Source organism: Notothenia rossii, assembly GCF_949606895.1.
Source record: "Notothenia rossii genome assembly, chromosome: 5".
NCBI lineage: Eukaryota > Metazoa > Chordata > Actinopteri > Perciformes > Nototheniidae > Notothenia > Notothenia rossii.
The window spans coordinates 23,541,464-23,678,623 of NC_136903.1; the positions used below are offsets into that span (position 1 = coordinate 23,541,464).

The 137,160-nt window shown below is 40.2% G+C and overlaps 3 protein-coding genes and 1 long non-coding RNA gene across 6 annotated transcripts; 1 reads left to right on the forward strand and 3 right to left on the reverse strand.

Annotated features, from left to right (window-relative positions):
* Positions 1-179: 179 nt before the first annotated feature.
* phlda2 (pleckstrin homology-like domain, family A, member 2) lies at positions 180-1,211 on the forward strand. The gene is made up of 2 exons (XM_079683887.1): positions 180-750; positions 859-1,211. The coding sequence occupies exon 1, from the start codon at positions 297-299 to the stop codon at positions 711-713; it is 417 nt and encodes a 138-aa protein (XP_079540013.1). The 5' UTR covers positions 180-296; the 3' UTR covers positions 714-750; positions 859-1,211.
* A 20,784-nt stretch (positions 1,212-21,995) lies between these two features.
* osbpl5 (oxysterol binding protein-like 5) lies at positions 21,996-69,832 on the reverse strand. 3 transcript variants are annotated; one of them, XM_079679976.1, is made up of 23 exons: positions 69,565-69,826; positions 57,929-57,990; positions 37,548-37,703; positions 37,280-37,353; positions 36,024-36,098; positions 35,593-35,694; positions 35,131-35,334; positions 34,649-34,733; positions 34,374-34,536; positions 30,198-30,411; positions 29,725-29,909; positions 29,492-29,573; positions 28,618-28,716; positions 28,390-28,486; positions 28,118-28,216; positions 27,204-27,301; positions 27,028-27,117; positions 26,189-26,325; positions 25,302-25,481; positions 24,996-25,125; positions 24,281-24,395; positions 24,095-24,197; positions 21,996-23,722 (listed from the first exon to the last, which is right to left on the reverse strand). In XM_079679976.1, the coding sequence occupies exons 3-23, from the start codon at positions 37,681-37,683 to the stop codon at positions 23,587-23,589; spliced, it is 2,604 nt and encodes an 867-aa protein (XP_079536102.1). In that variant the 5' UTR covers positions 37,684-37,703; positions 57,929-57,990; positions 69,565-69,826; the 3' UTR covers positions 21,996-23,586. The 3 variants fall into 3 exon arrangements, with proteins under 3 accessions (XP_079536102.1, XP_079536103.1, XP_079536104.1); XM_079679977.1 differs by lacking the exon at positions 37,280-37,353 and having other exon boundaries at positions 69,565-69,825; XM_079679978.1 differs by lacking the exons at positions 21,996-23,722; positions 24,095-24,197; positions 24,281-24,395 and having other exon boundaries at positions 24,995-25,125; positions 25,223-25,481; positions 69,565-69,832.
* A 3,653-nt stretch (positions 69,833-73,485) lies between these two features.
* On the reverse strand, positions 73,486-108,766 carry LOC307039926 (receptor-type tyrosine-protein phosphatase beta). Its single transcript, XM_079682377.1, has 43 exons — positions 108,554-108,766; positions 94,016-94,031; positions 93,696-93,878; positions 93,280-93,540; positions 92,740-92,997; positions 92,303-92,563; positions 91,764-92,021; positions 91,341-91,601; positions 90,662-90,922; positions 89,985-90,245; positions 89,444-89,701; positions 89,007-89,267; positions 88,330-88,590; positions 87,651-87,911; positions 86,974-87,234; positions 86,433-86,690; positions 85,996-86,256; positions 85,313-85,573; positions 84,767-85,024; positions 84,330-84,590; positions 83,525-83,791; positions 82,662-82,916; positions 82,246-82,515; positions 81,765-82,034; positions 81,347-81,610; positions 80,661-80,921; positions 80,268-80,522; positions 79,518-79,775; positions 79,135-79,401; positions 78,762-79,022; positions 78,516-78,668; positions 77,945-78,146; positions 77,681-77,796; positions 77,486-77,573; positions 77,356-77,400; positions 77,048-77,135; positions 76,853-76,943; positions 76,558-76,634; positions 76,226-76,360; positions 75,956-76,072; positions 75,489-75,649; positions 75,235-75,370; positions 73,486-75,114 (listed from the first exon to the last, which is right to left on the reverse strand). Exons 1-43 carry the CDS (start codon positions 108,620-108,622, stop codon positions 74,956-74,958), a joined length of 8,886 nt encoding a protein of 2,961 aa, XP_079538503.1. The 5' UTR covers positions 108,623-108,766; the 3' UTR covers positions 73,486-74,955.
* A 2,412-nt stretch (positions 108,767-111,178) lies between these two features.
* LOC307040436 lies at positions 111,179-118,024 on the reverse strand. The gene is made up of 2 exons (XR_013808489.1): positions 112,724-118,024; positions 111,179-112,532 (listed from the first exon to the last, which is right to left on the reverse strand). It is a non-coding gene; the product is annotated as an uncharacterized lncRNA (long non-coding RNA).
* Between the last annotated feature and the right edge of the window lie 19,136 nt (positions 118,025-137,160).

Sequence of the window (137,160 nt, forward strand, 5' to 3'; positions counted from 1 at the left end):
AGCAGTGTAATTAGGTCCACGTTAGGACTTCCTCTGCCCCCCCCCCCCCCCCCCCCTCTGCACCACAGCTTCCGCCCACACACACAGTCTTGAATTACTCCACTGGCAACTGTTGATGCATTCCCAAGTCATCTGACGTCAAGTGGGAAGGGCTTCGCCAGCGTATACTATAAAAACTCCCCTGCTACCTTACTTCATTCATATCGCAGCTCTGGATTACCAAAACATTTGTGGAGAAGCTCCTTCCTCGGGCTCCTCGGACGACACAGCGGGGGAAGCACACACATAGCTAAACAATGAAAATGTCAGCGGCAGAGATCAGCCAGGTCCTCAAAGAGGGAGAGCTGGAGAAGAGGAGCGACAACCTGCTCCAGTTCTGGAAGAGGAAGACGTGCGTCCTGACAACGGACAGCCTCAACATTTACGCCGACACGCAGAAGCGCTCAAAGGGCAAGGAGCTCAAGCTGCAGTCCATCAAGAAGGTGGACTGCGTGGAGCGCACCGGCAAGTTCGTCTACTTCACCATCGTGACCACAGACGATAAGGAGATCGATTTCCGGTGCTCGGGGGAGGAGAACTGCTGGAACGCGGTGATCACCATGGCTCTGATTGATTTCCAGAACAGAAAAGCCATCCAGGACTTTAAAACGCGGCAGGACAATGAGAGCGCTTCGCCCGGACAGCAGGAGAGGCGCATGGCGAGGGCGCCCTGAGGCGCCGGGACCCTGGCTGTTAACCACTCCTAATATGGTGAGGGAAACGCCGTGACATAGAGCTGACATCATATACTAATACACATTGTGGCTCAGAGCAGTGGGAGAATGTCGAAACTAATGACATGTTTTTATCTCCTCTTAGTGTCAAAATGGACCATACAGAAATAGTAATCGGACCAAAAGGAAGACGAGGTCTTCCGGTCCAGACATGAAGGATTGTTCGGGACTGAGCTCTCGGGAGAGAGGGGTCAACTGATCCAAACCAAAAGACTGAGAGATTGTCTGAAGCTCCATACACAGGACTGAACCCTTGAATTGTCAAAACTATTTCAAGTTTGCAGTTTGCTTTCATGGGAGGAATGACTCCTAAAACCACGATATTAATTTATTTGTTTCCAGGATATTACTGGCAAACGCCTTGTGTTGTTTAAATTATTTGCTTTTACAATGTGTGATGTATTTATTTGAATAAATATTGATGCTTTTTTGATATAATTTTGTGCTCTCCTCTACTTTTGTTTTTCATGTCTCAAATGTTCTACTTCGTACCAACATCTGTTAGTATCTAATTAAAGCTTTTAGTGTTAGCCAAATATTTGACACTTAGGGATACTTAATCAGCAGCATTTCTTAGGAAATGCCACACATGCAACAGTAAAGAGGGAGTGGAGGACAGGAAAGTCCCTTTCCTTTCTGCTGTCAGGTGGAATGTGACTCTTTATTGTCATTGGGAGGGTTTCAGGCTTGAGTCATGACTGATAAGCAGCTTTAGTCATCGGCACGGGACACATAAAAGACTCAGTAATGCTTTGAACACACCTTAACTGCTTCCGAGGCGCGGTAGGGTTATAGGTCGCCGCTATTGCTTTAGAATGCTTTAAACTTGTGTAATTAAATGTGTTACGTTGGTGGTGTTTCAGACTATGAGCTTCACAAAAGCTGACAATACTTTTTGTTCACATACAGCCGGTATTTCATTAGATGAAAAATGTTTTTATCAGGCGCCTTTTTTCTTTTCAACCTTTACAACACACAGGAAGTCCACTTTACTGCCCTGTTATCATGACATAAAGGCTGCTTCAATGGGTATAGTGTGACACTAGGTACACACCTAAGTAATTACTGTTATAAACCCAGTGAGCACGGCTTGAGTCATTCAGAAATCCTTGCATGGCCCACAGAAGAAAGATAATACGCAGGTTAAAAAGTCAATAGTCATTTTAAATTAGCTGTATAACTATGTAATTGGCTGTATAATGACCATGTGTTGGTTCAGAACTTGTAAGTGTTGAACTTTCTAACTTTATTTAGTTTTGTCATGCAATAAACCTATGAGAAAGACATGTTCCTAACATTTCAATGGACCATGATTGATGCATACTCTTTGGGAAATAGTCTGTTTATGTCATTAGAAAAGGTATAGGTATACCTATTTCTAAAACACCAAGAGTCCAGAATAATCTTTATTACTATTCTATGACATTGTATATAACATTGTTCAAGGCCTTTCTCTGTGTAGTTTTAAACTATATTGAATACATTCAGTCATAACGCCAGTAATATCAGAACAATAAACACTAGTTAAATTAAATATACAAATGACTCATCTGATCGAATACAGAAAAGGTGTTTGGTCTTCAGTGTCAGTGTTAAAAAAGGGGAAATGTAAGCTACATTTGTTATTCCTGAACACTGTGTTCACGTTAAAAAAAGACACGTACTCGCTGCCTTGAAATGAATACCTCCGGTTGTAGATCTTGTCGGGTGGAAGTGTGTTATGAGCACAAATGCCCAAAGGTCAGGGGTGACAGAAAGCCGAATCTCTGGCCCGCAGTAATGAAGTGTATAGTGGAGTCACACTCCTGCTCGTCCCATCCCATCCCCGTGTGCAGCTTTGAAGTAGGATCACACTAAAATGAACGCATCAAAGGGTTAGACTGATCTGAGGAGTATTACCGGAGCGGACGGGCTTTCTCTCTAAAAATACCGCATCACAAATTGGCTCCACTTTAATCTAGTAAACACACGCGCACACACACACACACACACACACACACACACACACACACACACACACACACACACACACACACACACACACACACACACACACACACACACACACACACACACACACGCACTCACACACACACACACACACACACACACACACACACACACACACACACACACACACACACACACAGGTTTTTCTATCATCACTGCATGCTATTCCTTTCTTAACATTTGATGCAGAAAAGTGCTTTTTCTTTAAGCATTTCACTTGAAGTGTAAGTTCTCAGAGGCTCATAAAAGACATAATGCCCCCATGTTTTGATCTTTACTTCCTTGCTCTTCTGAGGACACACACACGCACACCACCAGCCAGGACTCACACACTGTGTCTTCCTCTCTGATCTCAGGCTGTACTGTATAAACATCCTCTGACGCAGCACTGGCACACACTCAGCCATACTTGTAGCCTTGGCGTTGTCGCCCTATTATGTGGACGCAGCATAGCTGCGCAACAGTGAATGCATTGTTACATTCCTGGGAAAAAGTTATATGCAAAAGCAGAGAGGATGTGAGACAACTGTGTGCTGTACCCTGACCTGTATACACATATTTCTGAGCAGGACAAAATGTCTGATTGGGAGGCATTTATTGTAAACACAAGATGTAATGCTGACAGGCTGAGGCAGTGCGTATGGAGTAACAGCTGAGCGGGGTGTTGTGAGGTGAAGGTCAGTGGCCAGAAGGAACTTGTCTCACTCCCACACTAACAGCAGTAACTCTGATATGACATGACATTAATTTGTATTGATATGCATACATTTTTAATATTGTCCTCTTTTCCTCAATAAGGAAAATGACTCAGTCCATAGGAGCATTGTAGAGACCAGAGCATTGCCAGAAACAAAAATATAGGACAGAATGAAAAGGAAGAGAACTTTGCTAACATTTGGATGTAATGCCTTATGTGGAGCAAATAATAAGCTTGGAAAATAATGAAACAGTTTACATTAAAAAGTAACACAGACTTCATTTTGTGGTTTTCGAAATGTTGGTATCTTTAAGGTTAAAAATCATTACTTATAGTTTTTAGATATTATGATTAGTTACATCAACTATGCCATGTGTAAAATGCAAACGTAAATCTACAAACATACTTATGATGCGTTATCTTCTGCTTATGGAGAGTTGTAGTTATAATCATGTATACATATGTATGATGCTTTATAATCACATTGGAATTAAACAATACACATTCAATGCCGTTGAATTCTCAGGAAATGTATTGAACTTTTGAATACAGGAAATGTCATTTAATATAACCAATTAACTTTATAGGAAGAATGTGAAAGTGTCCAATATTCAAACATGGTGGAATCACCTTTCTCTGTACTGGGAAATGTTAGGGTCTTAAATTGTAGCAGGAAGGTTCAAACTCTAAATATAGAAAAGTGGTGATTCAGACTGTAATCATATAATAATTATTCTACTTTCCCCTAAAATCTCACCTTGTATGGCCTTGTATGGCCTACCCTTACAACTCATAAAGAGCATTTTTCGGCATTCCAAGCAAAAACAGCACTTGAAGTGTGTTGCAGCTTGATGACATGTTAACCACACTTCAGTGCAGCGTAACTTACGGTACGCTCAGGTATGCGTCATTGCTACTCCTCCTCATGCTTAATGAGGGCATCACTATTCTTCCTGTAAGCCGCTATCACGTAGGAACTTCTGTCGTTGTTTGACTTCAACCTGTTGTGTCATTTCCGCGCTCCCTCTTCCCGTCAGAGTCCAATCTGACGCCAGCAGGACACAACATTAGTGCTTCATGTAAATAAAACCTCCAAAAACCCAAACAGCAGGATATTAGGCAAGGCCTTGGGAAGTGCATAACCAATTCTTTGTTTAACTTGGAGATTTTTTTTCTCATTTCTAAAAAAAGCTGGCAGGGGTTTACCTGGTCTTTTTTCTCTTCTTTTGAATGGGATTATCTCATAGAAGTACTATTCACCGGCTTGTTTTACCGGAAAGAATCTCTTAAGGTATGTTACTTTGAGACGCATGGCTCAGGTGAGAGCATTCCTGAGCACATACCTAAGAAACAAAGACAGACGACCTCGGGGCATACCTGAGAAAACACAATGTCATCCAGTTACTACGGTAATTCTTCAGAGTTCATTTGGGCCACAAAAAACAAGAGTTGACCAAAATCCAGCTGTCGTAACCCTCTGTTTTCCATTTATCATTCCTCCATCCAAATAAAAGTCATCTGATTCCCAGATCTGGTTCGGATAAATTGCGGATGAATTCCCCCTCCTCATCATATCAACAAAGGCGTTATTATCCTAATCGCCTGTAGCCACGACAACAGTGTTTTTTTTTAATGGGACATCCATTTCTGTCTGCTGAGTCACGGGTTAAGACTCCCCAGTTCTTCATCTTTAGCTTGAGTATCTGCCCACTCTAATCCACCCATAAACTTAAATAACCTCAGAAGCCTGGGCACAACACTGAATGTATGTACAGTTTTCTGTTTGCTTTGATGCAATCTAATAGCATTTTAGCCCATCCGCTAATCCATAAATATAGAAAACTCAAAATATGGCAGAGTAAGGTGATATTTCCCCTATATATCAATGGCCTCTTTGAAGGCCTGTTTTTCAAACATACTTAGGCTACGAATGTGGCACTTCTTATATGTAAGACATGTGTGTGTACTGGATATGCACAATCTCACACACACACATGCTGTAGTTTATACACACAAAGTGTTGGCAGGGGCTGCGCCGCTGAGCGAGATCATGTTGCCTAAGACCCAGCTGTCCGGAGTGAAGCCTCAGACAGTGAGAGGAGACGCTGTCAGGAATGTCTACAGGCAGCGAGGGGGCGGACGTCCGAGGGCCACAGAGCTCCACGTGCACTCTGTGGCCCCGAGGAAGAGGGAAAAGATTAGTGTCCCATGGAGTGGGTTTCAAACCTTAGACTTGGGCTTAGACTCGAAAGGACTTAGCTGGACCCAAATAAAAGGCTCTGAGTTGTGTTAGAGTTAGTTTTACTGTAAGTTAATTTTTCTCAATTTAGCACCTTTTCACCACTGTGTTGTTTTGATATCAAGTATTTAAACATCCGTAATAAAATAAACCCTTAAACAAGTACAGCAGCTAAGTGGCTAAATTAAGTGGCAGTAATTGAATGTTGCTTAAGAAATGTAGGCTATTTTTCAATGCTGTGTGCAAAACCGATGGAATCCCATATCGAGTATGTTGTATGATTGACTATGTACTTATTGGAGAAAGAAGTCTCAAAGAAAAAAAACGGAGAAATAAGCTCTAAATCTGTATGGCTGCATCGTTTCATGTGTCAGAAACAGACAGATGTGGATCACAGTGGATGATTGGAGCAGTGGAGCAGAGCAGCTGGGGTACGGGAGTCTGATCCCAGTCTAACTTGGCTCCTGAGGGGGGATTTGGTTACCAACACCTGCCTGAGTGGGTGTGTGAATAGATCACCAAGAACTGATTATAATAACATTATAATTCCCAGCCTGGAAGTCTAATGTAAGACATTATTCACAACTGGAATAATAATCCCTATCATTATTCCTTTCCTCTGCTGGACTGTGTCTTGGTGTGTGTGTTCGTCTCTGTGCTGGTGTGTGTGTGTGTGTGTGTGGGTGTGTGTGTGTGTGTGTGTGTGTGTGTGTGTGTGTGTGTGTGTGTGTGTGTGTGTGTGTGTGTGTGCGTGCGTGCGTGTGTGCGTGTGTGCGTGCGCGCGTGCGTGTGTGCGTGCGTGTGTGTGTGTAAGCTTGTATATGTTTTACCCATGCTGGTGTGATGGGATTCTCATTTCTGGCAGCACCAACAGCAGTTTGTTGGGAAAAACTAAAAGAAAATTAAGTGGAAATCTGAGTGCAATGCGCTGGCTTACAGTGTGACGCGAATTCCACATCATGCCACTGAAAAGGTCCACAGCGGCTGATCGTAAATGAAATGAGTTACAGTAAGTTACATCAGACTGTGGTGCAGTCAATAAGGCAGCAACATGATCAACTTTGCCTGACATAAAACTGAAGGTGAAACGAATGGCTGTAATAACCACTAATGATGACCCCGGGTCCTGAGCCATTATCAGGGCGAGGGGAAATTAGTACCAGGAACATATTGTACAAGAGGAAAGCGAGTGAAAGAGAAAGAAAGATAAATGAGGGCATAAAGGGAGAGAGGGAAAATTCCAGAAAACTTTAGAAGCGATTAGTTAGCGAGAGATATGAGGGCAATAAATGGATTCAGGAATTTCCCCATGACACACCAAAGCCAAAACAATGGTATGATCTAATTACCTGAAAATGCAACATTGCTGCTACACCCTGCACAAACAGAGTAATGAAAGATTTTACATCTATATTTCACTCACTGTATTTACCATTAGGAAATGCTTTGACACGAGCAAAGACATGGAACATTCTGAAGAAAGATAAATCACTGTGTTATAAATTGATGTTGAGTCATTAAGTCAAGTAATATGTGACATTTCCCGTTTGGTAGTTGGCAGTTTTTTTACATTTTGTGTACAAAAATATGGGTTAAAGACGCACTAAATTACAACATATATTTGAAAGAAACCACCACACATCAATTAATCTATCGTCAGTCTGTTTTCATTTCTCCTGAGCCATGATATTTTGTCAATATTATATGTATATGGCATTTCTTGTTTCAGAATGTGTGTGAAAGCAATGATAAGAGCTGTCTATTATGTACCTTAGTTTAGAGAGTTTTGTGTGAAACATTTGGAAAATATTGTATTTTACTTTATGGTTAGTGTTCAAAAGGGACTTTTGTCTGAAAAAGTATTTCTCAGACTGATAGGACCGCGAGGAGCAGGCCAAGGAATCTTGAAAGTCCCTTTATTAGAGTACAGGTTCTCAGACAATGCATTCCTGCAGATCCTAATGTTTCTCTTCTTGGCTCCAGCTCAATGATCACTTCAGCAGTGTGGTATTGACCCATCATCACGCGTCTCCATCAATCATAGCAGGACACAACAGGAGCGTATTGTTCAAAGACGGAGCAGTGGGTGCTTAATCACTTCTGATCGGGGTGTGGGCTTGTGTTTCCGGGTCTGCATACCTTCGCTGAGGTGATGTGATGTGATCTCTCTGCAGCCACCCAGGAGCTGAGTGGGTTGATCCATGAATGGACAGATGGATGGATGAAGGGCAGGGAGCTGGAAACAAAGGAAAACAGAGAAATACACACCAACGCCAAGTTTCATGTGTGCTTCTCTTAGGAGGTTTCTCTTAGCTCTGTCTATCCAGTTCACCATTTAGTATATAGCTAATTAAATATTGCAACCCTAAAAGCAACAACATGCATGACAAAAAAAAAAAAAGGTCCAACAGGGAAAAAGATATAAGCAGTAACACAATCATGCAGGGTAGGTTTTTGTCTAGAACTGATTCATTAAAGTGCATACATTATTTATATCATTCATTACAACTGTGTTTTTCATACTATGACAAGTAAGTCTGTTATATATTTTAAAGAATCTCACTTACACCAGCCTCATAAAACCCGCTGGTGCTGGAAGCTACATTATGTGAAATTACAAAGCCGTAAGTAGCTGCTTTATAAACCCCCTGCAGACGAAGGAAGTGGGAAAACCAAAGCCTGAAATAAGAGGAAATCCTGTTTGTCATGGCTCAAGGGTCTTTCCCAAGGAGCAGAGGGACTCACAATGGTCCTCTCTGTCAACACGCTGCCCTGAGGCTGAGCACAGTGCCAACCTTTTTCTAAAAAGGCTTTACGGTGGTATTGGAGGTCAGCAATGCATAAATCAAATTACCGAGCATGATTAAAATGCAGCGCAAGCACACTTTGGCAATGTAAACACAGGCATTTTACACAAATTATACATCTGCATGGACCTGTTATATCCATGGAAATTTGACACTTCATCCATAAGAGGTTTCTTACTCCTGATATCCTTAATTGCGTAGTTGTGGTTAATTAAAAAAAAAAAAAAAAGGGTTTTATCTTGAGAAGTGGCATTTATTGGAGCTTTTAAAAAAGCAAAAAGTCTTCAAAAAAGGTTTGAATGCTCTGAAAGGCACTAAAAGTGATTTATTCTCCCATGTGTCAACGGCGTCACTGACCCCTTTTGTTCTGTTTTACATTGAAGAAGTCTAAATTGTGTGTGCAGACTGCGAGGCGGGAGTTTCACGTTACATTTCATACTCTTTCATTTTCCCCATAAATGCAAAAGCAAATGAACTAATGTTTTGTGAATCAGTGTGTAATATGCAATTCTGCTCTTTGTGCTCCAGACAGGAAGACAAAAATGATGTCATCTCCCACGGATGTCATCTTAAATGAGATGCGCTGCACACAGACAGTCTGCAGTATGTTAAAAACATACACATCTACTGGACCAATTGCTATAACATTTGCGAAAATGTCTGGCTTGGTCTCCACGAGGTTCCCATGTTTGTTCACACACCAGCTAGAGGTGGGGGTACAACCAGCGCGAGCTGTGGGGACAGGAGTTTTTCGGTGTTAGTTTACAAACCCCCCGGGGAAACGTGATGAAATGACATCAGCAGGAGCAAAAGAGGCAGAGAGTAGGATGCCAGGTTGGAACATTAAATATTAAAACTGAGATCTTGTCTGATAAAACTCAATCAGTTCTGTTCAAACTTAGAAATATTAGATGAGCTAGTGCAAGGGCTACTGATTGCAGTTCAACATCTACACACACACACACACACACACACACACACACACACACACACACACACACACACACACACACACACACACACACACACACACACACACACACACACACACACACACACACACACACACACCCACACCCACACACACACACACACACACACACACACACACACACACACACACACACACACACACACACACACACACACACACACACACACACACACACACACACACACATAACACACACATACATACACCACTCAGTTCTGCTGTAACAGAATACCTTTTCTTTAGTCAACCGCCGTCGAGTGTGTGCACGTTGAGATGAGTGTCGGCTTTCTGTGCCAGAGGACAAGGGGCAGGGGCAGGGGCGAGGATGGAGTTGGTTGGGGGGGTGGGGTGCAGAGGACATGAAGGGTGGGTGGATTGTTGGGTAATGAGTCACTGGAGCCTCCTTCAAAGCCTGCTCTCCAACCTCAACGCCCCCTCCAAACCAGAGCAGGGAGGTCCACTGGAATCTGGGCCTATGGATGGAAGATCTGAGTGGGCAGGACACATACTGTACAGTGTACTTATACACACTAACACACTTCTTGTCTCTCTAACTAGGGTCAGGATCAGTCCGCTTGTACGGTGTACTTGAGTCTGTGAATGCAACATATTCTTTTGGAATGAGCTTATTAGCTAACAAACTATTTAATTGAATTTAGTGGCTTGACTTGGTTGAATGTCATACAGCTCTATTTATAAAAAATAAAAAATGTCAATGAATAGTTTGAAAGTGTATTTTGCTAACATCATGGCATGCTATTCGTTAGTTAAGCCTGCATGTATAGTCGTTCATACATCCCCAAATGTAAACATATTTCACAAAACATTGCTACACACCATTGTCTGCAACACTGATATAAACACACATAATCGACTTCTCTCTGCAGTCTGTAAAAAGACACATTTCCTCACGTTAACTCTGTTTACTAGACAGAAATAAAGACACGAAAAAAAAAGTTATCAAAACAACGTAATTTTATGGATTTTTGGTCTCTCAATGACTTTAAAAGTCACTTCCTCTGGAATGTGTTTGTTCAAAATAACAACCTGCTGGCAACATACTCCTCTGTGTAATGCCGACGATTATCCCGGTAGCAAGTTTAACGTCTGTATAGGATTTCAAACGCCACACATGTACACAACAGCTGTGACCCCTTGTCACAGCTTTCGCTCTCCCGTTTATTAGATCATGAGCAACTGTGTGACTGACGTATGGATATGAGAAGAAAAGAGAATGAAAGAATAACGTGGATTGTAAATCAGAGGGTAGCACAACAATCCCTGAGCTAACTGAACCAAGCTGAAAGGAGTTAACAATGAGACAGGAAGCAGAGATCAGTCAACAGTAGCTTTTAAAATATGAAACCCACAAACAGGATCAAACACAAACATAATGCTGGACTATATTTAGATACTATACATTCTCACACAGCTGCAGAACTGCATGCAAGCTGTATAAGTTAAAGGTCATGTAATAAACATGATCGATGTGGTCTCAGAGTAACACTTATTTTTAATTATGTTTGACCAGACAGGACATGATGGCCCATCTTTCCAAGCAAGTCAGGTGATGGTGGGGCTTGTGTTTGTCTCGTTCAACTGTGGGACGGGCTAAGTGCTCCGGGACAAGACTAGACAAGAACTGCAGCTTTACATAGAAACCACAGAGGCGGGCATTGCTGACGCCATGGCAACAAATTAAAGCATGAAACTGCACCACCAGAGTTTTTACAGGTTATGCAATTGCTTGTTGGTTGTGATGTTCTTGCACTGAAACTAAGCTGGAGACTTTAAATGATCAAACCTTGCTGCCCTGCACATGACCCCCCATATCCTTTTCCCCTGCATTCACATCTTGGAATTACTGTAGCCTCCCCAAATAAATCGGTACTCGCCTTTGAAATGATCTTTTATTAGTAGCATTCAATGATTCAGACTTCTAATCATCAAAGGTAAAGTATAATGAGTCCATTTATATGGAACCAAAACGTTTTATTTGGGTTTCATTATCACTTGTAGAGGAAATGGTCGGACTCAGTGAATAATAATGAAACATAAAAGGTTAGTCAAATAAACTATTGGATTAAATGACTAAAACTGAACACATTAAATCATAAACCTATGGGCTTTGTCCTGACTTTAGCATGTGTCAAACCTTAGGCAAGGCAAAGCAATTTTATTTATATAGCACCTTTCAACACGCGTCAATTCAAAGTGCTTTACAAAATAAAAACAAAAGACATTTAAGAATAAATACAGCATAAACACATTATTAAATGGCATTTAAAAACAGGCATAAAAAAAGCAAAGATAATGAAATAAATAAATCAACACAGCAGGTACAGAATACATGAATAAAAGCCATACTGCAGTGTGAGTATGAACAGCTCAATTAAAAGCAGCGGCCAATATGTTTTTAGTCTGGATTTGAAAATAGGAAGTGTTTCAGCGGACCTGCAGGATTCGGGCAGTTTGTTCCTGATTGTCGGGGCATAATAGCTAAACGCTGATTTTCCATGTTTAGTTCTTATTCTTGGAACAGAGAGCAGACCCGACCCAGAGGACCTGAGACTCCTGGATGCTTCATAGTTATGCATGAGATCGTTTATATACCTCGGCCCTAAGCCATTTAGTGATTTAAAAACTAGCAATAGTATTTTAAAATCAATTATTTGGTCGACTGGAAGCCAGTGTAAAGACTTCAGAACCGGACTGATGTGATCCACTCTAATAGTGTTTGTGAGTACTCGATCAGCAGCGTTCTGAATCAGCTGCAGCTTTCTGATGGATTTTTTTATGAGCCCTGTGAATACACTATTGCAGTAGGCGAGTCTACTGAAAATAAAAGCATGGACAAGTTTTTCTAAATCCTGTTGCGACATTAGTTTGTTAATCCTAGATATGTTCTTCAGGTGATAGTATGCAGACCTAATAACTGTTTTAATCTGACTGTTAAAATTTAGGTCTGAGTCCATATCTACACCTAGATTTCTAGCTTTATGAGTTACTTTGTATTCTGCCGACTGAAGCTCTGCGATTACTTTTAATCGGTCCTTCTTTGCTCCAAAAACAATGATCTCAGTTTTGTTTGTTCAATTGGAGAAAGTTCTGAGTCATCCAGTCATTGATGTGCTCAATGCTCAGTGTTCTAATTGGAGAGTAGTCTCCCAGTGTAATTTAAAAATAAATCTGGGTGTCGTCTGCATAGATGTGATAGCTTAGATCGCTGTTTTTAATAATTTGAGCCAGTGGTAGCATATATATTAAAAAGCAAAGGTCCTAAGATGGAGCCTTGAGGAACCCCGCATGACATATTTGTCAGGGTTGATTTGTAATTGCCTATTGAGACAAAGTTTGTTCTGTCCTTTAAGTAGGAACTAAACCAATTTAGAGCTGTTGCTGAAACTCCCACCCAGTTTTCTAGACGGTCTAGTAATATGTTGTGGTCAACAGTATCAAAGGCAGCGCTGAGATCTAATAATACTGACACTGATAAATTGCCACTGTCCGTGTTTAAATGGATGTCATTTAAGACCTTAACAAGAGAAGTCTCAGTGCTGTGGTTTGGTCGAAAGACCGACTGAAACACATAAAAACCGTCAGTTAAAAACATGAAATTACTCAACTGTTGAAAAACAACTTTTTCAATCAATTTGCTTAAAAAGGGAAGGTTTGATATTGGCCTGTAATTATTCATTACGGTTGCGTCTAGGTTATGCTTTTTTAGGAGCGGTTTAATTACTGCAGTTTTCAGGGCCTGTGGAAATACACCCGAGTGGAGAGACTTGTTTACTATGTGTAGTATATCTGAGGCCAAGCAATGAAAAACAGTTTTCAAAAATCCTGTCGGGATAATATCAAGGCTACAGGAGGATTTCAGATGTTGAATAATGTCTTCCAGGTCTTTAGCATTTATCATACGGAATTGTGTCATGATGTCTGAATTGACTTTAGGTGAACATAGGGACAAAACATTTGCGTAGAGAAGATTAGAATTAAATCAAACTGTGAGGACTGAAAAACACTTTTTTTATTTGAGTGGTCCTGGGATGGAAGAAGTGTCTCGTCAGGATCATGTGTAAAAGTAACAATATCACAATGTTAAATTCAAACATTTTAAAATGATGCTTAAAAATACAAAAATAACGTAAATATTGAAACTTTCTCAAATTTGCACCAAGTAAAAATGGGAAGGGACTGCATTCACATGACATATGATCAAAGCACTTATCCTTTTTACGCTGTTCTGAAAGGTAGTAAGAAAAACTAATTTAAGAGTCATTACAGTCATTTAAGAGTACAATACTGACTTTAAAGTGTAGTGGAGTACAAATATATGGTATGGTATGACAAGTGCAGTATTGTTGTCTTCTTGAGCATCATCATCTTGTAACGGCCTCTACACACGGCGGCCTGCGTTGTCGCTTGCCGGGGGGTGGGGGGGGACTGAAACTCGCCCAACAACCAATCACATGAATCTCCCGCCCCAGACACACAAGCACGCAGTTTGATTGGCTAGAGCTTGTACTGGCATATGATTCGATTGGCTGACGCCTCCATCGAGGCGTCAAAAGTAGAACATTGCTCTACTTTTGCAGCGAGCACCGCGAGAGAAGCTACGCTTTGCTCCCACAATGCAGTTTGGCGAATCGGGACGTCACCCCATTCAAAGTGAATGGGCAGAAGCGTTGAAGCGGCAACGCACGCCGCCGTGTGTAGGGGCTGTAAGACAGTCTAAAGCTGCAGACCAAAAAACAAAATAAACTTTAAGTGGAACTATCTTTAACTCTAAAGCCAACAATGACACCTTCTCAAAGGGCAGACTAACTCAAGAATAATTGGACTGAATATTATGAAGTTTGAATGTCTGCTGTTCCATGGCAAAAGGGCAAGTTTTATTTGCTAATGAAGACTGTATGTTAGGGTCAAAAGATACAGAAAGTGCACCTTTGGTGGACACTGTTTTGTCAGATGTATAGAGTAGCATAGGAGAGCGATAAACCAGTAATGCACCGGTACTTTCAAATGCAAATTAGGTGCAGTGCTTAGATAGTTCAAATACATTAAAATACTTTTATGATCATATCTTTGCAGTGATTGACTGCTCTCTATGTCGAGTTAACCTCACACATCTGATCACGTTCAGCACGTACAAAGAAATATACATGACACACACATTGCCTCAGGGTGCACCAGACTGCCAGACTCCCTCGGTCTTCTCCTCTGCTCTGAAAGGCACGTCCAGACAAGTCCCGTCCCTGCCTCCCTGTAGCTTGTTAAGGACAGGCCAGAATGGTGGGTTACGTATTGTAATCCTTGTTCTATAAGCACAGGCGGAGCCCTCTACTGGACTCTATGGGTAATACTCTCATCAATGATACGCGAGCGTTCACTAACTGAAGTTGTATAAACGTAGCCGGCCAATCAGGGTGAGCCTACCTGAATGCGGCTCACAGTATATAAGGCGGGTACGCCTCCTGACTGTCATCCTACACCCTCTTCAGCGAGCAGCATAGGAAAGACAGGGCCCCTAGGTAGAGGGCTCCGCCTGTGCTTATAGACCTAGGGATACAATACGTAACCCACGGTTCTATCTCACACAGGCTCCGCCCTCTACTGGACTCTATGGGTACAGTGGGTGGAACCCCGATGGATAAACGCCCTGTCGTCCTACAACATCGACCCACCACACTGCCCCTGACCGGCCTTTGGTTAACAGCCACCGCACCCCAACTTCCTATCATCCGGTTGTGACCGTGGAGAAGTCGAGGCCGCAGCTTACTTGGCTGGGAATTTGTCTGAATAAGCCCATAGCTCCACCCTGCAGGTGCCAGCGCAAGTGACTATACACTGCGCACTACGTTTCCCAGATCCCTAAGGAGCACAGGTGAGGTGTTTTTTCTGACAGCAACTATAGTGTCCCTGACCGCACAGTGCTTTGACGGCACTTCCTGCGGTTTACACTCATGTGAGCACGCCCATCCGCTGGCTCCTCTACTGGAGTTTACAACGGGAGTGGCTAGTGTGCTCACAATAGCGCTGCTTTTGAAACCACGACCGACCATGACCGTGACCGAGGCTATCGATCCACAGAGCCCCTCCGTGGACATGGGGGTTCCCAGGAGATCATCACGGTCACTTTTTGGAGAATGTCGGGATTCTTAGCCAGCCGTGGCGTGATCCCACTGTGGCCAGGGACATCACCCGGCCAGCAGCGGCTGCCACACCATGGATCAGGTTATTAATTTGGCGGATGCTGCAGTCCAAATAATCGCTCTGATCCGGTTAGGTGGGGGCATCTTGCGGAGGAATAATCAGCGAGACGGCTAACACACCCGCGTAATTTGGAGAGTGACCGGCCGTGCACTGCCTCGAACACAGAGCGCCTCAAGCTGGTGGGAACGACACACAGGAGGGTAACGCCGCGTCGCCGAACACCACTTCCTCCAAGCGCAGCCTTCAAAGCCTGGATGCCGGGGTCCGTGACCTGGTCCGCTGCCATGCGAGTCCAGGCCCAACTGGACGGCTCCGACGACTCTGGAGAGGCAATCTGCAACCAGGTTCGACCTGCCAGCCACGTGCTTAATGTCTTTGGTGAACTCCGAGATGTAGGAAAGCTGACGCTGCTGACGTGCCGACCAAGGCTCCGCCACTTTAGACATGGCGAACGTGAGCGGCTTGTGGTCGACAAACGCCGTAAACTCACGGCCTTCCAGCAAAAAAACGGAAGTGCTGCACGGCCAAATAAAGTCCAAGGAGCTCTCGGTCTTCGGAAACTTTCTCGAAAACGTCAGGGTCACCAGTGTAGAGCCGATGAAAGGGAGTCGGAGGCGGTGTATTCAGAATGGACTTCCACACTTTATTATACATTGAATAACACAAGATCAGTACACCTGCTGCTACTGCATGTCATACTAGCATGAATGACAACAAACCCCGGTACCCTCACTAACGGGTCCGGGCTGCAACACACACCAAACACACGGCAAATGATGTCCTATCCCGTGTCACCACACTGCTCTGCCTTCTGCACGGACCTCACAGCTGTTCTCACTGTAAACATCGCGATGAAAGCAGTTAATAAAATATATCCAGGGGATGCATGCAGAGCTGTCATTGGCTGAGATAAGTCCAGCCGTGCGTCACGACTCTTTGAAACATCTCTGTTCCCGGGAATGCATCCACGAAGGAGCCATGGAGGACCGTGGAGGACCCATCAGTGTATCCTCAGTTATAGCTCCTCCAGAGAGCCTCGACGCTCGATCCTCGGTCCTCGAAGTGCACTTAGAGAAATGAAATGTCCTTCAACATGGCGCGCTGAAATTCATTTCCGGGTCACTACCGGAGGATCGAGGAGTCGAGGAGTCGAGGAGGGGGATTTGATGAAATGAGAAAGGGCCCTAGTCTGGCTTTGTCAGATTTAACTAAGGTAAAACATCTGCCTACCAACTCTAAAGCTCACTAAATAATGTGATGGATATAATGTTTGTTCATTTGGTGAAATGAACAAACATTATATCTTGACTAATAAATCTCATAAGCCTCATCCCAATACCCCTCCTCGACTCCTCTCTTCCCCTCCTCCGGGACTTGACCCGGAAATCGATCAAGACACGCCATTTTGAAGGACGTCCCAATAGCTGAAATGCACACAGAGGAGTCAGGAGGGGTGAGGCAGGGGCGGCACCAGGGGGTAGCTTGGAGTTGCTATAGCAACTCCAACAATTGGCCTAGCAACGGCTTAGCAACCCCATTGTTTTGTTATGAAAATGTATCTATATATTTATACACATTCTCGCAAAGTCTATCCCTATCCAACCCTGTGTGTGTGTGTGTGTGTGTGTGTGTGTGTGTGTGTGTGTGTGTGTGAGTGTGTGTGTGTGTGTGTGTGTGTGTGTGTGTGTGTGTGTGTGTGTGTGTGTGTGTGTGTGTGTGTGTGTGTGTGTGTGTGTGTGTCTGTCTGTCTGTTTGCGGTGTGGTGATGAGGTTAAATGCCACAGCATGCCAGTTGAAACAGTGAGCGATCGCTATTGTGTAGCCTACTTGTAAGCTCAGGGTGTAATGGTATTATACAAAAATATTGTAGGAGCACAGAAACAGTGTTCAAATTCTGCTTTTACAAACTTATTTTGGTTGTGCTGACCTTGCAAAGTAATGTTATAAGTGTCAAAGGAATGTTTTAATGTAAATAGTAATGATAATATTGTAGCGTGTCCAAGTTAATAGTTATTTCAGTTATCAGATGTGCACATGCACAGTTTAGTACATTTGTAAAGTTATTTAGGCAATGTTGTTGGTGGTAGTTAGGGAGAGACCGCCCCTTCCAGGTGTGTGTGTGTGTGTGTGTGTGTGTGTGTGTGTGTGTGTGTGTGTGTGTGTGTGTCCTAGCATTGCTATACTTGTGGGGACCTAAATCTGTTTACACAGTCACGTGTGGGGACTCGCCGCCCTTATGGGGACAAATTGGAGGTCCCCATGAGGGGAATTATTAATTTTAGGGTGAAGACTTGGTTAGGTTTAGGAATAGGATTAGGGTAATGGTTAGGATTAGGGTAAGGGTTAGGGTTAGGCATGTGTTGGTTAGGGTTAAGGTTAGGATAAGTCTCCAGGAAATGCATGTAAGTCAAGGTAATGTCCCCTGAAGTGATGTATACATGGTGTGTGTGTGTGTGTGTGTGTGTGTGTGTGTGTGTGTGTGTGTGTGTGTGTGTCTGTTTTCCGGTGTGTGGAGGGAGTACGAGACGGTAGGAGTTGTGTTCGAGTGTGGGGAAAAGTCATATTGAGCGTTACTATTGATTGGTTCTGTAAGGCGTGGCTGTGGCCGTCAATACCAGAAAATAAAGAGAACGTTTTCGACATTGAAGGCTCGTGATCTGTGATCTTGAATAGCGGTGAACGCTACAATATGAACAGGCTCGTGCTTGGCCCACTGGTATTGTTTCTTAATTTATTTTGAAAATTAACTAGCAACGCCATGCTGTCATATAGCAACTGCTAAGCTACTGCAGCAAAAATATCCTGGCGCCGCCAATGGGTGAGGAAGGAGGGGTGCGGAAGGAGACGAAAGGGAGGATACGGAGGATACACGAGAGCAGACTACGCGGAAGTGTTTTCACTACTCGCGTATAAAAGCCCCGCCCACCTTCACAGCTGGTCGGTTTCAACCTATGGTTTCAACAGAGGAAAACGGACAACTGGAAGATGAGTGGAAAAGCGTCACATAAGTGCTCACAGCTCCGTGGGAATTATTATGTGCAATTCATTTCTTAAGGTTATACTAACAATTTAAGTCATGTTTAATGATCTTGAACGTCACTAAAACATAGCTATTAAGAAAGATATTTCATAAATGGCTAGATCTTGATAAATAACAATTATTTGTATTGTTTTGTGTTAAGATATTCAGGAGTTAAATTATTTAAAATTCACAGTCCTGAATGTGGGTTTGTGGTGAATGTGGGGATCTACAGCACACACATTTTCAGAGTAAAGGCTTTCACATTACTATAATTATAATTTTATTTAAATGTAGGCTACATTTTACACCAAAACGGAACACCAAAATAGGCCCAACCATCATACATTGAATTCCTTGACTAACAAGAGAAAGATTAATTAATTAAAATAAATATTTTACAACAAATGGGCCGGTTCTTAGCTGTGCACATGTCATCATTAACAGACGTCGTTTGAAAGTGACGTTTGAGTGAACAAGGACATCCCAATTAATACCTGAGGACTCCTCTGTCCTCGCATCACCTCTCGCTCGCATTTTACGGAGGGAAAGGAGGAGTCGAGGAGGGGTATTGGGATGAGGCTATAGTGTGTGTTTTCATACTAAGCAAACAATAACACATTTATTTTGTGTTTATTAACATGCTTAAGAGGTGGTTGTTGGCATATTTTGTTATAGAGCCAGGCTAGCTGGTTCCCGCGTTGTGCTATTTGCTCACTTTTGCTAATATCCACATGTTGGGCAAGATAGCAAACAAACATCCTTCTCAAAAATGTTGAACTGTTTCTTCTAAATGTCAACACAGAGTTGGTGGGACACTGTGTTTGAGCAGTTTACACCACTTCCAGTCCAGTTTCGGGAGAAGTAAACAAACATCAACACACTTGGAGACAGACAAAGAGGGGTCCAGGGCAGGGAAACTCTTACAAATCCTTTGATGGAGTGCTTACTGCCTGGAAAATAAACACACGCGCACTCTCCTTTGGCCCTATTTGGACTGTCGCCCCTTCCGTCAGCCACACAAACAACCAACTACACAATGATCCAGTGTGCACCCACTCAGACATCCAGCTAACCCTGGAGGAGAGAAACAAACTAGGGGGAGGAGACTGCCCCTTGATCTTTACCCCGCTACCAATCTGCCCACTCTGGTGCGGCAATACAAAACAAATCACATGACTTTCTTGTTAGGATTCCAGTAAGAGATGGTAGAAATGTGGATTTGTTTTAAATAGAAGATAGATCTGAGATGCTGTGTGGTTTCAATCCCCTTGTTTTAGCATATATCTGCAGTGTTAAGGCCTACATTAAAGTAAAATCAACTTATTAAATCTGCTTTGATATGGCCATATCATTAAACTTATTAAAATGGTCAGATTGAATTTCAAATTGCCCAATTAATGTTTAAAGCAATTTTATTTATTTTTTAAATCAACTCCCAGGTAATATTTAAAAACATTTCACTAAAAGACAAAGGCATTATAACTTAAGGGGATTATTCCAATTCATGTTAGGGTGCGCACAACCAAGCAATGTTTTTGTATTTCTTTTTGTGGGGTGAAGCTCTGGAACAGTTTAAATGAGGAGCTCAAGGGATGTCTGAACTGAAAACTGTTTTAAAAAAGGTATAAGGACATGATTTTAACAAGACACAGGGATGACACTTTTTAATTATAACTGGGTGTTTGCAGTTTATTTATTTATTTGGTTTGTTATTTTATCTGTTCTTGAATTTCATTTACCTCTGTAATGTATTTGTTCGTTTTTATTTTTCTGTTTATTTAGTTGTTGTGTAAACTTCTCCCCACCCCTTCTTGGATGTGTAATTAAGTAGAGTAATATTTTTGTATATCAGACACTGCTTATTTTTTATAATAAGTCTCATGTTAATTTTTGTATTATTGTTTTACATATTCGAAATAAATCTGATCAAATCAAATACTACAATGTGGCATTGCTGCAGACAGGTATAACACAGGGCTGGCGGTTTGTAATAACAATTACATATTTTCAGTGACAGTTGAGATTGAGTCAGACATCAAGGCTTCAGGTATAGCTAATGAGCGCTAAACCACAAACACATACCTAAATGTGAACATGAATCTGTTTGGCCAGACTTGACAATTTGATATGTTGAGTATTTGTCTGATCACACTTCAAAGGCTTTTTCTGTTTAGTGGATTTGAACGACACTTTGCAATCATTCACAACATCTCACCGAGAAGTGTGACAAGTGGCCAGAAGTTTACCGGCGTGACAGAATAAGTTCTTTTTCTGATTAAACTTTTTTTAAATAAAAAAATATGATATGTAGCTCTTCTCAAATCTTCTCTACTAATGCAACACTTTTAATTCTCCCTTAAATAAAGAAGACTATCAAAACTAAGCTGTGTATGGTAACATCAGCCACCACTCTACAGGCCTATTCGGGGGAGCTGCTGAACACAATCCGGTTTCCCTCACTGGGGCTTAAATCTGTGTGTGTGGCAGAGACGTTGATCCATGTGGCGTCTACCAAGAGATTTTCACCTGCTCAAGCCCAGAGAGGATCTGTGGTTACTGAGTCAACCGCTCATCTTCATTTTCACATTACAGAAGATGCCAACAATATTGTTACGTCTTGTGTGGAAGCACCTTTGTTATATTTAAGGGAGGGTTGTCACATTTATTTGCTTTCTAGGTTTATCAATTTCTCTTATATTTATCAAGTGGTGGAAGAAGTATTCCAATAATGTATTTCAAAGTTACAATGCTCAGTATTGAAATACTTAAAAGTAATTTGTTCAAAATTCCACTTCAGTGATCCTGAACTAGACGTAATAGCAACAAAATGTATCCAAAGTACTCATAATGCAGAGTGGCTACTGTCAATGTTATGCAAGTAAAGTGTTGGCTCATAAATATTGATATATCAATAGGCATGCATCACTTTAATAAGGTCATTATTCAAGGTGGCACAAATATTAACTTAAAACGCCTTATGTACCCAACGGCAGGAAGATATTTCAGCTGGATATCTAAAATCTAGTAAAAAGTAATCACCAAATAAATGTGAAAAAATACTTGGTAAGCAGTTCTAGTTTAGAGACCTCTCTTTACCCAGAACAATATCTCCCTCTAGTGGAGAATATTGTAAAATAGCATCACCATTATCTTCTGTAAAAGTAAAATATTTTCCTGAAACACGGTGAATGAGTGTTTCTGTATGCATATGTCATTAATGAGAAGCAAAGGTAGTGACAGGGTTAAAATGTTTTACTGTAGTGCAACAGTACGCAACATGTATGAATGAAAACATTGGGCAACATTATGTTCTCTGTGGTATTGTTCCATATGATAAAAATATCTGGCATGTAGAATCCCCACAACATGGCAGTAGAGTAGAAAACAGATTAAAGAATGAAAAGAACAAAGAAATGAAAAGGTGTAAAGCATTCAAAGATTCGACTTCCTTCTTGTGCTCTCCGATTCTCTCCCATTGGGTCTATCAGTACTGGCAATGGAGACTGAAATGTAAGGGTTTAAAAACCAGTAAAAACCAGGATCACAGATCTGGCTTTGTATAGCACAACTGTAATGGCTTACTCGCACACATGTGCTCCCTCACATACACACATACACACATATACACACATATACACACACACACACACACACACATGACAAACCCACACCCTGGGAGAGCGATTGTCCCCCCTGGCCTCCATCCTCCAAGCTGAATTAGATTAGGAAAGTCAAGGTTAATCACCCAATAAATACATTCTGAAATCTCTTTTTGAAACACGGTCCTCGAGACAAATATATACAAATTGATTAAAAAGAAAAAAACAAACAAAGTGTTTACATCTTAAAACAGTCACTTGAACGTGGTGTGGACCAAGATGCACACAAAATCCTTCCATTAGGGCGAAATATTACATTTTATTTCTTGTGTTTTCCCGCATTCCTTTCATCATCACTCTACTCTTCGATGTGACTGATTGTACACACACTAGTGTCATGGTCTAGACCAAAAACAGTGCTATGCTATTATCACTCTTTACTACAGGCACACAAATACAAAGACACTCTGTGACTCTCTGCCATGCCTCATTCCCAGTAGTGTCCTTCCTATGTGTCACTACAAACACACACAGTGCTTCCTGTAAACAAGTACTCTTTGTCCTTTCGGATTATAAATACTGTTTTGGTAAAATCATCATCATTAAAAGACGAGACGGAGTGTATTTGAGCTTACATCCATACAAAACACACAGAATTGCACTGTTGGAAGATATTCCTTCTCCGTTTAGTTATGTTTTTCTTTTTTTTGGCTTCAGCGTTAAGGCCCAAATCTGGAGTGGAAGGGGCATATCTGCCTACTGTACTGTAGGTAGGAACAACACACATACAGGCACACTGACAGATAAACAGTATTGCAGGGCAATATAAAAAGATACTAAGGAATGGTGAAACATCCTCTTTGTCATTTTGCAAAATCATTCTTCATCATACATGTCATCTTTATTTTAATCAAAATCTTTACAGCCGTGCTCTCTCATCCCTCCTTTCCTGTCCAAAGTGCGTGGGTGCCGGTGCTGTTTCAGTCTGGCTACACCAGGGGGTGCTGTTCCTCTCTCAGATGACTGACAGGCGGTGGCTGTGGCTGTGTTTATTGCTCTAGTGTCCATGCTCCTCCCCTCTCAGAGGAAACTAAAGGGGACAAAGTTGCTCTCCAATCACTGATCTGAGGTCTCTGCCGTCATCTGCTGATTGGAGTCTGTGCTTTTTTTTTTGGTGGGATCTGATGCCAGATCAGTGCTGGAGGGAAACCTGTCCCTGAAGACTGGGCTCAGGTGAAGACGTAGTTGAGGAGGAGCTGTGAGAGGAGCAGGACACAGAGGACGAGACAGTGACGGCCCGTTAGCGACACACCGTCATCCGTCGCCCTCTGACGAGTCAACTGACGGCTCAGAGCCACCAGGTTCCTACAGGGGGGGGGAAACACAGGTTAGAGCATGCTGAGCAGGAACTAAGCCTAAACAATGTTAAATGTGAAAATATTATATGCATTTTTTATTATTATATTTTATAATTATGGGTATTTAATTACAGATGCACTGACACCATTTTCTATTCAACCTATGATCGAAGCAAAAGTTGGAGTTTCCAGTTCTGCTTTTAAATAAAAAAACTGAAAAATGTTCCCACCCTATCCTTACCCTCAACCTATATGTGCTTGTTTACAAAAGCTTCTATTAGGGGAAAAAAATTGCTTTTATCCAAAAAAAAAGAAGCAATATATCACATTATGCTACACCCTACATGTGTGTGTGCAGGTCAGTGTGTGTCATTTTCACCTCTGGATGTCCTGCTGTGTCTTCTGTATGGATGTGATGGAAGCCTCTATCAAGGCGATGTCCTTCGCCTCTTTATTGCACCGTGCACACTGGTTTGAGAATCCTGAGGAACATGACAGACGAGAACATGAGACTTGTGCAGCTCGATATAAGACTGTTAGTTTCGATTGTGTGCGTTTGCCTCACCTTCGTTGTCCGAGGACTCGTGTGTGGGTTCTGGTGTGGTGCTGCTGCTCTCCGTGTTCTGGCTGCAGCTGGACGGCTGGCTGCTGGCCTTCCTTCGTTTCCCATTCATCTCGGCCTGGGAGGAGGCAGAAAAGATATGTTTTAGTTGTGTGCGTAAGAAGTACGAAAAAAAGAAGCTCCTCATACCTGTCAGTGATTTTGAAGCAACTAAATACTGGATACAGTCTGGCTTGAGAGTGTGATGGAAACATCTGAACCAATGGAGACGAAACTCAGAGAGACACGGGGAGAGCAGGAACTTTGATGGCCAACACTGATGATTTATTTGGAGCTTTGGCCGGAGAATTCACAAGACATGTGCTGTGCCACGAGTTCACACAGCGGTTGCCAAACCAATTCTGAAGAACTCTACCCCAGACCCATGCATTTATCTAGTTCTGAGAGAAGAATCAACATTGTGCATAACAAGATAAAACCATAACACCTCTATCAGCTGACGCCAACAGGCAGGAACAGGGAGACAAAACACTGAGAGGTAAGCAGTGCTCAGTGAGGGGAGTACAAACTGATAAACTGGGTCAAAGTTATGGGCCTAGGAAAATATTTCCCCAACAGAGAGGAACAGTGCAGACTTCCTTTTGATGAAATGTCAATGACACATCAATAATAGATCAACACAGCCCTGGCATGAAGGTGAGCGATTGTTCCGACTGACCTTCTGCTGGCTGGCCCAGCTGTGGCTGTAGGAGAGGCCGTTGTGTTGCCTCTGGCTCCTCTCGTGCGTCTGAACCACTCCGTCCTTCTCAAACTGAACCAAACAGCGCTCAGGGTCCCACGGCCGAGTGCTGCCAAATATACAAAATAAAATAAGATTTGGATTCAGTCTAATTTAAATTTTATTATTTCCATGTTCTTAATCTACAGCTCAAACAATATACTGACCAAAAATCTAGGCTAAAAAATGAAAAACAGTGAGTGCCATCTCCTGTGTTTTATTTGCTTTCTGTGAGTGTGTTCATACTCCATGTGCCTGTAGGTCCACTCGGAGGTGACGGGGTCCTGATGGAAAAGTCTGGAGGTGGAGGGCTTGTCTCCTCTCTCCCTGGCCTCGGTCCGCTGAGCTTCCTCCAGCACAAACTTCTCCTGGGTGGCCCGCAGCTGGTCCCGGTCCATGATGGCGCTGGTCACATGCTGCCACAGTCTGCCAGAGCATATTGAAAAGACATGAGCACACTGACGTATATTGGAACAGTAATGGAATGTTACTAAGTGCATTAACTCAAGTACTATACTTCAGTACACGTCTGAGGTACTTGTGCTTTACTTATGTCATTCATCTTAATCCTTTGAATTTATAACATTTCAGAGGGAGTTATCGTACTTTTACTATACTACAGTGATTCAACATTAAGTAACGGAAAAAAAATAGAAAATATGATATTTCCAAACCACTACAACAAAATCCTCCAATTCATTGGTGACATTTCAAAAATGTATATGATATTTTGGATAAAAATGTCTTTCTGCATAATGAGTTATTTTACTTTTGGTACTTTAAAGTACATAGTGCTGTTAATTCATCTGAACTTTTACTTCAGTAAAACTTTCTATGTGGGATTTTTACTTGTAAAAGAGTATATATAGACGGTGGAATGTCTACTTTTAAGTGAAGGATCTCAGCACTTAGACCACCACTGTATTTTACATTTAAGTGCTTTTTTAAGTGAGTAGCAGCGTTGCAGTATTTTTGATTTGACCTTGTCAAGCACAGATGTGGCTGCATGTTATCTATTTACGTGTGCCAGCTCCAGAGCACTGGCATTGTGCATAAGAACTCACTGACACACCTGATGGGATGCCACTGTCTGACATAAGAATTGACTTGAGATAAAAGCACGTGCTGTTTACCTTTCAGACTCGAACTCTCCCTGCTGCTCTATTTGGACCACTTGTCTCTTGAGGCGGCTGCTGCGAATGTCTGAGCTCGGGTTCCACAACGTCTCCTGCTGGCCTGAGCGCTTCTCGTTGATGAACACCTCACCGTCCTGAATAAAGCAAAGGCAACCCAATGTTCAGTCCTATCCCATGGGGAAATCCAGAAAATATTTATTGTTTTTTATTATCAATTTCACTAATAGAGTGGTGCAGGGGTGACGTATTTTTGTAGGCTGACCCAGAAGTAAGCTGCGCATGGGTTCCCTCGACAAAGAAGCAATGGGATTCCTCCATAGCAATTTGGAATATTGTAAAGAATAAGATCTGTCGAAAACGAACCTGTTTGATAAAAGCACGTTTTGTTCAGTCGGATAATCTCCACGTATGTATGTACAATATCATTTCCGAATCATAAATCGAATCGATAGATTTATAATTAGAAAATTATAAAAGTACGGTAGACATGTGGAGATTATCCGGCTCAACAAAACGGGCTTGCTTTTTTTGTCCAGGGAACCCATGCACAGCTTACTTCCGGGTCGTCCTACAAAAATATGTCATCCTTGCACCACTCTATTGTAAAAAGATGAAATTCATTTTCAAACTATACAACACGTTCTTACTTATTCCTGCAGCCCCCTGTGGACTCCTCTTACTACCAGTTAATCTGCCTCTGTTTACAACAGAGAATCACTAAATACTGAGTTGCAGCGAGTAAGTGGCAGAGAAGGATGCTGAAGGATTAATTTAAAAAGGGAGATTGAGATTGGAGGTGGGGATTAGAGTGCTAAAACCTGGATAAAAGCTCTCACCCAGTGTCCATCCACAGTGGCCAGTTGCTCCTCTCCCACACAGATCTTCCCACTGATCTGATTCACAGAGCAGGCGCCTCCAAGGAAAGGCTGCAGACAAAGTGTGAACATCTTTACTGAAAATGCTGTTATCGCATAATGCAGAGTATCTATAAATATATAAGAAAAAAACGTACCTTGAGTTTGAACTCCAGCTCTGTGAAACATTTGGTTTTCTCACACTCGATGGTGACCTTGCCACCGAGCTCTAGCGTCATAGTGCCGTACAGAATACCTACAGGAGGACCGATACAGTTCGACAGATCAGTAAACACAACATAGATGAGAACAACTGCATCCTGTTGGCAGTCAAAAGATCAGTAACATATAATAACAAATAATTTATGATCTAGGTACGGTAGTGAGTGGCCGGACTGTAACACAAGATAAAGACTTTAATTTACAACATGGCCGTATACACTCGGTGACTAAATGGACACCCGACCCGACTTAGATTGCACTCAGCATCCATCTCTAATGTTGGCTGTCTGCCACGTGAGAGTTCATGTTCAGAGCAGAGTGCTATTGATTTCCAGTAGCTCAGACACATTAGGCTACAACAGATGGCTGCAAAAGTTACAGCCCACTCATGATTTGTCACAGAACACAGAATCCATCACATCCATGAAAAGACAGTTATTATTTTTAAGAAAATCGTCTGTATTTTCTATCCCTGACCTTATTTTTGTAATTCAGAGAGTGCTTTTGAAGTTAGCCGCAAAACGGGCTGTAATGTAATCTTTGGGTCAATTCTGCACTGTCATTTTACATAAACTAAAATAGCTTTTTTGAGAGGCTCGGATTTTTCTTATTAGATGTCAGACAAAATTATAAAAAAGTACCCTAGTGAGAAATTCAAAATGTTTCTTTACAAATATTAGTCAAACGGACAGTGAAGGTGACTGTTACATGTTGAATAACTACATTTGATTGTTATAACAATACAGGAATAAGAGGGACATTACTCAACAACACTCAAATTGACCTTAAATTGTTTTTGAACACACAAGTTAGTGGGGAAGTTCATTATATTTTCCTATAGGGGTATTACCTTTGCAGTGAGCATACGGCATGGTGATGACATACTCCTCATCTCTTCCCAGGAACAGCAGCCTGGCTTTTCCATCCAGAATAGCTGACAGAGAGTTACCTACAATAAAGAAGCACATGAATAATATTTCCTTATAAATCCCCGTTATAAATGTTATCCCGATAGACCGTGAAGCAGAACCACATTGTTTTGTCCTTGCATGACTTTGAAATGTGTGAATGTGTTTTGGTCGCACTAGACAAACAAATTACATATTGTAGTGTGTTGTGTACCATAGAACTTGGATTTGGCCAGGATGCTACCACTGATAGAATAACCGTCCTTCCTATTGCAGATATAAAAGGCAGAGATGGGCGGATGGTGGGACACCTGGCAGAGGAAAGAGAGAGACATGTGGGCAACAGTGTGAGAAAGGAGTCAGCTAAAATGTGTGAACATATATGACACAAAGCAATAACGGTGTGCATTTAAGGTATTCTAGGAGTGAAGCTGGTTTTTACCTGTTCAGCTATGTAGAAAGTGCAGCTGTCGGTTTGAGGATGAAGCCAGCAGCAGCGAAACGTTTCCCCCAGGATTGGGTTGTAAGGCTTCTTTAGACCCTGAAATGCAAATACATACATACACTTTGGTATCAGATTGAAAACGTGTACAGCATTGCATGGAGAAGGCCCTGTGGATGTTCCAATGCTGATTAAAGGTTACAGAGGTTGTTAAGCTTTTACCCATCCACCTTCAGGGAACTTCCTAGATTTAGTTCTACCAAAGCATGTTGAGCCGGCCCAGGTGAATCTACAGGCCTTAGCTGCAGGCTCATGATGGGTGATTTTGCTGCCACTGAGAACATAAACTCCTAACGAGTAGAGAGAAACAAGCTTCTGCTGTCAGTTTCATTGCACAAATCGACCCAGGGAAGTCGTTTGTGGGGCAAGCCAAGAAAGCACAGAAATTGATGTCAGAGGATGTGAAGCCAAAAAAAGGGCAGTCTAAAAAAAATGCAAACACAAAGAGAAAATCTCCCAGGGCTCCTAAAATGACTGCTTCCAAGTGAAACTGAAAAAGCTGAATGGAGAAATAAACAGAGTGCTTTGGATCTGGTTACTGCTGAAATGGTCAAATGGAATTTGATAGACCCCTAAGCTGTAGTTGTTCTACATTTACTCTATTTTATTTAGTAATACTAAAGAATTCAAAGAAAAAGAAGTAATTATTTTGTTTGTGTCGGATTTTTTTCACGTAACTATACTTAGAGGTACATATGGAATAGCTGCCATCATCATCTCTGTAATGTCAAAAACAGGTGCCTCTTTTAATCAAGAGTGTCCAATATGATGGCCACAACAAGCCATCCGGTACAATAGTGAAAATAAATCTTACCTTTGGCTTCTTGTAGAAACCAGACAAGTACCATCTCAGCACCTGCTTGATCCGACCATATCCACTCTCCTCGAGTGCAGCTCTGTGGCAAGAGAGATTGTAAATGAGACAAAAAAAATTCCAACAAGTAAAGCAGACATAAAGCTTGTCTTTAAGGAAAATGCTCAAATGTGTGCACTCTTATGGACAGACAGACACACACACACAAGGTATAGTGACTTTAAGTGACTGACTGTGAGAGCAGGTCAGCGTGGTAGTAGTAGTCAGACAGCTTGTCTAGGAAGGAGCGGGGCTCCAGGATGAAGGTGGGCAGCACCACCTTGGACAGATCCATGCCGGGGCGCAGCTGCTTCAACAGGGTCCAGATTAGACCCTTGTTCTCCTCTGATACGGTCTCTACCTGGGACGCCTCCCCAGCCTGAAGTAACAACAGACAGACATGAGTGAGGAGACCTTATTGGTAAAACTCTGGTCAGAGTCCTGGGTTGAGACACCAGGGACATGCACTATGAAGGACATCCCTGAAGTATTACAAACATGGCTTCAGAACACAAAGGAATACCCAAATCTTCAAAACACTGAATATGCATTTGTTTTTACATTTTCTTGCAGCCTTTTTATAATATTAGAGCCTGCTGTGAGGGATCTGTAACTCCAACAAAACATGGCAGAGCTTCCTTCATAAAATATGTAATGGTAAACCCACCTCAGCCATCTCCTCTGTGCTCTGCTCCACATAGGATGTGGCCTGTGGCCCGGGGGAAAGCTCGTCTGATTGGTCCATGTCGCTCTCTTCTGTCACCCTTCCACCGTTCTCATTGGCCGCGGTGTACCAGTCATCGTGAGCCTCGCGCTCCGATTTGTCTGAAAAGCCGTCATGCTCCATGTGGTGATTGCCCAGCAGCACAGTGTCATTTAACCTAATGGCAAAAGAAGAGAACACCAAGGTTAGAATTATAATAAGCGAGCCTGATATTCAACAGTTTTACTGCTACTGCAGCATAGAAGAGGATTTCCTCGTCTGGAAATGATGTAATAAAATACATAGAAGAATAATCACAGGATTTAATGAGGCAGTTCTCTTGTAAAATAAATGTGTGTATTGATCTTTGACAGGTTGTATCTTAATCAATTTAAACTGGTGTCATGAGTGGCTCTTACAATGCCAGCATGTAAGGGAGTTAATGACCGTGGTTAGACATTAGAGAAGAGTAACGTTGCATGACTTCACAAAAATCTTATTTAAATATAGTTGAGTGCTGACAAAGCTTTTATGATTAGCTCATCAGTAAGGCTGTCTATACAAACTTGTCTCAGACTTGTGAGAAAGACAGAAATAACCCAAAGTGAACTTCAAAAGCTCCGAAGAGCCTCTAAATGTTTATTGAATCTGTAATCGAACCGTTTCGTCCCCACGGCTGTGCCGAGTAACCTCATTGCATTAGAGATTATCAGATAAATAAAACTGGCAGGGCTGGATGTATTCAGTAAATCTGACCCACTGGTTGCCAGGACAACTAGGCCACTCCCCATTTATTTGGTCTGAATGTGGCTGGCCAAAAATGAGGGGACACATGCTTTAAATGTATGCAAAAACATGCATATTTAAGAGATACAAACTAGAGCTTATGCTTTGGAATATGGAACTTTTCAGTCTTGGAAACAGCAAACCCAGATCTTACATCTGTCGGCACTGAAATAACCAGAGCAAAGTTAAAAACAGAAAGGGAACTGATTTAAGGAGTCATGAATCAGCTTGTAAAAAAAGCCAAGGAAAGGAGAAGCGAGAATAACAGAGGGAAAAAGGGACAGACGGGGTGAAATCGATCTAATAGGGAACATCATGGTTCCAATCCTACAGACATTTTACAAGTCAGACAGTGGAAGTCTGTGTGTTCTGGTGGGGGCCTGTCCCGAAACACATTCACGGACTCCCATAAGTAGAGACAGAAATGAAAGCAGGAGCAGATCGTATCCTTACTATGTGCTATTTCACAATACTCCACATGATCAAACACATTCAAACATAAGAGCAGTGGAAGATAATTGCAGTGTGTGTCACGGGCTCTCGCGAACACATTCACAGAAGGGATTATGGTTACAGAAAACAAGGAAACAGATTATGTGCACAAACAGCAGCGCAAGGGAGTTCAAATTTCAAAAAGCCTGCGGGCTCGACAAACGAGAACAGTCAAATTCCTGCGCACTCTGTGGATCACTGACTGGTCACTGATGTTATATATTAACCCGAACACGCCCTGGAACAGAGGCAGCTTTCCTTACCTCAAAGACATACAGAGAAACAGACAACTCTTCCTCAGGAGTCAAATAACCACCGACGGAAATCCAAACACAAGCCCAGTCTGTCGTTATCTCATCTCCTGTGTGTGCGTAAACCTTTTAGATCTATTTACTAAAACGTGCAGTTTGGTTTTTCCTCGACTCCAGCTCAGCTGCTTCCTGAATGTGTGTGTGCATATTTCTGTCTGTGTGCCAATGTATTTGTGTGTGAGAGTGTGTGTGTGAGAGTGTGTGTGTGTGTGTGTGTGTGAGATTGCAACGGCTGTGTTGCTGCCGTCTCTTTCTGGGCGGTGTATGATTCTCATTCTATCTCATCTTCCTGCTCCTTTGACAGTCATGTGATAAGGTGGGCTGCTGTGATTGGCTGGAAGAGGAGCAGGAGAGGGGGGGGGGGCTGGGGTGGATGGCCAGAGGGAGGGTAGAGCAATGGAGGAGGGGAGGGATGTCTAATGTAGAGTGTAAACAGCACACAAACTGCGACGCACACGTATTAAATGGGAAAATAAATCGTAAATAACAACATGTATAAAAAAATGCAACACTGTCAAACGAGATTGTATTTAAAAATGTGCCTCTGGCAGATAATTGTATAGCTTTATTGTTACACAACAGTTAACAACGGTTAATGGATTGACAAAGTGGAGCAGGCACTTGCACAACATCCACATTATGTTCTCCCCCTGTATTTCTACTGATCGCATCAATAGGTGTCAGCAAGGCCGATTTTTAACTAGTTTCACAGTGTGATACTTTATACCCTATCCCAAACAAAGATAACTGACTAGGACCAATTAAGATTGACACTGCACCTACGACACATTTTCATCTATGAATGACAATCAGAAGCCATCACTTTTCTGTTTGTATCATAAATAGTATATACAGCCATTAGGCTTATACATAGCTGGAAATGTACCTTTGGCTCAACTTCACTGATGAATAAAACAGTGGCAGACTCATTTTGGATAAGAATGCTATATTTAGATTCTGTCTGGAGGGAAGCGTGAATCAGCTCCAATAAATAAAGAAGCTACAGTAGCTTCCTCACCAAGGCGCAGAGAGCAGATTGTTTTTAGAAGAGACTTCAAGACTAAATGGAAACCAAACTATAAAGCAAGAAATCTTTGTCCGTCTGTAATGTGAAGAAAAATTCCTACGGATGTATGTTAAGACAACCATGAAGCTTAAATTACGATTTCTATTTACGATGATACAACTTTATGCATAACGAATAGAAAACAAGTCGGCTGCAGCGAATAACTCAATGCTGGTTAATGCGAGGAAGGATTCCGGTCACTAACACAATCACACCTCCTTAAAAGCACGGTAACAATTAAAGAGCAATGGCAGATGTTATTGACAGCCAAATGGTGCCTTTAAATGTTGATGCCGCAATCAATTGATTGTTGTTTTCTTTTGGTAAAGGATGATCCATTGTTCCCTGTGCTAAGGAAGATAAGAAAGGACTGAAGCACCTTTATTTAGCATTAATACAATTCAGCCCCTATCAAGTTATCTATCTAAGTATCACTTAGATACTGGGTTATTTCACTCAGTTAAGAACGAGCCGAAGCAAAAAAGACTGTTGGTGGCAGACAAGACATTTTCAAACTGATAGATCTTAAAGAGCCACTCACTTTGTTGGCACACTGAACAGAGTGTGTGAAAACTGGTCTGGTTGGTAGCAAGGCAGACAGAGTGATGTTTCTCCTCCTCCTTATTAGAGCTCTGACTCAGCTCACCTGTGCTGTGTAGTTTACTCTAGACAGCACAGGTGAACCTCGTTCCTCCTCACACAGTTCATCAGGGACATTGCAGACAAGTCAACACGTTTATATTGCCGTTTGGATTATGGATATTCCTGTAACTCTTAGAGTTATGGCACTGTGTTACTGTGTTGGGAAAACCAAAGACAGACTTATGTCTAAATTAATTTGTTCAACAATCTTTATTTCTGTGACACAATTTTAAAACTAGCTAACAGCTTCCTGGGAGCAAAATAAGTATATTGATTGATATGTCCTTGTGTTATAACTTGCAGTTTTTCTCATATAAACCTTATTTTGCATCTTTTTTTTGCATTTTAAATGATTAGAGGTTAGACACAGACACAACACAGTCCCAGGTTTTCAAGCAGGCAGTTTTCTAGAGTCCAAATAGGTAGCATGCCATGTATACAGTAAAAACATTACGTTTGATATGCTCCCTTTCAAATATACACAAGGCACTGCATGATCTCAAATCGCACTTTTGATTTGTAAAGTTTAACAACAACTAAATCATTTCACAGGGATGGTGCACCCCACGTTTCTCCAGCTGCTATTTCGAGTTGATTAGTGAGAACCACAGAGACTATATTTTAGACCTACCAGCTGGGAGTTTCTCAGTGCATAAATAAGACAGCACAAATGTGTTTGGAGGAGTGCCAAGAGTCTTGTGAGTGAATTGGCAAGCGCAACAACTTGGGAGTGTGATTACAGAAAACACTAATCATCAAATGACAACAACAAGAAAGTGTAAGATGGAGATAAACTATATGCGAGATGCTTCCAGTGTATGCAGCTGTACAGTATGTACTTACTGTAGCAGCTCTGCATCGGTGAGTGTGGAAGACTGCAGCAGGTGGAGTATGTGAGAGGAGTCTGAGGATGTGCTGAACTCCCCTTCCTTCCCACCTTTGGCTGTCAGCTTGTAGAGACTGGAGCAGCTGAGAGCCAGCTCCAAAGCATCCATCCAGCACCGGCCTGATGAGACGGGAAAGAGCACCTTCAATAAATGCTTGTAAAAATAATTAATAAAAAATGCTAGATATACACAAGCACAATTCAAACTAAAGCAAGGACATACAAGCCTCACCATCAGACTCAGACGCTGCTCTGAAGATCAGGTAGTTGCTGGGTAGCGGCTGCGTGATGGAGCCAACGTTCTCTCCTTTGGGACCCTGAACATAAGGATGAAACGATGAGCCACGCTTCATGCCATTTTAGTCATGTTTTACCAACAGAAGCAAACGGCTCTCTCAAGGGCTATATGCATAATAGAGCACTGAAGACGATAATTGTCACTTAAAAATGAAAACTATTGGGTGAATACAAATGAAAGGTTACACTTACAAGAAGAGGCTAGTCTATTTATAGAGCATCAACATATCAAATGCACAGAAATGAAATACGGTTACTGATAACATTGCTTTTGTTTTAACCCTGCAGTGCATTAAGCCCTGATTTTTCCTTTGACACAACTAAACCACATTTGTATTTAAAACTCCAGTCATGACAACTACAAAGCCCCCTTGAAAAGTCTGTTTTGTTACAGCTGAGTCAACAAACATGTCTGACCTTGACAGCCCAGATGGATTTGTCCAGCGGGTGGTAGAGCTTGAAGCAGAAGCCGTCCTTCTTGGAAGGTCTCTCGATCAGCTTGCACGCACTGAGCAAGATGGTGCCCACCCAGTGGTCCGATTTGGGGGTCTTATAGATGAGAAGAATTCCTGGCTTCAGGGCACACCACAGCTTGGTCCAACTCTTTAAAGAGCCACGAATCTAAAGGACAAGAGAAGAGAAAGGGGGACATGTTAGTATCAGAGCATAATGTGAGGACAAGAAATATGATGTTGTTACAGGATTGACTTGCAAGGTGCTAAAAGGCACACTTTGTTTGGAAATTACTATTAAAATGATGATAAGCAAAGAGCATTTATGGCAGAAGATACAAAGCCTGAATATGTTTCTAAAGATTTGTATTATTCTTGATGTCATTGTCAATGTAGTAGCTTTGTCTTATAGAAACCCCCCCCACACCTTTAGCCAGTCGGACATGATGACAACACTGGGGTCCTTCAGTGCAGTGAACAGTTCTTTGGCTGCCCGTTTCTTCTCTTGTCTGTAGTTCTGCTTTTGAACCTGAGAAACAATGACACACAGATGAGTCATCAGTGGTTACTGCTCAGAGGACTGATCTGAGGATACCAACACTAGGTGGAAGCAGAGTCAACTAAACACTAGCAACCATGCTCTCGGTGTCATTAACAGGATGTATTGTTGATCATTTGACATATACAAGAGGGTACACATTTAAAATAACAATAAGGTTTTCAATGGTACATTTATTTCACTGAGTTTAGACGGACAGATACTGAGGAGATACATGACCTGCCCTTTAACAGTATTTCCAAACTGCATGATAATGTTTAAAATGTTTCACAACTGTGAAGGTTTTGATGTTTGTGTACCTTGAGAGACTCCTTCCGGGCCAGCTTCTCTGTGGGGGAGGGGCACTCGACACCATTAAACATCCTGGACTCAGACTGGGGGAGGGAGGAGAGGAAACAGGCAGTTTGGATAAAGAAAAAGGGAGAAACTACACAAGAACACAGCAGAGATTCTAGAACTGCATTTGAAATGTATTATCATTTAAAAAGACATATCACCCAAACAATACACAGTTAGCTCTTGTGATATCACCCCACAGGTGCCAAGACTTGCTTTCTTTTTGAACCCCACATTGACTTATTCTTCCCTTAGCCACGTAGCTCATCTGATCTGCCACAAGTTTGTATGAAGCAGGCGGGTGGTCTGTTTCAAAGCAGCTGCTAGTGTGACCACAAACCCACTAACTTCCTTGGTTAGACATCAAAGGGCCCTTACTGTTTGATGGGCTCCACTGATCAGAAGGGATTAGAATCTCAGTGTTAGATTTTGCTACCATTTCTCAGTTTAATTGCATAACCGCTTGATCTGAATGCCCTAAACAAATAACAATCACAATATCTTTTGGTGAGCCCACACATACACTTAAGTCTTATCTTTATGTGTTAAAAAAGCCATTCTTAAAAGCGTAGTACAATATAACAACGCTGTGTAAATGATAACATGCAAGTGTTAAGGCAGTGCTCAGTCTCCTATTGTCCCATCAGGGCTTTTAGAATAGAAGAGAGGGCAAAGGCCACAGATGCAGCTGCGCCTGTCAATTATTCCACATATAAATAAGCAATATTGCGGTGTGAGGCGAAGCAACAAAAGGAGAGGAAACAAGACAAAATGAGATTGCCCAGTTGCCAGTGGAAACATTGAATTACCACTCTTAATTAGTATTACTAAGGAATGCAAACAGAGTGTTAGAACTAATGCAACAAAGGCAGTACCAGGACATTTAGGGTCTGGGTCAAATACATGGCATGTGATGCTAAAGACACAGTTCCCACCATGGCCCCGACAAGTTCAATCCCAAAGCTTTGGTGCAGTTCCTGGATTTAAATGATGTTATTAATTCCTCGTTGGGTATTGCTGATTCTTGACAAAAGTAATGCGTCTGGTTTCCATTTCAAATCCACAGATGTGACAGCTTTGAGTATTTTATGAAAGAAATGTAGGTTTGTCTACTTAGGATCTGTACTACAGAGGAAAATAAATCATCGTAGAATACAAAAGGAAAGAAGCTCACCTAATGAGTTAGATTGAGCTGCCCAATCAGTAACTGTGTTCTTACCTTGCTGCCTGGTGATTGGGCAGGACTAAGTTCATTACTCAGCATGGAGAGACCGTTCCTCTCTGTGTCACTGCCTGGTGGGAACCCACAACACACAGTCACATACAAATGTGAATAAATCTGCGGACAGACAATTAAAGCAGGGCAGCCACACACGCAGATAACAAGCCGCAGCTGAGGTTTGTCACAGTACACCATCATTTCACACACACTGGATTCCAGTGGCACACTATCATACTTTGTGACATTTACATTAACCTCTTGGTACCTGAGCTGAGGTTGTAGAGGTCGTTTTCTCCTCCATAAGACAGGTTCCGAGTGAGGCTTCGGGGGTCAATTTTGGGTGGGGAGGTTGCGTTGGGGCACAGAGAAAACCTCCGATGGAACAAATTCTCCTCCTTCATCCTGACAGCCTGCGTGTCCTCTACAGGGGAAGAGGGCAGAGGGGAAACAGGAAAGAAATGAAGGAGGAAACGGAGGAAAGGAAGAAAGAAAAATATGATTAGAACACCATTTTCAACACAATTTTTTGCACAAATCTTCATCTTCATCTATTATTAGGCATTAAAAACAATACAAGTGATTCATCCTGTCCTTGCAGCTTTCTTCTATCGAATATAATCGTATTTGCTCCCTCGCCCTGCGTCACCATCTCTAAAGATCTTATTCTTCACCCTCGCTCCTTCTCTCTCTGTGTATATGTTGGTCTGTCTGGACCCCCGCCCTTTCTCTCCTCTCTAACACTAACAAAGACCTACTGTGCGAGGACATGTCAGCCTGTCTACATAATAGCCCTGTGCGTGGCAGTGACAAGCAGATCAGTCTGCACATTGTTAGTGTATATGACGGTTAGTGTCTCTAAACAACTTCAGTCACTCGGCTACAGAGACTCAGTGTTCAACACGACTCCCACCATCATTGCCACAAATCCTCCATCCTCCCTGTCGGCCTGCCTCAACAGGCCATTGCTCGCTTCTTCAGTAAATCCCTTGATATCCACGAGGATTCCCATTTACTTATAATATGCACATCTCGGCACACAAAAGGGTCCACATGCAGCTCCTGCAGATGTGGGCCGGATCATGCTGAGACTCTGCAGCTTAATGTCGTTATCTTACAACAAAGAGAGGTTTAGTCAGATTTAAGGCTACAATGCTTAGAAAAACACAAGTAGGCATGGGATGACTATCCTGGATAAAACAATCACCAGATGTGCCTCATTAATTCAAATATGCTCCTTAAACGGCTCTTAAAAACACTTGTTTTTGGAGTAAACATCCTGTGTTGTTGTGTAAAAATGTATCTTAAAAAAGTAATCATAGATCTTAAGCCTCCCCTAAGAATAAACAAAGGATACAAATAAATAGCAACATTAAGTCAGTCTGTCTTTTTCTAACATGGTCATTTGTGTATTTCAAAAAGAAAATCATTATTGTTTATTTGATTATGATAATTCACTTGACAGCTTCTCTATTAACCGAAAATACCATTGTGATTACGTTTTTAATCATGAGATATAAAAACAAATCCTATATCCCATCCCTTCATAAAAGACACCAAATGGGTCTTTGAATAGGCCTACAGTAAACAAGAGACAAACACGGTGTCAAGACTTTAAGCCTCTGTACATCTTTGTGGATTTAATGACAGGCATGTTTATCTTCTTTGGTACAAAGACACAAGATGACGTTGCATTCCTTTGCCCGGTTTCTCTACCATCTCTGGTGCCTTGTTTTCTCCTCTACTGAGCTATTTAACGATTGAGGTAGCAAACTATTGTAAGCACGTTATTAACAACTGCTCAGGGTCACGGCTGTTTCCAGACAGATTTAAACAGTACGCTTGTTCAACTGGGTGCTGGGCTGATCAGAGCAAACCGGAGCTGACGGTATACTGCTGAGGTTAATGGGGCGCAGCTGTTACCACCTGGGTCTGTCTGCACGGCCACACTGCTCTCCGCTCTGATCAATATCATCCCATTCATTTTTCTTTAAGTGCACAAACACAGTAGACAAGTCCCACTGTCTCCCAGCCTACAGAGCAGTCTCGCCTACGAGCCATCAATTATAATAACCTAGAACAGTGCGTTACATAAAATTCATTCATAGAATATTTCCACAGGTTGATTCATCGTTCAGCTCTCCCACAACATTCAACTGGGATTACTCTAATGCATGAGGAACGTGCCGTTCGCTAAGGTGTACGACGTACTGATAATTGATGGAAATAAAACCTGTGGGTTGACGAAGGCTTATACTTGATATTCATATTGAAAACAGCATGAAGCGCTTGAGGACGCTGGCAGTTAACAAAATGTACCCTCCCTCTGCAAGTACCTAAAGTCTATGCACATATTAAAAATACACATCCGTATGGACGTGCACCACTCCCTGCCTTCCTCCTTGCTTCACCCTGCCTCTGTGACTCATTCCCTCAGCCTCCTGGCTCCCTTCTCATTTCTGAGCCCTTCTTCCTCCTGCCCTCTACTCCTTTGTCCAAAGAGGCTGCTATGAACAACCAAGATATGAGAGAGGAAAAGGAATATTATTTATTATCGAAAAAGAGGATTTTTTTCCGTCCTTGTGGAGCAGGTCTATAAATAGCTTTCTGATGCTGCAGTGCATGTGTGCATGTGTAGGAGAGTGCTGGGAACTCTGAGTGTGATGCAGGCTTTGTGGAAAAGAGCATGAAGCTTTGAAATGACACCACGGTACCTGCAAGGGGCGGCCAAACTGTATCAGGAAAGTCACACATGGAGAATTAATACCGCGTACAGTGCAGGCCCTAGGGCGGGTCAAGATGTGGGCAGACATGCAGAGCGACGGGACAGACCAATCACAGCTGGTTGTCACATCTGCAGGGCGGAGATTCGCTGGGACTATGTGTGTGAGCATGTTACGCAGTCTAGACCGAGCATGGGTGTGGAATCCGCGCATGCTTCATGTGTTAGTTTTGCGTGTGGGCCTGTCAGTTGAGCCTAAACAGAAGCCATTCCACTGGTGATTGTGTGGAGTTTGTTGAATGACGTAAGCATAATAAATGAGTGTGTGGAAGTGCATACGTGGCCGTGAGTGTATGTGTGTTGCTGTAGACTGAAGGGAGGATTACACATGAGAAAATGCTCATCCCCGGTCTCAGCAGCAGTGGCAGAGCGGGCCGCATTGAGTGTGCATTACTCAAACACATGTGAGGGCACAGAACCAACACCAGCAGTTGACCAGAGACTAACTAACAACATCAGAGATCCATTTTATAAAATCACACTATAATCAACAATATTTGCTTCATTGCAATACTGCTATTCGTGAGTATGTTAAAAGTTTAAGGCGACAGAAAATAATATTTAATACTTGATTTTAACACAATGATTTCAAGCACAAATATATTGAAAGCATGAGGGTACTGTATCAGCTGAAGTTCAGTAATGGCCTTCTTACAGATTAAAGAGAAGATAAAGTGTGTGTAATTGAGAAAGTGTTAATGTGAAGGGAAGCATTACTGAACATGTACAGCAAAAGGACATTTGGATTTATCAGCGTGCCTAAAATTAGTATAACATATATATATATATATATTATATGTATGCTGGTAGAAAGGTGTTTTCAAGATTCATGATTATTTAATATATTGACAAAGGAGAACATATAAAAGGGATCCTGTGCAATGGCAATCAAGGACAAATTCAAGCAGTTTGTTGCTTCTCTAAGCAGCCACTGTAACTTTTAACTGACCTTCAACTAATACTGAAACACAACATTTATACTAAACCTCCACAACTCACTCCACAATGCACATAACCTTTGGCAAGCTAGGCGAACCTAGACTCAATCTACAACTGCCAATGCGAGGCAGGTGCTCAGCTAATATTTACCCAGTGATAGGAACGACTTGTGGAAAAGATAACAGCGGCAGGGCAGTCAATAACACACATTCCTGTGTCAAACATTAACCTTGAACTATGAAAAGTAGGAGGGGTAAAACACAACAACAACAAAAAGTGTCTGACCCACAGTTACCTTGTTGAGGTGAAAGCACTTATTGCTGTCCCATGGGGCATGCTCGTTTTTAGTAATCATTTCACCAACTGGGAGGAGGAGGGAGGGAAAACAGAGCGAGGAGTCATGTTGACATGTTCTAACCTGTATGTTGTTAACATGCTTGACTGAGATAACAGGCATAATGCTCTCTCAGGGACACACAAGGCTGGGCTGGGGAAAGAGTGGCTGACAGTAACCATGGCTAGTCTGTCTGAGGGCCTGTGTGCACATGGCGCCTTTTTCTGTTAGAAAGGTGCTGGCAGGGCGCCTGCTCCTAGGCAATTAATCAGAAAAAAGAAATCCCAGTGCTTTTTTATTGTTTCTATGACGACCATTTCTTGGCAACATACTACCACTGTTGTATGATAGACTTACTAGACTAAAACTATATCTTTGTGCTACCATATATTTGTTTGACATAATTTTTTCAGCAAAAAAACCCACTGTAAGATGCTTGTTCTTAAACAGGGTCTAAATGAACTGTACAGTCTGACAGCTGTAGTGTAAGGAGGAGATGAAACACTAACCGACAGAAATACTCTGCGTCTGCCTGTACGATCCTCTCAAACAACAGGCTTTTTGGTCTTTATCATGATCGTTTTTGTCCCCGCTAATGTCTATATTACGTTTCTGGCACTTTACTTCAGTTTGTTTGAATCATTCTCATTGGAATCAACTGAAAGAAATGTCGGCCCTCAGAAGAGGCAACATGTGGATATGGGCCCTTATTATATATTATTGCTAGAGAGGACTAAAGTTACACATTATCTAAATCCACAACCCTAAAATCAACAAAAAAACACTGCCTGAAAATCTGCCTGAGAGAAAGTTTACTCAATTGATTGAGTACACATTCACAGCACACTGGAGCAGCTGGGAACATGGTGTCGTGTTGGGTTTAAGTTGTCAACCGTCCATTACTGTGCTAACATTCTGCCTCAACAACTCTGCACTATATCAATGTTTAGATTATTAGATTAAAGTAAAAATAGTGATTAGATCAGCGGTCTCAAAGCAGCACTTCAGGAGCTACTGTGGGTAAACGGTTTTACACTACTATGGTGTGAAAACTGAACCAAACAATATAAATGACAGTAAAAATAAATTGTCCTCTTGTAAAAAAAGATTTCCACAGACGCTGTCAACCTGTCAACACTACTGCTTTTTAAGGAGGAAGTGTCATATAGAGTTCAGGATCCCTGATATAGAAGGCATGTTGTCCCCTCACCCCATCCCTGTCAACTACTCTTTAACATCTCTTTTACCCATGTGGTGTTCTAGTAGCATCACAGCTATGAGTCTAGTAAAAAGCTAGCTTACATGAGCAAATAACATTAAGAGTTTGAGAGAAGAAGGGAAAATGTAACCCCCCCACCCCCCTGATGCCGGCAGGCGCGCAACAATGCAGTCCATTTTAAAAAGGGCTGTGAAACATCTTCATCCAACTCAATTATGGGATTTCATCATGCATATTCATAATTCAACAAGTTTGCCCTGACTGATACACTTTTCACAGTTTAAAATGTACAGCGAGACACATATTTAGTATAAAAAAGATTGCACAATACGGGAATAATTATATAATATGCAAATTAAAAGACATACTTTCTTCAACCAAATTTATTGTGGTCTTGACTAGAAAACTTGTAATGTGCAAACTGCAAAATCTGCTAAGCTTGAGTGTGTAAGTGTGAGAGCCTTGTAATTCTGACAGGCATCATCAAGCCAGCTGTTGCTAATATGATGGCCCAGATTAAGTCCAGACACTCTCTTCATCCTTCCATCACTCCCATCTGTCCTCCCTCAGCACCCCCAACCCCGTTATCCCCCGTCTCCAGTGAAAGGACTAATGGGTGGCCCTATGACCTAGATATACACCAATAGGCACACCAAGTACAGTATGTGCATCAACAATGAACTCTGCAACATACTGCAGCACTAAGACCACTTGTTTTTATTCAAATGGAACCATAGGGAGTGGGGATTCACACACAAGCAAGATGTGTTCTTCCATTTGCTTAAGTGCAGTGCATTTCAACCACTGCCTCCGCTGCAGGATTGCTCACAGACATAGTTACTATCCTTACAACATCCACATGTTCGGTTGGCTTGATTATTTCCTCAAAAGAAACAGGATGTCATTTGTCATCATCTACTGACATATCCTGTAAAACATGTAACTATTGTTAAGAAAAACAGTACACCTCACTAAAAAACGAACTGACAACTATATTACTTGGAACATGTATCTCTCAGATAAAATGCATACCATTTTAACCTCATTCATAACAGAGCAACACACATCTGAATGGTCATTCAAATAAATCTTGCAAAATACAATTGTACACACTGGGCCTAGGGTCAGTCCCAATGACTGCCACGAGCAGGCATAAGCAATATAAATATTTTAAGTGAGTGTTACAGCTGTTGTCCTGACTAAGAAATGGGAGAGTAGCCTTAGAAACTGAGATCTAAAACAGTTCTAAAGCTATGACTACTGTCTAGAAGGACACGAAGGAGGTAGAACTAGGTCAGCTGTTACCATTTAAAAAGGAGGCTAATTTTGGGACTCTGTGGGAGGATGTGTGGTTTAGTTGTTCTATTCCAAGCCTTGCGGGGGGTGCGAGTATATTTTAAGAAACTTAAATGGAGAAAATGCCTTCCAGACAGAGTTCCCATTTGATCTTACTTAAAATAGGAAACTCCCTTTCTTGTGTGAGGTCCGTTACAAAAGTAAACCTTCACTCCACTTATACCTTAAGGTCACAATCTTCTCCGTGCTCTACCCAGCATGCACCTCCCAGATGCTGCAATAGCATCTGGGAATAGTAGACCACGTTCCTAGTCCATGAACCTCTATTAACTTACTTTAGGTCTAGCTCATTTGATGGGGAATTTCAGCTTGTATCTAGTCCAGGAAAGTTGTGCGAGGTTGTTTACGTTTTTGCTCAGCTGTGAGTCTGAGTGTTGGGGGGGGGGCGCCTTCACTGTTCAATGTGGTTCAGGTTGGACTGGCAGGAGACACAACCTCACCGCGTACACACTGTGTCTCAGGGAACAGAAACGTGTGTCAGGGAACAGAGACGTGTATCAGCGAGTAGGGAAAGCGCAAGGTAAACACGGACTGAAAATGAGACCTACGATTCTCTACAAGGGGTGGGAAAAATATTAACCAACATGTTTCTGAAAACAGAGCCAGAGATAAGGCTCTATCCAAATAAAAGCAGAGATCTTTAAACATCTTTCTCTCTGGGTTCCTCTGCCTCTAGTGTTTGTTTACGTGTATTTTCTCCAATCATATCCCTACTTGAAGCGGACAACTTCCTGGGACAAATAATCACACAGGATAAAATGTCTTCAATAATTGCAAAAATAAGTCAGATTGTATAGAAGCCCACAAGAAAATGACCCTACTCCTTACTTGATTTATTTTCCCAGTAAATAATTACTTAATGAGATAATGGTCTCAATCACTAGTTTGAAGTCTTCTTTAATACAACATAATATATATATTTTTTAATTATGGTTCCATGAAGCAGAGTATGTTCTAGATCAGGGGTCGGCAACAGGCGGACCGCGTTCCGGATCCGGACCCAGACGCCGACCTATATGGACCCGGACCTATAATCAATACATTAATAGGGGATTTCAATTTTGACGGATGCCGACAGGGGGCGAAAGAGACGAGTGAGCGATACAGGGAGAGAAACACAGAAGAAGAGATGAGAGCGCGGCAGAGAGAAGCGGAGAGGAAAGTAAGTGAAGAGAATAATTAGCGATACAGGGAGAGAAGCGGAGAGGAGAGTGAACAGGCGTGTTAGCAGCAGACAGGGAGAGACAAATAATTACACATGGCGCTCTCCAAGAAGAGGAAAGTGGACAGTGAGAACAGAGCTTTTAACCCTGAGTGGACGGACTCATTCATGTTCATCCTGCCCACTGGGAGCACAGAACCAGTGTGTCCCATTTCTTCTGAGACCGTGGCGCGCATTAAAAGTGCCAAAACGCCACTATGAGACAAAACACAAAGTGTTTGACCAAACATTCCCTCTCAAGTCAGAACTGAGGTCACAACAAATAAGCAGTATCAGAGCCCAATATGATCAGTCCACCAGGATCAAAACTAAAACTAAATATTGTTCCAGGCAGGCTAACCGAGGCTAACCAATGAGCACCTGCATGTGTGTATGAGAATGGCCCTTACACCACTTCAGCCCAGATTTAAACTCCTGCCAGGACAAGCTTGAGCTCAATTCTTGCACTGAACAAAACAAAGTGAGTGAAGGACTGCAATATAAGAGGGAAAGAAAGAGAAACTTTAAAACTGTTCAATTGTTATGATGTGTAAAGACTGATATTATTCTATAATCGTCTGAAACTGTTAAGTCATGATGTGAAACGGTTAACAAAGAAAAACAGAAACTCAAGCTGCTACACTTTATCTTATTTATCTAAAATTAAGCACTTTTAAGATGCACATATTTTCAAAAGCTATTTTATTTATTTTTAAATGCAGCCCGAGAGGAACATTACACATATCCACAGTATTTAATGTATATCTGTAAAGTTCAATGTTAATTGACAATAAATATTGTTGTTTATGAATTGTACTTTCTTTATTTGATTGGCAGTCAGTTGTTGATTACATGCAGACGTTGATAAAGCTACAGGCTACTTCAATATATATCACACTAATTCATAAAGCAACTTAGACATTTTGATGTTCCGGACCTTTGCATGGGGAGATTTTCTCTAACTGGACATTGTTGAATTTTAGTTGAATACCCCTGCTTTAGGGCGTATCTACCTAGTGATGGACAGGTTGCTTCCAACTAAATGTCTAGTTTGGTTGTTGTCCTTGTTTTCATCTTACTTTACTTTGACTTTAATCCTTTACATTGTGTTAATAGTTCATTAAGTATACGACTGTTTCAGTGTTAGATCGTACTTAGCTAAACTCTCATGTATGGTTAAAAAAAGAAACCGATACGTTGACGACAAAAAATCCAAGACGGTGACAGCCAAATAGCCAAACTTAAGGCTGAAAAACAGCAGTCTACAAACTCACGGTGATGTTGACTTTTTATATACAGTCTATGTTCATGAGAGTTATATTAATTCCAATGTTATCTGTACTATCTTTGTTTTTCAGCATGCATAACGTACAAGCCACAAGCCAAATGGCAAGTGAATTTTCAAATTTGACTAGTCATTTAATATCTTATTATTGCTTGGCTGGTTAGAAAAAGCAAATATTGTAACCACTACCATACTTCTATCTGCATTTGGCTGGTAAACAATGCTAATTCGGTGTCCTGTTTTTCATATCTCACATATCTTGTCATCTTGATGTGATAAGACAAATACCCATAGTGTAAAGCAAAGCTCAGTCAGCCCTTCAACAAACATGTTCAAGTTTATATACCTAACTGTTGTAATAAAGCAGCCGTGTTATTGCTTAAAACCTGTTAAACCCCCTGGGTTTTTTTTCACGACACTGTGTCTCAGGGGATCTTAATATTTAAGAACCTATTAATGTGTTATACCAGATTAACGGGAATAATCTCAGATAACTGACGATCGAAACCATTTTTACCAAAACAAAACACAAGTCTCATAAGAAGCGAAAAATGCTAACGGACATTGGCACAGAACTCAAGATAAAAGTACATTTATTACTTATCGTAGATCGTACAAGATATCCGATTAAAGCTGAGGTTCCACAGATTATTTAGGTATATAGTATCATCACTGAGTGATCCGAACTCACGACAGGGGAAGCAAACACAGACATCACAACACGTACCTTTACGGAGCTTCTAGGGAGATCGTCTCACCGTAGCTGTTAATCTGATCAAAAGACGTGTTCAATGGCATTAAAACGAGAAAAAACACGGCTGAATCGGTTAATCCATAGGTTTTTAATGTCTCTGTATAAAAAAAATATTTCATTTATAATCCATAATTCCATTTTTATGTACAAATCGCAGAGCAAAAGTTAGCTGCTAATGGTAGCCACCAGAGTGGCTGCTGCTTCCGGTCTTGGCTATGCGGCAATCTAACACACACACATTACCAAATAAGGACTATGTGAGAGTTCCCCTCGATTCCATTGGCTCTGACGGTTAGAAAGATATGTCACATCTCAAAATCCAGCAAGGGGTGCCAGAGATATGGAAAATCCACCCAAATGGCCCCAGAAGAGGTTTTTGCTAAATCTGTCTAAAAAGGTCAAATATCACTTGTTTTGCATCAATCAACATGGGATTCCTAAAGCTTTTAGTCTACTAACCCATCATCAGAGTTGGGTGTAACGCGTTACAAAGTAAGTTACAAAGTAAGTTACAAAGTAACGCGTTACTGTAATAATATTACTTTTGTCGGTAACAGAGTAGTGTAACACGTTACTTTTATAATTCAGTAATCACACTAGTTACTAACATTGCCCCGACACGCGTTACTTTGTTACTTTTATAAAATGATCACACTCACTGACAGACAAGAGGGGTTTCCGTCGCAGGTTTGTATACATGTAGGCCTATGTAATCTGCGCGTCCACATCTCCACGTGCAGTGCTGCATAAACAAGGCTGAGTCTTTTCATCTGAAAACTTCCTCAACGGGGCCGCTCACTCTCTTTTCTTGATTGCCCTCTCAAGGGTGAACAGTTCAATTTCCCGCTTCATTGTAGGAATTCTGCCATGTCTCTACCACTTTAGTTTGACCATCTCTGTTGCTAAGTTAATAAGTTATGGAAAACTAAATAAATAAGTAATTAGATACCTTACCGTTACTAAGCTCATAAAGAATGATAAGAATAAGAATAATGCGTCTTGAACTGGTTTCATAAATTAGTGTCTTTACGTTTCACAGACTGTTAGCTTGTTGTGGTAGGCTGGTAGCCTATTTTATTAAAGAGCATATCAAAAGAAAGACTTGTGTTATGTCTTCCTTAATGAAATAGTAATTGGGGTTGCAAGTGGAGTCTCGCAGAGGCAAAACTGTGGCGCGCTTACACTGTAGGTGCGCCGCAGTCTGCGTGATCTGCCTGTCGGGAGGAGCGGGCCGGCCCTGCAAGTAAAGTAACGAGTAAAGTAACGAGTAAAGTAAGTAAAGTAACGAGTAAAGGAACGAGTTTCTTTATGTAGACAGTAACAAAGTAGTGTAATATATAACTTTTTTTTAAAGTAATATGTAATATATTACTTTTTTTTTAGTAAAGACCCCATCTCTGCCCATCATCCAAGGTTAGTTTTCACAATAAGTACAAAATATTTTTTGGACCGACACTATAATTTACAGTTTTTTTACCATGTCCAATCTGAATTTTCTTTGAAATTAAAAACATCTATATTTATTCTGACTTTTCTACATCCAACTCACAGGTTTATCATTACTTTGAGAAAAAAGATGATTAATTTAACCCTTTTAGAAGGGAAGATATGGTCATTTGTTCTGGGAATGTCATTTTCGAGCCTGAAACATGTGTGTTTGGGATCATTGTCATGCTGAAAGACCCAGCCACATTTCATGTTCAATGCCAGTCTCCAGATCTCAAGGTTTCAGGGTCTGGTCTGGTCTGGTCTGTTTCAGGTCTCAGGGTTTGACATAATGAGTTGTGCTACTTTTAAAGCAAGCAGCAATGTTTTCAAATCTGTAATCAAAAAGCTCCTCAAAAACGCTATCGAAGCAGTTCCTGCCGTTGGTACGTTAGTTCAAACAGTAACAACGGACTATTTTTCTTAGCGGATGCATGTCAATTCAAATCAATACATACAACTATTTTTTAAATCAATAAAATCATTTTCTAAATCCACAAAAGCATTTAAATTAATATTGGGAGTCATATCGTTACTTTATTGAGAATGTGGCCATGTAATAAGAGAAGAACACCGACAGGCTGATCAGGAGCCCGACGCGAAGCGGAGGGATCTAGATCGGCATGACGGTGTTCTTTTCCCCATAATGACCAAGTCACTGCACATTATCCCTTACATGTTAGATCATGACTTAAGGTATGATGAGTCAACAAGATCCAGGCGTCCGTGACTAAAATCCTTCTTCCGGTTAAATATAGTTAAAAAAACTGCAATATATATCACAGGGGAAAAAAATATTGCATTGTCAGTTTTTTTCAATATCGTGCAGCCCTAGTCGCTGTGATTGATGCGTTTTGCACCCCGGGCCATTGTTTTGATATTCCGCTGAAGTATACGCTGTGACGTAATAACTCTTCTTTATTTATTATTTTCAAGGGAAGGGGGGGAGGGGGGGTCAGAGAGCCTAGGTATAAAAGTCAAGGCTTGCCACTGTCCGTTATTAACATAAAATGGAATGATGGACTATCAGTAATCATTTCAAAGTGTCACAGACACATTGGACTAACCTATGGATGAACCGTCAGCAGCGTTTTTATCGTTTTACTGCCATTGAACACAACTTTTGATCAGAACACAGCAATGGTAAGACTTATTTTCCGATTTGTTCCCGTAAAGCTAATTTCGTTGTTGTTTGTTGTCATTTCGCCGCGAGTTCTGATCGCTCAGTGATGATATTTATATGTCTGGAATCCATGGAATCTCTGTTAGTAAGTTCTGTTTGTGCAGATACGATAAGTAATAAGGGTATTTTAACGTGAGTTGTGTGCTAAGTGTGTTAGCATTTTTTTGCTCTGGGCTAATTCAGAGCCTTTGTTATTACCCTTATGTTTTTTTTTGCAAAAAATTGTTAATATTGTCTGATAGCTGCGTTTCTTCCCGTTAAGTGGGTATGACACATTCATAGTTTATTAAATGTTAAGAAGCCCTCAGACGCTGTTTCTTGCAAGAGGTTGCGTTTTGCCCCCGGTACCGGGGGCATGTGGCTTAACAAAGTGCCCTTCAGCAAGGCACTCAAATACCAACATTGCTACAAGGAAGGGGCAGGGATCAACAGCAATTTACGTTACATTAACAAGGACTTAATTATGTATCTGTTTGATGGCAAAGCAGGAAGTTTGCTGAGAAAGAATAGGCAACACGAGAAAGTTCACATGGTTTAAGGTGAGAGCAGAATACACAGTATGTCTGGGAAACACCAGCTTGTGTTCAGAGCAGTTTATTTACTGTATAAAAATACCCATCTAATAGTTTGGCAATGTCAACAAATATAAAAATAACCTTCCCTCCAGCTCTATGCCATGTATTTCGAGATGGAACCACAATACAGATGGTTATATACCACTTCATCTCACCAGCTGCCAAGAACCAATAAAGTATAGCTTGTACACTGTATATGTTTCGGGCATTTTAACTGGCAAATATACAATGCTAATGATCCCTGCAATAGTATCTCTTTCAAAACCAAAAGTGCTGCTTCTGCCTTCCCATCGACTCATAAGCTGGTTGTTGGCAAAAGGAACTGACTGCCTAATTTTAAAACTGAATACAAATTAGATGGCTATAAATATAAACCTGCTTTGCCAGGTAAAACGTGGAGCAAAGAACATTTGAGAAGTATTCAACTGGAAGAAAAACTGCCTATACTGCAGCTATAGGACTTTATGAATGAACAAACAGCAAAGAAGAGACTGTGGGGGGAATGAGCAGAAGTCTAAAAAAAGATTCTTAGCTATCACACACCTACACAGAAACATTTAGCACACACAAGGTTGGTGAATGCTGCTGGCTAGAAACAGCCTTGTTTGTCTGCATTTCAATGCATAGTTAGTTAGTTCCAGGTTTATATCCAAAAAAAGAATGATAGAACAAGCCAACTAACACCAATTACCAAACTCCAAGCCTCTCTTATCTCATCACAACACATCAATTCTTGCCAAAGGGAGAACAAGTTGGCCGATAATCTATATTGGACTTCTCGGTGCTCTCACACCAAAGATAAATGAATATCGCCACAGTAAGCCGTGTTCATGATTTGCAAAACACTGAATAAGGGGTAATTGAGAAAATTAGCTAAAAGTTCTGCTCTTAGTCAAAGCAGTCTTGATAGTTGTGTCACAAGCCACCACAGAAGCTACATTTACGTAATGTAATGAGGCTAAACCTTTCTGTAGGTGTAATGACTAAACAGCCACTGTGCTCCCCTTCTACTGCTGTCTATGTCAAATCACCTTATTATATTGCAGGGTGTATCCAAACTGTTCTGACATCATAATTACAATTGAAAAATATTGAAAAATCAATAGTTTCATGAATTATAGCAAAAACTAAAGTTGCCTCCAGCCCCTTTTTACAATACCAGTCAAGATTATGTAAATACTCTTTGCCATAGCAATTCCCGTATTTATTTAATCTTCTCCAACAAGAGACAAACGTTTTGACTAGTCACATTTCTCAAAAGGCCATATACAAAACAAAAGATTGCACAGCCTGACTTCAGCAGGCCGTTATCCCTTTGAAGAAGATAATAATGAATGTATAAAAGCTTTTTGTGCTAAACTGTTCAGTTTCTTAGTGCATGAATAGTGCCAAATGTTAACTGCATGCACCTATAAGGGGTTTCCATGTTTTACACATTATTTTCTCCATCAAAATGTATTTTACTACCATATATTCTTCACATCTGGCAACCCTAGAGTATAAGTGGCAATCTATCCATCTGTCTGATGCTTTATTCAACATTCACTTCACTATTTTGCTAGGACCGAGTGCCTCATTAGACAAATATAATGAAGGTTTTGGTCAACAGATCAACAACTCCAACATCCTGTCCATCCTCAGTTTCTTGTTTACCACCTGTCGCCTTTCTGTCCCTTCATCAATCCCACAATGACAGACAATTTAATAGGAGCCGTCAGCCGCTCCCAGGCTTTTCACTGATAAAACACACAGGCTTGTCCTCGCCAGAGAGCTAATCATTCACACAATTTATTGTATTTATAAGCAAGAATGGACAATCGGTAATAGCTCTTCTAAAGATGCTATTTCATGTTAAAGTATCATCCATCCATTACCTATATCCACTTTTACTTTGAGGCAGAAGACCTAAAAAAAAATCACAGGGCTGACACACAAACATCCACGCTCACATCCTTACCTGCCAATTAACCTCACTTGCATGGCTTTGGAAAAACTATGCAGGTGCAGGGAGAAAATGCAAACTGCAGGCAGAAAGGCCCCAGTTGGCTAACAAATTGCCCCTTTGAGGATCAGTACAACCGAATAACAGAACATTTTGCTTTCAAACTGTCCCCTGTTGGTATTTATCTGCGCGTACAGACTTTGTCTTGGCCAACGTTTGAGATCTCCACTAAATAGATTTCTAATTCCGCCCCAATAAGTAAGAGGTCGACATTTTAATTTGTGCCTTTATTATGCCGTTTAAAAAGAGAAGTAGGGGGTCCAGATGGGTTACCATGTGTCAATAATAAGCAGGAAGAGTCTCTCCAGCAGCACAATAAATAAACATAAATCTCACTCTGTCTCCCTCAGTGTTGATCTCATTATATTACGCTTTGCATGCCGATCAAAGGAGACGGCCAGGTACTCTCAATGCAGATGCTATTAAGCATTACTAGTACTCCTCCTGTTGATCTATTCTGCCTGTCAACCCATTTGGAACTACTTGTCCTTTAGATACATTTTTAGAAGGTCATGACCTTCAAATATGAGTCTTTCATTGACCAGGTCCAGACAAACATATACTATAATATAACTATAATAATAATATAATAATTTTATTTATATAGCGCTTTTCACAACTCAAAGACGCTTTACAATATGAGGGAGGGTAAACAAACAAGGACAGGCAAACAAGTAAGTATAGTAAAATAAAAAAATAAAAAGGCAGTCAAGAGGAAGTTGATTGAGAGGTGGGGGGGCTTATGGGTAGACAGAGTTGAAAACATGTGTTTTGAGGCGGGACTGAAAGACTGTGAGGGACTCAGAGTCACGGAGATCTTGGGGGAGGGAATTCCAGAGCCTAGGAGCTGCCACTGAGAAGGCTCTGTCCCCAAAGCTGCGGAGTGTGGATGTGGGAATGGATAGGAGTCCGGCTGCATTGGATCTGAGGGATCGTGGGGGTTGATAAGGAGGGAGAAGGTTTGTGAGATAAGGGGGGGCCAAATGGTGGAGTGCTTTGTAGGTGAGGACCAGAATTTTGTAGTTGATGCGATGGGAGACAGGAAGCCAGTGGAGGTCTTTGAGGACTGGGGTGATGTGATGTGTATGCGTGAGGAGACGTGCAGCTGCATTTTGAACCCGTTGGAGTCTGTTGAGGGATGTAGTTCTGATGCCGTAAAGAAGTGAGTTGCAGTAGTCAAGGCGGGAGGAAATGAAGGCATGGATTAGTCTTTCGGCTGCGGGGCGGGTGAGAGAGGGTAGGATTTTTGCAATATTGCGGAGGTGGAAAAATGAGGTTTTGACTGTTTGGTGAGGTTCGAGGGAGAGGGTGGGGTCAAAGACTACACCAAGGTTGCGTGCCTGATTGGAGGGGGAAACAATGGTGCCATCGATGGTGAGTGTTATGTTAGTGACCTTGCTGAGGGTGGATTTGGAGCCAAATAGGAGGAGTTCTGTTTTGTTGCTGTTCAGTTTGAGGAGGTTATGTTGCGTCCAAGTTTTAATAGCTGTCAGACAGGAATCGATGTGGGTAAGGGGTGGGTTATGGAGGGATTTGGTGCTGAGGTAGATCTGAGTGTCATCAGCATAGCAGTGGAAGTCCAGGTTGAAGTGGCGGAGTATCTGACCGAGGGGCAGGATGTAAATGATGAAGAGGAGGGGGCCAAGTACTGATCCTTGAGGAACGCCTTGGGTGACTGAAGCTGTGGCAGAGGAGTGGTTGGGGAGGGAGATGAAGTGGGATCGTTCAGTGAGGTAGGACTGGAGCCATCTAAGTGCAATACCTTCAATACCAATGTCCCTGAGTCGGGTGAGCAGGATGTTGTGGCTCACGGTATCGAAGGCTGCACTCAGGTCGAGGAGGATGAGAATATTGAGGGAACCAGTGTCAGCAGAGGTGAGGAGGTCATTGAGGAATTTGACGAGTGCAGTTTCTGTACTGTGGTGAGGACGAAATCCAGACTGAAGGGGTTCATAAAGCTGGTTGGTTTGGAGATGGCAGTGAATTTTTTGGCTACAATGCGTTCAGAGGAATGGTAGGTTGGAGATTGGGTGGTAATTAGTGAGGGAGGAGGGATCAAGACCAGGTTTTTTGAGGATTGGAGTAACGGCAGCAGTTTTGAAGGCAGAGGGTACGGTTCCATGGGACAGCGAGGAGTTGAAAAGGTTAGCAAGATAGGGGCAGAGGACAGGGAGGCAGGACTTCAGGAGAGGAGTGGGTAGCGGGTCAAGGGAGCAGGTTGAGGGATTTGAGGAACCAATCAGATGGAGTATTTCAAGTGGGGTAACCAGGTTGAACTGGGAGAGGCGGCGCTGGGGAGGAGGAGTCAGGAGGTCAAGGGAGATGGGGGGAGAAATGCTAGCGGTGGAGGTTGGGGGAGATGCTTGTATGTCAGATGGAGCTGAGAAGGAGTGGTTAATGGCGTTAATAATACTAGAATACTATGCTGTTTTAAAAAAGAGAAAGACCAAATTGGGATCACAGTTTTAACTTCAGCAGCGAACCGCTTCAACACGTGTATTTCGGTGTATTCACGGCATTCATTTTTTTATTCTACAGTATTGTTGTTTTATAGTTATTTGTTAATGTAACCCAATTTGTGTTCTTTGAAATTGAAAAGGATATCGCATTGTGTTTGTTACTTTCAGTTGTATATTTCTCAAGTGTAATTTGGCTTGGCTTCTTTTTTATGGACATGCTTTTATTTTTGAAGGAGAGGTAGCGCTGTTGACAGGAAGTTGTTGTTGCTTTGGAAACAATGTGAAGGAGATTAACGGAGAAAAGTAATATCTACACATAAAGAAGAAAGTAAACGATAACATTTATGGTTAAGTGTTAGCACCCCCCGAAGAGGCACAAACTCTTACGTTGATATTGGAGATTTCAATAAATTCAATTTGAAAAAAAAAAACAGGGAAAAAACAAAGAAAACGAATAGCGAAATTGAAACCCGAATAGTACTCCAACGAACGAATATTTGGATATTCGGGTACAGCCCTAGTAATTTGTAGTTCAAACTCATGCATCTCTATGCTGCAAACACATGCCAAGATAAACAACTTGGGCAAGGCTCAGTGTGAGAAAAAGTTTTTAGAGAGTACTTGTCCATGGACAAGTGAGTTTGGCAATTTACTTGTCCGAATACATTTTCACTTGTCCAGAATGGACACAAATTGGGGCCACTGGAATCTTCTTCTTCGCCATCGTATTTCACATTTTCCCACGGTTTTTATGTAAGATTTTACTGCATCACACATAGGGCTGGGTATCGTTTAGATTTTAACGATTCCGGTTCTGCTTTTCGATTCCAGTTATTTTCGGTTCTCGATTCCGGTTCTTTGAGAGGGTAAAAATAAGTCCCATGACAAACTGGGAGAAAAATATATTTATGAAAACATTAAGTCAAATCTTTATTCCTATTTACAAATCAGTTCATACTGTTTAATTTATTACGGTTATTGAATACAATTATATAAACATAATCTCTGCATTGTTTTGTTAGTTCTAAGTGGTGCAGTTTAAGAATGTACAATTGGCCCAGTCTCCTCTGATGTTACACTGCAACCTGCCTGTGAGACAGAGTCCAACCACACAATCTGTGTGTCCAACACATGTCCTGCAACACACATGCTGCAACCTGCCTGTGAGACAGAGTCCAACCACACATGTCCAACACATAGGCCTAATAATAATAATAATACATTATATTTATAGCCTATAGGCCTAGCGCTTTTCTAAAACTCAAAGACGCTTACACATGTCCTGCAATACACATGCTGCAGCTGCCCAGCTGCTCACTGTTTGTAAAAGTAAATAGATAGTATTTTAATTTCAATAATTTATATACCCTGCTTCATAAACAATACTGACATCCCTGTGCTCCTCCGAGTATGGGGGTCCGGGGATATGATTACAGCGCGAGGACACAGGGAGGCTGCTTCACTTCATAAAGGAAATGGCGGTCAATATTAACAACAAAGGAGCTAAAAGTCCTAATAACCTTCATTACGAGTTAGAGAAAGAACATAAGAAAGTTTGACAAAGATGAGGCTGTTAAACGGGCAGTGAATCCGCTGTGTGTAGAAAGAGAGAGAGAGAGAGAGAGAGAGAGAGAGAGAGAGAGAGAGACGCTGAGCTGCACCATGCAGCGATCAGCTGATCCGGAGCAGAGAGAGGGAGCTGCGGTCCGCGGGGCTCGGCTTCGCCTCCTGTCCTCACAACTCTTATCAATCCCGGGAACGGACAATTGTTATTTGTTCCTACTCGGAACCGAGTTTTGCTTCCCAACCCTGCCACTGTGCTACACTTCCCGCCCCGCCCTCGTCTAACTGTACAGAAAGCGGCGAGATGCATTTCATTAGGAATCGACAAACAGAACCGAAACTAACATTTCTAAACGAACAATGGTGGACACGTCCAATTTGCAAATGAGTTCTGCCTTTTGTAAACTGAATCTATCAATAATATAACAATAAATCCGGGCGAAAAACGTCACTTGTCCGCCGGACAAGTCAATTGAAAGATCTACTTGTCCGATATTGTAAATAACACGTCCCGGACGGTGGGACGTGTACTTTTTCGCACACTGAGGCTGAATTAAAATGCTTCCTGACTGATATGAGCAGGCCAGTGGTATGTTTTCATGGCTACAGTCTGCTAAAACCTTAGGTCTGTATGGAACAGCAAAGCAGGAAACTCCAGATACTACAGCAATGCAAGTTCAATGTGTCTATCAGTCTAATAATATCACAACTGAAGGTACTTTTACTCAACAATTATTTGAATAAGATCACCTAGTTTCTATCTTTACGCCCCATTGACAGATGTGTCACACAGCTGAATGACTCAAGTCCGGTTTTTACAACAAACACCATAAAGAGTAAAATACACAGTGTGATCAGGATCCAATGCTGAAAAAAGAAATCCTAACTAGTCATTACACTTCCTCTGCCACTGAATGAAGGATCAACATGTTCTCCAGGCAAACCACCGGTTTTAGGGCTTTGCGTATCTATCTGAAGTACCACTCTGCAGCCGACTGTCCTTGTGCAACCCAAACATTTGCTCCGTCTAACCCAAACGAATCTGACACACCCTGTAAGCTGCCGCTCACAGTTCTGTCAAACAGTTTATCTTCTTTCAATGCTGCCCTGGGCTTCAACTTTGTAGCCGACACATAATTGCTCACTTGGGAATGCAGAAGTCAACAAGGTTTTACAGCAATAACTGACACTGTGATCAAAAAGCTAGAGAGCAAATGTACAGTAAAAACCGGCATAAAACAGATCTACTTCACACTTTGAGAGACATGGTCCAATTCTCTCTTCTGCTCAAAAAGTGAGTTAAAAATGAACCGGCATTTATGTCAGATTTTGAAAGTAGACTGACGCATTAGAGAAAACCGGTTCATAGATAAACACTTGGGAAATGACATGTGAATAAAGCATGCAAACCACTTGATTAACTAAGTACAAATTGATAGCTAGCCACCTTAACCCAGCGAATACATTATTAAGACAATAAAGAGTGTGCCCGCAGGCGAGGGCTCAGCTTACCTTTCACCTGAGCCGCAGGAGGCACCGCATCCAGAAGCCTTTGTGGGAGCAGCTCGTCTCACCTGCAGAAAAACAAAAAATAAGAATAAGGTTTCACTTTAACCCACACGGTAAAAACACACCGACTGCTTGACTCCCGGTGTCTCTCCTTCCCATGCCCCTCCTGGTCACACCAGTGTGTTAAGGAGGGTGGAGCTCCACCCAACCCATTCTCACTCCTAAGGGAGCCGCTAACGTCTCTCTGGGCCAAACGTCTGTTTACCACATGCACACAAACCACGCTCAAACATATGGTTACTGACAGTCTCCAGCTAACATATATTTAGCACTGAGGAACTACTTGACAATCTATCATCGAATTCAACAAGGTAATTGAAAGTGAAAGTATAACCGATCACTGCAGCAAGAAGAACTGTCCATTTTTTTTCATGTTAAGAAAAAGGATTCTGTTCAGTTTGTGTTTACTAAGTCAACAGAAATATGAAGGAGTACTACTCAAAACACAAAACAAATACACACCCTAATAGGATGTGAATCCAGGAATACTGAAGGAATCTCACAGTATTTTAAATACACCAACAATTTTAATCTTAAAATTGACTGACTCTAAATGCTTCTACTTCAAATACAGTATATTGTTAATTGTTTACCGATACAAATGCTGTTTTCAAAACCCAATTTGTTTTTTTCTTATTGTATTCCCTTAAAATGCTTTTAAATCCTGCCCGTGCATAGAACAATGCATTCTCCAACAGCTGGGATGTGCGATAAGCCACATATCTGAAAACCAAATCAAAACAACAAGCAGCAAAAGAACACACACATATATTAGTAAACTACTGAAATTAATATGAATCCTTGTAAAAAAAATCACATCCACAATTGCAATATAATGGTAACTACAAGCGGTTTGTCTCTATGACATTTAAACAATATTTGCAAAAGCATCCTATAACATGAATATTTGTGATGGATTGTTGCCATTTCACAGGTAGAAGAACTTCACTAAAACATCCCTAATACTTACCAAGGTTTTCAGTATCAGTATAATGCAAAGCCATGGATCTCTGCCTATGACACCACAGTTAATGATCTAACGGAAAACCAACATCTGTAAAATGGGTTGGGCAGCTGAGACACAATCTTTGCCTTTAAATCCCAAACGCTGAGCAAACGAGGAAGCCATAACACTTGAGTACGTCTAACCTAAATAAGAAGTGAACTGAGAGAGAATCCCTGAGCTGACAGCGCTTAAGGGGCAAAGACAAAGAGGGGAGGCATTGAGAGAAGATGTAAGCAAAACACAGACAGCAAGTGAAGGGAAACAGAAAGACTTGGTGGAGAGGGAAGGAAGAACCATGACTTCCTCATATTAACTAAAACAGCATTTTTATCTATTTTATTTATTTACCCATTTAGTCCCACACAAAAGAAGCATTTGTATGAAATGCATGGCATATGATACAAGAACATTTATGACATGAACAAAGATTCAAAAGTAACTGAAAGCACTGACCCAGAAAGTGACATGGTTTGAATGGAAGGATTCCAAAACTACTTTCTAATACACACTCCCAGCTGTCCTACATACATTTCCTCACTCTGACCAGGCTTTTAGGTCTGTTCTTAGGACCGATTCACACTGCAATAAAACATGCCATGTAAAATTGCAAGAGTAGGAGATTGCCTTTATCCCTTTCCATTCATTCCCGTCTACCTCTGTTATGCTGTCCAACAATAAACCAATTACCCATAAAAACCGCATTTAAAACCCTGGTGTGAGATTGCCACAGTCTCCTACTACCAATTTCTACTTGTAGCTTTAACGAGTCGAATGAAATACAGCTTGGGAGCTATTAGCCACCCAAGCCCTGATATTGAAAACTATATGGTTATTGATGGTTGAAACACTGCCTCATGCATATTGTATAACTCAAACATGCAAGTAAGTAACATTTGCATCTGAGCACTGAGAGCTAAGAGCGCTAACTTTCCCAGCAAGAGAGCCAAGACTAGACTCATAGGAGTGGACAAGGCCAGGTCCTGCCCACTGATTTATGGTTATATCTCTGGCTCCATTAAGGGAAACAATAGGAAAGGTGTGAATAATTACATGACTAGTGTCTAGATCCAGAGAAAAACTGATCAGTGATAACAACAGCCTGATAGTCTAATATTAGATTTTATTTCGATCTATTTAACACCACATTGCAGGCAAATCACTGATAATATCAAAACACTTTAAAGCAGGTTGTAGGCAGGTAACACAGAGCTATGCAATGAAGGGAGATCAAAAGCAAAATATAGGTCAGTGTGTGTTTAGAGGCTAGATGTCCTTCATGTGCTTCTGGATCTCAATGTTTAATCAATTTGTTATCAAAAGGGAAAATAGAGGCTGATGGGTGCCACTGGTTATAAAAGGGTTTATTGTTTGACCAGTGAAAACACCGGACAAACAGACCATAAGCTTTATCATCCTCACTGCAAAAAGGCTGGATATTCAGAAGACTGAGACTCGGGTACAGAAAGTAAGCACTCACTGCTCATAATGATAGCAGATTAGATTTGACAGGAATGACACAAGGTCAAAGGGTACTTAATATTAAGTAAACTGAAAAGCTTTACAACATGCTGTAACCTCTTACTCTGGGGCGTATTGTCTGTGCCATTAAGTTTAAGTATGGGTTGGCGCAATAAAAGTAAGCAACATGGGACTAATATTCAACAATCTAACATGGGGCTCATGTCCCAATGCTTTTTTTACGCATGACCGTTCCCTTGATAATGACAAGGATACAGAATAGACTAAACATATTAAAAGATACGGTTTATCCTATATAGGCCATACAGATTGCACCCTAGAAAGAAAAAGAACAAACGTTGTGATGCAAGGTACACAAACAGAGCTGTAGAGCAGTGTATTTAACTAAATGATATCTTCCTGGGCATAGTCTATAAAACTGGTAAAACTGACTGTTTTGGAAATGTATCTGAACGTTTACTTCACTGCACTGTTTTACACTACTTTCATTAAAAAAAAGAAAAGATTAACGGTCTAAGTGTTTACCAACTATTAAAGAAATGCTCTAAATATAAGCAGTAAGCGACACAATTTTTCCACTTGATTTAGAGCCCAACATTCTGCATATGAATTACCTAAATATTCAACATGAATGTCAATTTATCTTCATGAGCAACCTGTGGCTGTGGGCCACTGGGTCTTTAAATTAGGCTCTGATAACAAGGTTGTTTAGTGAATGATTCAGACCTTAAGTACAACTGAAAGCGCTCTGTAAGAGTTGTAGTCATCAATGGGAGAACAGGGGTGTTTTAATGCAGACTGTATAACAGGAGACATGGTATGAAAGGTATGACATTGTTCTCCTCAGCCTCGAATAAGCTCTACGGACGTCAAGATTTTCCAAATCCACAATCTAATTTGACTTTGTATTTAGGAAGGTAACAATTACGTCTGATTTAAATATTTTTCTAGCATTGATGCCATTGTTTGAGTCTGGATAAGATAACATCAACAGATCATTGGCTGTATGGCCTGAAAACTGTCATTTACATCAAACTGATTTATCCAACATGTGTTTTTGGGAACTTACCACATTATTGCAACATTGTCAAAATGACATCAATAGCTTGGGTTTACAAGGAGAAAGCCATCAGATTCTGAACTGTAGTTCAACTACACGTTTGTTGTTTACAAAAGCAGAAGGCTTTTACAGTATGATTGTTTCTATGGCATCTCCAAGTCTGGCAGTAGCCGTGGTATCTCCCATAGTGATGCCAAGCCTCATGTTCTGGTAAGCTTCCCTGTTTTGTTTTTTTATATCTGGTATAAATGCTGCAGGTAAAAATTAAATAGTGGCCAAATGCTGCATCATCAACATATATGTATTGTGGATTAAAGCAATATGACATTAAAACAAAAAAAATACCCTTCCATACCAGAAGTTAGATGAGATGATGAATATCAATGTCACCCCTGTGCATCACTACAGAGATCAGAGCAAGATGTATGTACCCAAACACAATATAACAGTTGGGGGGGATGGGGGTGCATTGGGAAATGCAAGAAGCTGGGAGTCATGAGGACTAAAGTGAGGCAGTACAGAGAAGCAATTCCTGCAACAGTGGTTGCACTTGCACTTGTATATGTCTCAAGTGTAATTTGGCTTGGCTTCCTTTTTGTATGGACATGCTTTTATTTTGAAGGAGAGTTAGCGCTGTTGACAGGAAGTTGTTGTTGCTATGGAAACAACGTGACGGAGATTAACGGGGAAAAAGTTATATCTACATAAAGACGGAGAAAGTAAACGATAACGTTTATGGTTAAGTGTTAGCACCCCCCGAAGAGGCACAAGCTCTTACCTTAATATTGGAGTTTTCAATCAATTCAATTTGGCCAAATAAAAATAAAAATATCCCAATACCGAAATTGAAACCCGAATAGTACTCCAACGAACGAATATTCGGGCACAGCCCTAGTTTCTATGGTCATTTTCTGGTTTATTTCCTGTGTGCAACCTAGTCACTGTTGGAGGCCATTGTAGCATTGTCGTCTGTTCATGGCCGCTATCAGATGAAACACCTTTTTACAGCCAAAAGTTCATATACAAAGATAGTTGAATACCCAAAAGATATATTTCGGGCAAAGTATCACTTTAAGAGTGAAGTCAGGTGATTTTCCCATGACATGGAAGCCATCCTTGGTCTGAAACCTGAGGTCTCCTTAAAAGGTTAAGGCGATGCGTGATTACTTGGCAAAGAAAACTACGACTGAGTGTCACAAGTATCCTTTTAGTGTAATCTAACACAGTATTACTTTCTCCCCTCACCTGACTACTCTATTAGGAACACCAAGACTGCACACACACTACTGCTTAAAAAATACAATGCTTTTCTATTTATATTCTGAAGCAACAAAGTTGTGACATTACAATGATAGCTATTGAACAACTTGTCTTTAGTCAAATAATTGCCATAACGTGAGAAAATCACCAGGCAGAAAAAAAAATGGAGTCAGCACAGAGCACCATGATGACCAAAGAGGTCTTAACAGGCCGACAGTAAACCCATGACATAATAAGGATCTCTCAGCATCAACTCTTACGTAATAAAACATTTTTAATAAAATTATGTCAAAAACCTAAAACAACCCTGCTGTAGACTCAACACAGACACTGCGGCTTATCTCTTGAAACTGCAGATTATCAGCGTTTGACATGAGGTGTCCACACTGCCAATCATTTTCAGAGACTGGCAAAGTCCCTTAGCAAGGCTTGCTACTCAGAATAAAACCAAAACATATTGTGATAGGACAATTGTGCTTTTTCCCTCTTTGTATTTTAAGGTCATTTGAAAAATTGAACATCAAAAATACTCATAAATCAGAATAGCACTGACAACCATCAGTCGGAATACTCTCCTATCATCCAACGACACAATAATATATCTATTCTGCCTTTTTCGCCAAATCTAAACCCCCACATCTGCTCACTAAAGCTCTTTTTTGGATCATGTGACTTGGTATTACACAATTGAATTTATATTTTTGCACATTTGGGAGGTTTTGCAACTGTGCCAACAATGTTTCACAAAGTAAGAAGACTTGGTCCAGAGTAAAGCTGGCAGAATTTACACTAGCAGAATCTCCATATACATTAAGCCAGAGATGATTGAGAGGTGGATATCGATTTCAGGGGAGCTAGCTAGCATGAGAGCACCCAGGCTGCCAGTGCCTCAGTGAAAATCAGTGGATCTATGGTGTTAAACCTGCTATAAATACACACAACAGCTACCCAGCAGCCCAGGAACAAACGTCAAGTGGTCAGGAGGTCATTTTCAAAACCTATATATATATATATATATATATATATATATATATATATATAGGAACATACTTTTGCACAGATATTGTAGGACAAAATGAGATAAATAATCTATATTTAGTATAAGTTTAGCACAAGTTGTCACAAGTGACCTAAATTGAACTAGTGTTACAGAGAGAACAAGTAGGAGACAATACCGACCCTTGCCACAGAACCATGTCAGATTCTGTTAAAAAAACTGGTTATCATTCACCAGTTATTATTATAATTGTGCAAATAAGAGTACCAGCACCGTGCAGTCATGAACTTCTGGTCATTAAAACATCCTGTTTTATGTTGTATAATAAAATATTGCTTCATCAATTGGAAAGCTTGTCCTCCAGATTAATGTGGTACTAACACAAAAGAAAAATGTCTACAGGCATTACAGGGTGTTACAATAGTGGTGTCATCATAAAGAACAGCTAATATTATAGCAGCAAAATTGAGGACTTACTCAACGTGAGGTAATGTGGCTATTGTAGTGTGATAAATAGTGCCTCCTCTTAGAAAAAGAAAGCATGCAGTGTTCAGTATGTCACTTTGTGTTGATGTGCTCTCTTGTTTAATTTAAGGATGCCGCTATATGATAACATTGAAAATATCAGCACTATCATATTTGGTTCACAGAGATGAGGTTTCTCTGGGGAGAAGTGACATTCTGTGGGAAAGGGACCTGTTTTTAGATATAAAAGGCCAACTTACAGCTGTAAAGTTACTTAGGACAAAAAAAACTCTTCAAGACCATGGGAGAAGAAGAGAATCTTGGCACAATAGAGGCTGCTAAAAGTGCATTTGCTCCCTGGAGGCAGAGAGACAGGTTCAATACGGAGCAGTATTAGCCTAGATTCCACCACTAGGTGTTGGGGAAAGCTTTTATATCTCAGGGGAACTGGAACTGTGCTGAGACATTTATCAAATCCTGGAGTAGGACAATTCCATTGTAAAGAAAAGTCAGGTGCAAAATCCATAGTTTATAGGGCTCAGTATCTTTTGGAAATTACTAGGAAGAATTTCAAACCAACATACTCACAACCAAGACTGCCATTTAAAGTGTGACACTCTTTGACAATATTACCTGCCTTTAGAGTTTTTCACTATTCTGTTTCTTGTTCTGATGTTTTGTTATTTATAATTCAGGCAAAAGCTTCATTACTCCAATTGAATATGCAGTGTTTCCCCTACCATTGTCTTGGCGGGGCGCTGCGCCCTGCCAACGGAGCCCCGCGCCCTGCCTGAAATTCAAGGTGTTTTTATTTTGTTTTTTATTTAAAAAAAATATATATATATATATATAGCACCAAATTTCAACTGAAGTCATCTATCTACGGTCACTTTTCCCATTGAACATGTGCTCTTTTATTAAATAAACTAAACGCCATGTTATTTATCCAATGTGTTCATGTTTCAGTGTACACTGCTTTGCGTATTCACATTCTCCCTCCGCTCTGTTTCTGAAGGGCGGGGCTCACACACACACACGAATGCACACACTCGCGCTCACAATCAGAGACAAGAGCGGAGGAAAGGAGGAGAACAACAAAGTGTAAAAAAGTCAAACAAATCTGCTTTATTGGCACGAGCTCTGCTGTCTGCCCGTTTGTGTGTCCCCCAAGTTTCAAATTCGTTTATTATTATTTTTTAACCGCAAGCCGTTATCGTCACGGGAGAAGGACACACAGCCTGCCCAGGTGGACGCGCGCGAACGCGACAACGAACGTAGCGTGCGCATTCTAAAAATAGCTCACAGATGGAGCAGGTAACCCGGTTTTGAACTACAGTATTGAGATGTGAGTTGGTTTATTCAGTAAATTAGCTCAGGATAATTGGATGTTCTGTCTACACCTGTTGATGTGAGGCTAATGCAGGACTTGCTAGCTTGATGCTACCGGCATTTAGCGGCAGTGACTCAACAAATTGCCACTTAAAATGTATCGTCAGCAATGTATGACAAGTAGACTGCTTGTTTAATGTTACACTAACACCAATAGCTCAATATGATCATAACACGATTGCTTTCATATCAGAGATCAGATGAGGTGGAGCTGCCTCCAGCAATAGAGGATGAGGCAGAGAGAAGCAGCAGCAGCACAGGGTTGCAGCAGGTATGTTATATGCTGTAGTCAGGTGATTTAAATGTATCAATGAAAGGAAGAAGTGTAGACAACATGATAAGAAGGGAATACAGTTTAAATTAAAGTAATACAGTATAGTGTAACACTGTACTGTATTACTTTTTAATGTCCAAATACATTTGTTACTGTACGATATCGATAACAATAATTCACAGCTCCTCTCTGCTCCAGAGGATAACAAAAATGTGGGCGCCCCGACATTTGTTTTCGAGCAGCACCCTGCCAAGGCAGTAAACCTAGGGGAAACACTGATATGTATCAGATGCTTCATCTCTTTGCTGTCAACATGAATGCATAGCTATGGAACTGCATGTCAGTGGTGAGACACACCAAGCATACGGTTGAATATTGATGAGGCTGCAGAATTCACAAGATGACATGACAAGAACAGTCATCGTAAACACTTAAGCATATTAAAACTGTATGTGAGGTAAATAGATAAACAGTGAAGCTCCAACATGTAGAATGACTAGGAAGCCCAATAAAATAAGAACAACTAATGCAAGCAACTGCTGTGTTTTAGGAAAGGGGAGGGGTCTATTTGTGTGAAATCCTTTTACTGGCAACTTGTTGCATTTTGGTAGTTGACTGGTTTAAAAAAACTGAACCAAGTAACATTAAAAAAAGTACATATTGATCCTGGCCAGTAAGGTCGCCTTTTATCAAATGTCTTTGTTTCCCCTCTTCACTTCCTGTTTCTCTACTATCTTATGCTAAATAATAATAAAGAGAGAGAAGAAATATCCAATTAGTCACTTAAACAATTTCGATTGAACAATCCTTACAGAGTTCAATTGAAATTCTAAAGAAGGATTATGAATATTTGAGATTTTGTTCCTGTATTCTTGAAGTGGATATTAAAGTTTAAAATGGAAATGAGAGTGGAGAGAGGTGGAATGACATGTTAAGGTCCCCAGCCGAACTCAAACCAGGGACACTGCACTCAGCGTCTAAAACCCCTTCACCACCAGGACACCCTTCAATAGCTTCTCCTTCGGAGTGAGATTGACAGTACATGTTTTTTTTCACAGCAGATCATGGAGTGGGGACATCTGTTGCTGTGTCTTCTTGCTAGAAAAATAAGTGATAGAAAAAAGGACTTGCCTCCCACAGAAAGAGCTCAAAGAGCTTCCCATTCTCACCACCCTTTTCTCTTCCCTGCATTCGCTGCTACTCTCTCCCCATTTGTCATTCACAGCAGAGCAAAGCCACAGTTATAGCGGATAGGTTTAGGGACCAACACCATTAACTGTCCCTACCTGATTAGTGCAAGGTAGACTCTAACATGGTACGACTAGACTTTTGGATCAGCACAGAAAACCCCTCTTCATTATAAAAGCTAAGTAGTAGAATAGACATTGATTTGCTTGGTTATTGAGGATTAAAACTGGATCTAATAAGGGGTATTATACATGGAGTATTTAAAGCAACACAAACTTGATGAAACCATGTATGCAAATAGGAATAGTCTGTTATCGATCTCATGACCTATTTCAAGTTGACACGCATTATTAATGACCTTCAAATGCCTGATATGTTCCCATCTTTGCTATTGACACCACTTTCAGTCATTCAATATCAGATCAATGTTTGCCCAGTGCCAGTCTAACAGAAAATCCTAACAGAAAATCGTAATACTGGATACCAAGCTTCATTGTTCAGTACAGCCCACTCTGGAAGATGGTGTCAACTGAAAGAACAGACGAATCACAAAAACCCAGAGACAACAAAGCAACGACTCTGCAGAGTTTTGACAAACATAAAAAGCGGGGAACAAGAAGCAGTCTGTTTAACTGTCTTTTCAAACTCAGTTGCAATTTTCAAAATATCACCTGACGTTTCACTTCTAGCACTATGGTAATCATTTCCCCTTGTGCTTGGATAGCGTTACCTTCAACTTGTTTTTCTCCAGCGTTTTGAGTGACACATTCCACTAACCCTTTTAACTATTAACTAAAGTGGACTGATGTGCTATTCTCATCTTAAGCACAGTCTTACTCAAAATAATACAACAAGATTAAGATGATGAGCACTTCCGTCACTGTCCGTCCTGGGAATAGACAGAGATGGATGAGGCGATGTAGCACTGGTAAATTGACACATTTAGTCATTATCTCATCTTATCAGGATCAAATAGTATCGCCCCACCCATACTGGATTATTAAACTTAACAGTCATGTGAGCATTTCAGAGTGAGAATCTGATGACATCTTGGTTACTTGTTTTTTTTCTTTCATAAACATAAAATATAAAAACACATTTATTTTAAAGTATTATTATTTATGACTTAGCTTTGTGCTAAGTGAGCAGGACATTTGGTAATATTCGTCATATTTGATGATATTACAAAGTCTGCCACAATACAAATTCCATCAGATTCGATTTTAGGGGCCTTCGATTGATAGAACATATAACACTATATCAGTACCATTTTTATCAACTAAAATAGGATTTGAAGGAAGGAAGGAAGTGTGCTTGATAGGAAATGGTTACAGAGACTGCAATGGGAATTTCAAAATAAAAAGGTGCATCCTAAAGATGATATGTATTGATATTTTCAATTTCCATCGATAGTATTATATTGTTCATCATTAAATCCATATATCGATCTAGACATAGTATAATCAAACCTTTGTTCAAGTCAGATTCATAATATAAAGGCTGTAATAGCTTAAATGTGTATAATCTATCACAAAAAGTCAATATAGACTCATGTATTAAATATGAATTTGGGAAGAACAGTCATAAATGGGCTGGTAGTGAACACGTCAAAGGGTACAGCTTTGGCATCCCATCAGAAACATTACATTTGAATATTTGCTAAAGATTTCCTTGGCTGCAGTGCACATACCGGCATTTTACATTTAAATGTCTACCAGCCTCACAACCCTCTGATTTGAATCCTGTGCACACTGCATTATGTTTCAGCGCTACATGCTGCATGCTACACGTCGCGCCCTGCATGACATCACGAAGATGTACTGAGTGTTCCTTTGAGTAATGGAGGTTGTTTGGAAGTAGCATTCATCCTAAGGGTTATTCCTCCGGTGGTTTCCCTGCCACATGCCGTCTAATACAGGGTCACGTTATCCATTTTCGATTGGTTTCATTTACCAATTCAGTTCACCGTTACTTGAAGCAGCAGTAAGGTAAAACGATTACATAGAAGGAAATAATACAGATGTTCTTGCCCTTGTTCGTCACCCTACACCTGGGCTAGGTTCATGGTTGCCATGTAAACAAGTGACAGCCAAAATGCAGCCGCATGGGGCACGGTGTGCTAATGGAGTGGTGATGAGGGTTTACTTTATGCAGCCAGCTAGCATGTAACGTTAGCCCCCTACCCCGCCAGCCGGACACAACACAGACCCCGATAACGTTACTACCAACACTGACCAAATTCCTCAAAAATGTCGACGTAATGAACCTCAAAACCACCGTCCGGAAGAAGCAAATCCTCCTTATTCTTCCAGTTCATGCTACCAGAGCTCCGCTAGCTAGCGCAAGTTAGCACATAAAACATACGTTAAATAATACAAGTACCGTGCGCTAAAAATAGCAAGTTATCTTTCTCGACGCGTCGGTGTGCTGTAGGAATATAGCAGCTAAATGTTAAACTTACTCTGTGTCGACCAGCGAGGCGATCATACAGTTGTTTCCGAGCTTCCTTCCCAAACCAGCGTCATAGCACGGGACTGTGTGAGATAGCCGGGTTGAGGGGAACAGCAGGCGGGCTGTGGCGGACGGTAGGAGTCGGCTGGAGGAGAAGTTTCAACATGGAGAGTGTGGAGTGGACTGGATCCTCCTGCTGCGGTTCATCTGGCTGCTGCTGCTGCCGCTGCTGCTCAGGCAGCCCTGGCGACACCTGTGGCCGCAGCGGCGCACAACACCTGCTGCACGGTGCTGTAGATATCAACCATGTTGGCTACTCTATGGCGTTATGTGACCTGCAAGAGCATAATTTCCATACATTTTCAGTATCCCATATGAAGTATTAAAGCCCCTTTGTTGAGATTTTGTATAGCATTGCAACGTGTCAAGATTATAGTTTATGAGGTTCATTTAAATAGAGCCCCTAACCTCATTTTGTCCAGTGTATTTAACAATGGTACAAGTATTGAGATTGGTGTCTTCATTAAATGTAGCAAGAACAATATAAATATACTAGTCTACATTACAAGTAAAAATGATTGAAATTAAGTATTATTAAGTATTATCAGCAAAATGTCTTCTCTTTCTTTTCTTCTTATTCCTAAGGTAAAGTATTAACATTTTACATACCCATTAGGCAGCACACTGCCAGTATTGTAATGTTATATGATTATCATTAAGCTACTAATGAATTTACATAAATAGCATTTTACCATTTTTAATACTAATGTCAACCGTTTTTTATATTAAAGCATTTCACTGTAATGTAATTTTAGGAAATAATTTCGTTTGTTATGTGTTCAATTCTGGTGATTCGGTTTCTTACAATAATGCATGACACTTTATTAGCTGATCATGTTTTAAATAAAAATAAAAATAATTCTAAGAATTGACCAACTATAATTGTCAGACATATGAAGTGTGTGATCAGAACAATATTTTTTCTGCATGGAAAGGAGCATTTTAAGTGTACCGTGAGTTGACATACTTAAAAAACACAATTTCCCTCAAATTATACTATTTACTGTGTACCTACCACGCCAAGCCAAAACTTCCTCATACATATTTAATTATTATAATAAATGTTACCCTTATTATTCAAAGGGAAATCGCAAGCATTTACAACGTGTAGTGTCAAGAAAAGACCCTCTTCATCTATGTGATTGTGTGTTTTTAAAGGCAGCAACAACACCATAAACTATTAACGCCTCAATCGGAAGCTGTTGTAATCCAATATGGTGGATTTACTGTCTGGCACAAAAACATTTAAGCTCATTATTCCTTTTGGACCCCCCAGTTATCTTGTTCTATTGGATTTTGTATTCCCAGGTTGTATTGCTGTCATAACCGCTTCATCTGTCTGTATACCTTTTATTGCAACACACAGCATAGGAGAATAGAAGCCATTCAAATGCCACATCTATTTTTAGATCTTCTGAGAGACATGGTACAAGGATGATGAGTTAGAAATATCAGGCTCATTGAAGCCAACACTCTGTGTGAAAGTGATTGCCCTTAACCCTTGTGTTGTGTTCGAAAGCTGTTACCGTTCATGGTGTTCGCGGGTCAATTTTGACCCATGATTTATATCAGTCCAAAACACTCAAAAATAATGACTATCATCCAATATTGTTTTAACTACATCACAACTAACATATTGTGCATTCATAACCGTACTATCCTGTTGTAATTTTATGGCCCGAAAAAATATTACACCACATATTTATGTTATTCAATTCACTCGTGATATTTCCTATAGGGAAGATAGTGGATCATTACGTTATCTGACTATAATAGACTAATGAATACAATCTCCCCCAAAAAATGTTTTAATTATTGTAACGGTGGATGAAGGGGGTGGGGTGTCTAAAGTCAAAGATGAATCTTGTTTGGGACAATTTTGACCTTGAGTCACCCACAACAATTCTGCTGGGTCTTTTTTTTTGAGACCTTCAGACTTGGCTAAAATTGTCAAAATCTGTTTTGTAGTGTTTGTATAGCTGTTGTGGAGGATATCATGAAGCCTTGTTCCGTTAAAAAAAACTATAGCGTAGTTATTATATAATTTTATCTTGAAACGGGTCACGGGAGACCCGAACACAACATAAGGGTTAAAACACCTCCATATTGCAGAGAATCCCCCGAGTGTACGCCTGATGTGAGCTGCAAAATTAGAACTTTTTGAAGTCTTAGTGTAAAAAGCTTGTTCTTTGTGATGAAACAGTGGGGCAAAAAAGTATTTAGTCAGCCACCAATTGTGCAAGTTCTCCCACTTAAAAAGATGAGAGAGGCCTGTAATTTTCATCCTATGTATACCTCAACTAGACAAAATGAGAAAAGAAAATCCAGAAAATCACATTGTCTGATTTTTAAAGAATTTATTTGCAAATTATGGTGGAAAATAAGTATTTGGTCACCTACAAACAAACAAGATTTCTGGCTATCGCAGACCTGTAACTTCTTCTTTAAAAGCCTCCTCTGTCCTCCACTTGTTAACTGTATTAATGGCACCTGTTTGAACTCGTTAATAGTATAAAAGACACCTGTCCACAACCTCAAAAAGTCACACTCCAAACTCCACTATGGCCAAGACCAAAGAGCTGTCAAAGGACACCAGAAACAAAATTGTAGACCTGCACCAGGCTGGGAAGACTGAATCTGCAATAGGTAAGCAGCTTGGTGTGCAGAAATCAACTGTGGGAGCAATTATTAGAAAATGGAAGACATACAAGACCACTGATAATCTCCCTCGATCTGGGGCTCCACGCAAGATCTCACCCCGTGGGGTCAAAATGATCACAAGAACGGTGAGCAAAAATCCCAGAACCACACGGGGGGACCTAGTCAATGAACTGCAGAGAGCTGGGACCAAAGTAACAAAGGCTACCATCAGTAACACACTATGCCGTCAGGGACTCAAATCCTGCAGTGCAAGACGTGTCCCCCTGCTTAAGCCAGTACATGTCCAGGCCCGTCTGAAGTTTGCTAGAGAGCATTTAGATGATCCAGAAGAGGATTGGGAGAATGTCATATGGTCAGATGAAACCAAAATAGAACTTTTTGGTAAAAACCCAAGTAGACGTGTTTGGAGGAGAAAGAATGCTGAGTTGCATCCAAAGAACACCATACCTACTGTGAAACATGGGGGTGGAAACATCATGCTTTGGGGCTGTTTTTCTGCAAAGGGACCAGGACGACTGATCCGTGTAAAGGAAAGAATGAATGGGGCCATGTATCGTGAGATTTTGAGTGACAACCTCCTTCCATCAGCAAGGGCATTGAAGATGAAACGTGGCTGGGTCTTTCAGCATGACAATGATCCCAAACACACCGCCCGGGCAACGAAGGAGTGGCTTCGTAAGAAGCATTTCAAGGTCCTGGAGTGGAACTAGCCAGTCTCCAGATCTCAACCCCATAGAAAATCTTTGGAGGGAGTTGAAAGTCTGTGTTGCCCAGCGACAGCCCCAAAACATCACTGCTCTGGAGGAGATCTGCATGGAGGAATGGGCCAAAATTCCAGCAACTGTGTGTGAAAACCTTTTGAAGACTTACAGAAAACGTTTGACCTCTGTCATTGCCAACAAAGGGTATATAACAAAGTATTGAGATTAACTTTTGTTATTGGTCAAATACTTATTTTCCACCATAATTTGCAAATAAATTCTTTAAAAATCAGACAATGTGATTTTCTGGATTTTTTTTCTTCTCATTTTGTCTCTCATAGTTGAGGTATACCTAGGATGAAAATTACAGGCCTCTCTCATCTTTTTAAGTTGGAGAACTGGCACAATTGGTGGCTGACTAAATACTTTTTTGCCCCACTGTATAAGGTTAATTTAAACCATGCAGACACATAGCCATACGTTGGAATGTAATAACATAGATTAACCCATTTTGGTTCATTTTTTATTGACATGTTTACAAATATTAAATCATTGCTTTTTTTACATGTATTTGCATTGTACCAGCAAGCATTTTATAAAGCATTCCAAAAACATTGCTACAATTATGAAACTATTTGCTATTCTTTTTTCATTAAGTGCTTTTAAACATTAAGTACATTATAATACAATACAAATGAAACATTTAATTAAAAAAATATATCATAAAGCTGACCCCACACACCAATGTACCTGCCTAATAGCAAATGCTGCCCTTGAAAAGCTAAAAAGTAAAAACAAAACTCCTATGGTGATTTTTAAATCACAGGAAATGGCCATAGACAGGCCGGATATACAGCAGGAAGTGACATAACATGGTTGATTCTTTGAGGAATGTACAGAGAAGAATGTCATTAACAAAACAAAATCAGTACGATGACTTCTAAATTCTTTAAACTACAAACTGTGGCAGTATGGATTTTCTCACACCATACCACCCCAGCAAAATTCTCCTGAGCGCTTTTTTAATGCAAACCTATTCTGATCAGATGAAGAAAACAAAAATCAAAGTCAAATTGCAGCAATCAAATGTGGGGCGAATTAATGTTTCACAAACAACTGGCCGAAATGTTATCTATGAGACTGATAACGGATAAATACATCTTTATAATTAGTAAATTCGACAGTGTACAAAAGACTAATGCATCCAGTGCATTACTAACTACAGTGCATAGACAAAGAAAAGTCTTTACATTGAACATCAATCATTCCTTCATTAAAAGGCATTGCACAGTTTGAATTGGAATAAGGCAAGCTACAATTATTTGCTGGATAACCTGATACTTCTATCAAATATGATATATTGTTTGTCTTAACCTAAAGGTTCCTTTAACTAAGTAATATCTTATCAGTCCCTGTTTGTCTCTTTCAGTTTAACACAATACAATGGAGTGCCACCTACTGGCACCAAAGCATACAGGCTTTGAAAAGGCACTTATTATTAGAACCAGCAATTATTCGTACAAGGCATTACAAAGTTCCGATAATACAAGCGTTCCTGGCAAATAATGTAATAATACCTATATACAATATATTACCTGAGAAGAAAATTGTATAATCAGTTAGTCATATACAGTAGTAAACAAGCAGAAATGTAAAGAAAGACTGAGCAATACAAAAATCTGCCTTTATCAGAGACAATCCAATTGACATATAATCCAATTTCGTTTTGGTCAGTGATGATGTCCCCTATTGTATCTCCATATGCAGCTCCCTCTATTATCAATCATTCAACATTTGCAACAAATAAATACCACAAAATAGAGGGTTGAATCTAAAAAGATACAAGATACTTGACAAAAGCCTGGCAAGAATAAAAATAGAAATGCACCCCAATTTGTTAAAAATGTTCCCTTTGCAAAAGCCTACAGATTTTTTAAAGCTTGAGAGAATATAGGAGGACCTGAGTGGTTTTCTCGGGTTTATGCATTGCTGTACTCGCTTTTGGAGAAATCTTTTTTTGGTTCTACATTCTCATAAATAGAGAGTGCAGCAGCGTTTTGGTAGATTAGATCCACATTGGTTCCAGTTCTTGATCTGATGATGTCGATGGCACACTGGTTTAAGAACACATACTGGTCCTGCAGAGACACCCAATTTAAAAAAGACTGAAATACGGCACACTTCGTATACTTTACATATATTTCAAACAACATGCACCGTGAAACAAAAACAATTAAAACTGTGAGACTTTGTCTTACCTCTGTCTGCACCATAAGGGGTCGGTGCATGCGGAGATCATAGACGATGCCGAAAACGTCCACAATATTTTCCCTTTCAATCTGGAACATCAAATGGTCGATGGCTATGAAGGTGCCAGTTCTTCCGACACCAGCACTGAATGTAGAAAACAAAGACACAAAGTAGAGGGAAAGAGAAAAGACAGACAAATATCAGATCTTTTTGTCATTTCAATTGTGCAGAATTAAATTTTTGTTTGAGTGTTCAGTCGGACCTGCAGTGGACCACAGTGGGAGAGTGCCTGGAAAATTGGTCCATGTGTTCTCTGACCAAGTGTCTGAAGCTGATGAGGAGCTCAGTGGTTTGCGGTACGCCATGATCTGGCCAGGCTGTGAAGTGGAAGTGACGCACTGAACGGGTCTCTGCTGTTTTTACCTACAGGAAGAACAAACCCAAAATGGTTGCGACTGGCTTACTGGCTGTGATGCAGAGAAAGGCTTTTTCACAATTATAAGGCCCTGCCTCAGAATGTAACTGGAGCACAGAACTTTTGCCTTCAGACTCATTCTTTTAAAAGTATTCAGTAGAGTGTTATGTTCACTCATAGAAGTGATATGCAAGTATTCCAAACTAAAGGTGGGAAAACAGCCCTGATGGGTGATGATTCAACGACAAAGATTGTTTGAATTTGACCCTCCTAAAAATATATATATTTGGAATATTTAACATCTCACCACTTACATTTTTAACGTCAAAGTCCCTGATGGTCCAGTCTTCAAGCGCTATTTCAGAGGTTGTTGTCACAGTGATGTTTTCAAAGTGCTTGGCGCCCTGAGCCCAATACTGCTCGCATTTTACCTGGAACAGGAAAACACAATATTAACAATCAACTTACATTTTAAGTTTAAAACCTTATAATTATATTTCTAAAATATGCAAATCATATCTACTGCATGTTTTAGTTTTAACATTCTCGTTGCTTTGCAGCGTTGTGCTTGTGTTCAAACTCACTCGTCCCTGTTCATTACAGCGTGTCAGCATGACCAGACTCCGTACATTCTTCTCCCAGATCATCCTCCAGAAATCGTTGACTGTGCCGGGCAAAGGACCCTGAGCTGCGATAAACTCCTTCCTAGAGTTGTAACCCTGTCAAACAAAACATCAGCCCCACACACACAACACAAACATCCGTCCTGTTCAGTTGAGAGCCTCAAAGAGCTCAAAACATCACTGCAGATAAAGTTGGATAGCATGCCATTAAGAAGAAGGATGATGATCAGGATGTTAACTGATACTGAAGCCATGACTCAGGCAGAGAGCTGTTTTTAAGTGTCAGTACGCACCGGCATGTAGTTAGCATTGATGTAGTCATCATATGGACTCCCATGGATGATAGAGAGTTTCACCCTAGAGGAGTCATCTGGGAGGTGAAAAAAGAGCGTAAATGAAAAGATACGTTTGCTATATGAAGGTAGGCCGCACTGATATGTGTCTGATTATATGGATGTTATGTCCACTTAAAAATGGGATCATGACGGTGGAAAGCACTGGATACAGGTGATAGGCTATGACGTAGTTGAAAGAGTGAGGAGTGTTATTGTTGAAAGCAGCAGAGGTGGATTTGTTAAGGAGACTCACAGGGAAGCACGTTAGCGTAGCGGTTCTTGGGCTTGTTCTCCAATCTCTCAGCATTAGTTTTCAACTGAACTGTACCAACCATCTTCAGGTCCTTTTGGATGAAAAAAAGAATAAGGAAAGATGATTTGATGACTCAATCTAGGGTGCATGCCTGGCACCAAAAGAACAAATCAATATATTAGGCTCATGTTTCACCTCAAATTCTTCAGCAAAGCCACAGTTGGAGTCGGCCTTCTGCTTCTTGTAGTAGGCCTCAAAGTCCTCCACCCTCACAGCCAAACTGCTGCTCAAATGGAGACGAGAGGTCAGACCACTGTGTCTTCATTTTGTGTCAAAATTAGAAAAGTTTAAAGACCTAAACATACTTAATAATTTAAAAGGATTTATACTTACACTTTGGCTCTGAAATAAGAAAGAGGAAGAAGCAATGTTGACTGTTAAAGAAGCAATTGTTGTCCATTTACTTTAAACTTATAACAACATGGTAAAAATGAAAACCTTACCTCATGGAAAATATCTGGATGTCTGATGCTTCTTTGTTGGAAACCCTGTAATACACGTGTTGCGAGTTAAAAGTTGAGTCCAAAACACACAGACTCAATATCTTTTTTACAAATTAGGACAATGACAAACCTTTTCCAATAGACTATGAAGCCGATTAGGATGATGAAGAGAACGCAAAAAATTCCCAATGTTACTCCGACAGCAATGCCAATGATTGCTAAAATGTTGACAGAGATGAGAACAAAAAGACAAACAAAGAGGTAAGGGAGAGTTTTCTCACCTCGTGGGAGCATTTTATAACAACACGTGTTCTGAATGTGGTACCTGGGTTCTGTGGAAGTATAACAACAGGATAGGGATGGGCTATTGTCATCAGTGATGCACTGTTTAGGACAAGGTCGTTTTCCATGACCAGACCGGTGAACAACACAATGGCATATCTGCAGGATTGAACAAATCAGTTAATCGATATACTAATGCTCACAATTCCTTTTCCTAATATACCAATAATGTACTATTGTTTCATCAAGAGTAACTACTTTGTACTTCTGCATACCTATTCATATACAATATTGTTTGTGTTCTTACTGGTATTTTCCATTGGCATCCAAAGCACCATTAGTGTAGCCATTCCATTTGGATTCATCTCCCACCGCTATGTTGAAATGGCTTTCTCCACTGCGTTTTTGGAGGAGGATTTCTGTGACCGTTGCCAGGTACACAGATGTAGGCTTTGCTTTCCACTCACTATAAGTCTTTCTCAAGCCCTGGGTCCAATTAGCTGTGTCACCTGTTAGGGCAGGAATTACAGTAGTTGGTATTTATTGTTTCATGGTAACAAATAAAGACAAACAGCAGTAAATACTTCCAGAAATGGTCACATTAGCACCAATTGAGGATGAAAGCGCAACATAATTAGAGGACTAAATACACATTTTACATTTCAATTACTCATCCTGTGTTATGTTACATTTGGGAAGAGAACATGGTTTGCTTGCATTAATCCACTGTGAAAAAAACTTTTCCATTGATTTCCCGCTGAAACACAAGGACAACGAAGTGTTCTTCACAAATCCAAAGTAACATAAGGTGAGTTGTTGATATACAATTGGTCATTTTGGACATGATGTATTATTTGAATAAATGAAAAAGAAACTACTACTTTTGAGTTCATTTGTCACCAGCACCCCAACATGTGTGATTGGCCCATTGGTGTTGTCCAGCAGGCTGTGGTCAATCTGAAGGGTGAACGTGCTGAATAACGTGGAACCCACATTCACCAGCAACTTGAAGTTAGCTGGAATAGATGGATCTTTGGGGGGACAAAAAGGATTTTAATCAAATATATATTGAATAATTCATGGAACAGTTATGGAATTCTAGTTAATGAAGCATAATGTCGTACTTGTGATGCCTGTCCAGCATTGAGTATACCGAGGAGTGCTGGGTAGTCCACAGCTCTGAGTCTCCATTATCAGATTGTATTTAGTATAATGAGGAAGGTTGGTCACAGTATGTTCACAACAGTTTTTAGTCGAGGTGATATTGCCATTATACGTGACTTTGAAGCCAGAGTATTGGCCATTGGGTTTGTCCCACTTCAGGATGAGTTCTGCCTTTTTTGTGTTCGGACCTTCACACTTCAAATCTTTCACCGGGCTTGCATCTGAAGCATAAATAGGACATTATTGTCAGAATAACATCAAATTATTACAAATATGATTTTCTAAATATGTGTTTCATTTATTCAATGTAAAGTTAAACTGTTATGATCATACTTGTGCACTTGGAAATGCATCTGTCTTCCCCTTCTATGCCATTTGCTGCCATGACAAAAACACAGAAGGTGTAGTTGGTCCCAGCAATGAGCCCCGAGATCTCTGTGTCATTTTGTACGGAGGATTTGTTTTTGGATTCATATCCAAATACTGCATACTCGACCCGATACCTGTATTCAGACTTATACTCTGGTGGCTTAGTCCAAACCAGACGTACAGCAGTTGAGTTTAAGGTGTCAGCTTCCAACTGCCCAATTTTGTAGGGACCTGCAAACAGAAAGTGTTTCTGATAAATCTTTAAAAAAGCACATCAACAGTTTAATTGTTATTTACTTTAGTTGTTTTGCTCGTATATTTTGGGGTTTGACAGTACATATACATACGTGTAAAGTAGGACACTGCCATAGGAGCTGCCTCAGTGCCATCTGCTGTCTGTGTGGTTACAGTGAAGCTGTAGTTGCTCCCAGAGAGAAGTCCATGGATTGTTTTGTTGTGTTTGTGTGTGACTGCAGGGGGATAGAAGGAGCCATTGCTGGTCTGAACCACATATGAGTAGTTTTTGTCTGCTGGCTGATCCCACTCCAGGGTCACTGACTCTGTGGTGATTTCTGTCTCTGTCAGGTTGGCGACAGAATATGGTCCTGAGAAAAAGACGTGAACAGGTTTATGTGTTTATGCATGTCAGATTTTGGGTTAAGCACATATAGCTTAATATGTATTGAGCATTAACTGTTATTGTGACAGATATAACTAAGATTAAAGTAGTTCCTAGTGAAATGTAGTAGTGTTCACTATTATAAATATTTGGCATTTTTTATTTATACTGATTAAGAAAAATTGTTAAATGTTCACAAAGCAAGTATAACTGAGTATCACTAAGTTTATAGTTATTTTAAAAAGCTTGACCATTTTTTTAAAATGATACTGCATGCAAACATACAAAAAATATGTTTTTTAGAACTTGTCCCTCTCACTATATTCCAAAAATAATAAAAATGAAAAACAAAACCAGAAAATGCATACTGGTAAACAGAACTCAAACATAAAAATGTACAAATAGGTGAATACATAAACTTACATGAAAAATAAATTAGTAGTAATACATAATAAAAAACAATAACCCTGGCACTCACTGGTATAGTTTTCCGTTGTCACTGCAGTGCTCGTATAGTTTAACACACCCACAGTAACAACAGTAATATTGTAGGGGCTTCCAGACTGGAGCTTGTCCAGCAGAAACCAGTTGTGTGTAACGAGAGAGGAGCGCAAAAAGTTGGAAACACTGAAGGTGAACTGATTATAGTCCATCTTCTCTGGAGGGGGCCAGGTGAATTTGATGGACGTCTCAGTTTGATTGACCACCGTGATGGGGCCTGGAGGGTTGGGAACTGAACAAAAGAAGAGAGGGAAACTATTTTATTATTGCTTGATTTAAGGCATTTATAAAATAAACATTGGTCAAGATACATACAGTACATATATATTACACATGTAGTATGCAGATTTGAATAAACAATGTAACTCACAAGTTGCGTTGCAATAAGACAAGTTGCTTTGAAAAGGTCCACTTTTGGTGACCACAATCACACAGTAAAGCACTCCTGGTGTCAAATCCTGAAACATTACTTCCCCAGTGTTGTTGCTCAGATCTGTTTTGTTTCTCTCCAGCTCCCAGTCTTTTTGCAGCTGGACGGTGTAGGAGTCCACCTGTCCAATTGCTAGTGTCCAGCTCACTGACATTGTTGTTGTATTTCCTAATGCTATGATGCCAGAAACTGTTTCAGGCCCTGAAAAAAAAATGTAAATGTTATGTAATATACAATTAGAAAAGTTTGGGCCTTGCCAGAACACATTAAATTGACCAGAGGAATGTATAGGGTTGGGTCATCACTGAGAAATTGGAAGACAATTATTTATTGTACAATAAAAAATGTGTATTTTAAACAAATTTGACAGAATTAATTCTGGGGAGTTAAGGTGATGGCCAGAAACGTCCAAATTTGTTATGGTCCAAAATTATTACACTTTCAATTATTATATAGAAACGAGTCTGCCAGTGGGACATTGACCAGTAAATACATGAGTGTGTATAACTCTTTTGGATGGTGTAACTCATTTCTATTTGTATTAATCAAATGCATCTCTTTAGCCACCAACAATGTTATATACTGTATATATACATACACACTTTTCAGTAACTGTAATCACATACTTGTGTAACTTGATATGCTTTCCACTCTGGACTTGACCCCTTCTACCACCGTAAAGACATCAAAAGTGTACAATTCTCCAGGGTTCAGATTGCAGATTGTGAACGACTCATTGTAGATTGAAGAATTCTGCACCATCCTGGTGTTCTGCAACGCTATCACCAGGTAGGAGTAGGTAGGCTTGTGATCGATTTGTCCGCACCATGACAGCCGGATGGCCGTTGTGTTCACATACTCCACTGTGAGATTCAACACTGCTTTCGGCACTGCAGCAAATACAGAAGAATGTTATACAAGGCTTGAATCCACAATATAAAAGGGGTATTTTAAATGTACCATCAATTTGAGTATATACAGTAGGATGTTTCTGATAGTACAGAATCCATTAATGCTTCATTGTGTTTAAATGAAAGGCCTTACTGGTGTAACTGAATGTCTGTTCCACCGTGGATTCACTCCCTGCTGCTGCTATAGTCGTGACATTGATATTGTATCTATTCCCTGGCTCCAGAGATGTTACATCTGCACTGTTATTGCTGACTGTTATGTTGAACACCAGTTCTCCTGTAGTCTTGTAGGCTTGAACCAAGTATTCATAATACGACCAGGCTTCCTGTGGTTGTGACCATGACACTTTTACTGAGGTGGTGGATTTAGGGCTCGCTTCAAGGTTCAACACAGGGTTGGGCACTAGAAAAATTACAAACAAAGGAAATGTTTACTAGAAATCAACTGAATCACAAAATACTTATGTCACTTCTGATATAATAACTATATATGTTATTTCATATCTAGCAACATTCTTACTGAAGGTGTATACAATCTTATTTTACTAATATTGCCAAATCTACAACATGACTTTAATCAGTCCCAACTTTAGAGACACTTCTAGTAAACTTACAGGTGAAAGAAGTATTTTGGACAGCCGTGCTCTTTAAACTCTGGGGTCCAACTGTTTGTACAGTTATATTGTAGGACTTTCCAGAGAGAAGTGAGGTCAGCTCGGTGTAGGTGTTTGAGGAGATTTTATTCAGTGCCTCTCCACCATCATGCTGATAGGATATGTTATAGCTGATGTGTGGAGCTCCATCCATCAAAACAGGAGTATCCCACCTCAAAAAGAGCGAGTTTGTGCTCTGACTGATGATGATGGATCCAGGAGGTGTGGGCTCTAAGAGAAATGAAAAACAGGTAGACGCACACTTAATGCTTCTGTTTCTGTTGTAATATATGTCCTACTGGTTTTGATGGTTTGAACCCTAATTAAAAAATAAACCCACTTGCAAAACATTATTACAATGATAATAATAATCTTACTAGTGGCAAATGAAGACTGCTCAGACGTCTCGCTGAAGTTTCCAGCGACAGCGGTCACTTTGATATCATACAGTCTCCCAGGGAATAAATCAGTAAAGTTTGCTTCTTTGCCCGCTGTTGTGGTGCTATTAGAATCATTTTGATTTGAGATGTTCACCACATAGTGATCAGCAATCCCTGAAGGTAAAGTCCACTCGATGGTCAGGTCACTGGTTCCTCGTGCAGTAATCTTGATGTTCTCAGGCCTTTCAGGCCCTGTACGATAAACAAGTAAAAAAGTTTAGTTCCCTGTCATTGCATTACAGTATGAAAGAAACACATATCTAGTCATGTAGTGAATTTGAAATAGCGTACAAGTAGGAACCACCAATGTAATATGTATTGACCAATAAAATACATCAAATATTACAACATCAATATATCTTAGTAATCCATAGACCATGTACTATATAAAAATACTGTATACTATATTTCTTATTAACCTAGTGTTGAGAATGGTCCCTTTATGAACAATATTTCTCCCAAATCCAATGCGATATCAAGTTAAATATCATAGCAACACACTTTCCTTATTAGTACATGGTAATATGTCAATAATTAATTAATCAACTTTTTGGTATGTGTAAGCAGATGAATGTTAAAAGAGGCAACAGCTATAACTACTAATGTGGGAACCAAAGGGGAGGCTGGCGTGAAAACATATGAATGACATTATTGTAAGCCAACAATTTTTAGGATGTCTTCTAAAAGAATAACTCATTGTTTCACAACTACATTACTGCATTTACATCAACTTCATGCTAGTGCAAATACGCTTTCCAAAAGTAGCAGGAAAAAGGGATCTCCAAAAGGCATGGACCTACTTGTGAAGGTACTTATTGAGGTTCCGACTCCTTTGTTTGAGTTTTTTCCAGCAACAGCAGCCACTAGAATGTTGTATTGGACTCCAGGGGTTAAATTGTTGATAGTAAAGTTGGTTTCAATAGTGGTATTATTAAGGGTTACGGTTTCTCCTATTGCATTCCACTGAACTGAGTATGAGGACACATTGCCCTTGGGTTGTTTCCAGATCAGAGACACAGATGAACTTGTGACTGCAATGATGGAGAGATTTTTGACACCAGCAGGTTCTGCAAGTGAAAAGAAAAACAGGGGAAAATGTGACATATTAGGAAAAATTAGGCATCTGAAAATGGATGAAATCTTCATTGACGAAAATTGTGATTTAAAAAATTAGAACTGGGAAATACGGAGGGTGTGGTTTACTTCTGAATATGTTGAGTTGGTAAAAAAGTTTCAGGGAATACAAAACGACAGCGAGTGGTTTGAACAAAAACTACACCAGAGTGTGTTTCATGACACGAGACCATAGTTGCTTAACCAAAAAGCTAAACAAAGCTATTAAGTGCAATACAACTTGTGTTAAAAAGGGAAAAGGAAAGGAGAGGTCAATACTCTTTGAGTAAAATCTTTAATACTTGGTGTAATCGTGTTGTGCCTGAGGATCAACATCAGTCTAAGGACGAACAGCAAATTAGAGAACAACTTATTTTCTATATTCACAAGTATCATCCTGTTTGTGATTCACTGCGGACAGTCTTCAACAACAGATGTCTTCAGCAGACTCTCTCTATCTGACTTCATGAAATTCAGTTAATGTTTACTTACTGGTGTACTGAGAAACAGTGGTACTCTGTCCTTCAGTACTGCCATCACCTGCCACTGCAGTGACATTTATATCATACTGGACACCAGCAGTCAGGTTAGAAATGGTTATTTGTGTTTCAGTCACGTTTTCACTTTTAGTGACATTTCCATCACTCCACTGTACTCTATATGAAGAGCTGTTCCCCTCTGGTTCATTCCACATCACAGATATGGAGGATGTTGTGATATCAGTGACAGAGAGATTCCTGACTACTTCAGGCTCTGTGAGCGCAGGATAAATACGAGGTGAGGAAAAAAGATGTTTAGAGACAGACAAATAAAGAACTAGTGAAAATGACAAGAACAAAGACTACACAAAAGTGTTTCATTACAGCAGAGAACAGTTTCTTATCCAAAAAGCTACACCAAGCTATTACAAAAATGAAACTTATGGTTACTTGTGACTATGGTGAGCTGGTGAGGATCTCCTGTTGTCTTATTGTCTCCAGCAACAGCAATAATTAAGATGTTGTAGCTAGTGCCAGGGATCAGGTCTGATAGCACAGCAAAGAGGTTGTTGGTAACTCTGATCGTCTTTGCTCCACCATGATCCCACTCCACCCTGTACAGGAGCACCTCACCAGGAGGTTGGGTCCAGTTCAGAGAGATGGAGGAGGTGGTTGTGGACACAATAGGTATTCCAATTGTACCAGGTTCTTGAGTAAAACGGAGAGGAAAGGTCAATACTCTACGAGTAAAACATTTAACCACTGCCTGGTGTAATCATGTTGTGCCTGAGAGTCAACGTCAGTCTCTAAGGAGGAAGAGCAAATTATGCAACAACTTGTCCTTTGAGAGGACTTGTTTTTCTACACCAGGACGTCTCTTACAGAAACCTCAGAGCATCATCCTGCTTGTGATCACTGCAAACAGTCTTCAACAACAGATGTCTTCAGCAGACTCTCTCTATCTGACCTCATGAACCACAGTTAATGTTTACTTACTTGTGTACGGAGAAACAGTGGTACTCTGTCCTTCAGTACTGCCATCACCTGCCACTGCAGTGACATTTATATCATACTGGACACCAGCAGTCAGGTTAGAAATGTTTATTTGTGTTTCAGTCACGTTTTCACTTTTAGTGACATTTCCATCACTCCACTGTACTCTGTAGGAAGAGCTGTTCCCCTCTGGTTTATTCCACATCACAGATAAAGAGGATGTTGTGATTTCAGTGACAGTGAGATTCCTGACTACTTCAGGCTCTGTGAGCGCAGGATAAATTCAAGATGAGGAAGGAAGAATATTAAAAGCCAGGGAATACAAAACGACTGCGAGTGGTAAGAACAAAAACTACACCAGTATGTTTCATGACACGAGACCATAGTTGCTTAACCAAAAAGCTACACAAAGCTATTAAGTCCAATAAAACTCGTGTTGAAAGGGGAAAAGGAAAGGAGAGGATAATACTCTATGAGTACAACTTTTAGTACTTGGTGTAATCGTGTTGTGCCTGAGGATCAACATCAGTCTAAGGACGAACAGCACATTAGAGAACAACTTATTTTCTATATTCACAAGTATCATCCTGCTTGTGATCACTGCAGACAGTCTTCAACAACAGATGTCTTCATATGAGCAGACTCTCTCTATCTGACTTCATGAAATTCAGTTAATGTTTACTTACTGGTGTACTGAAAAACAGTGGTACTCTGTCCTTCAGTACTTCCATCACCTGCCACTGCAGTGACATTTATATCATACTGGACACCAGCAGTCAGGTTATAAATGTTTATTTGTGTTTCAGTCACGTTTTCACTTTTAGTGACATTTCCATCACTCCACTCTACTCTATAGGAAGAGCTGTTCCCCTCTGGTTCATTCCACATCACAGATATAGAGGATGTTGTGATATCAGTGACAGAGAGATTCCTGACTACTTCAGGCTCTGTGAGCGCAGGATAAATACGAGGTGAGGAAAAAAGATGTTTAGAGACAGACAAATAAAGAACTAGTGAAAATGACAAGAACAAAGACTACACAAAAGTGTTTCATTACAGCAGAGAACAGTTTCTTATCCAAAAAGCTACACCAAGCTATTACAAAAATGAAACTTATGGTTACTTGTGACTATGGTGAGCTGGTGAGGATCTCCTGTTGTCTTATTGTCTCCAGCAACAGCAAAGATGAAGATGTTGTAGCTAGTGCCAGGGATCAGGTCTGATCGCACAGCAAAGAGGTTGTTGGTGTCTCTGATCGTCTTTGCTCCACCATGATCCCACTCCACCCTGTACAGGAGCACCTCACCAGGAGGTTGGGTCCAGTTCAGAGAGATGGAGGAGGTGGTTATGGACACAATAGGTACTCCAATTGTACCAGGTTCTTGAGTAAAACGGAGAGGAAAGGTCAATACTCTACGAGTAAAACATTTAACCACTGGTGTAATCGTGTTGTGCCTGAGAGTCAACGTCAGTCTCTAAGGAGGAAGAGCAAATTATGCAACAACTTGTCCTTTGAGAGGACATATTTTCTACACCTGGAAGTCTCTTATAGAAACCTCAGAGTATCATCCTGCTTGTGATCACTGCAGACAGTCTTCAACAACAGATGTCTTCAGCAGACTCTCTCTATCTGACCTCATGAACCACAGTTAATGTTTACTTACTTGTGTACTGAGAAACAGTGGTGCTCTGTCCTTCAGTACTGCCATCACCTGCCACTGCAGTGACATTTATATCATACTGGACACCAGCAGTCAGGTTAGAAATGTTTATTTGTGTTTCAGTCACGTTTTCACTTTTAGTGACATTTCCATCACTCCACTGTACTCTATAGGAAGAGCTGTTCCCCTCTGGTTCATTCCACATCACAGATATGGAGGATGTTGTGATTTCAGTGACAGAGAGATTCCTGACTACTTCAGGCTCTGTGAGCGCAGGATAAATACAAGATGAGGAAGGAAGAATATTTAGAGCCAGGGAATTAAAAAACTAGTGAATGGCAAGAAAAATAACTACACCGAGTGTGTTTCCTGACAGGAAAGCACAGTTGCTTAACCAAAAAGCTATACAAGTTATCAAGTCCAATAAAACTTGTGTTAAAAAGGGAAAAGGAAAGGAGAGGTCAATACTCTTTGAGTAAAACCTTTAGTACTTGGTGTAATCGTGTTGTGCCTCAGGATCAACATCAGTCTAAGGACGAACAGCAAATTAGGGAACAACTTCTATTCTATATTTACAAGTATCATCCTGCTTGTGATCACTGCAGACAGTCTTCAACAACAGATGTCTTCAGCAGACTCTCTCTATCTGACTTCATGAAATTCAGTTAATGTTTACTTACTGGTGTACTGAGAAACAGTGGTACTCTGTCCTTCAGTACTGCCATCACCTGCCACTGCAGTAACATTTATATCATACTGGACACCAGCAGTCAGGTCAGAAATGTTTATTTGTGTTTCAGTCACGTTTTCACTTGTAGTGACATTTCCATCACTCCACTCTACTCTATATGAAGAGCTGTTCCCCTCTGGTTCATTCCACATCACAGATATAGAGGATGTTGTGATTTCAGTGACAGAGAGATTCCTGACTACTTCAGGCTCTGTGAGCGCAGGATAAATTCAAGATGAGGAAGGAAGAATATTAAAAGCCAGGGAATACAAAACGACTGCGAGTGGTTAGAACAAAAATTACACCGAGTGTGTTTCATGACACGAGACCATAGTTGCTTAACCAAAAAGCTACACAAAGCTATTAAGTCCAATAAAACTTGTGTTAAAAAGGGAAAAGGAAAGGAGAGGACAATAATCTAAGAGTAAAACATTTACTACTTGGTGTAATCGTGTTGTGCATGAGGATCAACATCAGTCTAAGGAAGAACAGCAAATTAGGGGACAACTTATTTTCTATATTCAAAAGTATCATCCTGCTTGTGATCACTGCAAACAGTCTTCAACAACAGATGTCTTCAGCAGACTCTCTCTATCTGACCTAATGAACCACAGTTAATGTTTACTTACTTGTGTACTGAGAAACAGTGGTACTCTGTCCTTCAGTACTGCCATCACCTGCCACTGCAGTGACATTTATATCATACTGGACACCAGCAGTCAGGTTAGAAATGTTTATTTGTGTTTCAGTCATGTTTTCACTTTTAGTGACATTTCCATCACTCCACTCTACTCTGTAGGAAGAGCTGTTCCCCTCTGGTTCATTCCACATCACAGATATGGAGGATGTTGTGATTTCAGTGACAGAGAGATTCCTGACTAGTTCAGGCTCTGTGAGCGCAGGATAAATACAAGATGAGGAAGGAAGAATATTTAGAGCCAGGGAATTAAAAAACTAGTGAATGGCAAGAAAAATAACTACACCGAGTGTGTTTCCTGACAGGAAAGCAAAGTTGATTAACCAAAAAGCTATACAAGTTATCAAGTCCAATAAAACTTGTGTTAAAAAGGGAAAAGGAAAGGAGAGGTCAATACTCTTTGAGTAAAACCTTTAGTACTTGGTGTAATCGTGTTGTGCCTCAGGATCAACATCAGTCTAAGGACGAACAGCCAATTAAGGAACAACTTCTATTCTATATTTACAAGTATCATCCTGCTTGTGATCACTGCAGACAGTCTTCAACAACAGATGTCTTCAGCAGACTCTCTCTATCTGACCTCATGAAACACATTTAATGTTTACTTACTGGTGTACTGAGAAACAGTGGTACTCTGTCCTTCAGTACTACCATCACCTGCCACTGCAGTGACATTTATATCATACTGGACACCAGCAGTCAGGTTAGAAATGGTTATTTGTGTTTCAGTCACGTTTTCACTTTTAGTGACATTTCCATCACTCCACTCTACTCTGTAGGAAGAGCTGTTCCCCTCTGGTTCATTCCACATCACAGATATAGAGGATGTTGTGATATCAGTGACAGAGAGATTCCTGACTACTTCAGGCTCTGTGAGCGCAGGATAAATACGAGGTGAGGAAAAAAGATGTTTAGAGACAGACAAATAAAGAACTAGTGAAAATGACAAGAACAAAGACTACACAAAAGTGTTTCATTACAGCAGAGAACAGTTTCTTATCCAAAAAGCTACACCAAGCTATTACAAAAATGAAACTTATGGTTACTTGTGACTATGGTGAGCTGGTGAGGATCTCCTGTTGTCTTATTGTCTCCAGCAACAGCAAAGATGAAGATGTTGTAGCTAGTGCCAGGGATCAGGTCTGATCGCACAGCAAAGAGGTTGTTGGTGTCTCTGATCGTCTTTGCTCCACCATGATCCCACTCCACCCTGTACAGGAGCACCTCACCAGGAGGTTGGGTCCAGTTCAGAGAGATGGAGGAGGTGGTTATGGACACAATAGGTATTCCAATTGTACCAGGTTCTTGAGTAAAACGGAGAGGAAAGGTCAATACTCTACGAGTAAAACATTTAACCACTGGTGTAATCGTGTTGTGCTTGAGAGTCAACGTCAGTCTCTAAGGAGGAAGAGCAAATTATGCAACAACTTGTCCTTTGAGAGGACATATTTTCTACACCTGGAAGTCTCTTATAGAAACCTCAGAGTATCATCCTGCTTGTGATCACTGCAGACAGTCTTCAACAACAGATGTCTTCAGCAGACTCTCTCTATCTGACCTCATGAACCACAGTTAATGTTTACTTACTTGTGTACGGAGAAACAGTGGTACTCTGTCCTTCAGTACTGCCATCACCTGCCACTGCAGTGACATTTATATCACACTGGACACCAGCAGTCAGGTTAGAAATGTTTATTTGTGTTTCAGTCACGTTTTCACTTTTAGTGACATTTCCATCACTCCACTGTACTCTATAGGAAGAGCTGTTCCCCTCTGGTTCATTCCACATCACAGATATGGAGGATGTTGTGATTTCAGTGACAGAGAGATTCCTGACTACTTCAGGCTCTGTGAGCGCAGGATAAATACAAGATGAGGAAGGAAGAATATTTAGAGCCAGGGAATTAAAAAACTAGTGAATGGCAAGAAAAAAAACTACACCGAGTGTGTTTCCTGACAGGAAAGCACAGTTGTTTAACCAAAAAGCTATACAAGTTATCAAGTCCAATAAAACTTGTGTTAAAAAGGGAAAAGGAAAGGAGAGGTCAATACTCTTTGAGTAAAACCTTTAGTACTTGGTGTAATCGTGTTGTGCCTCAGGATCAACATCAGTCTAAGGGCGAACAGCAAATTAGGGAACAACTTCTATTCTATATTTACAAGTATCATCCTGCTTGTGATCACTGCAGACAGTCTTCAACAACAGATGTCTTCAGCAGACTCTCTCTATCTGACTTCATGAAACTCAGTTAATGTTTACTTACTGGTGTACTGAGAAACAGTGGTACTCTGTCCTTCAGTACTGCCATCACCTGCCACTGCAGTAACATTTATATCATACTGGACACCAGCAGTCAGGTTAGAAATGTTTATTTGTGTTTCAGTCACGTTTTCACTTTTAGTGACATTTCCATCACTCCACTCTACTCTATATGAAGAGCTGTTCCCCTCTGGTTCATTCCACATCACAGATATGGAAGATGTTGTGATTTCAGTGACAGAGAGATTCCTGACTACTTCAGGCTCTGTGAGCGCAGGATAAATTCAAGATGAGGAAGGAAGAATATTAAAAGCCAGGGAATACAAAACGACTGCGAGTGGTTAGAACAAAAACTACACCGAGTGTGTTTCATGACACGAGACCATAGTTGCTTAACCAAAAAGCTACACAAAGCTATTAAGTCCAATAAAACTTGTGTTAAAAAGGGAAAAGAATAGGAGAGGACAATAATCTAAGAGTAAAACTTTTAGTACTTGGTGTAATCGTGTTGTGCCTGAGGATCAACATCAGTCTAAGGACGAACAGCAAATTAGGGGACAACTTATTTTCTATATTCACAAGTATCATCCTGCTTGTGATCACTGCAAACATTCTTCAACAACAGATGTCTTCAGCAGACTCTCTCTATCTGACCTCATGAACCACAGTTAATGTTTACTTACTGGTGTACTGAGAAACAGTGGTACTCTGTCCTTCAGTACTGCCATCACCTGCCACTGCAGTGACATTTATATCATACTGGACACCAGCAGTCAGGTTAGAAATGTTTATTTGTGTTTCAGTCACGTTTTCACTTTTAGTGACATTTCCATCACTCCACTCTACTCTATAGGAAGAGCTGTTCCCCTCTGGTTCATTCCACATCACAGATATGGAGGATGTTGTGATTTCAGTGACAGAGAGATTCCTGACTACTTCAGGCTCTGTGAGCGCAGGATAAATACGAGGTGAGGAAAAAAGATGTTTAGAGACAGACAAATAAAGAACTAGTGAAAATGACAAGAACAAAGACTACACAAAAGTGTTTCATTACAGCAGAGAACAAAGCTACACCAAGCTATTACAAAAATGAAACTTATGGTTACTTGTGACTATGGTGAGCTGGTGAGGATCTCCTGTTGTCTTATTGTCTCCAGCAACAGCAAAGATGAAGATGTTGTAGCTAGTGCCAGGGATCAGGTCTGATCGCACAGCAAAGAGGTTGTTGGTGTCTCTGATCGTCTTTGCTCCACCATGATCCCACTCCACCCTGTACAGGAGCACCTCACCAGGAGGTTGGGTCCAGTTCAGAGAGATGGAGGAGGTGTTTCTTGTGTAAGTAGGTCCCCAAATGTTGCCAGGTTCTTAAGTAAAACGGAGAGGAAAGGTCAATACTCTACGAGTAAAACATTTAACCACTGGTGTAATTGTGTTGTGCCTGAGAGTCAACATCAGATTAAGAATATGACCAAATTATGCAACAACTTGTCCTTTGAGAGGACTTGTTTTTCTACACCAGGACGTCTCTTACAGAAACCTCAGAGCATCATCCTACTTGTGATCACTGCAGATAGTCTTCAACAACAGATGTCTTCAGCAGACTCTCTCTATCTGACCTCATGAACCACAGTTAATGTTTACTTACTTGTGTACGGAGAAACAGTGGTACTCTGTCCTTCAGTACTGCCATCACCAGCCACTGCAGTGACTTTTATATCATACTGGACACCAGCAGTCAGGTTAGAAATGTTTATTTGTGTTTCAGTCACGTTTTCACTTTTAGTGACATTTCCATCACTCCACTCTACTCTATAGGAAGAGCTGTTCCCCTCTGGTTCATTCCACATCACAGATATAGAGGATGTTGTGATATCAGTGACAGAGAGATTCCTGACTACTTCAGGCTCTGTGAGCGCAGGATAAATACGAGGTGAGGAAAAAAGATGTTTAGAGACAGACAAATAAAGAACTAGTGAAAATGACAAGAACAAAGACTACACAAAAGTGTTTCATTACAGCAGAGAACAGTTTCTTATCCAAAAAGCTACACCAAGCTATTACAAAAATGAAACTTATGGTTACTTGTGACTATGGTGAGATGGTGAGGATCTCCTGTTGTCTTATTGTCTCCAGCAACAGCAAAGATGAAGATGTTGTAAATAGTGCCAGGGATCAGGTCTGATCGCACAGCAAAGAGGTTGTTGGTGTCTCTGATCGTCTTTGCTCCACCATGATCCCACTCCACCCTGTACAGGAGCACCTCACCAGGAGGTTGGGTCCAGTTCAGAGAGATGGAGGAGGTGTTTGTTGTGTAAGTAGGTCCCCAAATGTTACCAGGTTCTTAAGTAAAATGGAGAGGAAAGGTTAATACTCTACGAGTAAAACATTTAACCACTGGTGTAATCGTGTTGTGCCTGAGAGTCAACATCAGATTAAGAATAAAGAGCAAATTATGCAACAACTTGTCCTTTGAGAGGACTTATTTTTCTACACCAGGACGTCTCTTACAGAAACCTCAGAGTATCATCCTGCTTGTGATCACTGCAGACAGTCTTCAACAACAGATGTCTTCAGCAGACTCTCTCTATCTGACCTCATGAAACACAGTTAATGTTTACTTACTTGTGTACTGAGAAACAGTGGTACTCTGTCCTTCAGTACTGCCATCACCTGCCACTGCAGTGACATTTATATCATACTGGACACCAGCAGTCAGGTTAGAAATGGTTATTTGTGTTTCAGTCACGTTTTCACTTTTAGTGACATTTCCATCACTCCACTGTACTCTGTAGGAAGAGCTGTTCCCCTCTGGTTCATTCCACATCACAGATATGGAGGATGTTGTGATTTCAGTGACAGAGAGATTCCCGATTACTTCAGGATCTGTGAGTGAGAGAGAAGTTGGTGGGGAAAATAATTAATGTTTCACTATTACAATTTTAAAACACTGTTATTATCTTTGTTTTTGACATTTGATTTGACAAAGATCATTCGGCAACAATGCTGTAGGTACTTTACTGTTTAATGATCACACTTACTTGTGGTGGCCTCTTTGCAGCAGTTCAAGCAGTCAAAGTAGATTTGATAGATTGCTCCAGGAATCAAATTATTTGCAGATATATTTTGCCAGATTGAGATGTTGCAGCTTGAATTGGATCCAATCGTGACTGTGGTTGTCGTTGTCGTTAAGTATTCGGTGATATTGCTGTCACATTTTCCACCTAGAAGATACAAGAACAAGAAGAGTAGAAATGGAGTTAAAAAAAAGTTACATTTAAAAAAAGATAACATCAGGAATGATGTTCTTAACACATGTGCGATAACTTATATTTAGTAGAAAAAGCACACGGGTACTTACATTCTTCTGTAGAGACCTGTGGAGAGAGAGAAGCAGAGTCAAATATCTTGCACCAGCAGAGGTCAGCATTGAGTTAACACAGCTTCAAACGATCAATTAGAAACCCAACCACCCAGTCAATGTCACAGAACATCAGTAAATTCAGCAACAACAAATAGCACTGCAAACCAGGTCATTTTTACATGGCTTCTTAAAACAGCCTTTTCTCAGGCCTACTAGTAAAACACTATGTTTTTCTGTCTGCTGTGGCAGGCGGTACCGCAGTATCAGGACCAAGACTCAGGGACAGTTTCATCCCCCAGGCAATGAGACCGCTTAATGCCTGAGCTCTGTTAAGTGCCTCCATAACCCAACGCATTCATCTGGTTGCATCTTAGATTTATTTAATTTATTATCTTAATAGTTATCACTGGATCAAACAATATTTATTTAGTATAGTAGTACTGCAACGGCAATACTTGTAGACTGGTCTAGCAACATAACCTGCACTATTTTATTCAACTTTATCGAACTGAGTTTCATTTGCAATATTTATTTATTTGGTTGTCTTATGTCCTATATATAATATGTTGCATTGTTGGAGAAGCTCGGGACCTAAGATTTTCATTGCTGTAACTACACTGTAGTGCATATGATAATAAAACCCTTGAAGCTTGAATATTTCTCAAGGTGAAGGTCTAAATGCTGTTTCAAAGCCGTTCCTACTATGCCATTAATTAAATTATAATGGATACATATTGCTGGGTATTTAATTTCAATACCTTTTGGTCATATAGTATTGATTATCAAGAAGTGTCGGTCAAAAAGTTATTGATTTAAATCCTGTGTAAAGGATCAAACGTGCTTATATTTCCTAAACTAATCATATATGCACTGATATTAATATTTAGCATGAGATCCAAAAGTAGTAAATTGAATGTATATCGAATCTATATACAAACAAGAAAGGAAGAGGAAAACAAAAAGAGAGTTATTCTTTAAACACACAAGCTCAGATTGTGTCTTATGACAGACTGTGGTGTTGTATCAGTTGGAACGAACAAGAGAATCTGGTCATATTCAACTATCGGTTATTATTCTCTTCTCTCAGACGTTACATTTGGGGAAGTGTTGTCGAAACACTGTTCTTCCTCATCTCTATTGCTCTGAAACAACTACAAGTGCTGACAGCAAACAACAATATCATGCACACAGACACAGACACACACACACACACACACACACACACACACACACACACACACACACACACACACACACACACACACACACACACACACACACAATCACACACACACACACACACACACACACACACACACACACACACACACACACACACACACACACACACACACACACACACACACACACATACCTGTACACATTCTTGGCCATAAAACTCAAACTCTGTATTTCTACCATGGTTATTTCCTGTGTCCTGGTATCAGTACTAAACACACAGCTCTGATTCTACATTACTTATTAGCTAAAACCTCATCAGCCCAGAGTGACTCGCTGACATGTAGCCTTTCAGTTTGTTTACCGCACAGCTAAACATTAAACACATTGCATCATTGCTCAAACCTTCATCATTCTCTCAACTACAAAGATAAACCTCAATCATTAACTCCTGATAATGTTGGAATATCTTTACAATTACAGCAGTCCTGCATCACACCAGGTTGTACTTCAACATGAAATATGTTAATGTTTAAACAACATGTTAGACACAACATTAAGCTGCAATTAGTGATTGTTCTCATTATTGTGTGAACTTTCACTAACATCTTCGATTTCATCAACCAATTATATAGTATTTGGATTGTGGAAAAATATCATATCTTTATTTCCTGTGACATCTTCAGATGTTTTGTTTTCTGACCACCGGTCCATACCGCAAAGATAATTAATCATTTTAGTTTCAAAAAATTACTCAAACTATTAAAATATTGATTATTTTTCGGAAATGTGTACATTGTTGATTCCCTCAGGATCTAAATAAAATATCATGAATATGGTACAAGGATGTGTGCATTGGCTTTTGTTTTATGTATCTGATAAACTATTATAATGAACAGTGTATATCTGTTGTACTTATTTCTTATATTCAGAATTATAGTGACAAGATATTGTTTAAAGAAATATTTATTGTTATTAATTATTCACGGTAATAAGAGTAAATTGGAGTTAGACATCTTATAAAGAATAGAGCATATTACAGTAAGATAGGCCTTACAACCTAGCAACTCAAACATTTGTCAGCCCAGGAAGCCAGGGGGAAAAAAGTGAAAGGTTAATTTTGCTCTGAGGTTGACCTTTTCACTCACCCGTCCCTGGAGAGAGGCGTCTACTAACTTTTCTTTTTCTGTTAACAACATTGACCCTACCCTTCCTTTCATTCCTCTGGGACTCTTTTCTCCTTTATGAAGTACAGCGGTGCCATCCCAGCATTGTACAAGGAGTTTAAGGGGTCAGTGCTTAGAGGATCTGGTGAAGCCAGGGTGTTTAGTGTCCGACAACGTTAGTTTAACCGAGTGCAATTATAACAAACATTTAATTGAAATATAATATATAGTTTAGAAAAGGCAGTATTTGGTTCTAAAAATAAATATTAACAAAACGACAGATTATTTAAAAAAAAAAGCACATTAACAGGAGGAACAGTATGAGGAAGTATAGGCCTACAACACAACTGTACTTCTGCAGTTTATGTGGGGTGTAAGTGTGGCTGAGCTTCACACTAACGCCCTGTCAGATAAAGTGGAACTGGGGAAAATGTCTCACTTTATGTAATTTAGTGACACATATGTTATATTTCCCCCAATAGTAAGGCAAGGCAAGGCAAGGCAAGTTTATTTATATAGCACCTTTCAACACAAGGCAATTCAAGGTGCTTTACAAAAATGAAAGACATTCAGACAAAGGCATTTAAAAACAGTCATAGGAGTAGAGTTTGTTTTTAGAAATAAAAGAGAATCTCTAGACTTTAGTTGTTAAACTTCTAATCTAACAAATCTGAACTGGGCAAACTATGTCTGCTGATAAAGATCATGTGATATAATCAAAAGCTTCAGAATAACTAGTAAAATGACCTTGTAGTGCATTTATTTCCGCCACTGCTGCTGTGGTTGAAAATTTAATCTGAACCTCAACAACAGAAACATGTAGGCCTACTATTTATTTATAAAGCACTACAAAAAATGTAGTTTGTGTAGTGAAATACATTTTCATTTAATGGGACGACAAACTTAAACATTACATCAATTCAACGATAGAACTTTAACTGTTTCTGGCTCCAGATACAGTATAAAACAGCTCACTGTCAGAAAAAGTAAACTTTCTCGATCTATGCATGAATCTCATGTTTTCATCCAAATGTTCTTTTTAAATGGACCTCGGAGGGTGTAAATTCTCTGAACTATGATTCCCAAATGCTTTATTTCCCTTGGCGCTCTTCCTAAGTATCACTTATGTTCCTCCTTACTAAATAAACAAAACAACTTCTCAAGCCATTATGCCTTGGCACTGACTCAGAGAGCAGAAATAGCTCAAACCCAAATTCCCATTTGGGATATACTGCCCAAGAAATACTTAAGTTCACATAATGGACGTCTTTTCATGCATATCTACTGGGACTCAGCTCCACCCATCTGTACATGCTGAAACACTCAGTCTGTCTCTTAAATCAGGATCTTAGAATCACTTAATTACTGGGCAAATGTGTACGTACATTCAAAAGGAATATTCACTTGTTATATGGAAGCCAATAAATAAAAATAATAATTTGTCAGCTTGTTAGAACATGCAGTGGAACATCTCAAATGAAATAAGATCTCCAGCGTTACTTCTTCTAAAACAATACTCCCACTTGAGGAGCACTTCTTTATTTTCATTGTGAAAAGGCTCTTGGCTTCGACTCAGCCAATGACCCTTTTGCCCTGTGTACTGTATCTCTGCCCTTTGACTGGGCCTGTCTGCATGGGGAGGAGGAGGAAATGGCTGTACTGACCACTATATAAACATTACATCAACCCTAAAGGCAGCTTGCCTGCAACTCTCTGATTCCCTTTCATTCCCAGTAGTCTGCGTTTGCTGCTGATAACAACACGGTTCCTTCCTCCATAATAACAGTCAAGACTCAAAAACAATCAAGAAATCACATTAAAAGATGTTGGGGTCAGGCATTAGCCTATTTAACCTTAGCGCATTATAATCAGATAAATTATTTTAAAAATTGAAAATATAAGAACAATTCTTTATTAATGGTCTTAATAGAAAGTGGATTCAAGAAAGTGGTGGAATTTCTTGCTACAAAAATTATGTTATTTGGCAAAACCAAAATATGTAGGTGTCTTGATGATTAGTACGGAGCCCTGCAGGGTTCATTGAGAGAAAAATAAATAAAACGTGGCCACGTTTTACTTTATCGTTCGCACGAGTTAATAAAGCGTGCGCACGAGTTAATAAAGCGTGCGCACGAGTTAATAAAGCGTGGCCTCGTTTTATTTAAATTGAGGGATTCCTGTCCGTGACTCACAGCATCTGCTGCCCACAGCTGTTTTATAGAAGGAAAACCAAACCTCCTTCACTTTATGAAATCTCTGCGGCACCAGTGGCCTGTACTATACGAAGCAGGATTTACACTATTCATTCATGAAGTATGACGCTGCGCTGTCAGCACGCGTCTCCATGTTTGTGATTGGTCAAATGTTGCTAACCCCGTCCCTTTCACGTGAACGCGCTCTCAGCCGGTCAGAAACCCTGGTTGATTTACTGAGTTGATAACCAGCTTCGTATGACCGCTTAGCGACATCGCGTTGGTTAGGGTTAGTTAAACCGGGTAAATCGAACAAATCCAGGGTCTGTTGAACTGGCTTCGTCGTACAGGGCACTGGAGGCAGTAACGTGTAACTCAGCAGAATCTGAGAAGAGCAGCACCAGCTGCAAAGAGCTGTGCCTTTTACTGTTTACTTCACTGCGTTTCCCTTCATTAGAACAGCTGAATAGAGATCGAGGCTGCTACTTTAACCACACACACCTATACACACATCGAACTACCAGATAATTCCCCCTCGTTTTATGAAGGAGATGTCACCGGGGCGTGTTCGGTGTATTTGTGTGTGTCCGACACCACCAGCATTTGTTTTCAAATTACCGCGAACAGTAATTTACACAAATCTGGTTCTCCATAGTTATATTTCTATTCCCAAGTGAAAGAAATTCGTTTAATCTTAATCTCGATGTGCTATAGTCCTACTGGAGTGCACCGGAACGAACGATACTATCATAAACAAATGCCCCCCCCTCTAGTCGCAAAGTCTAGTCGCAAATGACTTTGTTTTTGTTTTCTTTTATTCATTTGCAGCGTTTGAGTGTCAACATCTTGGGTCCTCAACTTGATTTTATTGTTGTGTGAAAGACATTTATTTCCATCATCCGTGGCGGTCCTGTGTTTTCTACACCTATAATCATTTACAATATTAAACCCCTGTAAATATTAAATATTTGTAATTTTTCTATATTCTAATTTCTTTACATGGGGAGATATTCACAATATTTCAAAGCAAATATGTTGTTTCTGTGTTTTCAGCTTTCCACTTTAAGCTTATACTTCAGCCGTCAACTCAAACATTAATTATGATTGGGAACATTTCGGAAGTCTAATAAATTGGCAACTTGTTTTCTATTTAAAGTGCGTTGCCTTAGTAGCTTATAAGAATCCCACCCATTGTTTCTGTTCTAACATAACTTCCTGTCACTTCCTGCACCCACCCAGAGACCCCTGATAAGAGATATGAGCAACATTAAGGACTTCTAAGTCAAGCAGGCTGTACTTCATATGTCCAGCTCATTAAAACCTGTTAAGGCCGGCGGGGGCTACGGGGCCTAACGAAACTGTGTCTCAGGGCTTCTTAACATTTAACAACCTATTCATGTGTCATACCCACTTAAAGGTAGGTAATTCACTTCAGAAACACTTGTTGTTATATTCCATGGAATGCTCTTAACATCTCGATAGCAATGAATACATTAAATGCTTTGACAATAAATACAAAACAAATATTTAATCTGTGGAAGCCGTGGTGCTGCAAAAAGCACGACCAATCATCTGAGCCGGCCCGGCTTAAATAACTGGATGGCCTACCTGCCTGTCAGCCTTCCATCTCGTGCACAAATGTATCTCGTGCCCTCATTGGTCCTGTGCGCGTTCGTGTGTGTTGCCGGAGGGGCTGTGTGAGGAAGTCTGAAGGAAGGGGCAGATTTTTTTCGGCTGCGTACTTTCAAATTCTAGCGCACTCGAGCTGGTTTCTCCATTCTTACCTACCCTATCTTTAACGGGAAGAAACTCAGCTAACTGACGATATGAAACATTTGTACCGAAACATAACACAAGACAAGACAAGCGTCTGAATTAGCACTAAGCGAAAGAGTGCTAACACACTTAGCACATAACTCACAGTAGAAATATTGTTTACTTCATCGGATCTGCACAAACAAGATATCATATGAAAGCGGCAGCAAAGGCGAAACCAGACATCACACAACTTAGCTTTACGGGACCAAAACGGCAAATAGGTCTTACCTGTTTTCTGATAAAAAGTTGTGTTCAATGGCATTAAAACGCATTAAAACGCATAAAAACGCTGCTGAAGGTTAATCTCTGTGTCACTTTGAAATGATTACTGATAATCCATCATAAAATGTATGTCAATAACCAGAGTTTTCATATAAAGTCTACGAGAGATACAACCCAGCTTCCGGTTTTTGGCATGCTGGCTGTGCATCCTCTCATTCACCAATGGTAATGTTTAGATGGATTTAGGAACGTCCCATCAGTTTTATTGGCTCTAACGGTTCAAAAGTGGTGTCAATCACCAAGATCGACTGATGGGTTCCAGAGGTATGGCAAATATGCCAAAATGACCCCAGAAGGGTCAAAATGTCCGTTTTTCTGCATCAATCTTGATACAGGGTACTTGTTATATGTTATAGTTTGGATTCTTAAAGCTTTCTGTCTACTATCCCATCAATCAAGGGTGGTTTTCACCAGGGGCGGACTGGGACTAAAAATCAGCCCGGGACTCTCGACCTGCCCTCTTCGGTACCGCTAGTAACTACCGCTAGTAACTACCGCTAGTAAATTATAAATGGGGGTGGGGGTGCTAGTGACTTATCTGATCAGCCCACAACGTCAGACCGACCCACTGCGGTACCGGCCCATCGGGACGTTTGGGGCGAATCCCGATGGGCCGGTACCGAAGTGAGCCAGTCACTGGTTTTCACTGTAGGTAATGGTTTATTTTTGGACGGAAGCTATAATTTAAAATGTTTTGCTATGTTCAATCCGAATTTACTTTAAAATAAAAACATCTACAGTATCTTGATTCTGACACGTCTACATCCGACTGGCAGGTGTATCATTGCTTGGAGAAAAAATATTATTAATTTACCCCTTTTAAAAGTGAACATATAGTCATTTGTTCTGAGAATGTCATTTTCGAGCCTGAGACCTGAAAAACAGGCTTGGGGCTCAACAGGTCAAATAAAGGAAGACAAGAATTGCACAACATAGACTAATAAATCAACAATTTTCTCACCTAAACAAGTATTTTTTCTTAAAGCGTGCCTTTGGGTTTGCTTTCAATTATCAAGATAAAGGTTTTACTGATCTTAAATTTCCCAAAATAATGTTCTCCAGTATAATAAACGTTTAAAAGTTTGTATTGTAGGTTACATTCAGTGTAGGAGGGTCCAAAATGTGTCATGAATATTGCTTCTAACTTTATCCCCCACTGACTATACAGATGTATTCACAAGGTCAGAAGAACCCATTAGCTTTGACCTCTCCTACACTAAAAACACTACCACTTAAAGGGCCAGTCAATTATAAAACATTTTCTCCTTTACCTATAGTGATAAGTACTTCTCTTTCAATAGTTTATACTGTATTTATGTAGAAAAATTACTCCTATAATCCCATATATTTAATAGCACAATGCATGTATTCAACTCTGGAATTGTTGTAATGATCTGGATATTTAGAACACATATTTATAACCAACTTAGAATAAAGTTTTATTCAGAATATGCTGGTAATAATACTACCCTATAAGCATTGACATCTATAGTGAGTAAGAAAAAACAAGTTGGTAGTGATCATTTAAATACACTTTTTATTGTTTGCTGTAATGGACCAACTGTGGATTTTTTTTTTCTGCATGCAAATGATCTTTTTAGAAGTCTGCGTTTTATATATTTGTATTCTGTATACAGTAGTATATAATATAGCATTTGAGAGTTATAGCTTTTATATGTGAACACGAATAGTGCAAAACTCCACAAGATGAATTAAATGTGTGTCCCTCTGTGGAATACAATAGGAATGTGAATCATAAAAAAAAATGACGGCTGTAACTGTGAGTGTGTTTGTCTCCAGGTACAGTATCAGCCTCCCACACTTCGGTCCTTTTGTTGCTATCGCAGGCCACATCAGTGGCTATGGAAATTAGTGACGTAGTATTTACTGTTCCCAGCACTGTGCAGAGTGTGGAGCTGCTCGCTGCAGATACCCATCTGAGTACAATGCACTTGCCAAAAGAGCTTCCTCTTGCTGCTGCTGAGATGTGCATGCATTCATACGAACCAACATCCACAGATGAGAAATAGAGGGCTGGGCCATTAAACTGATCATAGAAGTGTGATCAGTGTGTTGTTTGAAATGTGTTAAAGTGGAGTGTGGAGCGTGGGGTGTGATGTGTGCTCTGTGAGGATGATAGAGGAGATAAATCATTCTGTGGGATTTGTATTAGACTGGCTTTGTGCTTTATTAAAGGGTGTAATTACACCCTTTAAATTATCAAAGAAACTGTGGCTATATTATTTTCCCTTTTTGGATGTAGGCTTTAAAGAACAATGTATGCTGGGATAGGAACCTATGCCATGTGACCCTGGAGAACATGATCTGGTTCATTCGGAAACAGGAACGACTAGCTGTGTCAAATGTATTGGCGATCCATCCAATCGTTCTTGAGGAATTTAACAAAAAAAGTAAAAATTTCAACCACCTTTTGGCACTACAGAAAACAGTCAGGGAAAATCCAAATTAATTAGGTTGAAACCTCTGGGAACCATGAACATCTGTATAAAATGTCATGATAATGCATCCAACAGTTAAGATTTCTAAGTCTGAACCAACTTCTAAACAAACAGAATGCCATTGCCATTGTGGTGTACTGTTGATTGAACCCAGAGTAAAAAAAAGTCCCTTTAGTAAAATAACAGTAATAGTCTATAACACAGGTTTTAGTAACAGCAGCGCTTCCCTCTCCCCGCTGCTCGCACACACACACACATACACACACACACACACACACACACACACACACACACACACACACACACACACACACACACACACACACACACACACACACACACACACACACACACACACACACACACACACACACACACACACACACACACACACACACACACACACACACACACACACACACACACACACACACACACGATGATGCGATGATGCAACTCCTTTATCAGGAAAATACAAGTATCGTCTTGAGACTCAGTACCTGCGTATCTCTAGAACATCCCTAATCCATACATGTAAACTAAACACCTCTACATTGTAATTCCTAGAGCTTAGCTAACTGGGTGCATTTAGTCAAACTTGTTTTTTAGAACCAGACATTTATACAGCTGCCACAGACAGCTTGTTATTTGTTCACTTTGTACTAATGGGGCATTACAAATCTTACTTGAACATCTCCAGCACTCAATCTGTTCAATACATTGAAAGACAAGTTGAACAAGAAGAAATTGTACTTTTTTATCCCCACTGCAGACTTGCTCGGAGGCTTCTGGTAGAAAGATATAGCTATCTGCTGACAATAAGGCCTTTGAGGCCGAGAGTAGAGCCTGTGTCTCATTTACATGGATTGGGGAACTGTGACTCTTTGTAATTCATTTTGTACAGGCTGAGCTTCCAGTCGAAACCTTGGTTGATGGCAGCATGCTTGGGGATGTTAATTTAAAACTGGACTGTCTTGATACAGTCAGAGGAGGGATGGGAGTGGGCGGGGGGTGCAGCATTCCACAAAGGAGGACTTGACTTGTGACTTTTGCACTTTAGATCAATAATTGGATGCAAGTTTTCTTCAAAGCTTCATTGAGTAAAATACATTTTGGATAAAGATACTTGAAGTAATGAAGTCATCACACGTCACTCACATTTTATAGTAGTGTAAGGCATTAGAATAGCAGCTAGCCAGAAAGAAAGTGTTTCACAGTCCAAAGCCACAGACGGGCCAGTTCTTGTAAGTGTTAGAGAATGTCACATTTCCTTGTTCCAAGATGTCTGGACTGATAGCAACATCACTGTTCTCTCACTTCTGCATGCTGTCAGGGGTCCACAGACAGAGAACGAGGGAGAAACACTGCAGTATAACAATGCAGTGCATTGGAACAGAGAAAGGTTCCATAATCATGCAAAGTTTATTACCTTTCCTGGATCACTAATGTGTCAAGCTTTGACTTTGCACGCAATGTCTTTAGACTATGCCAACAAACAGTACATTTTTAGCATATTTGTAATCCTATATCAAACAGATTTTTACTACTGAAAGGATTGGTGTATTTAAGTACACATTTTGTTTATTGTATACATATATTTTCATTTAGTGAAAAAACACTTGTATATCTAACTGTGATGATTCCCATTGAGACATTGCTTTCATATAGAATACAATACTGAATAGTATTTAATATGTGGTTATATATCTGAAAAATTACTTCAACCAGTAACTAATTTAAACGTACTAGAAAAAATTGTGTTGTTGACACACAATTAATATCCTGAATTTAAGTTTCAATACATATAATATGCATTCAAATGTAGGCACTATACCCTTCGTCCTTCTGCCCCGGGGTTTTGAAAAATGTTACCTTGTAAAATAAATAAAAGTTTGTCGTTTTCTTCAGACATCTTCCTGTTATTCCAAAATATATTTTCCTAATTACAACTGAGTGAAAACTCCTGTGATCAATGGGGAATCGAACAAGTGATGGAAATTCTACTGTACAACACCACTGTGAAAGAAAACAATTCAGACTATTTCATATTTCAGGAAAGTAATACATGTGATGTATGCTGACTTATTTAGACCCAAAGACATATTTTTGTGTTTTAAAGTTAAATTATAGATGCTGGGACCTAGAAACAATTTTTATTTATTTTTTTGTCTCAGCATCATGTATACATCTGGACATGGTGAACAGAGTTGGCATAATGAGAAACAACTGACAGTCATCACGGTGTTGACAAGTATCAAAGTCCAACATTTACTTACAAGTTAAAAGTCTAAAATTCTATTTTAAGGGGAACTGAAATGTAAACCTAGATACAAAGTAAAAAAAACAGAGCACCTGACCAAAATCATTAACTTTAAACAGGTAGATAACGTGACGATTGTGACGTAGGGATAAGGGGATTATTAATGGTAGCTTGTTCAGTGTGGAAAATGTCAGCATGCAAAAATGTCCTTTCAGGGAAACAAAGTATTTCCCTTTTTTCTACAATAACTTCATTTGTTCTTTAAGCCACTACTGTATGTCCCCAAACCAAATGTCACATCTGATCAATTTTCAAGATTATATAATGACCTGTATGATGACCAAAATGCATTATACCGTTTTTTAAAGCAAAAATATGCTGTTGTCTCTAAATGGCTTAGCTATTACGTATATTTAGTAATTAAGTCATGATCTGCAACTCGTCTTCAAAGACTAGTTTCCATGACCGTAGATGGGCACAAAGGTACAACGCCCCACCACAACAGTCACTTCCTAATTTCTGTAAGTGCTCACGAACCCTCGGACCCAGAATAAAAATGTAAAGAACTATGAAGAAGTGAATGGAAAATAGCAGGGCAGTGAAAAGTAGGAGGAAAGGGAAAATTGATAAAGAAAAATAAAATAAAACAATATGTTTTTCTCCCACGGAACCTTAGGTTTTGTGTTACTCTTAATCATCCTCAACAACTGAAAGATGCTATCTCATAATGCCTCTCTGTTCAAATGTTAAATGTGTTTTTCCTGTGTAACTAGAAGCTAACTGACCATAATTATATATATTATCCTTGAGGGCTGATTCTAAGTGTCCAAAAGCTGTGATATGATCAGGCATGTAATCTTTAATTTCATCATAAGACTAGATGTTGGAATAGCAGCAGGATTTCTTTCTAAACAAGGAAGTCCTGTCTTCCGTATGTCTTAACTAAATTACTTCTGAGCCCAACTTTGACTTGTGATGTTTTACGGATTCTTTTTCTAATATTTATTAGCAATCCCTAAAAAATGGGTAGTTATAAGACACAGTAGAAATGTTCTTGATTGCTAAAGCACACAGTTAAAGCCATCTTGTGGAAGTGGAAAGTTCACATTTGAATGTGTACCCGTGTAGCCTTTGTTCATTTCTGCTTAGCGTGTGTGCTTTTCATGGAAGTTGATTAAGTCCACATCCCATTGCATCTTTACTTCCTCATTTAAACATAAACAATTATTTAGGCTTTCACTGTAAAACAGTAAATAACTACATTTAGGAAACAATAACACATTTTTTGTTTTGATACAGGGATCCTTATTAGATTTTTCGGGAACTTAAACTTCTCTTTTGCTTGATAAACAAGAACTGTTTCAATACTTTGAATAGGATCATACTCACATTTAAATCCCTACTGAAAGGGAACTACATATTAACGGTGTCAGTTTTTATTTTATTTAACTGAGAGTTAGATTTCATTGATTCCATTTCTTAATTATAAGGGCATAAATTATATAATGCATGTGTGTATTTAGATATAATTTGTTTCTGAAAGACAACCTCACAGTTTGTATATAAATGAATAAGCTTGATTGAATAATGTAAAGACATTAATAGCTATAACTAGTACATCGACTGCAGTGAAAGGAAAATAGGTGGATTGTCAGCGCCAATTGCTTTCTTATATGAAGCCCTCATAGTGAAGTTGTGTTAGGGTGTGGCAAATGTGTTGAACATCGTTAAGGGAAGCCATTAACATTGGTAAAAAATAGTAACCTCGAAGCATGGTTTATGCTGGTGTGTCACACATGTTGCATTTTATGCACATATATCCACCCTAACCTCCTCATTTAGAGGCTTTGCGGTGTAAACCTGCAGCACCACTTCCTCTTTAGAGAGAGGATAGGCAGACTGCACAGGCTCCAAGTATTTCTTCAGCAAAAAGTGCTTTGGTCTTTTTTCTAGTGAGGAAAGTAAAAATTGGTAATGCTCTAGAAAATCTTTCTTGAGTATTTTTAAAAGAGCTTGCACCATTCTACGCCCCAAATTGATGGTGGTGTCAATACTGATCTTATTTAGGGGATATTGGCTGCAATAGGATTGATAGTAAAGTGAAAGTTAGAGGTGGAAAGTAACAACATTGACATACTTGTACTTTACTTGAGCATTTCAATTTGAGGTTACGGTATGCTTCAACTCCACATCATTTTTTAGGCTAATATTGTACGTTTTACTCATTTGTGGTATGAAATGACATGAAAGCACTATGCCTAACCACCAATTATTAGAATGACCTTTTATATGAACTTTTATAGATGTAACAGATCTTGTAATTATTCAAATATTCATGAAGCCAAATTCAGTTTTCAAATTGAGATGGCACACCTTTCTGTTTGTAGTGGACTCCATCACAATGTACAGTAGTACCTATTAATTAACTGGTGAGTTAGTGTGAGATGCATGAGTGACATGGACAATGAGCTGCACCTCATTCCATTCTTGACCCCTTTGTGTTGGCCGCACACATCCTCACATGCCATTCTCGACCTCTCTCACCCTTTCTGTCCCTCTCACTCTCTCCAGAAAGACCAGTAGGACAAGGACAGGTGGGTCTGCTTAATGCCTCAAACGTACTGTTATGTAAGCTTTGTTCAAATGTGCTGACATGTGCAGTCCTGAATAAATAACTGACCAAAACAAAGACTCCCAATTCAAAGCATCTCATTAGAGCGCTCAAAATGCTGACAAAATAGTGCTGAAAAATGCATATATTTCCAGAAGTATCCAACATTGTAAGACATAATATATGCTCTTTGGTCCTTCTAATAAATAACCACTCCATTATTACAACTCTCCATGTGAAGGTCGATATGAATTACTTGCTGACATACATTTGAATCCAATTAAAACTCTCAAAGGACCATTCTTCTCCTTATAGTAAGCCATGACATAATATGCTTCTTAAGAAGAAATTGTTTTATTATTCCTGAACTTTTTTTTCCACAAACTGATGACTAGAGAATTAAATCTCCTCACAGCACAGTAGCTACCTGCGCAACAGGTGCAGTCTCACCTGTGTGATAAAAACTGACCTTCATCATGCAAACAAAGCTCCCCGTTGTCAAGAACAAAACAACACCACCTGGTTCAATTCTGAGCAAAATGTAAATGAATGAAAGCCTTCTTCTTACCTTGGGGAGAGCGCAAAAGAAAAACAGAATCCAAAGAAAGTCGCTGGAGGAGCGCAGCAGTGGCTTCATGATGCTGCAGCTTTGGGGGAAAAACTTTCAAGAAACTTTTCTAGAAGTTTAGGGCTTTCATGTCCAAACTGTCTGTATCGCTTGAAAAAACTCTCTCCGTCAAACTATCGCTACATCAGGAGAATAAAAATTCAGAAGAAGGAACTTTCTCTTCTCGCTGTTAACGGGGAGGAGCGGCGGCCAGTGCGCGTCACTCCGGGAAGTTTTGGTGAAGTGTGCCACTGTATCTCCGCCGATGTGTCACAGCTCCCACTGCCCGAGCTGAAGGGCTGCTCGGTCATGCAGAGATGAGAAAGAGTCACCCCGCATTCTTGCCATTTTTGGCCAGGCAGGGTGGAGGAATGCATCCGAGGGTTCCCTTGTATTAATGCCACACAAAGCAGAGCTGCCAAGACAAATGTTTTTTTGGAAACTTTCTTTAGTTGCAAACAAGTGTGGCCACTGACTTTACATAAGCAGGGGCGTAGCAAGGCAGCATGGTAAACAGACCTCGAGCTTTGCTATTCACAATCAAGATAAACATCTGTAAATCTATAGGGGGATATTCGCTGAGCATAACAAAACATTTGAAGGTTAGGAAAATTGTTATTTGTTTATCAAATGTTTGAATAAAAGGAAATGATTGTCACATATTTCAAGAAAACAAGGTGGTGTCTAATGGGAGTTATTAACAATGTAAACCCCAAATATATTACATTTAAAAGGATAAAGCGACCGGCAACCAGAGCAAGTGTTGCATTTTTGCTTGATAAACTTTCTGAAATTTGAAATGTGTCTGACTGCATCTTAAAAGTTACCGTTTATGTTCTTAATTGGTTAGCTAACTTTATCCACTGCAAGCTACTATCCAAACTACTACTTAGTTTTGCTAAAATAAATGTAGCCTATACTTTTCAAAAGAATAATACGCAATGAGTAATTGATCACAGTTTTAAAGTTACTTCCCGACACTCTTTTTTACTTTTACGATTAAAGTAAATGAACTTTCAGGAAACTGTCAACTTTTAATCAGAAATGATAAGTGATAACACTTGTTTCCAAAGCCTTTATATTTAGCAGTTAATAAAAACAGCAGCCTTATGACAAGTCTTTCACAACTATACTTTAATTTAGTTGCTCATCTGTAATTGTCATGTTTCTAAACTTCCTCTATATTTAATAAGTTATTAAATAAATTATGGAAGTGTGCATAATACAGGCTAGTCATGCAAAGTTTATTTATAGAGCGTTTTTTTATCAGTTTTGTAACAGAGCGTTGTACAGGAAACAGACAGCTCTTGTGCATGGCTAGTCATGTAAAAACAGCAGACAATCCACCTTGTGACACTATGTAGATAAAAAAGTATACATTTAAAGAAATATGACTAAACATTTATATCTGAAAAACAAAACTTGGATCGAGTATACGTAACTAATTAAAAGTATAGGACTGTTATTATTATGTTTCCTTCATCTCCAGTGTTTAAATCATGTTCAAAGCTTTACATTTTCAACCTTGGTTCAGAAAACCAATTATTATTATACAAGTATTTATGATTCACCATTACACATGAATTGAAAAATAAATACTGTATGGAGGACCTGGGAATCAAACCAACCTTGTGATTAGAAGCCAACCAGACCTGCATCAGCTTTCAGTCCATTAAATGGCCCATATCAGTTCATTCCCCTCTGGTGTTTCAGATCGAGCAAACTTGCTCCTAACAAAGGCCCCATAGAGAACCGCAGTGGCGCGTCGTAAAACCCGGAAGTAAACTTCTTCCGGTTCCTTCGCGAAAAACCAATGCAAATTCTCCATAGGATTTTGGAAAATAGCTCGAAATAAGGTCTGTGTTTGACACACATTTAAGAGAGGGATCACGTTTTGTTCAGCCGGATCATCTCCACATGTCAACCCTACTTTTATAATTTTTGAATCATAAATCTAGTCGCCAAGAGCGAAATGATAACGTTATGCTATAAACGAACTACAAGCCAGTACAGCAGCAGGGTCGCACGACTTCAACGTCACGCCAACTTAAGATCGTTTCAACTGACTTGCACTGAAACTGCACTTTGAACACTTTAAATATATTAACATTTTAAACTGTATACCCAGGTTATCTAGGCCCGTTTTGTTTAATGTATACCACGTTTATCTAGGCCCTTTTTGTTTTGTTTTATGTATACATGTCACACTGTGGGAAACGATATTTCGATATTTCTGGATGTATAACACATGTAGAATCTTTGACAATAAAGCTGAATTTGACTTTCGCGTGCTTGCATATTTTAACAAAGCTTTTCATTTTAGCCACACTGAATTTAACTAGAAGTCATGGCTGTGTCAATTACCAGTCTGATATCGTTTTACAAAGATGACAAGAAGAGTGTAGATAGAGGAGAGAACCACTACAAGTCAGGACACGTTACAGTGCAGCCTAGATGAAGGTGTGCTTACCGGTGTTGTCAGGGCTAGCATGAGGGACAAGGTTTATAGTGTCGGTGAGTAGTGATAGCAAGAGTACCGTTAACCTAGAGTTAATTTATTCACATTAATTCCCATCAACAAATCAATTGTATGTGTCACATGAAATCTTTATTAGGCAAGGCAAGTTTATTTATATAGCACTTTTCAACACAAGGCAATTCAAAGTGCTTTACAAAAAATGAAAGACATTAAGAAAATGGCATTTAAAATCAGTCATTAAAAAGAAAAGCTAATAAAATAAACATTAAAAGAAAAAATACATGGATAAAGGTTACAGTGCAGTCTAAGATATGAATAGTTCAATTAAAAGCAGCGACAAAAAGAAAAGTCTTCAGCCTGGATTTAAAAGTAGTAAGAGTTGCAGCGGACCTGCAGGTTTCTGGGAGTTTGTTTCAGATATTTGGAGCATAATAACTGTACGCTGCTTTACCATGTTTAGTTCTGACTCCGGGGACAGAAAGCTGACCAGTCCCTGAAGACCTGAGAGATCTAGATGGTTCATAATTTAGCAGGAGGTCAGAAATGCATTTTGGTCCTAAACCATTCAGTGCCTTATAAACACTAGCAGTATTTTGAAATCTATTATTTGACAAACAGGAAGCCAGTGTAAAGACTTCAGAACAGGAGTGATGTGATCCTCTTTCTTAGTGTCAGTGAGGACTCGAGCAGCGGTGTTCTGAATCAGCTGCAGCTTTCTAATAGATTTTTTAGTGAGACCTGTGAAGACACCATTGCAGTAGTCCAGTCTACTGAAGATAAAAGCATGGACACGTTTTTCCAAATCCTGCTGTGACATCAGTCTTTTAATCCTAGATATGTTCTTTAGGTGATAGTAAGCTGATTTAGTAACTGTTTTAATGTGACTGTTGAAACCAATAACTAATTTAACCCGCTGACAAGAGAGCCCACCTCCGAAGATCGTGACTGGCTGAGGGACAGACTCGGGGGCAGGTTCTCAGGAATTGTTTGGCTTCTCTCCCCCGAGCCAGAAGAGGAACACTACAGCTTGGAAACACTTACTGTTCCTGAAATCATCAAATCTGTTGGGCATCAGGGACCTGAGGCAATTGTGGCAAGCATGGCATTGTCTGAAGAGCAACAGAGGGCAATTCAGGTGGCTACCACTGGTCAGCGAACCAACCCAAACTGGCATTTGTTCAGGAAAGGAAGGTTGACTGCCAGCAACTTTGGAGCTGTCCTGAGGTCAAAGTGTGTGACTGCTTCCTTTATTGCCAGGGTGCTAGGGCAACAACAGGCCCTTGATGGTATTTTGTCTGTACAGTGGGGGACTATGAATGAATGTGAGGGCGTCAGGGCATTCACCACTGCAACTCAGATGCAGGTCCATGAGTCAGATTTGTGGCTCTCCCTATCAGGATTGTTGGGGGCATCTCCAGATGGTCTGGTAGGGTCTTCTGCTGTGCTGGAGGTAAAGTGTCCCTGCGGAGCCAGGGAAATGACAATTAGTGAAGCATTGCAAATCAAGGGCTTCTGTGTCAGTAAGGAAGGAGAAACATTCAGCCTGCGTGAGGAACATCCTCACTGGCACCAAGTGCAAGGTCAGCTTCACCTCACTGCAAGGAAGAAGAAATAAAAAAATTGTGAATTGTTTTTAATTTACATTTACTCGCCTTTGCAATGTTGTGGTTGTTTCCTGTCAGCTCGTCTGTTGGGAAGATATAAAATATTAGTTTCATGGAAGTCACACCGTCACATATACTGTAAGAGCATTAAGATCAATCAATCAATCAATCAATGTTTATTTATATAGCCCAATATCACAAATGTTACATTTGTCTCAGTGGACTTCACAGTTTGTACAGAATATCAGTATGACAATACGACACCCTCTGTCCTTAGACCCTCACATCGTACAAGGAAAAACTTCCAGAGAAAACCCCACAGTTTAAAGGGAAAAATGGGAGAAACCTCAGGGAGAGCAACAGAGGAGGGATCCCTCTCCCAGGACGGACAGACGTGCAATAGATGCCGTGTGTAAATTGAAAAGATAATACATTTGCAACATAGGTAGTCCAAATGTTTTGAAATGCATGTGTGTATAATAAGAAGATGAATCCACGAGGATATCCATCCAGGACTTATGATCCAGGACCGCAGCCACGACTCAAGATCCAGGACTCGCAATCCATGACACAGGACCGCAGGATCATCCATGACTCCGGATCCCGGCGTATATAGACACCAAAAAGAAAGAAATTTGGGGAAGCTGGGTTAATCGGAACATGAGAGTACACAGGTATAGACAGAGAGAAGGAAGAAGTAAGATGTCCCCCGACAAACTAAGCCTATATCAGCAAAACTAGGGGCTGAATGTAATCAGCCCTAACTATAAGCTTTATCAAAAAGGAAGGTCTTAAGCGCACTCTTAAAAACGGATAGGGTGTCTGCCGTCCGAACACAAACTGGAAGCTGATTCCACAAAAGTGGAGCTTGATAAGAAAAGGCTCTGGCTCCCATTGTACTTTTAGAGACTCTAGGAACAACCAACAACCCTGCATTCTTGGAACGCAATGCCCTAGTAGGACAATAGGGTATAATGAGTTCTTTAAGGTAAAATGGCGCCTGCCCATTAAGGGCTTTGTAGGCGAGAAGAAGAATTTTAAATTCTATCCTGTGTTCTATAGGGAGCCAGTGTAAGGCAGCCAGAACAGGAGTAATGTGGTCCCTTTTCCTAACTCTGGTTAGTACACGAGCTGCAGCATTTTGAATCAGCTGAAGCGACTTGACTGACTTCTTGGTACACCCTGATAATAAGGAGTTACAATAATCCAGCCTTGAAGTAACAAATGCATGGACTAGTTTCTCTGCATCGTTTTGAGGCAAGATATGCCTGATTTTTGCAATGTTACGTAGATGGAAGTAGGCGGTCCTTGAAATGGATTTTATGTGGGTGTTAAAGGATAAATCCTGATCAAATATAACACCAAGATTCCTTACAGTCTCACTGGAGGCCAAATTAATGCCATCCATAGTTAATATATCTTTAGATAATTTGTTTCGTAGATTCTTCGGGCCAAGTACAATAACTTCAGTTTTGGTCGTGTTTAACATCAAAAAATTTAAGGTCATCCACGTTTTTAAGTCCTTGAGGCAGTCTTGAATTTTATTTAGATGATTAATTTCATCAGGCTTGATTGATAAATATAGTTGAGTATCATCCGCATAACAATGAAAGTTTACAGAATGATTCCTTATAATATTGCCTAACGGAAGCATATATAGGGTGAACAAAATAGGTCCAAGCACTGAGCCCTGTGGCACTCCATGGCTAACTTTGGTTTGCATGGAAGATTCCTCGTTGACACGTACAAACTGAGAGCGTTCAGATAGATAAGACCTAAACCAGCCTAAAGCAGTTCCCTGTATGCCAACTAAGTGCTCTAGTCTTTGCAATAGGATATCATGGTCGATAGTATCAAATGCAGCACTAAGATCGAGCAAGACAAGAATAGAGACAAGTCCCTTGTCAGAGGCTATTAGAATGTCATTTGTGACTTTAACCAGAGCTGTCTCTGTGCTATGTTGTGTTCTAAAGCCAGATTGAAAATCTTCAAATAAATCATAGTTTCTTAAGTAATCACACAGCTGTTTTGCGACTGCTTTCTCAAGAATTTTTGAGAGGAACGGAAGATTAGAAATAGGTCTATAGTTGGCTAAAACCTCTGGATCGAGGTTGTGCTTTTTAAGAAGCGGTTTTATCACTGCTACTTTGAATGATTTTGGAACATAGCCTGATAATAAAGACATATTCATAATATTTAATAAAGAAGTGCTAATTAATGGAAAAACTTCTTTTAACAGCTTAGTTGGAATCGGGTCTAAGATACACGTTGATGGTTTAGAAGAGAGAATCATTGAATTTAATTGTTCAAGGTTTATGGCTGAAAAGCATTCTAGTTTACTATCTAGTGTAATATTATTAGAACTTACGTTTCCGGGAGCTGTTGATAACACTATACTGGTCAAAGGCAAGAGGTCATTGATTTTGTTTCTAAGAGTAACAATTTTATCGTTAAAAAAGCACATAAAATCATTACTACTGAGTGCTATGGGAATAGAAGGCTCAGTCGAGCTGTGGCTCTCTGTCAGCCTGGCTACAGTGCTGAAAAGAAATCTTGCATTATTCTTATTCTCATCTATTAATGAAGAGTAGTATGCTGCTCTCGCTTTACGCAGTGCTTTCTTATATTCATTGAGAGTAATATGCCAAATTAAACGAGATTCTTCAAGTTTAGTGGAACGCCATATCCTTTCAAGTTGTCTCGACTTTTGCTTTATTTTGCGGGTTTCGGCATTATGCCATGGAGCTAATCTATGTTGTTTTATTTTCTTCTTTTTCAAAGGAGCAACAGAGTCTAATTTTATTCGCAGCGCATCTGTAGCACTATCAACAACATGATCAATTTGGGGTGGTGTACATTTTGTATAAGTTTCCTCCCCTACATGCAGACATGCTATCGAGTTAAGTATTGGTGGAATCTCTTCCTTAAATTTGGCTATAGCACTAACAGATAGGTTTCTGCTGCAGGAGCTTTTGGCTAATGCTTTGTAGTCTAGTAACAGTACTTCAAAAGTTACTAAGAAATGGTCGGATAAAGCAGGATTATGCGGTTCGACTAATAGTTGCTCAATTTCAATACCATAAGTCAGAACAAGGTCAAGAGTGTGATTATAGCAGTGGGTTGGTTTATTTACACTCTGACAGAAACCAACAGAATCTAATATAGAGTTAAATGCAACAGTAAGGCTATTTTTATCATCGTCAACATGAATATTAAAGTCACCTACGATAATTACTTTATCTGTTTTAAGAACCAAAGCTGATAAAAACTCAGAGAATTCTGATAAGAATTCTGAATAAGGACCTGGTGCACGGTACACTGTAACAAATAAGATTGGCTGCAAAGTTTTCCAGGTCGGATGCGTAAGACTGAAAATGAGGCTTTCAAAGGAGGTATAATTTAATTTTTGTTTAGTATTGATAAGTAAACTTGAGTCAAAGATTGCTGCAACTCCACCTCCTCGGCCCGTGCCTCGGGCAATATGAGTATTGATATGGCTGGGTGGAGTGGCCTCATTTATGCTGACATATTCTTCATGTCTCAACCAAGTTTCAGTGAGACAGCATATATCAATATTATAATCTGATATTAAATCATTTACCAGTATTGCTTTAGATGCTAGAGATCTTATGTTTAAGAGACCACATTTAATCTTCCTGTTTTGTTGCACTGTAGTAGTTGTTACATTTACTCTTATTAGGTTATTATGTATGACACCTCTATTAGGTTTTACCTTAAATTGTCCTTGGGCAGACACACACACCGTTAATATTGGGTATTTTATTGGGGTCGGGATTCCTATGGATGACTGCCTAGGAGAGAGCGCAGAGAAGCGTGTAAGACTGCGACTCTGCCTCCTGGTCTCAACTCCAGTTTGTCATGGATTAAGTCCACAGAGCCCTGAAATGTTTGCCGAAATGAGATTTGCACCTTCCAAAGTAGGATGAATGCCGTCTCTCTTAATCAGACCAGGTTTTCCCCAGAAGGCTGTCCAATTATTCACGAAGCCCACATTGTTTGCTGGGCACCACCAAGACAACCAGCGCTGAAATGATGACATGCGGCTATACATGTCATCATTGATCAGATTGGGGAGGGGACCAGAGAAGATGACAGTACACAGGCTAAAACAAAACATCTAAAGATATAACCTTGCACTTTGATAAGTCTCATGAACATTTTCACTATTTTGACATTTTTATAGATGAAAATTGAACTAAATAAATAAATGGTAGATTAATCCATATTGAAAATAGGTGTCAGCTGCTACACTAATTATAATAGTTATATTTCTTAATTAATTAAGATCAGATATTACTGTATTGATCCCAATTTGGGAAATGTTTGTGTTGCAGCAGCATAACAAGAAAAACAAAATATAAGTTATTATATATACAAAAGTATGTGAGGGATGGAATATTAAATTGAATATAAATGTAAAATGTACATGTGATTTTACGTCCAAGAGAAGCTATGGAGCAGAGTTCTCTGCCAGCCAGAGGTGATTTATTATTAGTTCAATATGTCAAACTGATTTCCCTGACTACAATCTTTAGTTACATGGTGAAACGATATGCTGCTTGTACTAATTAGACTTATCATATAAGCCACACAGGTTTGAATAGGATGTATTCATTATCTTTACTTATGTTGCGGTCTTTTCAGCAGCGCCATCTCTAAAACGGCGATACAGTCACTACCCATTATTTACATTTCACCGTGACATGGACAAAAATGTAACGTCAGCTTACCTCATGGCACGAATCCACTCTCCTTTGGAAAACATTGGCCGGGAAACGAAAGAACAAGCACGTTTCATGTGAAGACCTGTGGCTGCAACCCGGAGCAAAGCAACAAACCATTGCGTAGCTAACTAGTAGCGCTAGCTTTAGCTAACGTTAGCTAACGAAACGAACTGCCGAGTAAAATTGGAAAACACTGGTAATTAATTATTCTATAATTTGTAAAACTACGGTGTTAAAAACGACAATTTCAAAAATACAGATTCTAATGGTCAGATATAGATATACAGATACTAAAGATAGGCAGGTACTTGCTTTCAAGCAGAACACAGGGGAAAACAAACTTAGCGGGAGTGTTTACGTGTTCGGCGTAATGACTTACAACGGCCTCAACAATTTCTGTAGTCCTATTCAGCCACTCGGTAACAACCATCGTTTTTCAGACACGTAAACTCTTCAAAGATCCCCAGTGGGGTCACTGCTGATGTATTTAATGTCGTAGAACAAAACGTGATTTATCTCTTAAATTTGTGTCAACCACAGACCTTATTTCGAGCTATTTTCCAAAACCCTATGGAAAAAATGCATTGCTTTTTGAGGAAGGAACCGGAAGTGCTAAAAATGCTAACTTATTTCCGGGTTTTACGACGCGTCACTGCGGTTCTCTATTTAATGGCCTGATAACAGTGGAAACAGGTGCTCCTGTTCACATGTTGTGTCCTTGGAAATTGAACCCCAAATTGGTGTTGCATTGTGTACAAATTTACAAGAAGGTCTTGCTGTACGAAAACTTGAATCAAGCCATATTTTATCAAAAACTTTTAGACCTACCAAGCAGTGGCGTAGCCACCATAGGGCCAGGGTGGTCCCAGGCCCACCCAGTTTACTAATTGGCCCACCCTGAGAAAGCTTCGGTGTCATTTAAAAAAATACGTATATATATATGTTTTTATTATTATTATAACAAAATGTATTCACCCATTGAGAATATCCAAGAATTCAAAGTGAAATTCAAGTGAACAAATACAGAGTTTAATTAATGTTGTATGTGTTTTGTCCTCTGAACCGAACTAATTTACAGTAAAATCTGATTGTTGGTTCTGGCGCGCGCCATAATAACATGAGAGAGGCAGAGAGCTGCCTGCAAAATAAATGATGGCTCAAAGTTCACTAATGAACTTTGTTGTTTTTTTTAAACCAGACTCCAAGAAGAACCCCCACTGCCCTCATCTAGCAGCGATCTATAGCCTACGATCATTTTCTGATAACGATGAAATAGCCCCGCCTCCCTCTCCCCACATCTCCCTCTCCCCACTTCTCCTGCTGCTGGGCTGTCAGAAGAAAAATAAATGTTAACGGAAACTCTGCCGCACGGTTCCCTCGTCCCTTGGAAGAAGGGGAGAGGTGGGTGTTTTTCTTCTGGACAGTCCGGAGAGATACAGTATACACAGGGTTGGGTTGTAACGGAATACATGTAACGGGGTTACGTAATCAGAATACAAAAATCAAGTGTATTCAGCTGGCGTTACATTTGAAAAACGAATAATCTGATTCCAGTTACTTTCGTAAACCTGAAGTGAATACATTTTGGAATACTTATTGGAATTATTGGTGGAAAAGTTTCCTCATAAAATGTAATATTCATTACCGGCAGAACTGTGTGCACACTGCACAGCGCTGCAGCATGTCTGTGAGCGAGAGAGATGCAGCGTGTCTGTGAGGCCCCGCCCCCGCACGCAGATGAGAGAGAGAGCTCTTTTAAAATATTGAAAGTTAGAAACGGAGATAGTTAGATAAAATGTGCAAGATAACGTTTATGTAGCATTTCTTTATTGTCGAAATGATGACATTTATAACAGGATAAAATCAAAGTGAATGGCCTGCTGCTGCTGAATGCATGGGTCAAGTGACTGGAACAAGTTATACAAGTTATTACATCGTTTCAGATAATAAATAATAATGATAATTCATTATATTTAGGGGCGCCTTTCAAAGCACCCAAGGACACCTTACAATTCATAACATATTCTAAGGAAAGGTTTTAAGACAGTACAAAGAATGCAGTCCGGGTGATGTTTTTTATGTGGGGTGCAGATGAGAGAGCTGTCCAGAATGACACCAAGATATTGTGTTTGAGTTCTTGATAAGCCCTTAAAACAGTAAAATACGTGTCTCCTGTGCACCAAAACATACCCATCTGTTATGGAAAAAGAAAGTATTCCAAAAGTATTCTAAAAGTAATCTGCCACCGGGGGTGAAAAATTAGGACGATTCCAAGGGCCCGTGACTGACAGGGACCCAAAGCATTTTTAAAACATTAAGAATAAATGTTTTTAATAAAAGTTGCCTTTCATCAATCATCAATAATTAACGTTAATATAACGTCATATTGATAATGTACTCACTAAACTTATGATTCATTTAACTTATTTTCTTCCAAAAGTTAATTATCCAAAGCCTCTGAACACCCCCCCTCTATTTACATGTAATGATTTGGTCCTGCCTCCAAACGCTGTGCGCAGTGTGCGGCGCGGCACCGCACCTCACTTTCTAGCAGCAGAGAGTGAGAGCATGTGAGGAGGGATGCTAGTACTTACGTTTTTGTGTACCATTTCTCAACTACTCACAAAGTCAGGCTTTCAAGAAAGGAGAGAAAGACAAGAGAGAGGGACTAAAGGGCGACAGTATGCCACCCAGTTTTTCAAGAGAAAAGGTGGGTGTGGTCTATGAGTGGCTAAGCGTAGTCCATTGTAAATAATAATTGTAATGTTTTGCTGACATTAAGTACTGTTAATATCTTCACAGAAAATGCGGAGGTTTTTCATTTCACTCCTCTTTTAGCTGACATTTAATAAATGCAAGTACATTTTTAGCAGCTATTCATATACTATACATCAGTTGTCCCTCCCCCTGGTGCCAGGACCAACAGATCCATCTCTAGGCTCAGCAGCCCTGTCCCCCCATAAGGCTTTGCAGTCTTGCCATGCTGTCCATTGAAAAACAATTATTCAATTTTCCAACAGACTGAAATCAATCCATGTGCAACCTCCATGCAAGCTTCACCCAATGTTGCGGGAGCCCCCGGGGAGCAGAGCCTCTGAATTAGCACTAAGCAAAAGAGTGCTAACACACTTAGCACATAACTCACGGTATAAATATTGTATACTTCATCGGATCTGCAAAAACTAGATATCATATGAAAGCTGAGATTCCACAGGTTCCAATGGTATAAGTATTGTCATTGTGCGACCAAAACGTGGCAGCGAAAGCGAAACCAGGAAACTATAATTTACATTTTTTTACTATGTTCAATCTGAATTTACTTTAAAATAAAAACATCTATATTGATTCTGACTTGTCTACATCCACCTCACAGGTTTATCATTGTTTTGAGAAAAAAGATTATTAATTTACCCCTTTTAGAAGTGAATATAATAGTCATTTGTTCTGGGAATGTCATTTTCGAGCCTGACACCTGAAAAACAGGCTCAGGGCTTAACTGGTCAAATACTTGTTTTGCAACGCTAAAGGCGTGCTGTGCAGAGTGGGGGATTTTACCTTTAAATAGTACAGTTGATGCCGAAGCTGCCACTGCTTTGTGACAGGCAGTTTCATAACGGATGTTGCAAGAGACCTGCTGATGATGGTAAATGGAGATGGAGATAATATGAACTGGTCACCGTGACCTACCATTCCCAATAAATAATGTAAGCCCTAGGGATTCTCGTAGCATGTTTGTCTGTGCTGTCGTTGCCATACTGTATATAGAATATATGTTTTTTCCGTGTTTGTCAAATGTTTGTGTCCTGCCATATCCTCAGTATGCAGACATTTTAGGAATGTTATGTCATCTGCATGAGAATTATAATGCAACAACATGGAGGTGGAAGAAGTACTCAGATCTTGTATTTGAGTAAAAGTACCAGAGTGTAGGAATACTCTGTTACAAGTAAAAGTCCTGCAATCAATATGTTATCAATAAGTATTAGCATCTAAATATACTTAATGTACCAAAAGTACTTGATTCAAATTGGTCCATTTCAGAATAATAATTATTGATGCATTAAAGTGTTATAAAAGCTGGTAAAGGTGCAGCGAATTTTAATTACTTTGTATGCTTCAGGGTAGCTTGTGAATTTTACTCCAGGTGTAACTAAAATATTTTTAAAGTGTAAAAGTACACGATGTAGGAGTAGAAGCACAAAGTAGCATAACATGGAAATACTCAAAATTGTACTTAAGCACAGTACTTGAGTAAATGTTCTCACAACTTTGGCTAACATTACCTACAGGTTCTAGTAATGTTTTAAAGAAACGTTTTGATCTAAAAGTATACAGGTAAAGAACCTTTTTAGGATGTTTATTATTTCAAATAATGTTCCTACAAGGTTTAAGGTTAACTAAGACATAACGTTTTAACTGCAACATTCAGAGGATGTTTTGAGGATGTTATTGAGACCTGAGATGACAGAAAGTGTTTTATAAAATGTCCCTTTAATGTGATACAAAGGTGGAACGTTTTGCCTGCAACATTCTAAGGATGTGTTTTGGAAGTTTGAACATTAAAGATGTTCTTTATAAAACTTTCTCTCAATGTTACATGATAACAAATGAAGAACATTCTCCAAGCAACATTCTGAAAATGTTTTCAGGAGGTTATTCTTTTTTTATAAAACGTTCCTGTGATGGGAAATATTAACACGGTCATGGTCAACGTCAAATTTATTTCTATTGCGCTTTAAAAAACAAACTTGTTGCATTTCTTTGAAAAATATGTTTTAAAAATCTGACGTCACCATATTTTTATTTTGAAAAAAACAAACAAGCACGTAATTCATGATAAGCTGATATTGCATGTTTGCATGTTTGCGTTGGCATGTTTGAGTTCCCAGCTAGACATTTTTGGTTCTCAAAAAATTCTGAGAATGTTACCATTCATTGTTCTAGGAATGTTTTCAGTGGGACGTTTTATTTTGGTTCCCAGAACGTTCTCCTGAAAGGTAGGACAACGTTCTTTAAAAACATTCTTGAAATGTTTGGTGATAACCTTCTTAAGATGTTTTTGATAACATTGTTAGAACATTATGACCTACTGTTCTTAAAACGTTTTCAGCGGGACGTTTTCCCAGAATGTTCTTCTGAAAGGTAGGATAACGTTCTCTAAAAACATTCTTAACATTTTTGGTGATAACTTTCTTAAGATGTATGAGCGCATTGAGACAACGAACAGGACATATAAAAACGAATTTGCATGCCAATATTCACTCACATGCACTTATAATCACACTAAGGTATGTAGGCCCACAGTATTCATAATATCATGTGTACAATATCAGAAAATAATTACACTTGTTCCTGACTATAAAGGTTGTGTCTCATATGTAGGTTCTAACTGTTAGATAAGCTGTCTGTCCGTGTGTGGTTTGTGAGCGCTAGGTAGGCTATAAACAGTGTCCGCTGTTTCTGCATATTGGATAAAAATTGTTATAGCGCCCTTTAGATTTGTGACCGACAGACATATAGAAGAACGGACCGACTGTCAATGCCCGTCCCTGAAACCCCTGTTAGTGTTTGTATGTGTTTGTTTCTACTGTGTGTCTCTTTCCCCCCCCCCCCCCCCCCCCCCCCCTGCCTGCTGGTCTGCTCTACACTGCTGGGAGCAATCTCCAATCAACCAAAACTGCAACCTGCTCATCAGCCACACTATGAAAGCCTGCAGCTTGCACTCATTCCCTGCCGGATTGTTGCCGTGAACGGTTTGTTGCGTGCCGCTCTTGCTTTTTGCCAGCATATTCTTAGACAACTTTGCCTGCTTTTGTCTCACACTCATTTGTATGTCTCTTCCAGGAGGAATCCAAGGCCTTCCACACGCCCAAGACCAGCCAGGCCTCTCTACCCACCCTAGAACAACTGTTTCCCACTGCCGCCATAACCAACCTCCACTCCCAGCTCCCCTTTTCTAATAAACAAATGTTACTTTCACCAGCTGATTCTGAGTCTCATTCTGGATCCCCTCCAGTACATGTGACACCGACAGTGACTTGTACTAGCTGCTGGTCGCATTTAAAAAAATAAAAAGACTTCTGATAAATCGGAATGATAAAGCACGTTATCCTACATTAAAAAAATCTAACTCGCAGCTGAAAACGTTTTAAGAACAGTAGGGCATAATGTTCTAACAATGTTATCAAAAACATCTTAAGAAGGTTGTCACCAAACATTTTAAGAATTTGTTTAGAGAACGTTATCCTACCTTTCAGAAGAACATTCTGGGAACCAAAATAAAACGTCCAGCTGAAAACGTTTCAAGAATAGTAGGGCATAATGTTCGAACAATGCTATCAAAAACATCTTAAGAAAGTTATCACCAAATATTTTAAGAATGTTTTTAGAACCAAACATTTCTAGCTGGGTAGTTATTTCCCACCTCTGCTTTTTTTCCCCCTGATTACAATGTCAACTGTGTCTGATTCTGCCTAAATGTGAGTTCTTCTGTAAGTGCTCTTACACTGACAATTATGGCAATATGAAAGCTTTAGCGCAAGTTCAATAAGTAGACCCTCCAGAAAAACGCCATTCTGCGATCGCAGAATTTACCGCATAATCAGCAAAATGGCGCAGATTTTTAAAAGGCCGCATATTTATCAAAAGGCCGCATAATCCCCGCATTTTTCCACACAAAGTTGAGAAGAAAAAAAGTTAACTCGTCTTGACGTGACGTCATCAGCTCGCGCATCACAGAATGTAAACAACACTGTATAGAGCTCATTCAACAACGAACATTTCTACTAAAGACCGGGCAAAAAGTGGGGGGAAACTATTCTGCACCCCGTGCAACTGTGTGTTGGAGCATAAGAGAAAATCGACGGCGACCCACTTTAATTCATTCAAACATTTGAAAATTCTTTCTGCTGCTGCGGACAAGAAAGCCATTCAACTCACGTTCACCGAGGGATCAACCTCCAAAACCCTTTCGAGGGCTACAAGAAACGAAGTGAGTAGCCTACAAGATTGAAGCTGGTCAGATATCAAACGAGTAAATGAAAACAGACTGAGGCTGAGAAGTGTGTGTGTGTGTGTGTGTGTGTGTGTGTGTGTGTGTGTGTGTGTGTGTGTGTGTGGGGGGGGGGGGGGGGGGGGTGAGATTAAAATAGCCCATGCAATTGCTTTTATAATAAATAAACATTGGATGTGTTTAATTGAATAGTAAAGGGGTTTAACGTTAGTGGCAGGTTGTGTGTGATAGAGAATAAATAAGACAGCCCAATATTTAAAAAAATTGTTATTCTTTCCCCCCGCATATTTAGCATATTTCGCAACTTTCCGCATATTTCGCAACTTCCCGCAATTTCACCGCATAAAATCACATAAAAACCCCGCATGTTTAATCGCATAATCAAGGATTTTAGCCCGCATAATCAAGGAATTTAGCCCGCATAATCAAGGATTTTTGCCCACGTTTTTCTGGAGGGTCTAAATAAGGAAGACCTAACAATGAGTCACTTACACGTCACTCTATCTATCTGCTCTCTCCCCCCTCTTTAAACATGTGGGCGTCACCCCTCAGCAGCCAATTGCCGCACACGTTAAAATCCTTAAAATACCTGCTCTTCCTTCCTGTCAGTCGTCATTTCAGGTGACCACACGCAACCCTCCTCCACCCCTCTCGCCTCCCGTCTCCTCCAGGACAAAGCTAACCTTCTTCCACCCGACCGGTACCACCTACTTATCACCACCACCAGTGTCTAGACCCCGGGGATTTTCATCGGAGCGGTTCTTTCCCTCCCGAATGATTATCCTGCAAACCGGGGCCTAATCGCCAAAACACCATTCCATTCTCCTGTTGTATTATCATGGCAATCATTTCATTTATATGATGTGTAACAATAAACATGTATTCCATACATCACGTCTCTCCGGTTTGAAATGATGTCCACTGTGTGTAACTAAGTAGTGTGTACCTAAAACAGTATAGAAGTTGAGAGTTTGATGCTGGACACCTCTCATTTGTTATTGTCACCATCTTGGCTCCATAGAGAGAGATCAGCAGCAGTTGTGATTCCTCTGGTAAACATATGACTACTCAAATGTAAGTTAAACATGTTTTTTTCCATTAAGTACCATAGGGTGTATTTAGCAATCTGTATTGATTTAAGAACCACAAACGCTAACGCTAGCTTCAAAATTCACACACAACTAAAGACATAGGTATAAAGTGTACTTCATAAAAGGAAAAGTACTGATGAAGGTCTCCAAATTGATGCCTTTTGTTTTTGCATGGTCAACATCAAGAAGATAACTGTTAAATACTGGCCTTGTTGTGGAAGTGGGTGTGTTTGTACCGTAAAGAACGCCTGTGTTCTTTAAAAGTGCACAAGGCTATTTCCAAATCTATTGTAGCTGTAAAATGTTCTTCACAACTTCTCTTTACACCACTGCTCTTTTTTTTATTTTGTCTCCATTTGGAGCCACAAAGCATATTCAGTATGTTAAACTGGATGACAAGACATGTCATTTATAAACGTTTCCTCCTTTCACTGGAGAGGCAGAATTAGTTTTGCAAGATTTTGTGAAATAACTTTATGTACAACATTTACTAGTTATCTATGATTCACATTTCAGTCATATATTTAAGAGGTATGCTCTCAATTTCACTACATGAAGCTCCACAGATACATACTCCCACTGTACTCATTGAAAAAATGTCAATACCTTAATCCAAATATTGGACAGTGTCATTTGTAAAAGTCCCATCAGAGAACTCCACTCATCCTGGTGGCATTTTATCCACTGTTAAATCCATCCCCTCAATTATTTCCTCTCTTTCTCCTGCTCTTTTTTGTCATTGTCATTTATTAAATGATTTATTTCTGAACTATTGCACATGCATGAAATTGCATTACTTCCCATACAGTTCCATTAATTAATTTAGCATTACAGACATAAAACAACCCTTATTTGTGCATGGATTGGAGAATTACCTGCCTTTAGTCTTTATACAATTAATCAAATACTATTTGTTCCTTGTAAATGCTTACATGTTGATTTTAAGCTTGTAGGTTATTACATGTTGTACCTTCACTGTTATACTATAATATCATGCTAACATTTGACCCTTAAATATCTTGTTAAAAATTCACCTCACATCAATCTGGACCAAAGTGGTTGACATTGCTATGGAGCAAAATTGTAGCATGGTTAAAGATTACGCTAAAATGAGTTATCTATTTTAAAAGTTTTAGAAGTTTGACATTTTGGGAAATATACTAATTTGCTTTGTTGCCTAGAGTTGGTTGAGAAGATTGACAAAGCTCAAATCAACTGCCTGCTGGTTGCCAAGCAGGAAAATAGGTGTAGGCCTACTGTATTCACCAAAAAGTTGTACTATCCCTTTAGCGTTCAGTAGTAAAACAGCTATCAAGCTATAACATTTGCATGTTTACTGTAGTTGGTAAATAAATGTGTGAAGCAAACAGAGACACAAAGAAAAAGTGCAATTAACTCCATAATGCAAACAAATGCAAACAAACAATGAGTGAAAGCTCCCATACGTGACGTTGAAATACTTTGAAAGAGACTATGGAAATCATACACATTTACTTCAACAAACAAGTCCTGTTGTTTATGTAAATGTTGTTTTCATATAATTTATAAATAGAACAGCCAGCTCCATTGTATGTGATGGTGTCACAGTGTGATGGCCAAAGCCAAAGTGTAAAACAATCACACTGCACCCTCACCTTCAGTAGTTTTGCTTCAGTTCATGTGCAGTAAAACATGGCAATTATTATTACCAGACATCTGATTTAGATTGGAAATTCATTATTTGCTTGTAATTTGACATTACTTAGTTTATTTACAAAATGTTAGCACAGCTATCACAAGTATTTGTTTGTATTAATGACTTCATATTATTTGAGTTACCTTGGCCAGCTGAGCGCTGAGAACTCATAAATATTGCAAGCAGCCAATTGGACAGATTGGGACAAACCACCTGCTTCCATGTCAAAGAGGGGGATTTGGGTTTTGTCAGTGCTTTTTTGTATTCTGTTAATCTTAATTACCACTTGGTTTCAACTTGGTTTTGCTAAGCCACTATAGGTTCCTTGGTTGTCATTGTAGCAGGTCAGTTTTTTTAGTTCTGTCAAAATGTCATGTTTATTTTCTGTTGAACTCTTTTATAGGCCTACATTTTAGAGATTTGTGGTTTATAATGTTTTCATTGGATATTTAGGTAACTAAAAAACCCAGTTTATTTAAACAACTCCTGTGTCCTGTTGCCTTACTGCTTGGCCTCACAGTGACATTGTAAACCATGTTAACTCCCAGTGTAATCAAAGAACAAACATAAGAGAAGCAAGGAGTGAACAGAACATATGACTCCTGCTGAAGGTGTCTACATAGTGATTGCCTGAATGTTTTGATTTCACATTTTTATCAGAGTAAGCTGGAAAGAGCTTCAAAGAGCACAGAAGAGGACACAACGGAACTCAGTTCAAGTTCAAACAGCAGTCTTAAAGGTGATCTTTGAATGTTAAAATTACATGCAGGAAAGAAACCAAAATATGTTTAGCTCCAGTCCAAATAATGAAGACAATAGAGGAATTTCCTAATCAAGCCAAAATGGTTATATACATTGGCTGTCAGCCACAAACTAGAGGTGTTTATGAGAGATAAAGAAATGTTCCAGTTAAAGAATGTGTATGTTAAGTAAAAGTGATTGCTGGTGTTTGGATTTAAAAGGGCACAATGCCTGCACATAAAAATCTCTGAGGCAATATCTTTCACATAAATCACTATTTGATGACCCAACAACCTTTTCAGTACATGCAGGAGAAAAATGCAATTCAAGGCATCACTGTTTTCGGGCCTAATTCTTTATGGATGTTTTAGAATGGTTCAACTCCAAGTGCACCCCACTTTTATTCCCAGCTATCTGTGCTTGAAACTTCCTGGAATAATGAAAGAAAGATTTTTGAAAACGTGTTTTGAAGATTTGCTCATACAATCTACTGCCAATTGAGATTGTTTTTATTGCAGAGTGCCAAGGAAAACACCCACGACAGTAAGTAACAGTTTTGTAGAGGCAGCACTATATCAAAGGAGAGAAGAGCAAAGGACAGCCAATCAAGAATTTCCCTTCTTCTCTTCCTTGTAAACTTAATATATTCACTACATGCTAACTATTGCCAAACCTAACTTAATAAGCTAAAACCTTACTTTCACCCCTGACTGCTTAAGTTATAATCAAGGAAGGAGCTGGACTCTGTTGTATTTTAAGATGTCGCGACCCGTTTGGACAGAGTGTGGGTGTTTCGCAGGCCGTTTCTCAATCTCGAGGATACTGGCTTCCAAGCCAATATTTCAAGGATGATACGTCATCAAGTGGAGCAGCAGAACCGTTCCAATATCCAGCATACTTGGAATTCCACAAAGGCCGCAAAGGACGCGGTCCTTTGTTTGGGGGAAATTTCGAGGCTGCACATGGGTAGACTTCGCGTCCTTAAAATCCCCACAATGCTTTGCGCACGGACCAATTTCAAAAACCCTTGCGGAGAATAACTGAACCGACGCAGCACAGATTTAAATGTAAGTATATAGTGGCGTAGAACATGTGTTGGTAAATATGTATTTGTTATCACCAAAAACGTGTTCCGTGAAAGTAAAGCAACTTCATAATTAGATAGACATCGTGAGGTATTTATTTTCGGTACAGTTTATGTAGAAAACGTTAGAGAGTGTGGCACACTTGTTAGCCTGTTCCATTCTTCTTCGTTTTCCGAAGCCGTGGCTTGGAAGTATACTTGCTTCGTTTCTGAAGTGACTTGGAAGTACGCGACTACCAAGCCAGCATCCTCGAGATTGAGAAACGGCCTCAATCTCTAGTAAAGCTGCTCCAGAGCCAGTATTTCAAGCATACTACGTCATCGAGTGCCGCCGAAGGACTGTTCCAATGTCCAGCATACTTGGAATTCTACCGAGCCCGTCGTACTTCGTTTGGAGAAATTTCGAGGCTGCACATGTGTAGACTCCTACAAGCATTTTAAGAATGTTTGCGCACGGACCAATTTCCCCAAATCTGTGGCGGAAAATGTAAGGCGGGGCCTCTCATATGACGCACACCTGCACACTTGCTAGCCTGTTCCACTCTTCGTTTTCTGAATGCCAGGAAGGATTCTTGCCTAGCTTCTGAAGGAAGTGACTCGGAAGACATGTGCTACCAAGCAAGCATCCTCGCGATTGAGAAACGGCCCGGGTGTTTCTCAATGTCGAGTACGCTTGCTTGGTAGGTGTGCGTCATATGAGAGGCCCCGCCTTACATTTTCCGCCAAAGTTGGGGAAATGGTCCCGTGCGCAAAGCATTGTGGGATTTGAAGGACGCAAAGTCTACCCATGTGCAGCCTAAAAATTACCCCAAACCAAGGACGCGGCCTCAGCAGAATTCCAAGTACGCTGGAGATTGGAACAGTCCTTCGCCGGCACTCGATGACGTAGTATCCTTGAAAATATGGCTTGGAAGCCAGTTTCCTCGCGATTGAGAAACGGCCCCTGTGTTACTGGGAGTTTTATGGGGAGATGTGGGACAACTTCCGTGGAAACTGAACTGCTTTGTGCAGAATCCTATCATGGTTTAATAACAGGGCTCTATTTTGTACTCACTGTATACAGGCCAAGAGCATGTGAAGTTCAGACTTATATAGCAACACATATACATTGCAGCCAAGACATTAACACAGTTAATCATATTATCAGCAGTGATTCTCAACTATGGGGAACTTTTACCCCAGAGGGTATTTAAGCAGTTATGGGATACGTAGAAAAATTGTAAAGCATTAATAAAACAAATATAAACAAGAGGATTGAGAGCGTATAAAAACAAGTTGGAAAGGTTAGCATAGCATTCTAAGCAGTTAGCTAAAGGTAATGCATAAACAGCAATATTCAGAAAGATGTTAGAAAAGATAGCTAAAAATAATGGATTCACTGTTACACTGTACACTAATGACGCATTTCCACTGCAGCGGGTAGCCCCGTTTAAGCGTCCTTAATCGTCCTCAAACGGACAGGCCAGTTTTTGGTGGCCTTTCCATATAGCGTAGCACCGGCTAGCGGGTACTTTTTCCCTCTTTTTCCGGCCCCATAAAATCGTGGTTCTATCAGGCCAGGGCCAGGGCTGAACTAATGACGTCAACACTCTCGACTGCTGATTGGTCAGAGAGAATCGTCACAAGATCGCTTGCTATACACAGCCTACTTTGAAACATCACTTTCCTGCTTGCTGTGATCACTTTCCTTCTTGCTGTGATAACAAGCCACACACCAAGAAACAAGTAAACGATCGCTTCCACATCCTCCATTATTGTGTGTGTTTTGTCGCATTGAAGATGACGCCACTACAGTTTTACCCAGCGTCGCTCCGCCCGAAAAGCCCGCCAAAAAGCTGATCGCCCCGCCTACACTGCGTTGCTACCCCAGGTCCTAAACTGTAATGGAAATGTGCCACGGCCTCGGACGGCCAGCGAGGCAGCCCGAGGCCTGAGTGAGGACGCTTAGGGACGCTTAAACGGGGCTACCCCGCTGCAGTGGAAATGTGCCATAGTTTAAACTGCTAACAAGAAGAAAATAAATGGTTGAAATAGAAAGCCTAAAGAAATAGATACGGTTGGAGTAGTTGGCTAAATGTCGGTTAATGCCTGAAGAGTAATAGTGAGCTAAAAGTAACGGATGAAGAGTTATAATTGCTAGCGCTAAATGGATCGGTTGAATTGTAAGTTATCCAGGTACTAAACAGTTGAAACACTGTTTACATATTGTCAATAATCAAGATTCAGTGGTTTAAAGATCCAACTACCTCCCAATTGCTCAAACTGACATAAAAATTAAATTCAATAGGCTACTAAAATATAATTGCTTTATACATCTGAATTGTGGAAATTCAGTTAAAAGTCACACATTTGTAATGTGATGGTGGCACAATGAAGGGAACTTGAGTTAATCAGACAAGGCTGTATTGTCTGTTTTGCTTTACCCTTCCTCCTTCTGATGCATCTGTACTTCCCCCACCAACAAATGTCCCTCTCTCTTTCTTCTCAATCTCGCAAACTAGACATACTCCTCTTTTGAACTACAAAGTATACAAACGGAAGCATAGATCACACTCATAGGTCCGAGCAAATGGCGTGCAAGGGATGTTTCCCTTTAAATTTGGTTTACATTTAAGGAAAGCTTTAATTATTATAGAAAAAATGCTCACTGCAACTATTAGCCCATATGCCCACTGTAACTCCTGTCTCTATCTCTCCATCTGCATTGCTGTCTCTCATTTGTTTGTTTATGCAGAGCAAATGGTCGTAATTGCTGCAATGACCCATGAACATGTGTGTTTACATCTTCCCTGTCAGAGCTTGTTGTTTACATTTGGACATTGGAGTAAACAAGGAGTCCTCATCGAACATTTGAAACTGTCCCCTCCTGACCATGTTAATAATCGACTTATTTCATTACACACTAAACCAACCTTTTACTAGCTTTAAAGTCTACCATGTAAATAAAAATGTTTGTGTAAGCTACTTTTTTCCACCACAGTCAAGTTCACGGTCCTCAGGCGACAAAGACGTGTCAAAGTATTTTAAATAATAGCACAGGAACTGCAAGGAGGTGTTTTTGATTACTAACATGCAAAACCTAAAAATAAAAATGTTCCGTGAAAGGCCCAGAATGATTTTATTAACTTTAAGGGGAAAATGTTTTCACAAAGTACACAAAGTCCAGTGTAGTTATCAAGAAATGGTGAATCTTGAAAAACCGGGCCAAATAATGATTAGCCAAAATGACTCAATAACTAAGAATCAAGGACAACGTTTGTAGATAATGATAAGTTAGTGAAAAGCAGATGTCTCGATACAAATGCCTTATTATTTGTGTCCACAATAAGCTAATTCCAACAAATTAACCGGCCGCTACAACTCATCAGGGATCATTCATCAGTCAATCAGGAGGTAGGCTACTTGTCAGTTGTATATTAAAGGGGCACTTCTGCACTTTAGTATTTCACTTCCATGAAGTTGGAGGTCTTGAATTAGACAGAGGCCGAGATTTCCTTGAAAAATGCTAGGTTCTACATTTATAATTCAATGAATAGCATCAGCTTGGTTGACCCTCAATGACTCTCATACAACTCTGATGTCATAAGGCCCAGCCCCAACCTTAGAAACACATGAGGGGTTGTAGTCTCTGATGTTATAAAACTGTACACAGCAATTCCTCTGTCTTAGTGCAGAAGCAGATCAATAACTTGATCTTTATGTGTACATTTAGAAGTTCTTCTTTAATTTTTCTTGATGCGTTTATCTTTAATAGACAAATATTTGTGCAGTTTATAGTGTAACCTTTGCATTAGTGACAACGAACAGCCCTTTTCCCTTTCATTTTGATTAAACGGCTGTACTTCAATAAATGATCGTTATCATGATTTGTGTTTTTAGCTTGAATATGTAACTGAATACATCTCAATTTTTCTTTTAGCTTTCCAGTGACTTCTGCTAACCCCCAGATGTAACGCTTGGCAGTATCAGGCTTTGTCTACAGGAAACAGGCTGACTGCAGCCACCTGCGGTCATCAGATGAAGTGCTCCCTGATTCCCTCGATGCAAATGTGGAGCAAGATTATCGTGCCTGTCTGTGTTAGACTCTGTTTTGTGGCTCCAGATAGGCAGAATAAAAGCTGCCATCTTCACCTGGATGTGTGTGAGTCACAGTCAAATCTGAGATTGGCATCGCTTTAGTGACAGACAGGGAAGCTTGAAGTCCAATAAGCCTGTTACAAACAGATAACACTAAATATCACTTGGCCAAACACTCCAGAGGCATACAGTAATACAAAAGGGTCCACTGGCTACGAGTCGTTCCTAAAGGCACCGGCAGTGAGCCATCAGGACCACTAGATGCCTCCATTTGTTACCAGAGCAATGCTGCTCCTCCACCGCACCACAGATTTACACTGAGTTTTATTTCATTAAGGGATCGGGCATCCACAAAGTCAGTTTTAATGCCCCTATTGAAATTGCATGAATTATTGTTAAAGTGGACCTATTATGCTATATTGGAAAAATATATTGTACTGTAGGGCCATATCTATACAAAACATGTCTGTGAAGTGTTTTGCTTAAATACCTTACAGTTCACCCATTGTAGCCATGCCTCATACTGCTCAAACCCCTCTTTTGCAGCCCCAATGCGGATTTTGGGTCCTTAGCTTGAAAAATAAAAGAAAGAGGAGGCGGAGCTAATGCCTGATCAGAATTCTACCGGAGATAAAGTTAAATTCTGCTGTGATAAAACGCCATCCTGTTCTAAACCACATCAAAGATTATTTCTGAAACAGTATGGAGCTCAAATGTTTTTTCTCTTGCGGGTTTATCACAAGGACACATGTGCTCTACAGTACAGGTTAGCTCTGAGTGTTAGCGAGGCTTGCTAATGTAAACAAAGACGAAATTACGTCCAAAACACGTCAGCTATTGTTTCTGATAGCAACTTTCTGTGGGTCCGCTGCCGATTTGACGTCAGATCAGCAGCAAATCTGTATCCGCTCGTTGTACCCCTGTTTTTAAAAGATTTGGGTACGGAGGAAAAGAAAGAGGGTTTTACTTTCTGACGCTGCGTGAGTTCCCCGACGCACCGGGGACACATATTGATGTATAAAAGACATCACAAAGTGCCTTTTGCATGATAGGTCCCCTTTAAGTTAACACATATTTGAGGGCCTAAATTTGCTCCAATAATGAATTAAACCTGGCACAAATTTCCAATACCGGGATAATATTTGTAAAATCTGGGTCTAATCCAGGGGTGTCAAACTCAAATACACAGTGGGCCAAAATAAAAATATCGGTACTAGTCGAGGGCTGGACTGGTTCAATGTTTATTGCAATAACTTATTGAAATTAGCTTATTGCACATATTAAACCTGGAACTAACAAAGCTTAAATGATTGCCTATAAAAACAACATTAAACATTAAATAATCAGTTGCATTCATTTCTTATGACTCTATCTGCAGCTTCATTTCTTATGAGTACATTTTTCCACAGGCCAACAACAGCTTCAAAAAAACAATTTCCCTCAAAGAAAAAACAAAACATGCCCTGACGTCGCAAGAAACAAAGTGCAGAAAGAAACATCCATTGAAACTCAGTTTGCTGCTCTGTGATGCTAGTTCAAGCCAGATACTTGGCATCTCATCTTGGGTGCAAGTTCATCAATGTTTGGGGTCAGGCAGCTGAGGAAATCCTAAGGATTGAGTGAAGATGTGCGCGTGCAATATACCGGCAGGGCCAGATCTAATAGTAATTCAAAATTATCCTGCAGGCCGAAATTAAATCCACCACGGGCCTGATTTGGCCCCCGGGCCTTGAGTTTGACGCATGTGGTCTAATCCATGGGTCAACGGTGGCACCTAGAACACGACCCATGCTTTTGTTTGTACATGTATGGAATTTGGTGCATATATTTAACATGAAGAGACAACCAAAAAGTGTATTTCGTGGTGTGCTGTAAAACCAACAAGAAGTCGCCCCTTTTTTTATTATATATTTTGCTTTTTTTTTTACATTGGAGGGTGCTATATTTATCTTGCACCCTTAATATTATTATCTTTCATATTTTGGATAAAAAAACTATTTTGGTAATGTTTTTGCTGTTATCCCTCTATACAGTATTATATACTGTATCTTATTTACCCATGTCCCCCACAAAGTGACATTTTTCAGGCCCTCTCCGAATGAAACTTACAAATTCAAGCAGCACATTATAGTAAAATGTCTTCAGAGTAAAGCAGTGTCAATGTGTTGCTCAGTGAGGGAAAATGGGAAAGTGATGTAACAGTCTGATGTTTTACTTTAGCTGCTAGAGAACCAGAAAGCTCAAGGCCGCCGGATATCAGCCTCTTTTCCTGAGTCATTAATTAGGTTAGACGATGCTTTCAAACTCACCATTTGCACTGTGTGACAGTGACCTTCCGCGCGCGTGTGTGTAAGGCGCATGTGTGGAGGTGAGATCATTTTAAAAAGGGGACGAGGAGGAGAAGATAAGAAAGGAAAGATGACGAGTTTATTTAGTTGATTTGAGCGGGGAAAGGCGAGGGTGTGTGGGAGAGATATATAGAAAGGGAGGAAAGAGGACTCTGAAGTGGGTCATCAATAGTGAACAACAAAGGGAAAGAGAGATACAAAGCTATACACCAGCAACAGTTTAACTCAGCTTGGCTTAGCTTAGCTCAGTTTAACTTAGTTTAGCTCAGTTTAGTTTATCTTAATTTAAAGGCCCCCTATTATCCTGTTGGTAACACTTTATATTAAGGTTTGAGCCCTGTTTCAAAAGAGTTGATTCTGGGTCTGTTACTTTAGATGAAAATAAGGAGCCACTCCCCACACCCCTCTGCGAGATATTTGGTAAAAAAAAACACAATGGTGCTCTAGGAGGAGATTCAGGTGATAAGCTGCAAGGCGGCAGTTACCTTGGTTGGTTATAGGCTAATGGTTACACAAGCCAAAACATCGTTATGACATCATAAAGTGTCCAAAATCTGATCAGAGCGAATCTTTTTTCCTGAAACTTTCAGAATCTCTTTACACAGAGGGGACACATGAAAAAGGGGATTTTGCATGATAGGTGACCTCTAATGACCAGTAACAGTGGGGAACCACTAGCGTGACTCTGTCCACATTAAACAAAACTGTGTCAGATTCTTGGTGTTGATTTTGTTACTTTAGGGTAGAGCCAGGCTAGCTTTTTTCCTCCACTAAGCTGAGCTAAACGGCGGCTGTTGATCGTTCATACAGATGTATCAATATTCCTTTCAGCATGAAAAGGATGTTTCCCAAAATGTTGCTAGTGGAGCCTCGCAGCGGCGAAACCGTGCCGCGCCACACTAATGTATAATATATATAAATATATAGGCCTATATTGTGTTTCCCAGTATTTGTGTTGATCCTATTGAGTCAGGTCCATCCCTGGCCAACTTGTGGCCCCTCGCAAAGTTAGATGCTGAGGCCCTCTTTTTCGCGAGCGTCGACGGGGGGGTTGGGGTGCTAGTGGAGCATCAGCGGCGGAACCGTGCTGCGCCAAACTATTAAACCGTGCTGCAGTGGAAATGCGCCATAATTGCGCCGCATAAACGCATAGGTGCGCCGCATTTGCGGCTCAGTTGAGGCTCCCTGCGCAAGATGAGGCCCCTTCCGCGAGGTGAGGCCCCACGCAGTCTGCGTGATCTTCCTGTAGGAAGGGACGGCCCTGCATAGTGTCTGTGTACTGTCTAGTGCCTCACAGTTCAGAGATCTGACAGGGAAAGGCTACCATATGGCAAGAAAGGAAGGAGGGAGAGAGTGAGCAAGAGAGGTGGGGGGGTGGGGGGGAGTGGGTTTAAGCGAGAGGGACGATGAGTATGAGCAGTGAGAGCATGGGGACGACAACAAAATAAAAAAATAGTGACCAATGTATTATTAAGAGTCATACAAATGTTTTCCAGGACACTATAGCCAACATTTCTCAAACTGGAGTAAACAGTGTATTTGTTCGGGACTATTTTCAGCTGCGGATAAATACTCTTTCCAAGCCCTAATGAGTACCTATGGCTGAAGATCGGTGCATGTGGGATTGACTGAAAATAAACAACAGTGTTAAAGGTGGTTTTAAATATTGTTTTACAATCAAGGTCTTATAAGATATAATACGCTTTAGTGTC

Coding starts and splice junctions, on each gene's coding strand:
- phlda2 (XM_079683887.1), top strand. CDS start 297: ATGAAAATGTCAGCGGCAGAGATCAGCCAGGTCCTCAAAGAGGGAGAG.
- osbpl5 (XM_079679976.1), bottom strand. CDS start 37,683: ATGAAGGAGGAGAATTTGTTCCATCGGAGGTTTTCTCTGTGCCCCAAC. Junction 34,537..34,648: donor AGCAGCGTCTGAGTCTGATG/GTGAGGCTTGTA, acceptor CCGTCTCATCAG/GCCGGTGCTGGATGGATGCT. Junction 25,126..25,301: donor TGGACCTACAGGCACATGGA/GTATGAACACAC, acceptor TATATTTGGCAG/CACTCGGCCGTGGGACCCTG.
- LOC307039926 (XM_079682377.1), bottom strand. CDS start 108,622: ATGAAGCCACTGCTGCGCTCCTCCAGCGACTTTCTTTGGATTCTGTTT. Junction 82,035..82,245: donor CCAAAATACTTCTTTCACCT/GTAAGTTTACTA, acceptor TAATTTTTCTAG/TGCCCAACCCTGTGTTGAAC. Junction 75,115..75,234: donor CCCTTATGGTGCAGACAGAG/GTAAGACAAAGT, acceptor GTGTCTCTGCAG/GACCAGTATGTGTTCTTAAA.